Source organism: Rana temporaria, chromosome 1, assembly GCF_905171775.1.
Source record: "Rana temporaria chromosome 1, aRanTem1.1, whole genome shotgun sequence".
NCBI classification, from domain to species: domain Eukaryota; kingdom Metazoa; phylum Chordata; class Amphibia; order Anura; family Ranidae; genus Rana; species Rana temporaria.
Window position 1 is genome coordinate 452,644,272 of NC_053489.1, and position 144,179 is coordinate 452,788,450.

At 43.4% G+C, this 144,179-nt stretch overlaps 1 protein-coding gene across 4 annotated transcripts; it reads right to left on the reverse strand.

The window, feature by feature from the left end:
- Nucleotides 1-39,533: 39,533 nt before the first annotated feature.
- On the reverse strand, nucleotides 39,534-112,319 carry EPGN (epithelial mitogen). Of its 4 annotated transcripts, none has more exons than XM_040327747.1 (6): nucleotides 112,218-112,304; nucleotides 104,829-105,009; nucleotides 102,321-102,386; nucleotides 78,272-78,386; nucleotides 60,837-60,989; nucleotides 39,534-39,779 (listed from the first exon to the last, which is right to left on the reverse strand). In XM_040327747.1, exons 3-6 carry the CDS (start codon nucleotides 102,382-102,384, stop codon nucleotides 39,728-39,730), a joined length of 384 nt encoding a protein of 127 aa, XP_040183681.1. In that variant the 5' UTR covers nucleotides 102,385-102,386; nucleotides 104,829-105,009; nucleotides 112,218-112,304; the 3' UTR covers nucleotides 39,534-39,727. The 4 variants fall into 4 exon arrangements, with proteins under 4 accessions (XP_040183681.1, XP_040183679.1, XP_040183680.1 ...); XM_040327745.1 differs by having other exon boundaries at nucleotides 104,824-105,009; XM_040327746.1 differs by lacking the exon at nucleotides 104,829-105,009 and having other exon boundaries at nucleotides 112,218-112,319.
- Between the last annotated feature and the right edge of the window lie 31,860 nt (nucleotides 112,320-144,179).

The following is a 144,179-nucleotide window of genomic DNA, read 5'->3' on the forward strand; positions in this document are numbered from 1 at the left end:
GAAAACTTCTGGCAGAGCTTTCTTACGGAAAAAAACATTCATGTGTACGAGGCTTTCAGGTTTCTCGTCTGGAAAGCTGGCCAGAATCTCGACGAGAAAAATAGAGAACCTGCGCTCTATTTTCTCGTCGAGATTCTTGTCAGCCTGTTTCCCGACGAGAAACCCGAGAGTGTGTATATTTACCTGTCGCCGTGGAAACCCGCACATGCTCAAAATGACTTTGGCGCATGCGCGGTAGCTTCCACGGCATAGATAGGGTGAAGCAAGATGGCGGCGACGGCATTGAATGTGATGAGCGCATGCTCGTTGTACGCGATGACGTCACCGCGTTCTTGCCTTTCAAGAGAACCGCGGTTCTTTTGAAAGGTCAGTGTGTAATTGCCAAGAATCTCTTCGGGAGAAACAAGTTTTTTTCCTGACGAGATTCTTGCCCGTGTATACGAGGCCATAGGGTCAGTATGCACTGATATGTGTTGCCTGTCTGGTCAGCCCTTTTCTTTCCTACACGTGTGATCACTTTGGCTGCTGATGCTTCTCCTGCTTCCTGTTTTGGCTTTTAGCAATGGCAACAATTTAGGTCGTTTTCTTTCAAGCATTAAATTTCACAATATATAAGTTTGTTTTACAGTGATATGGTGCAATACAGTGCATTCCTAAAAATTAAAAGCATTACCATATGAAGTACCGTAATAACATTTTTTTTTAATAAAATACAGTATGTCGTGTCAGGATGTTTTTGTTGTCATTTTATAACTGTGACTGGAATGTAAATATATGAAGGTTTGGCGGAAATGCTCCTGTCATCGTTTATTCAGAAGCCCTCCTCTGCAGCTGTGGTGCTTGTTTATGTTATTTTGTGCTAATAAAACATCTTAAGTGTAAACACCATTATATACCAAATGATGCAAATATTACCTAATTGCTTTCTTATGTAAACACCCACTCCAACAACAGTGTAGGGTTCCACGTGGTATGGAAAATGATTTAAAATAGATCTAAAGTAATTGTTTCTGTTTTGGATAGAGTGGCGAGGTGCTAGAACTCCTATTGGGTTTTTATTGCTGTCGTGTTCCAGCTGGGGAGATTCACTTTCTCTATTGGTCCTGATTAGGGATGAGCCTTTGGGTTCACAGTTTAGTGAACTAACAAACAAACTGGCAAATTTAGCAAGTTCTACGGTAACCAAACAATAGCTACTTAAGGACAGATGCCTGGCCAGCTCCTCTTTGTGAAAAAATGAACTAGAGATCTTAAGTGACGTCTTTGACCAAATATGGTCAATGACGTTGCCCAACATCTCTGGCTAATTTGTTTACAAACAAATGCTGGACAAGGTTTTGTCATTTTGCAACAGTAGTGATGGGGGAACATCATCGTGTTATGTGTCATCGTGGCTGTGGGTCGACATCATCAAGCTGCAGGTCATCGTGGTGGTGGGGTAACATCGCCGGCCAGCGGGTCATAATGATGCTAGATCTACAATATGATGGACAAAATGATTGACAATGGATTTACAAATACATTGTTTACTTTTTTAATGGAATTTTTATTAACTACTTGACCACCAGAAGGTTTTATCACCTTTCATGACATGCGCTATATTAAATGGCAAATGCAATTTTATATCACTTATATCATTTTTTTTTATCCCCACTGATTTATTTTTTTATTATATACTGTAAATGTAAAAAACACCGAAAAAACAAAAACAAGTAAATGCTTTCTGTTATAAAACATATCCAATAAAAAAAAAATCAAATTTCTTCATAAATTTTGGCCAAATTGTATTCTGCTACATTTCTTTGTTAACAAAAAATCCCAATAAGTGTAGATTGATTGGTTTGTGTTAAAGTTATAGCGTCTACAAACTATGGTATATATATTGGAATTTATGAAGCTAAACTGGTAATGTAGGTGATCAGGGACTAAAAGTGGGACTGTGATAGTGTAGGCAATCTGGTGACACTGGCTGGGAGCGTCAACAACTGACAAATTCACACTGACATCGCTAGTAACACAAATACAGTGATCAGTTAAAATGCTGTACACTATACTAATGACACTGGCTGGGAAGGGGGTAACATCAAGGGGCAATCAAGGGGTTAACTGTTTGTCTAACAATGTGTCATGTGTGCTGCTTCTACTTACTGATCTGGCAGTTTTTTCTCCCTGCTTTTTAGAGAGAATCTTGCTGTTCTCTGTAAACAGAGTTCTGTGTGTTTGTAAACTGTGATTGGACATAGCCGATCAGCAGGTTTCAGCTGAAATCATTGGCTCAAATCTGCTACTAAACTTGTGCTGTGTCTAATCACAAGACAGGTTAGCACGGGTACTGCCAAACTAGGAAGTACTCTGCGACGCATGGCTACATTGAGGCGTGGGTTGTGCCACCCACTCAGAGTAGGTCCACTGTGAGTGGGTTGGCAAGAGGTTAAATTACTTTTTCACTGTGTGGTTGTCTTTATGTTTGAAATTTTTTGGTAGTGAGGGGCGGGTACATATCTGGTGGCCCCCTTATTATAAACTGTAACCTCCAGAATCCAATAAGTCTCATTTGCAAACTCCTACATTTTTGGGGGACAGGTTGGGGGGCTGATGTGCCTTGCAAGTGGGGGAGGCAAAGTACCCTGCCAATGTTGAAGTCACCCCTGGAATGGTTTATAAAGTGGATTCTCAGGGTCAAAGCTCCCTTTTCCTGGCCACACTAACTGCATTCCTAGAATATTGGTCTGGTATACATTTTTTTTCTTTTTTTCAATATGTTTATTGTGCAATATAAAAGGTACAAACATTGTCATGATAAGATAATGCACATTACAAGTCGTAGAGTAGTATATGAAAAACTAGGTAATTAACATTAATCAGAAAAACATTGGTGTCAAAGCTTATAGGCTAAAAATATGTCATATGTGTCATACGGTATTTGAAAAAACAGGATATTTCTATAACATTGTCTCTGTGGCCCAGTGGAATGCCAAAAGGAAATGCACAAGTAATGTTTCGAAACCAAAGGATGAGAGTAAGGTAACTAAGGGGGGTTAGGAGGGGGGTGAAGAAGGAATAAGGGTAAGTGGGACAGAAAAAAAGAAAAAGGGGAACATGCACTTAAAGCTGGTGGGATCTCATTTCAGAATGAATGCATTGTAACAGTTCAACATTAGTCTCGGCTCTACTGTCTTTTTCTAACTGTCTGAATAAGACTGAACCATGGTGATGGCTTCTAATAGTTCTGGGGGTTTAGTGATTTTCCATAGTTTGGTAATGTTATGTTTAGCAGCAAATAAAGCGTGTGGTATTATTTTCTTATGTATTTTTAGTAGTGAATTGATGTTTAAGTTCAGTAGGGCTAATTCAGGTGAAAGCACTATGTTGATCACAGTAACTGGTGAGAAGAGGGAGAAAATCCCTTGCCAGTAATGTGTTAGCTGTGGGCATTCCCATAGGATACGATGCACCACAGTTCCTGCAGCAATTCGGGAATGTGTGGTGCTCAAATTTTGCTAATTTATTGCGAGTCAAATATCATACTTACTTTGCACTATGCTTTGCATAGGTTGCCTTAGGGCAGAACATTGTGTGGCCTCAAATGTGGACTGAAGAGCTTTTTGCCATTGCTTATCTGTGAAGTTTTTGCCCGGATCTTGTTCCCAATGATTAATAGCTAGGGAATGGTTAAAGTGCATCTTTTCTTGTAGGATGTTGTAGAATAGGAAAATTCCTTTAACCCCTGGAGAGCTGGGTAATTAGAATGATTGTACTGCTATGGGGATGGAGATCCAGAGATGTGGGTTAATTTTAAGGCAATGTGCTATTTGCAGGTACTGATAGTAAAATTCTGGACCAAGATCTAGTTCAGATTTAAGATAGTGGAAGGACCAACACTGTCACATGTAGAGAGCCCTGTCTGGGCCATGCCCAATGAAATGGAAATTATGAGGATAGGAAGTTGCGAGTGGTGCCATCAAGTATATGTGATTCGGTGGCATTAACTTTATAATGTTGTAATATGTCTGGGTAAGGACGAACGTGGTTGGTCAGCATTAATAATATGTTGTCTGGAAAAAGGCTTATTCTTTGATTGGAGTCTCCAACTTGGAAATCAAAAATAAGTTTGGAGCTTCAGATGCATTCCAACAATGGTTTTATAACTGAATTAAAGATTAGGGGTGAGAGGGGGCTTCCTTGGCGGATTGAATTTCAGATACGAAAGGGGGTGGAAAGCATCTCACCTACATAGACTCGAGCAAAGGGGGCAAAATATAGTGCCATAAAGGCAGATAAGATGGAATCCCTGAAAACACATTTTTAAGTACTTATTTCATTAAAGCCCTATGCACTCTGTCAAATGCCTTCTCTGCATCAAGGAATAGAAGCAGAGAAGACGTTCTGTCAGTGTTGGCTGAATGGATTAAGTTGAGAAGTCTTTTCGCAGCATCAGATGTTTGCCTACCTTGAATAAGGCCTGTTGGATCAGAATTAATATGAAGGGGGAGCAATTTAGACAATCTGGAGGCTAGCAATTTAGCATACAGTTTTAGATCGGCATTGAGAAGGGAGATCTAAAGTTTTTGGGAGTGTCTGGGCCTTTTCCTGGTTTGAGGAGTATTGTGCGAAACTGTTTATAGTACTCTCCTGACTCCTATGGAGTCTGTAGAAGAAGTAAAGAAGCTGTCTGCTGTGCACGGCCAGTTTCCTGTACACCTCAGTAGTCTGCATATGGAAAGTCTCTTGTGAATCTATCTTCTGTAACTCAGCAACCCAAAGGAGATTACATGGCGCGCCTGTGATGGTGTTGTGTTGTTCAAATTTACCTTGCTAATTGATTATTCAAGGCATGCGGTTAACTGCTTGATGGTGAGTTTAAACCGCTAGGGGAACGGAATTCACGCAGTGTGGATTTGTGTGTATGGTGCACGCTTATTAAATACCAACTAGGATCTTCACCCACCATCAGAACTTTCTCATCACTATTTGTCACGTTTTTTTGTATCTCATATGATCTACATGTGAATGCCAATCACATTTTAAATGAGTGACAGGAGCGCTGCTAAAGTATTGGATTTCTCAAAAGACTTTGTGTTTTGGTTTTGATAAAGGACTCTTTACTTTGCGTTTACACTCTAATTGTATTAATCTGCCTGCGGAGATCCATGGTGTGTTTTTAATAGGTCAGCATAAATTTATATGTTTGCGTAAGGTTTTGGGAGTTTCCCTAGGGAACATGACTTCCTCTGTATTTGTTCCTTGGAGAAGAAGAAGTGCCCCTTCATAAGTACATTCCTTGGGACTTCATCAGGCAGGAAAGAGGGCTTAGGTATGCGATCTATAGTAAGCTCCAGAGTAATTTTCAGGCACTAGTGAGTGGAAAAAGTCTTTAGCATATTGCATGAGATCCTGAGGGGGCGCTGACTCAGATATCTCCCTCAGTTTTAGGTTGTTACGCCTGGACGATCCTCCAAATCAGCGATTTTTGCACAAAGCCTCTCTTCCTCATTTTCATAATTTACATCAATTGATTAGTTAAAGGAGAAGTTCAGCCTGAGCTTTTTAAGATGGGCTTCTCCTCTGGGTCACAGGAGGGGAATTTGTTTTGCACTCCTGTGCAAAACATCGGTCTGATGCTGCATCCACATAGGTAAGTATTGTATGAATAGGAAATAAAATAAAAAAACATACTTCTCTTTTAACAGTTGTGGTAATATCTGTTATTGCATTTTATACTTGGTCAAATCTGTCCCCCATGATAGATAATTCAGCTGAGAATTTGTGGGTGAGATTAGTGAAATCAGCATGTAAAGAGCGGTGCAGAGTTAGGAGAATTTCTTTAAGCTGTGTGTCCAGCACATGCTGGTTAGAAGTAGTGAAAATAACAATGGGGGATTGAAGCTCATAGTGTGTTTTAGCTGGAGGAACTCTAGGACTTAACCCTGTGCGGTGTCGAGCCTCATCCTTCTCATGGCTGGGCTTGCACATGGAGGACTGTGTGAAGGAGAAGAGCTTCTGGTAGATGATCTCTCAGCACTGGCATCTGTCCAGGTTGCGGTTTCTGGGAGTTTAGAGTAGTGGCTGTTGTGTGGTGTGGAGGAGGGGGCTGGAGAGCCGGAGCCATCTTGGCCTCCTCCACCTGAGTGCCGATGGAAGTAAGCTGCTATTTTTTGGGGTTTACTGTCCCCCTGTCACTTTCTCAACATGGTTGCGAGGTAGCGGGTGTTGGTCAGGATCTGTGAGAGACACTGGTGTGTCGGTGCAGTGTCCTGTGCTGTCTCCAGGTGCAAACGTCTCCCTCAGGACTCCAGGGCACTGGGCTCAAGCTGCCATCTGCCGTGCACGCTAGCCACGCCCCTGGTCTGGTATACATTTTAAGGGGGAAAAGACACACTTTTATTTTTTTCAAAGGGATAGTACACATTTATAAAAATGGAAAAACTGGTTTTCAATGTTGTGTACCTTAAATATATAACCAAAGTCAATACTTTTAGTTTTGGATGAAATAGAGAGGTATTGGAACACTTGTCTGGCTTCTAGCGCAGTCTGTGCCCCAGTTAGGGAGATTCGCTCTCTCTATTGTACATGTTGGTAAGATGTGGCAAGCTCATAGAGACTTATCCAAAGCGACTTTGTAGAGCCACCTTTTGCAGCTATCACAGCTCAAAAGTATTGACTTTAGGGCGGTGAATAGTTATGCACATTGTCTTTTTCTGTTATTTTGTCCTATTTGTTGTTTGCTTCACAATAAAAAAAATCTTCAAAGTTGTGGACATGTTATGTAACATAAATGATGCAAATCCTCAAACAAGCCATGTTAATTCCAGGTTATGAGGCAACAAAATATGAAAAATGCCAAGGGGGGTGAATAATTTTGCAAGCACTGTAAATGTGAATGGTCTTAATATACCACAAAAACTGCACGAAAGCACTCCTTTCATTTGCTGCAGCTAAAATCCACATTCTTTGCATACAGGATACCCATTTTACTGAACAAACTACTCCTACGTTTTTCAGCTCCTCTTATCCACAGGTATATACAGCCTCGGCTACTAAACAGTAATGTGTTCTTATGGCCATTTACCGTACAACCCCATTTGTACTTTCATCTGAAATTAAAGGTCCCGAAGGCAGCTACCTCATTCTTATTGGACACATTTCTGATGTTGCTGTAACCACTATATCATATCATGCTCCTAATAAACATCCATTATCATTTATTTCCCATCTTTTTCATGTAATTGATTCACACAAGTTAGGTACAGTGATATTATGAGGAGACTCGAACCAAGCTATTTTTCCCTACTTGGATAAATCTCACCTTTCTTCCTCCTCCTTTTCCCCTAAGCTTTGATATCAGCAACTTATCTCTAAGCATAAAATGTTAGACTCTTGGCGCAAGCTCAATCCAGCTCGTAAACGCTTTACATCTTACCACCTGCGCTCTAGATCCTGTTCCCTCACAAATGCTACGTTCACCCTCTTGCTCTATTCTACACTCTCTTACCCACATCTTCAATCTCTCCCTCTCTTCTGGCATCTTCCCTAACTCTTTGAAACATGCACTAGTCAGCCCCATACTTAAAAAGCCCTCACTGGACCCATCCAATCTTGACAACCTACGCCCCATCTCCTTGCTCCCCTTTTTATCCAAACTCCTTGAACGTCTAGTCTACAACCGACTGGGCATACACCTTGCTGACAATAACCTTCTTGATCCCCTTCAGTCTGGATTTCGTCCTCAACATTCCACTGAAACTGCTCTCCTAAAACTAACAAACGATATACTAACGGCCAAAACTAAGGGACACTATTCTGTGCTCCTACTCCTGGACCTCTCTGCCGCCTTCGATACGGTTGACCACCCACTCCTCCTCAAAAAACTCCACACCTTTGGTCTCTGTGACTTTACTCTTCGCTGGTTCTCTACCTACTTATCCAACCGCACCTTCAGCGTTACTTACAACTCTACTTCCTCCTCTCCTCTACCATTCTCTGTTGGGGTCCCCCAAGGTTCTGTTCTTGGACCCCTCCTATTTTCAATCTACACCTCCTCCCTGGGTCAGCTGATAGCCTCCCACGGCTTCCAATACCACCTCTACGCTGATGACACTCAAATCTATTTCTCTGCCCCTCAACTCACTCCTTCATCTTCCTCACGTATCACTAATTTACTATCAGATATATCACTTTGGATGTCACGTCACTTTCTCAAACTCAACCTATCCAAAACCGAACTTATCATTTTTCCTCCCCCACGTGCCTCTTCCCCTGATCTTTCTGTCAAAATTGATGGCACAACTATCAGCCCATCCCCACATGTCAAGGTCCTAGGAGTAGTCATGGACTCTGAACTGTCCTTTAAGCCTCATGTTCAATCCAATCACTGTCCAAATCTTGCCGCCTCAACCTCCGCAACATCTCCAAAATACGCCCCTTTCTAACCAATGACGCCACAAAGCTCTTAATTCACTGCCTGGTCATCTCTCGCCTTGATTACTGCAATTCCCTTCTCATTGGCTTACCGCTGCATACTCTAACCCCCCTTCAATCCATCATGAATGCTGTGGCCAGACTTATCCACCTTACCAACCGCTCTGTCTCTGCTACTCCTCTCTGTCAATCCCTCCACTGGCTTCCGCTCGCCCAACAAATTAAATTCAAAATACTAACTACGACCTACAAAGCCATCCACAATTCTGCCCCCTGCTACATCTCTGACCTAGTCTCCAAATACCAACCTAATCGCTCTCTTCGTTCTTCTCAAGACCTCCTGCTCTCTAGCTCTCTCATCACCTCCTACCATGCTCGTCTACAGGACTTTTCCAGAGCCTCTCCAAGCCTATGGAACTCCTTACCCCAAACTATCCGTCTATCTCCTTCTCTTTTAGCTTTTCGAGGATCCCTGAAAACCCTCCTCTTCAGAGAAGCCTATCCTACCCACATCTAACAACTGTATTTTAACTTTGCCCACCTGATCACCCCCCACATCTACTACCCTCTGTTCCACTTCACCCTCCCTTCTAGATTGTAAGCTCTAACGAGCAGGGCCCTCTGATCATTCCTGTATTAAATTGTATTGTAACTATAATGTCTTCCCTGATGTTGTAAAGCGCTGCCTAAACTGTTGGCGCTATATAAATCCTGTATAATAATAATAATAATAATAATAATAAATATTACTCCCATCCACACAAATTGTTTTCTAAGTGTTGGCATGGCCCCAAAAATCCTATCATCATTTATAATGCCCTTTACTTGGACCAATTATAGTGCAGTTTGTACTACCATCTCTGCCCCTAGCCTGAGATTCCAGAATTCGTCTTGGTTATGAATGAGCCGAACTTCCCCCAGTCGGTTTGCAGCAGAACATGCGAACAGGCAAAAAATTTGTTCGAACATGCGAACACTGTTAAAATCTATGGGACATGAACGTGAAAAATTGTGCTAATATTACAGGGTTATTAGTAAAATAATGTTAATGTTAAAATAAAATGCCACCACGATCCACCTTCATGGGAGGTTCCCGTCGAATGACACTACACCAGCTGTGACAGCTCTTAAATAGCTGGGGGTGGGGGCACCCTCTGCCACGTTTTTTTCATATCTTCGGGTCGAGAATGGATGTACATTGCTGCAATATTTTTTTCTTTTTTAATAAAGGACTTGTCCCAAGCTGTCTCCTGTGTTTTTTGAAAGTGCACTTGGAAGTGCAGTCACTGTAAATCTGAGGGGGACATGCAAGGAAAATAAAAAACATAATTTTAGCTTGCACATGATCAGATGATAAAATCAGCAGAGCTTCCTCTCCTTTCAGATCTTCCCCTCAGATCTACAGCGACTGCACTTCCAAGTGTACTTCCAAGTGCACTTTCGCAAATAACCCCCATTATCGCTTCTGTTTTTATTATATACCTATTAGCTTGATCTCCTAATTACTTCAATAGCCACTAGCCCCCTTTTTTCCTTCTGATGGAATTTTCTAATGCTTTCAATTAAATACTTTATTGGTCTATTCGTTGCTCTCTCATTACATTTTTACATTGTTGTGTACTCATCCTGTTCAGAAATCTATATGTTTAGCTTTATTGAATTTAATTTATTTGAATATTGTACCACCATCCTTGTACAAGGGGCACCCCCAGGTAAAAATTTGTATTAACGTGCATAACGAAGCCAAGGAAAGATGGAAAAATCTCCATCAAAGGCATCAAATTACAGATTAGACATTCTTATAATATGTCAAAAAAAGTTAGATTTTATTTCCATTATTTACACTTTCAAAATTACAGAAAACAAAAAAATGGCGTCTGCAAAAGTTTGGGCACCCTGCAGAGTTAATATCTTGTACTGCCCCCTTTGGCAAGTATCACAGCTTGTAAACGCTATTTGTAGCCAGCCAAGAGTCTTTCAATTCTTGTTTGAGGTATCTTTGCCCATTCTTCCATACAAAAGTCTTGCAGTTCTTTGAGATTTCTGGGCTGTCTGTCAGGCACTGCTCTTTTAAGGTCTATCCATAGATTTTCAATTATGTTGAGGTCAGAAGATTGTGAAGGCCATGGCAAAACCTTCAGTTTACGCCTCTTGATGTAATCCCCCATGGATTTTGAAGTGTGTTTAGGATCATTATCCATTTGTAGAAGCCATCCTCTCTTCAACTTCAGCTTTTTCACAGATGGCATCAAGTTACCATCCAAAATTTGCTGAAATGTTATTGAATCCATTTTTCCTACTACTCATGGAATGTTCCCTGTGCCACTGGCTGCAATACAACCCCAAAGCATGATTGATCCATCCCCATGCTTAACAGTTGGATTGAGGTTCATTTCATAAAATTCTGTGCCCTTTCTTCTCCAAACATACCTTTGCTCATTCCGGACAAAAAGTTATATTTTAACCTCATCGGTCCACAGAACTTGTTTCCAAAATGCATCAGGCTTGTCTATATGTTCATTTGCAAAGTTCAAACGCTGATTTTTGTGGTGAGGACGTAGAAGAGGTTTTCTTCTGATGACTCTTCCATGAAGACCATATTTGTACAAGTATCCCTTTATAGTGGAATAGTGTACCACACAGGGGTCAAGTCCTGGGGAAAAATGTGTGGGAACTCCCACCCAAGATCCACTCCCCCACCAAAAAATAAATAAATGATACGCTCATATGCATAATTACTAAACCGTATGTTTTTGTTTTTTTCGATCCACTGTACCTTAGTAATCCTTTATGTTACTGGGCGCTTCCTGTTTATGGATTCATTGGGTAGAGTGCGGGTATTCTTTCTCAATCCCGCCATAACTCGCGGAAGACCTCCGCAATGTCTCCTGGAAACAATGACAAAAGCTCCCAGGAGACATTGCGGCATCGAGGAAGTGACGGAATACCCGCACACTACCCGATGAATCCATATACAGGAAGCGGCCAGTAACATAAAGGATTACTAAGGTTCGCCTGCCCCTGACAGTGACTCGAGCTGGGCATCACTGCTTAGTGAAGGATTGGCTCGGGCAGCTCGGCTGCTCTCGGCTGCTCTAGTCCTGCAAAGGGAACTGAGTTCCTGCTGTGAAAAAAGTGCAGGAACTCCGTTCCCACGCGTTCCCTGCAGGACTTGAGCCTTGGTACCACAACTCCAGTGTCTGCCAGATCTTTCTGGAGGGCTCATGCAGTCAAACATGGGTTTTGAATTGCTTTTCTCATAATCCTGCAAGCTGTTCTGTCTGATATTTTTCTTGGTCTTCCAGATCTTGCTTTAACTTCCACTGTTCCTGATGACTGCCATGTCTTAATTACATTCCGAACAGAGGATATTGACATCTGAAAACGCTTTGCTATCTTCTTATAGCCTTCTCCAGCTTTGTGAGCGTCAACTATTTTCAGTTTCAGTTTTCTAGACAACTGCTTAGAAGAACCCATGGTGCTGATTGTTGGGGGAAGGTCAGATGAGTCTGGGCATTTAAAACCTTTGAGATTGACACCACCTGGTCTTCCCAGACAATGATTGAGAACATTCCATGACACTGGCAGGTCTCAGCTTTGCAAAGGGGGCAGTGCATGCTATAAATTCTGCAGGGTGCCCAAACTTTTGCAGACGCCATTTTTTTGTTTTCTGTAATTTTGAAAGTGTAAATGATGGAAATAAAATCTAACTTTTTTTTACATATTATAAGAATGTCTAATCTGTAATTTGATGCCTTTTGGAGATTTTTCCATCTTTCCTTGGCTTCGTATACAATACAATACAATTTTTTACCTGGGGTGCCCAAACTTTCGATCCCCACTGTATGTACTCGATTGGTTATATTTAAAAAATAATAAACGCATTTGATGAGAAAAAAGACACAGGTCTATCCTGTTCAACTAATTGAAAATTAAATAAATAAATAAATAGATTGAAAGTCTATATCCACAGAACTCCAAAACTATAGTTGATCCAGAAGGCAAACAAAGCATGGTCTAATTTCCTACAACAAGAAAATCCTTCCTGACCATCTAAGGCAATCAGACATTCCATGAATCAACAATCTGTATCATTATTAATAACAATATTAATAGCAAATTGTATTCTGTACATTAGAAATGCATCCAGTTGGTTTTAAAAAATCTACTGAGCTGCCTGGAACTAGTTGCTATGTCTTTTTGTATGTGAAGGATAAAGCCTACGTCTAGTTACTGTACTATTACTGTAATTCACCACTCTTTAATGCTGGAGCCCCCTCCCCCCCTGTGATGGATTAAAATAAAATGTCTATGTTATCTTTCTCCTAACCACTCAAATATTACTTTCCTTTCTTTTATTATTTTATTTCTTTTATTTCCTTGTGCAATGTGTGTATGTATACATGTATGTGTGTGCATATATATATATATATATATATATATATATATATATATATATATATATATATATGTGTGTGTGTGTATTTCAGTATTCACGTGAGACACATTAGTATTATTTTTCATGACAGAGTTAAATCCTCCTAGAGTGAAGAATGAAAAACATATGTTCTTTCCAATCCCCTACTTTCTACTCCCTACTCCTTTACCCCCTCCTTTCTGCCCCTCCCATCGACTAAAGAGAAAATGGCCCCCATGTGCTGGAATGCTTGCCTCGTGGTGAAGAAACAGATGTAACAAGAGAACACCATATATGGATGAGCCAATCAGATGCACCCATATGTGATGATGTTCTCTTATGTCACTTTGGCTATAAAAGCTGTAACCTTAATAAAGTTCTTCCCTTCTTTCCTGTTGGAGACCATGATGGAGACTGAAGCGTGAATTATTTCCTCCTGCCTGCATGCTCACATCATCATAGATTTGGCTCAGTGGCAGAATAGAACATGTATCCTGGAATTGAGCCAGGGAAAATCTATTACACCCCTTACAGCTGTAAACTTCAAGTGCTACGGCAATGAATAGTAGCAGCTGCTATTGCGAAGGAGATGCACAACCCACCCTTCCCTTCCTGCCTCTCGGCCATTCACTAGAATTCTAGTATTCTTCTCCCAAATGCAACATATTCTGTCAATGGGCAGGGGAGATCCTGTTATTTATCTGCCTCCCCCATTCACCTAATATGTTGCATACTGGGAGAAGTATAATAGAAGTTTTACGACTGACCAAGGGGACAGGAAGGGGCGAGTGAGTGGCACAAATCCTTCAGTGTTGCAGCCACTGCTACTTGTTCCCACAGTGTTGGAAGGTCACAGCTATGGATGGGGTATCTGGTATTAAAGAGTGGTGAATTACAGTAACTGGCGGCCAGCAGAATGTGGGTTACACATAATTAAAAAATGTACTAAACTTCAGTATTTAAAAAAGAAAACAAATTACACATATACTTCAAGTTTTAATTCTCAATGGCTTCATTCTGTTGGTTTAAAAGGTTGTCTCCATAAATACCCTAGAATCATTGCAGAGATCCCACCTGCACTAAGATTTGTTATGCCTGTGTCTACAACTTTGCTCTCTCAGTATCTTCCTTTGTAGTAATCCATGTAGAGTAGAGAATGTAAGATTAGTGATAAGCCTGAGTGAATGAACATATCCCCCTGTATCTCTTTAGATGAGCATGTTCCTCCCTGCAGGCCCTGGATAGTGCAGATTTTAGCTGTGCTTTGCTGGTCAGTTGCTTGATTACTGTTCTAGAAACTGGCCTGTGAATGTAATCAAGTAGCTAATGGGCAAACTACAGAGTGTACACTATCCACTTGTCAGCATACTCAATGCACACACAAACACACACAGACACACACAAACACACACAGACACATGCACCCTGTACTGAAGATTCAGGAATAGTAATCCTTAGGGATGGACTAAGGATATATACACATTTTCTGTGAGGTACCTTGAAAGTCCCTTGTTTTGTGGGCTATAATGATGGGGCACTAGTACCAGAGTCTAGAACTAAATTAACTTGGTGTATTTAATCTCTCTTTAAAGAGTTTGTAAACCCTCGTGTTTTTTCACCTTAATGCATCCTATGTCCCCCCCCCCCCGTTTTACTTACCCGAGCCCCGAATTTCCCTCATGGGGGGCGCACTGTCCCTCTCTCCACGGGGTCCCAGCTCTTGATTGGATATATTGAAAGCAGCACAGCCATTGGCTCCCACTGCTGTCAATCAAATCCAATGACGTGGGCACCGGGGGCGGGGCTGAGTCTGGCATTCGTGTCTATGGACGCAAATGCTAGACTCGGGAGCGTGCCCGCAATGTATGTGGGGAGGAGCCGCAAGAGCCGCCAGGGGACCCAAGAAGTCCAGGATTGGTGCCACTCTGTGCAAAACAAGCTGCACAGTGGAGGTAAGTATGACATGTTTGTTATTTAAAAAAAAAAAACTTAGCTTTACAATCACTTTAAGTTAAAATTGTAAAAAGAATTTACTGTGTGTCTTGAATAGTTATTTAATCTCATTTGATATCACTAAGCGATTTGATAAAGAGGCTTATACCGAATATCTAAATGGATAGAAGGTCTGTATCTTACAAGTTTATAAAAGTAACGTATGATGATGTATTTTTTAATAAAAATATAAAAACGCAATCTGCCTCTATATACAATTTTGATTATATTGCTAAAGTATTATCTAATGCCCAATCGTGCCTTCATCTTTTTTCTCAGGTCTTCATTTGTTTCTGTAAGTGATGTAATTTCTTCTGGCGCTGAAAAGTTCCTTAAAGGCTTTTCTGGTATTGGTTAAGCATTCATTAAAACAGAACACTGAAAACCACATGCAGTTGAAGCCTAGGTTCACATTGGAGCGATTTGTCATGCGATTTGAGAGATCAAATCGCATGACAAGTTGCAGCCTATTAAAGGCAATGCCACTGTTCCAATTGTTGTGACACCGATTTTGTGGCGCCGCACCGTTTTGCAAAAGTAGTTCCTGCACTACTTTTTGCTGATTTTCAGGTACGACTTCAAAAGACATCTGTGCATGAAGCCACAGAGATGCCTATCAAGTAGCAGCTGAAATCGTGCTGACCTTGCTACTTTGAAATCATGCTACTTCAAGAGAAGTAGCGCAATTTCAAAGTAGCATCAATGTGAACCAGGGCTAAAGCGGAGTTCCAACCACAATTAGCATTTTTTAAATGTATGTCACTTACTATTTTACAATCCGCCACCGATCCGCATAGATATTTAAAAAAGATAGTTTATAAAACTATGTCTACACCGTTGTCATTTTGCTTGTGGGCATTGTGAAGCCTACAAGCACTTACTTCCTGGAAGTCTTGAATGGGGAGTGATAATTGGACAGCGCACTGCATCCTGGGAAATGATGACACACATTTCCCAGGAGCATTAGAGGGAGATGATATCAGAATCCTAGGTGCTTTCAAAGGCAGATTTCGTGGGACCGCATAGCAACAGGCATTTCCAGATGAGTAAAACATTTTTTTTTTTTTTTTTTTTTTTTACTTTTTTAGGTCTAATGAGCACAATAATGAAAAAAAAATTTTGGGATGGAAACTCCACTTTAATGTCAGTTGATTTATCTGCCTAGATTTAACTTGCTTTATTGAAGCAAAGTATTATTGACAGACAGGTTTAATTGTATTTAATAGTACCTATTAGGGATGAGCCGAACACCCCCCAGTTCGGTTTGCACCAAAACATTCAAACGGACCAACCGTTCTCGCGAACATTTAGAACCCCATTGACTTCTATGGGACTCGAACGTTCAAATTCAAAGGTGCTCATTTTAAAGCTTAATATGCAAGTTATTGTCGTAAAACGTCTTTAAGAACCCGGGTCTTGACCCAGGGAACATGTATCAATGGAAAAAAAAGTTTTTTTTTGGAGCAGTGATTTTAATGATGCTTAAAGTAAAAAAAAAAAGTGAAAAATTCCTTTAAATATCGTACCTGCTGGGTGTCTATAGTATGCCTGTGAAGTGGCACATGTTTAGAACTGTCCCTGCACAAAATGAGATTACTATAAGAAAAAAGTAATTTAAAACTGCTTTAATGTAATGTCTGGTCCCTGCAATATGGATGAAAATCATTGAGAAAATTAGCACAGACACAGACAGTACACACACCACGTAGCTTTAGGTGCACACTGCAGAGGACACGGGCAGTACACACACCACGTAGCTTTAGGTGCACACTGCAGAGGACACAGGCAGTACACACCATGTAGCTTTAGGTGCAGACTGCAGAGGACACAGGCAGTACACACCACGTACCTTTAGGTGCACACTGCAGAGGACACAGGCAGTACACACCACATAGCTTTAGGTGCACACTGCAGAGGACACAGGCAGTACACACACCACTTAGCTTTAGGTGCACACTGCAGAGGACAAAGGCAGTAAACACCACGTAGCTTTAGGTGCACACTGCAGAGGACACGGGCAGTACACACACCACGTAGCTTTAGGTGCACACTGCAGAGGACACAGGCAGTACACCACGTGAGAATACTGCAGCTAGCACAATAACCTGCCTGCCAGTAAATTAGGAAGTGCAGATCTAGCTAAACTATACAGTGTATAAATATATATACAACACCTGGGATGCATATATATCCTCTACACACTGTAACTTTAACTGACTAGCCTGCCTGCTCTATCTACCTACTAAAAATGACACTCTCTCTCTCTCTCTTCTCTCTTTTAACCACCGCAACACACTACACAAGGCCGACCTGCAGGCGGCCTTTTATAGTGTGGGGCGTGTACTAAACCCCCTGAGCCATAATTGGCCAAAGCCACCCTGGCTTTGGCCAACTATGGCTCTCCGTTTTTTGCAAGCTGTGATTGGCCAAGCTTGCGGGTCATAGTGCATGCTTGGCCAATCATCAGCCAGCAATGCACTGCGATGCCGCAGTGAAATATGGGCCGTGAAAGTCGCAACTCGAATTTGGCGCGAACGGCCCAAAACATTAGTAATTAGACAAACGATCGAACATACAATGTTCGAGTCGAACATGAGTTTGATTCGAATACGAAGCTCATCCCTAGTACCTAAGATAGTTTTAATGAATACCGTATATACTCAAGTATAAGCCAAGTTTTTCAGCCCTTTTTTGGGCTGAAAATGACCCCCTCGGCCTATACTTGAGTCAGTACCTGAGTCCATCGCCTCCTGACCACACCGTGCCCATTGCATAATCCGATCTGTGTATCCCAGTCCAAGACATATTCAGACGGCGGCCATGCAGTTTTAAAAACTTGCGCTCCTTCTTGTGCTGTTCTGTGATCGGCGGAACACTCGGTTTCCCAGCAGTTATCGAATCAGTGACATATTCAGACGGTCGCCGTGCAGTTTTAAAAACATTATCACGAATGAGAGGGCGATCGTAATAGGCGGAACACTGAACACAGTGTTTACTAGGAAACCGAGTGTTCTGCCTGTGTTTAGTGTTTCGCCTAACACGATCGCCCTCTCGTTCGTGATAGACGAGAGGGCGATAGTGATAGGCGGAACACTGAACACAGTGTTTGCTGAGAAACTGAGTATTCCGCCTATCACTGAATAGCACAAGTAGGAGCGCGGACATCTAGGGAACAATAAAAGAGGTTTTATTGAACATAGCGTTTCAAAACATTTTCGTATACATCACAATAAAGAGCCCTCTTTACTTAAAGTATTGGCCATCGAAAAATACACCCCACATTGGAGGGGAGACAATTTGGTTAGACATATATCTCGACGTGAAACTCGATGGATATATGACCTCCAATGTTACAGACCTTTTGGCTTAAATGTGGAGTGGATTGTCAATTGTTTTATTGATAATGGTTAATTATTTAAGTTTTTTTCCCACACTCCTCCTTCTGATTTTTTGTCCATTAAGATATTAATAATCTTTTATTGTTTTTAAAAATATATTCTAAATATTAATATATTTTTATATATCTTTTTTATATCTTTTTTTCATTATTTTCCTTTATTCTATGGATATACTTATGAGCCTTAATTTGTAATATTTAGCTGGTTTGTTTCTGTCTTGTATATTTGTGTGTTATCATGCTGGGAAATAAAATTAAATTAATATTTTTTTCCTCCCCTCCGGAGTGGTCCTTCTCCCGCATACATACAGTTATATTGCTGAAGGATATTATAGGTTTAATTTGTACTTATTTATGTATTTTGATCCTATTGATCTGGTGACTCCAGAGGTGGGACTGAAAAACCTCACTTCCGGTGTCCTGACTGCCCATTAAGTATTTAAGTGTGATGTGTTGGCGTGGGAGGTCAGTCTCCGTTCCCAGTTGAAGCCATTTTTGTGGAGCATTTCCTAGCGCCATCACACTCATATTATTCAGCCCTTTTGGTTTGATCCTTTGCTGTTTTTTTTTTTTTTTTTACGTTGTTTTTTCTTAATTTTTTATATTTACTTTTCTTCCACCTTGATATGACTTTTGCTGTGGATTATTACTTGCTGTGACATTTTTAAGTGGATTATTACTTGCTGTGACATTTTTAAGAGATTTTTTAATAAATAATCTTTTTGGACATACTTCACTATGAGGATCTTTTTCCTTTTTTCCCACTGAGTCAATACTCTCAGATTTTAGTGTCTGGTAAAAGCTAAGTTGAATCTAACTACCGCCTTCCTGTGTGATTCGGTTTGGAGAAACAGCTGAAGGTTTTTTCTCTTCCTGCAAGACAGAAGCACCCCTCCCTGAGTTGAGTGATCCTTTACCGGGGTCAGCAGGCTGATGCACACGCTTCATTGACCTCCCTAAACCGAGGTCCATCTTGTCTGGTAAGAGTCAGTAATTTCACATGCTTTTGGCTGAGAATAAGATCCAAGCTTCTTTCAGATATTGTACTGAGTATTGCAGCGATCGGTGAACTGATCCCTGGAAGTGTCCTGCTGTTAACTTTTTTCCTATATTTTTTTGGGACTTTATTTCACCACATATTGTTTTTACTACCTTTATTATGGGTAGTTAACACTTTGGTCAATTTAACTACACTGTGTTTTTTACAATATTTTTTGTGTGCATTGATGTAATTGTTTGTGTGTGCATTGATAAACTGAAACTATTTCACTTTAGTGATTATATATATTTTTATTTGTGTGCACTAGCTCTTTTTTTGAACCTTTGCACTTTAATATTTGTGTTGCGCGCTTATTTCTGTTTGTATATTTAAAACTGCACGGCCGCCATCTGAATATGTCACAGACTCGGGTACACAGATCGGATTCTGCAATGGGCACTGTGAGAGGATGGTCGTGTTGAAGAGCTGCAATGGGCACAATGAGGTCAGGCTGCAATGGGCACAGTGAGGTCAGGCTGCAATGGGCACAGTGAGGTCAGGCTGCAAATGGGCACAGTGAGGTCAGGCTGCAAATGGGCACAGTGAAGCTGCAAATGGGCATTGTTTACCCTCTTTTCCACTTACAGTAGCTGTTGCATTTTCACCCTCGGCTTATACTTGGGTCAATACGTTTTCCCAGTATTTTTGTGGTAAAATTAGGTCCTCGGCTTATACTCGAGTCGGCTTATACTCAAGTATATACGGTAAATGGTGTTACACCATTTTGTGTTTTAACCTCTCCAGAGAATCTCTTTGCAAGCTTTTGGAGAGTTGTTATCACCAAAAGCACATGAGGTATTGCTAGTGCGAGACAGAAAAATCGTACAACTTCCTTTGTGGAATGGTTAGTACGTAGACTGTGTGTGTGGAGTAAAGGATTATCACTCACCTCATGCTTTTATAACCTACTTTATAAGTGAGGGGTATTGGAGTGAGTTCTCTTCTAATCATCTGGACATCCGTTAGGTGAATCTCCCAGGCAGGATGGATCCATGCTTTCATGTGTTTTACACCAAATTTCGACCCTACCATCTGAATGCTGCAGCTGAAATTGAGACTCATCAGACCAGGCAATGTTTTTCCAATTTTCTATTGTCACCTGGCCACGTCACCTGCCACAAGTTGTGGATTGTCCACTTGCCACGTTACCTGGCCACGTCACCTGCCACGTCACCTGGCCACGTCACCTGCCACATTACCTGCCACAAGTTGTGGATTGTCCACTGGCCATGTCACCTGCCATGTCAACTGGCCACGTCACCTGCCACAAGTTGTTGATTGTCCACTTGCCACATCACCTGACCACAACACCTGCCACAAGTTGTGGATTGTCCACTTGCCACGTTACCTGGCCATGTCACCTGGCCACATCACCTGCCACAAGTTGTGGATTATCCACTTGCCAAATCACCTGGCCACGTCACCTGCTACAAGTTGTGGATTGTCCACTTGCCACGTCACCTGCCACAAGTTTCGGATTGTCCACTTGCCACGTCACCTGCCACATCACCTGTTCACATTACCTGGCAAGTCACCTGCCACAAGTTGTGGATTGTTCACCTGCCGCATCACCTGGCACGTCACTTGCCACGTCACCTGCCACAAGTTGTGGATTGTCCACTTTCCACGTCACCAGGCCATGTCACCTGACCACATCACCTGCCATGTCACCTGGCCACGTCACCTGCCACAAGTTGTGGAGTGTCCACTTGCCACATCACCTGGCCACGTCACCTGCTATGTCACCTGCCACAAGTTGTGGATTGTCCACTGGCCACGTCACCTGGCCACGTCACCTGGCCACAAGTTGTGGATTGTCCACTTGCCATGTCACCTGGCCACGTCACCTGGCCACAAGTTGTGGATTGTCCACTTGCCATGTCACCTGGCCACGTCACCTGGCCACAAGTTGTGGATTGTCCACTTGCCACGTCACCTGCCACAAGTTGCAGATTGTCCACTTGCCATGTCACCTGGCCATGTTACCTGGCCATGTCACCTGCCACGTCACCTGTTCACATCACCTGGCACGTCACCTGGCCACAAGTTGTGGATTGTCCACTGGCCACGTCACCTGCCGCAAGTTGTGGATTGTTCACTTGCCACATCACCTGGCCACGTTACTTGCCACGTCACCTGCCACAAGTTGTGGATTGTCCACTTGCCACGTCACCAGGCCATGTCACCTGGCCACATCACCTGTCACAAGTTGTGGATTGTCCACTTGCCACATGACCTGGCCATGTCACCTGCCACAAGTTGTGGATTGTCCACTGGCCACGTCACCTGGCCACGTCACCTGCCACAAGTTGTGAATTGTCCACAATGCAATGCAAACAATTACAGTTTTTTATGTTTTTTAATGGTTTTTCATCATTTGCCATCATTTTGGAGATTTCTAATGTAAAAAAAATAGGTCACCTTTAAAAACGCCTATAAACAAAATTGCGTTTAGCGGCATTTTGCCGTGTTTTGCGTCTGAGGCTCCATGCACACTGGACTTAAAAAACATTGATTCTACAGGCGTTTGACGTTTTTTTCTCCTGCCTCTAGAAGAACTTCTATTGTGCTCTATGTGTCTTTGCACATTATTGACTGCTACAGGCGTTTTCTGTCAGGGACGTTCAGAGGCAGGAAAAAAACCTTCTCGCGTTTCCTGGAGGAGTTTAGGAGCTGTAAAAACGTCAGTCTCTCCTAAACTCCTCTTATCTCTTCTGAACATCAAGTGCCAAAGTTTTTTTAGGTGTGTTGTGGGAGTAAAAACTTGTCAAGAGGGGAGTGTAGTGCAAAAAACGCAGAAAAACGTGACTATGTGCATGGACACATAGGATAACATTTAATGTGTTCAGGGGCAGTTGAAAAAGCTGTCCAAATGCCTCTGAACACGTGTTTACCAGCATCTCGTGTGCAAAGAGAAATTGAGAGCGGCGCATGCGCGGGCAACGGCGATGGCTGACTGAGCCGTGAGCTCCGCACCAGGCAGAAACAGCGGCGCCCGTAGCTCGGTACACAGACGCTCCCGAGCTCTACAAATCCACACAGGCAGCCTTCGGGACAGCGGGCACATTTTGGTACCTCAGGGTACTTTAAAAGCCAAATACTTTTGCAGTTCTGAGTCGTTGAACGATCGTGAGGAGATCCAAGATGGCCGCCGCGCGGCTCACACAGGCACAGCAGCACAGCCTAATTGACCAAGGATCCCTCAGGCAAGTGACGTCCTTCTCCCCCCTGCAAAACAAACATGAAGATCTGGGAAATTCCCCTCATATGACCCATCTTTACCCAGACACCAATGGAGCTCAGACTCATCCCATAATGACTGAAAATTTACTCACACCTCAGGGACCCATGGTTTCACCTCAGCACAATCCCCTCAGCCATGACGCATTATCAATGGGGTCGCCTACCCTAATGGAGGAACTATTCTTGAAATTTTCATCCTTATTAGACAGGGGCTTGTCGCAAACAGCAGCCAAAATTACGGGCGATTTAAAAGCTGACTTTCACTCATTAGGTACTAGGATATAAGCTGTTGAGGGCAAATTGGAGGAAACAATTGCAGCTACCTCACAGAACTACAGTCATATGCAAACACTTCAAGACCAGCTGGAGGTAGCCATGAATCGCATTGATGAACTCGAAAATAGATCACGGAGGTCTAATATTAGGATTAGAGGTCTACCTGAATCCGTCATTAATGTCCCTGAGGCAGTGCAGGACCTAATCCAACACCTTCTTCCCAACATCACCCCTCAGCGATTGGAACTAGACAGAGCTCACAGGGCCCTAGGAGCCCCTAGAAAAGATGGCTCTCCAAGGGACACCATTGCTAAGCCACATCACTTTTCGGTCAAGGAGGAAGTCATGAGACAAGCAAGGTCGGCTCAGGTCATACTGTGCCAGGGTCATCAAGTACAAATTTTTACGGACCTATCTCCTTCCACCATCCAGAGACGAAGGTCTCTGAAACCCCTACTTCTTGCGTTAACCCAGAAATCCATCAAATATAAGTGGGCATTCCCATTTGCGGTCAAATTTTCTCTCAATAGCAAACCATATGCCTTTTCCACCCTATCAGATGGGGAAAATCTGCTACTGCGACTGAAAATCATAGCTCAAGAAGCAGACATGGACACTTCCAGTGTGGGTCAAGGGTCCAACAAAAGAGCTATCCCTACCAGCCCTCCATCTCCCCTGTGGCTGAAGAATAAGAATAAGAAAGCTAAGGACAATGGAAATACCTGAAAAGTGACTTTTGTGCTTCACCATCAAGCTCCTTTTAGCTTGCTATATGAGCATTGGTTAGGCCTGATAGGCCGATTGGGTTTTTTTTTTTTTTTTTTTTTTTCTCCTCATGCTCTCTTATTTTGATCCTTTTTTTCCATCTACATTTCATATATAGGATATATTACCTATCTAGATCTCCCAGATTGTTCCTAGGCTAGTACCTGCTGGTGGTCGGCTCGGGCTTCCCTTGACCCACTCTTTGAGGGGGGGGGAGTCTGAGGCGATTACCTGGGGTCGCTTTTTCCACAAAAGTGGTATATTGTTCTTTTTTTGGATGTGTACTGTTCATTGCAATTTTTATTTAGGTCAATAATATATTTAGGGCGCCTGGTTCCTGCCTGGTCCTAATGCGCCTCCAGCCAACCGTCGGATACCTTATGGTTTCCGAGGGGTGGACAGCTCCCTCTGATTTCAGAGGAGCTGATGTTGTCTTTGACTTTCTGAGCGTCTGGGGCCTCTCCCCCCCAGCGCCTGTTTTCTATTTTCAGGGAGTTCCTTTTTGCTCTTTTCTTTCCTGTCTTCCCTCACCTTACCCTATGATCCTTATTTATATACAAAAATGCCTAAGATTTTCTTCACCTACAGGTGCTTCACTCCTCCTGACTGCCTTCAGGGTTACAGCCCTCATGACTTCGTCCTTTTCGAGACTACTGTGGGTGAGTGGGGGTTGCTCCTGCTGCGGTGCCGACTCTTTACCACATGGCTAATCAGGTAGATTTTAACATTCGCATTGCCTCACATAACGTTCAGGGTATGAACTCTCAGATTAAACGGAGGAAGGTAATGGACCTTTATAAATCTATGCACCTTGACATTGTCATGATGCAGGAAACCCACCTTCCTGTCCGATATAGCCCTACTTTCCTCCACCCACATTTTCCTCAATTTTATCTAGCCAGTGCTGAAAACAAAACCAAAGGAGTAGCGATACTATTTTCCAAGAAATGTGCCTTTGTCAAATTATCTGAAGTCACTGACCCAGAGGGAAGGTTCATTTTGGTTAAAGGTAAGATAGGGGATCAGTTATTCTCTCTTGTTTCCTACTATACCCCTAACAGGGGTCAAGCTAAATTCTTCAAGTCAATGATTGATACCCTGTCTCCTGACCTCGAAGGCACCATTGTGCTTGGAGGGGATTCTAACACAGCCCTGGACCAGGGCTTAGATAAAACTAAACCTCCTGGATCTAGATTGATTCGCCCTACAAGAGAAAGCCTCAAATTCGCAAAAGTCCTACATGATAATGGCCTAGCTGACACCTGGAGGGAACTTAACCCCTCTACTCGAGACTACACCCATTTCTCTCATCCACATTTGTCCTATGCACGCATTGATCATATCCTCACCCCATCATCCACTCTCCCGGCGATCCTGTCTGCCTCCATAAGGGACACTGTTTTATCTGACCACTCCTTAGTGATCATATCGCTTAAATTAGGGGTCAGGGAGGGATCACGTACGTTCTGGAGATTGAACGAGTCCTTACTGTCTGAGCCAGTCAGGGTCAAGGAGATAGGCTTAGCATTGACAGAATACTTTAAACTCAATGATACAGGGGATGTTTCTGAGGAAACGATATGGGCTGCCCACAAAGCTTTTATTAGAGGGAGGCTCATTCAGATCTCTACGAAACTTAAAAGAGAAAGGGTTGCTGAAATAAGCAAATTGGAAGCGGAATACATTTCCCTTAAAGCCAGACACAAAAAAAAACCGTCCGGAATCTCCTCATCGGTTATAGACAACGCTAGACTGGCGCTCAATCTTGCTCTTACTACCCGGGCTGAGAAATCAATTAGGTGGGGAACACACAAATTCCACACCCAAGTTGATAAAATAGGCCCCCTCCTTGCTGCCAAACTTACCCCTAAAACTAAATTGATTTCTATGCCTAAAATAAAAATAGGGGGTAATCCTCCCACAACCAATCCATCCAAAATCCTTGAGGCTTTCCAAGGCTTTTATTCACGCCTTTACGAACCCCACACCAGGCTAACTGCTGGTACAATGTCACAATTCCTAGAGGGTCTTCATATCCCGACCCTGTCAACGGCTCACAGAGATATCTTGGATTCCCCAATCACAGAGGAGGAGGTTATGGAGGTAGTCAAGGGTCTTAGAACTGGGTCGGCCCCTGGTCCAGATGGGCTGTCTATCCCTTATTACAAAACTTTTTCAGATATCCTGGCTCCACACATGACTAAGTTCTTTAATTCCAAAACCAGGGGCGACCCTCTGGATTCCCAGATTAATACAGCCTTCATAACGGTCATTCCTAAACCGGACAAAAACCCAGAAGACGTTAGAAACTACCGCCCGATATCCCTAATTAATAACGACCTCAAGGTCCTCACCAAAATCCTAGCCAATAGATTAGCAGGGTTCATAGGGCAGTACATACACAAAGACCAAGTAGGTTTTATACCTGGCAGACAGGGCCCGGACCAAATTAGGAGAGCAATAGACCTAGCGTCGATTTTGCAGACCAATTGGGCGGGGGGGATCCCCCAGAGAGGATTTTTGCTGTCACTGGACCTGCAGAAGGCCTTTGACTCCGTTTCCTGGCCCTATCTTTTTAATTTACTTGAGATGTGGGGTTTTGGACCCAGATTTCTAGGTATTATTAAGGCCCTATACGCAAACCCTAGAGCTTTAGTTAGAATTAACGGACATTACTCCAAACCCATTGAGATTAGAAGGGGTACCAGACAAGGTTGTCCCCTGTCCCCATTGGTTTTCGCTATAGCAATCGAGACTTTAGCAATAGCAATAAGACAGAATCCCAATATCTCAGGAGTCCAGTGTGGAGATCAAACTCACAAATGTGCCCTATTTGCGGATGACATATTGCTGTTCCTAACCTCTCCTGTCACCACCCTCCCCAACTTATGTCATATTTTGGACGACTTCTCCAAAATCTCTGGCCTATCGGTCAACTTTTCTAAATCACAGGCCCTTAATATTTCTCTGCCCTCACAAATAGTGCTGGATCTTAAACAATCCTTTAATTTTAGCTGGAATGAAACCTCAATCCAGTATCTAGGAATCGCTCTAGCCGCAAAGACGGAAGCTCTATACGATCTTAATTACCCCCCCTTATATAAGAAAATGGAAGCCGACCTTAAAATTTGGTCCAGATTTAACCTCTCTTGGTTGGGAAGAATAAACTCAGTCAAAATGACCCTGTTCCCCAGAATATTATACTTGTTTCGCTCACTCCCCATCCCCATAAGACGAAAGCATCTAAAATCTTTACAAAGCAAACTGCTAAAGTTCATTTGGGGATCAAAGGGATATCGTGTCCCACAAGACACACTAATCCGCCATAGAAGCAAGGGGGGTCTGGGTTTACCTGACCTTCATAAGTATTATCTCTCGGCTAGATTAGCTCAATTCTCTGCCTTATATTCCAAGATCAATGTACCTGATTGGGTAAATATAGAACAACTAGCTATTCCCTCGGCCCCCCTTGACTACCACCTCTGGTCCCCCATCAAATCCCGCCCCGCCATCCTCTCCCCAGTCCTTTCCCAATCATTTGCGTTGTGGGATAGCCTTAGACACAACGACAGACTGACATCAGCTGCCCATCCTCTAGCCCACATCTTCAATAACCCTGAATTCCCATCCGGCATGAGACCCTCTCAATTCCAATGGTGGCTGGACAAAGGGCTATATCGGATAGGACATTTCTTTTCTTCCAGCGGTCCCATCTCCCTAAACTACTGTACTAATACTTTGAAAATCCCTAACTCGGAGAGGGGTCGCTTTAATGAAATTTCGGATTATCTACATAGCATCTGGAAGTCCAGACCCCTTCCTCCTGACTTCACTTCATACGAACAGTGGTGTGGACAAGAAATGGGGCGGAGGGGAGGCATCTCGGTGATCTACTCAGCCCTCACTCACCCAACAGACAAATCGCCTTATATGAAGGCTTGGGAATCTGACTTTCAAAGTAATATGAGCCTAGAGAGCTGGCACAAAGCCTTTTTCAGATCCTTCAAGGGCATTCAGAGCGCCTCCCTGATGGAGGCCAGCGTGAAGGTCTTCACCAGGTGGTATCTTACCCCCTCCAGATTGGCTTCCATGTTCCCTTCTGCGCATCCCCTTTGTTTTCGGGGGTGTCTGCTGCGGGGCACCATGGCGCACATATGGTGGGAATGCCCTAGAATCCGCTCCTTTTGGAGAATTATATTCAAAATTATTTTCAAAGTTACTGGGCACCGGATTACTGGGGCTCCCAATACGGCCCTCCTAAATGCCCATATACCACAACTTAACAGGCCCACACAGAAGTTGGTGCACTTTATCCTACTGAGCGCGAAGATAGCCATTGCTAAGTCTTGGAAACAACCTAGACCACTCATCTCGGTGGTTAAACGAAAAGTTTCATGGATCATGATTCAGGAGAAGTTGTCCAGCATACTGCACGATTCCTCCGAAGCATTCCGTGAGATTTGGACACCTTGGGCTGACTATGTTGGTATTCCTCTTACACCTATACCTGATTAGGCCGGATTGTGATCTCAACTGGTTTTAGGCATTCAACTGCTCTCTTCCCCTTGACCCCCTTACCTTTATTTCCTTTTCCTCTGTCCTTTCTTCTTTACCTCTTTTGCTTTCCTTATTATACTTAGTATTATTCACTATTTGATTGCACAACTCTTTAAGGGTCATAGCCCTAGAGTTTCAATGCTCTTTTTGTTTGGTCTCTTCCGGGGGAATATTTGTTTGCTACTTCCCCTAGAGGGTTTTTTGTTCCTTCCCCATACTAGTGAGAGGTGTGGGTGGGGGATAAAGGCTCGGGGCCCTTTGCTTGACACAGTTGGTTCCCAATTGGGGTGTCGAGGGTTGGGTCCCGGATCTTTCTTTATTAGGTCCGGCCCCTCGGGTGTCAAGTACTAACTATAGAGGCACTTTGGTCCTCTTCGGTACCCTAGCGAGTTAGCTAGGCAAGATTTCCCCAATTTCTGCCCGCTCCACCCGGAAGAGATGGTTATTTACTACATTTTATTGTAACCTCACTTTGGTTTCATTTGCCTCATGGGGCTTATGTTATGTTTACCGATTTGTCATGACTGTAACCCTTTTGATGAATATCAATAAAAATCTATTGAAATTAATCAAAGAGAAATTGAAGGAAAATGTAAGTGAACCAACAATGCACTAGCCTAAAGGAACCAATTTAGAAAATAAAAAAAACAAACCATTACAACCCCTTTAAAGAGCTTTAACCACTTCAATACCAGGCTGTTTTACCCCCTTCCTGCCCAGGCCAATTTTCAGCTTTCAGCGCTGTCACACTTTGAATGACAATACAACACTGTACGCAAATGAAATTTTTATAATTTTTCACACAAATAGAGCTTTATTTTGGTAGTATTTAATCATCGCTGGTGTTTTTTTTTTTTTTGTATATAAATGAAAAAAGATATAAAATTGTGAAAAAAAAATATTTATTGCTGCAAATAAATAATCTTTCTTCATATATTTAGGTCAAAATGTATTTTCTTTGTCTGAATTTCTCACTTCCTGTTCCTCCTCAGTAAACTTGGCCCCATCATCCGAGCCGTTCTGACTGGGGGTTAGTCAGCCAGAACAGCTTACTGAGGAGGAACAGGAAGTGAGAAATTCAAACAAAGAAAAAAAACAAGGTAAGTGAACCAACAATGCACTAGCTTAACCCTTTCCCTACCGAGTCATTGTAAAATGACGTTGGCAGGAACCCTCCCTCCCTCCCTCTGGGTGGACGTCATATGGCATCCTTGCCTTCCTGGGCGGCTAGGGGGCGATGTCCGCCGGGCACCCGCGATTGCCCGCAATCATGGCAGGACCATGGATCTGTGTGTGTAAACACACAGATCCATGTCCTGTCAGCGGTGAGGAGACAGATGTGTGTTCCCAGTACAGAGGAACACACATCGGTCTCCTGCCCTTGTGAGTCCCCTCCCCCTACATTTAGAACACACTTTAGGGAACATATTAACCCCTTCAGCGCCCCCTAGTGTTAACCCCTTCCCTGAAAGTGGCATTTACACAGTAATCAGTGCAGTTTTATAGCACTAATCGCTGTATAAATGTGAATGGTCCCAAAAATGTGTCAAAAGTTTCCGATATGTCCGCCGCAATGTCACGGTCACAATAAAAATCGCAGATCGCCGCCATTACTAGTAAAAAAAATAAAAAAAATAAAAAAGCCATAATTCTATTCTCTATTTTGTAGATGCTAGAACTTTTGCGCAAACCGATCAAATATTAATAATAAATTATTGCGATTTTTTCCCCAAAAATATGTAGAATATGTAAAAGAGGAAACTTTTTTTTTTTTTTTTAAATTATGATATTTATTAAATCAAAAGTAAAAGATATTTTGTTTTTGTTTTTTCAAAATTGTTGCTCTTCTTTTGTTTATAGCGCAAAAAATAAAAACGGCAGAGGTGATCAAATACCCCCAAACAAAAGCTCTATTTGTGGGAAAAAAAGGGGCGTCAATTTTGTTTGGGAGCCACATCGCACGACCGCAATTGTCATTCAAAGTGCGGCAGCGCTGAAAACTAAAAATTGGTCTGGGCAGGAAGGGGGTAAAAATGCCCTGTATTGAAGTGGTTAAATGAACCCAGTTAGAAAATAAAAACAAACCTTCACAACCCCTTTAACGAGCTTTAACCACTTCAATACCAGGCAATTTTAAATACTTTTTTGTTCATAGTCTGTGCACAGGGGCACTTTAAGTCTAATTTTCCACAATAAAATACATGATGAGATCTGCCCTCATCTCATTGTATATTTTGTGGGCATTCAAAGTGTAAATAGGGCCTTAGTAGAGCGAATATGCCCACAACCACGCACAATCCATTCATGATTGTTTATGTTCAGGGCATGTTCTAAAGACAAAATCTTTAGGGATTGTAATATACAAGGAATGCAATGCGTCATATATAACCCTTTTGCTTTATTTATTTTTTCTTTCATTTGACTTTTAACATCTTTTCATCGTTTAAAGCCAAATTCTTTTGATATGTGGTAAAGGTTAACAATGAAAACACATACCAAACTTATCTAGAAAATAAAAATTACATTAGACAATGCATATTATGGAGACCATTGCATTTTAGTTTGACAGAATTTGGAACATCTTTTCTGTGTAGGAACATTATTTTTGTTTTAAAATGTCCATTTAATAAACAAGTTATATCACTGTCTACAGCACAATGATGCATTTACAGTGTTTATGAATATTAGTTGATGATCATATAGGTAACCCACATGACTGGGTTTGAACAATAAAGCTGTAAACGTGTAATGTGCGCATTACTGCAACCAATGAATCCTTTTAGTTAAAAATGTTAAAGGGCATCTCCAATAAACCACTAAAGCTCAAGACATATATTTCCATTCATGTGACCTTTATCAAGTGATCAACCCTGGGCCTGTCACTTAAAAAAAATACTGTGCATAAAGCCTGGATTATTAGCCTGATTTACTAAAACGTAAAGAATGTTTATTCATCTCCATCACACCATCACGAGCAGAAGCTCTGTGTCTTAAAGTGTATATAAAGGTAAAATAAAATAAAAAATGTAATACACCTTTGCAATACATGCACATTTTCTCCATATTTTATCCTTTTGAAGAACCTGCAAGTACAGAAAAATACCTGATGTTCTGCCAGAAATGGGCTCTTAAAGGAGTAAAGGTAAAAAAAAATGTTTTCCTAAATAGCTTCTGTAACGGAGTGACCCATGACACCCAAAGACTTTGTGAGGATGGAGGATACTCCTGTGTCAGCGTCACTGATAACTCTTGGGTCTGAGTCCACTCTGTGCCCTTTGGGCATGGAGTGGCAAGTGAATCATAATTCATGTATTGCATGAGCTTTGACATCACTGATAGTTCGTATTGCAGGATTTTGAGACACTGCAAGATGTTGGTTAATTGTGACCCCAACCAGTCAATAGTGACTCATCTCTCTCTGAAGACTGTTAATATGTTAAATAAGGCTGGCTTTTGAAAGGCCTTTAACCACTTCCCGACGGCCGTACGACTTTGTACGGCCGCAGGGTGGCTCTACATCGCGCTCGCCGCATCGCTAAGATGCCGATGCGAGTGCCTGGCGGCCGCGATGTCCGCCAGGGACTCGCGATCGGCGGCTACAGGGACAAGACGTGGAGCTCTGTGTGTAAACACAGAGCTCCACGTCCTGTCAGGGGAGAGAGGAGACCGATCTGTGTCCCTTGTACATAGGGACACAGCATCGGTCACCTCCCCCAGTCACCCCCCTTCCCCCACAGTTAGTAACACAATTCAGGGTACACATTAACCCCTTCCTCACCCCCTAGTGTTAACCCCTCCAATGCCAGTCACATTTATACAGTAATTAGTGCATATTTATTGCACTGATCGCTGTATAAATGTGAATGGCGCCAAAAATGTGTCAAAAGTGTCCGATGTCTCCGCCATAATGTCGCAGTCACGAAAAAAAAATGCTGACAGCCGCCATTAGTAGTAAAAAAAAATAATAAAAAATAATAATTCTGTCCCCTATTTTGTAAGCGCAATAACTTTTGCGCAAACCAGACGCTTCTTGCGATTTATTTATTTTTTTAACAAAAATATGTAGAATAATACGTATCGCCTAGACTGAGAAAAAAAATTGGGCAATTTATTATAGTAACAAGTAAAAAATATTGTTTTTTTTTTCAAAATTGTCGCTCTATTTTTGTTTATAGCGCAAAAAATAAAAACCGCAGAGGTGATCAAATACCACCAAAAGAAAGCTCTATTTGTGGGGAAAAAAGGACGTCAATTTTGTTTGGGAGCCACGTCGCATGACCGCGCAATTGTCAGTTAAAGCGACGCAGTGCCGGAAGCTGAAATTTCACCTGGTCAGGAAGGGGTATATGTGCCCAGTAAGGAAGTGGTTAATTGTGTGATAACACTGTCTAAAACCTATTGATGCTCAGAGGTGTGAATAGGTGTCAAGCTGCATGCGGAGACGAAACGTCTGCCTAGGAAACTCAGTGTGTGATGGGTTTGTTTGTTATGCTGTTTAAGGAATGTGCAGTGATTAGACATGATAATTATAGGCCGGTGCCGACCGGTCTAGAATGTTTAAGTAATTAGCCTTAGTGTGTGATTAGGGGGGTGGAGATCTCATTGTTGCTTTAATGCCTTGTACTGTATAAAAAGCTGAGAAGAAACCATTAAATTGTCATTACATTTGGAACAAGCACAGAGCTGTGTGTCTCGTCTTGATTCTGGGGAATTGATATGGATCGGGTCCTGTGGGTTGGAATGTCGATAAGCTGTCGTGGATGTGATGGAAGGTTGTAAACGGTGGTGACCGTTACAGCTTCCTTTACCTTATTGCAGTCCTCCTTCACTTACCTCATCCTTCCATGTTGGTTTTAAATGTCCTTATTTCTTCTGAGAAATCCTCACTTCCTGTTCTTCTGTCTGTAACTCCACACAGTAATGCAAGGCTTTCTCCCTGGTGTGGAGTGTCATGCTTGCCCCCTCCCTTGGACTACAAGAGAGTCAGGACGCCCACTAACACACAGCTCCTTTCTCTATTTGCAACGTAGGGAGCATCCTGACTCTCCTGTTGTCCAAGGGAGGGGGCGAGCACGACACTCCACACCAGGGAGAAAGCCTTGCATTACTGTGTGGAGTTACAGACAGAAGAACAGGAAGTGAGGATTTCTCAGAAGAAATAAGGACATTTAAAACCAAAATGGAAGGATGAGGTAAGTGAAGGAGGACTGCACTAAGGTAAAGGAAGCTATTTAGGAAAACAGGAACAGGAAGTGACCTAGGAAGGCAACACAGGAAGTGTGTGTGTTTTGTGTGTTTTTTTGTTACGCGTAGCAAACAGGTATATCAAAATGCTTCCAATGGTATACAAAACAGATTAAAACAGGACTTTGTTTTAAGAAGATGACATCTACGAACTATTATAATTGCATTTCTTCCAAAGCAGGTCTGTAAAGGGTAAGGAAACCAAAATATAAAGCTGAAATGTTTTTAATATATTAATTTTTATAGAAGGTCACTTGAGAGGTTACATAGAAGGCCAAGGGCTGCCAGAAAGAAGCACTGCAATAATAGCAAGCCATGTAGTGATAAGTAAGCATAGTGAAGCTGTGCGAAACTAGTCCGCATCTGTTCTGGTCTCTGCAACCGCGGTGTGTGTCATTGTTTCCAAGGAATATTCAATAAATAGCTTCCTTTACCTTAGTGCAGTCCTCCTTCACTTACCTCATCCTTCCATTTTGGTTTTAAATGTCCTTATTTCTTCTGAGAAATCCTCACTTCCTGTTCTTCTGTCTGTAACTCCACACAGTAATGCAAGGCTTTTTCCCTGGTGTGGAGTGTCGTGCTCGCCCCCTCCCTTGGACTACAAGAGAGTCAGGACCCCCACTAACACACAGCTCCTTTCTCTATCTGCAACGTAGAGAGCATCCTGACTCTCCTGTTGTCCAAGGGAGGGGGCGAGCACGACACTCCACACCAGGGAGAAAGCCTTGCATTACTGTGTGGAGTTACAGACTGAAGAACAGGAAGTGAGGATTTCTCAGAAGAAATGAGGACATTTAAAACCAAAATGGAAGGATGAGGTAAGTGAAGGAGGACTGCACTAAGGTAAAGGAAGCTATTTAGGAAAACAGGAACAGGAAGTGACCTAGGAACGCAACACAGGAAGTGTGTGTGTTTTGTGTGTTTGTTACGCGTAGCAAACAGGTATATCAAAATGCTTCCAATGGTATACAAAACAGATTAAAACAGGACTTTTTTTTAAGAAGGTGACATCTACGCACTATTATAATTGCATTTCTTCCAAAGCAGGTCTGTAAAGGGTAAGGAAACCAAAATATAAAGCTGAAATGTTTTTAATATATTTATTTTTATAGAAGGTCACTTGAGAGGTTACATAGAAGGCCAAGGGCTGCCAGAAAGAAGCACTGCAATAATAGCAAGCCATGTAGTGATAAGTAAGCATAGTGAAGCTGTGCGAAACAAGTCCGCATCTGTTCTGGCCTCTGCAACCGCGGTGTGTGTCATTGTTTCCAAGGAATATTCAATAAATAGACTTCAATCACGTCGTTGTGCAGCCAATTTCTTCCTTCATTAACCACTTGCCGACCGCGCACCGCCGAAATACGTCCACAAGGTGGCTCTCCTAGGCGAGAGCACGTAATATGACGTCCTGCCTATTAGCCGCCACTAGGGGCGCGCGCGCCGCCGCCGGAGGCGCGCGCGCCCCTCGCTCGCCCCCGACTCCCGTGCGTGTGCCCGGCGGGCGCGATCGCCGCCGGGCACACGCGATCGCTCGGTACATAGCGGGCAACGGGAGCTGTGTGTGTAAACACACAGCTCTCGTTCCTGTCAGCAGGGGAAATGCTGATCTTCGGTTCATACAATGTATGAACCGTGGATCAGTGTTTCCCCTAGTGAGGCCACCCCCGCCCCACAGTAAGAACACACCCAGGCATACTTAACCCCTTCCCCGCCCCCTAGTGTTAACCCCTTCACTGCCAGTGGCATTTTTATAGTAATCCAATGCATTTTTATAGCACTGATCGCTATAAAAATGCCAATGGTCCCAAAAATGTGTCAAAAATGTCCGAAGTGTCCGCCATAATGTCGCAATACCGAAAAAAAATCGCTGATCGCCGCCATTACTAGTAAAAAAAAATATTAATAAAAATGCCATAAAAATACCCCCTATTTTGTAAACGCTATAACTTTTGCGCAAACCAATCAATAAACGCTTATTGCGATTTTTTTTTACGAAAAATATGTAGAAGAATACGTATCGGCCTAAACTGAGGAAAAAAAATGTTTTTTTATATATTTTTGGGGGATATTTATTACAGCAAAAAGTAAAAAATATTAATTTTTTTCAAAATTGTCGTTCTATTTTTGTTTATAGCGCAAAAAATAAAAAACGCAGAGGTGATCAAATACCACCAAAAGAAAGCTCTATTTGTGGGAAAAAAAGGACGCCAATTTTGTTTGGGAGCCACGTCGCACGACCGCGCAATTGTCTGTTAAAGCGACGCAGTCCCGAATCGCAAAAAGTACTCTGGTCTTTGGGCAGCAATATGGTCCGGGGGGTAAGTGGTTAAACCATGTAATCCAACATGCTAGCTCCATGCTGATTTATGGGGTTAATTTACTAAAGGCAAATAGGCTGTTCATGTTTACTTATTTATTTATTACAGTACTTATATAGCACCATCAATATATATACATTGTACATTCACACCACCCCCTGCCCTCAAGGAGCTTACTATCTAAGGTCTACATTCATGCATACACATACTGAGGCCAATTTAGAAAGGAGCCAGTCAACCTACCAGCATGTCTTTGGAGTGTGAGAGGGAACCAGAGTACTCGGAGGAAGGGAATTCTCCCTAAGCTTAGTGAATGTGGTGAAACTCCACTTTGTAAATGACCATGAAGATTTTTGCCTGCACATGATTGGAAGATGAATGTTAGTGGAGCTTCGTAACATTTAAGGGTGAATTTCCTTGCAAAGTGAACAGCGTATTTGCTCTCAGTTAGACCCCTTTCACACTGTGTGTTTTTCAGGCGATTTGGCGTTAAAAAGACTGTAAAGCGCCTGAAAGAAGCCTCATCTGCAATCCCAATGTGAAAGCCTGAGTGCTTTCAGAGCCCTTTCACACTGCCAGTGCCCGAAAAACGCTGGTAAAGCGCCGCTAAGACCCCTTTCACACTGCCAGTGCCCGAAAACGCTGGTAAAGCGCTGCTAAGACCCCTTTCACACTGGGGCGTTTTTAATGCGCTTTGGTGTTAAATAAAGCTCCCTCAATGGGAAGGGGGCTTTTACATTGGGATTGCACATGCAGCTTCTTTCAGGTACTTAACAGGCGCTTTTTTTAACGCTAAGACCCCTTTCACACTGGGGCGTTTTTCAGGCGCTTTAGTGTGAAATCACCTAGGCTTTCACATTGGGATTGCAGATGCAGCTTCTTTCAGGCACTTTACAGGTGTTTTTTTTAATGCTAAAGCACCTGAAAAACGCCCCAGTGTGAAAGGACCCTAAATTAATTGACCCCTATTTATCAGACCTCTAAGTGGTAAAGGATTACCTTTGTACAGAAAGAACCCCATTTCTCCACACCACAAATATAAATATAAAATGAAAAAAATCTTTATTGTCCTTTTTGGTCCTAAGAATACTCTTTAAAATAGTGTACAGTGATTCTAAAGGCAGAAGTTTTTTTTTTTTTATCTTATGGCATTCTATCCATCAAGATAAAAAAAACCTTCAGTGTGCAGCAGCCCTCCTCAGCCCCCCCCCCCCCCCAATGCTTACCTGCGCCCCATCTCCATCCATTGATGTGCAAGAGTCCCTCGGCCACCCAGGACTCTCCCTCCTGATTGGCTGAGACACAGCAGCGGCATAATTGGCTGCTGCTACTGTCAATCAAAGTCAGTAAGCCAAAGAAAGAGAGAGGGGCAGGGCAGAACCGCAGCTCCATGTCCAAATGGACACACAGAGCTGCAGCTCGGCTTGGGTACCCCCATAGCAAGCTGCTTGCTGTAGGAGCACTTGAAAGGAGGGAGGAGCCAGGGGCGCCAGTGGGGGACCCCAGAAGAGGAGGATCCAGGCTGCTCTGTGCAAAACCATTACATAGAGCAGGTATGTATAACATGTTGGTTACTTTTTAAAGAAAAAAAAAAACTTTAGTATAACTTTAACCACTTAAGGACCGCCTCCTGCACATTTACGTTGGCAGAATGGCACGGCTGGGCACAGGCATGTACCTGTACGTCCCCTTTAAGTGCCCAGCCGTGGGTCGGGCACGTTCCTGCGACCCGGTCCGAAGCTCCGTGACCGCGGCCCCCGATCGCCGCCGGTGTCCTGCGATTGGTCACATGAGCTGAAGAACGGGGAGAGGTGTGTGTAAACATACCTTCCCCATTCTTCACAGTGGCAGTGTCACTGATAGTCTGTTCCCTGATATAGGGAAAGGCGATCAGTGACGTCACACATCCAGCCTACAGTTAGAAACACATATGAGGTCACACATAACCCCCTACAGTGCCCCCTAGTGGTTAACTCCTAAACTGCAATTGTCATTTTCACAGTAAACAATGCATTTTTATAGCAATTTTTGCTGTGAAAATGACAATGGTCCCAAAAATGTGTCAAAATTGTCCGATGTGTCCGCCATAATGTCGCAGTCATGAAAAAAATCTCTGATCGCCGCCATTAGTAGTAATAAAAGTTTTTTTATAAAAATGCCACAAAACTATCCCCTATTTTGTAAACGCTATAAGTTTTGCGCAAACCTATCGTTAAACGCTTATTGCGGTTTTTGTTACCAAAAATATGTACAAGAATACGTATCGGCCTAAACTGAGAAAAACTTTTTTTTTTATATCTTTTTTGGGGGGATTTATTATAGCAAAAAGTAAAAAACATTGTTTTTTTTTTCAAAATTGTCGCTCTATTTTTGTTTAAAGCGCAAAAAATAAAAACCGCAGAAGTGATCAAATACCACCAAAAGAAAGCTTTATTTGTGGGAAAAAAAGGACATCAATTTTGTTTGGGAGCCACATCGCACGACCGCGCAATTGTCAGTTATAGCGACGCAGTGCCGAATCGCAAAAACTGGCCAGGTCCTTTACCTGCGTAATGTTCCGGGTCTTAAGTGGTTAAGTAATTGTTGTCAATTGTGAAAATACATAGTGAACTATTTATCAATGTTTTCACCCTAGATTCAGACAATTTTCATACATTTTTCAAACGTTAATAAATGAATTTTATGTGAAGGATGTGTGAATCTTGGGTGGAAACACAAAAAAATAGACCCCTTAGTATACATTGCAGTGCTTTAAAAAGTGCCGAATTGCCTCAGTTTACAATAGTAATACATGTAAGAGAAGTCAATGTTATATAATCACATGACCATTGAGCTCCACATTTGTCATATCACTAAACAGAAAAGGTTTGTACTCTGTTTATCAGTAATGAAAGCTAACCTAATCACTTAAAGGGAATGTATAGTTATTTTTTTCAAGAGCTTACAAAAGAGGTCCTATTTAAATACATAATGTTATCAATATGTGTTAATAGATTGTAATTATATATATGCATGATGACAGCCATATTTACCAATTACATACATAGGCTTCCTGCTTTGCAGAGACCACAAAATTTAATGTACCGTCTCACAATGCAAGTCTGAAGCCTCGTACACACGGCCGAGGAACTCGACGTGCCAAACACATTGAGTTCCTCGGCCAGTTCAGCCCTGAAGCCGCCGAGGAGCTCGGCGGGACGTGAGCTCCCATAGAACAACGAGGAAATAGAGAACATGTTCTCTATTTCCTCGTCGAGCTCCTCGTCGGCTTCCTCGGCCGAAAGTGTACACACGACCAGTTTCCTCGGCAGAATTCAGCCAGAAACTCGGTCGAAAGCTGAATTCTGCCGAGGAAACTGGTCGTGTGTACGGGGCCTGAGTCGACTGACCCATTTAACACAATGCCCTTCGTATGTGGTTGATATGTTATCGCAAACAGTTGTTGAGTAGTTAGACAGCTTGACTGTAACGGCTATATGTTAAATGTTAGCTTGTAAACACAAATTGCAAAAATTAGTACTATAATACTTTTTAGGTGCAGTAAGGAGAAAAATCTAATTGTCCTTAGATTTTCTCTAGAAGAAAACGTGTAATGCCTCTTAGCGGAACCAGTATTCGCCCTGGTTCACACTGGGTACGATTTGGAACGATTTGAGATGCGATTTGACATGTCAAATCGCATCTCAAATCGGCGGCAATGGCACTGTCCTAATCAGTGCAACGCCGCATCTGCGATTTCAAAAAGTAGTTCCTGTACTACTTTTTGCGATTTCTGGCCGCGATTTACATTAAATTGCGGCCGAAATCGCGGTAAAATCGCGCATTTTACCGCGATTTTGAATTTGCAGCAGTGTGAACCTAGGCTTCATGAAAGATGTTTTCACAGTCAGAGGGACTCTGCTCAGGGGCACTCTCGTAAAATAAGTAGTTAAAGTTCATCTGTGACGTCACTGCAGTCCTTGTGATAAATGGGAAGATTCAATATCCATGTGTGTGGAGAAAATGAATCGCATCTGTAATGCCCATTGATTATTCAGCTGGCACTTTTGCAAATGAAGCATCTATGGTGTATTCTCTCTATTGCACATTTCGTAATCTGGAGTTGGCTTACATCTGAAAAAAAAATGAGAAGTGAAAAAATAAATAACTAATGTGCTTGTTTTTCAGTGTAGAGTTTATAGAGAGATAAAGGCAATTTTATCACTTGATCCAGAATGTTTCTTGATTCCAAGTAGATGACATTAGAAGTGGAATAGGAATTTATGTAAAAGAGATAATAACTGTTTTGAACAATTTCAGTGAACACTAAATTGCTATAATCTTACTTTTCTTGTGAAACACCAGTTTGTTTTTATCAACACCCAATATGAATTGACATTTTTTTTAAGATTTAAAAAAAAAGGTATACGGTAACTAAAGGCAAAACTTTTCTTTTTTTTTTGTGTTGGATAGAGTGGAGAGGGATTAGAACACTTGTCGGTTATTACTACTGTCTGTGTCCATATTAGGGAGATTTACCCTCTCTATTTGTCCTATTTACTATTACAGTACTATTAACTACTTGCCGACCAGCCGCCGCAGTTCTACGGCAGCAGGTCGGCTCCCCTGCGTGAGTGCCCGTACAATAACGTCGGCTCTCTAAGCGGCCACTAGGTGCCCCCCGCTCGTCCCTGACTCACGCGCGCATGCCCGGCGGGCGCGATCGCCGCCTGGCACCCGCAATTGCTCGTTACAGAGCGAGGACCGGGAGCTGTGTGTGTAAACACACAGCTCCCGGTCCTGTCAGGGGAGAAATGCCTGACCCTCTGTTCATACAATGTATGAAAAGCGATCAGTCATTTCCCCCAGTGAGGCCACCCCCCTATAGTTAGAACACACCCAGGGAACATACCTAACCCCTTCCCCGCCCCCTAGTGTTAACCCCTTACCTGCCAGTGGCATTTTTATAGTAATCCGATGCATTTTTATAGCGCTGATCGCTATAAAAATGCCAATGGTCCCAAAAATGTGTCAAAAGTGTCCGCCATAATGTCGCAGTACCGAAAAAAAATCGCTGATCGCTGCCATTACTAGTAAAAAAAGAATATTAATAAAAATTCCACAAAACTACCCCCTATTTTGTAAACTCTATAACTTTTGCGCAAACCAATCAATTAACGTTTATTGCGATTTTTTTTTTACGAAAAATATGTAGAAGAATACGTATCAGCCTAAACTGAGGGAAAAAATAGTTTTTTTAAAATATTTTTGGGGGATATTTATTATAGCAAAAAGTAAAAAATATTATTTTTTTTCAAAATTGTCGCTCTATTTTTGTTTATAGCGCAAAAACTAAAAACCGCAGAGGTGATCAAATACCACCAAATTTGTGGGGAAAAAAAGGTTGCCAATTTTGTTTGGGAGCCACGTCGCACGACCGCGCAATTGTCAGTTAAAGCGACGCAGTGCCGAATCGCAAAAAGTGCTCTGGTCTTTGACCAGCAATATTGTCCAGGGGTTAAGTGGTTAAAAGTGAAAAAAAAGAAAGAAAAGAAAACCCCCAATTTTGGGTTGTCCCCAGATAAGTAATAGAGGGGAAATCTTCCAAAGAGGACACTAGTTCTGATGACCTGGGGGTCCCCAAAGGATTCCCTTAATTTGAAGGGATTTAATCTCACTTCTTGTGTTGGCTATGGGACAGGAAATGAAGGGAAATCTCCCCAATGGTGCACAGATGGCTAACAAAAAAAAATAGATAAGGGTTATAATTTTCCCTTACTCTATCTAAAATGAAAAAAATAAATAAAAATGTTTTTCTTGTAATTCTACTTTTATTACATTTGTGTGAATAACCATAGAAAAGGAAAAATTAAACCTTAATAGTGGGGGTCAAAGAACACAGTTACAGCATTACAGCAGAAAAATCTCTTTAGAACACAGGCATTGTGGAAGGCGATATATAAATATACACAGTGAGTGCCGGTTCACACTAGAGCGACTTGAGATCCGACTTGTCAGACCTCAAGTCGCCCCAAGTCACTTGACAAATTCCATTCTAGTTAATGAGAGCCGTCTTAATGTACACTACTGAAGTCGCTCTGACTTCAGAAAAGGTTCCTGTACTACTTCAAGGTGACTTCTAGGCGACGTGTACCCATAGATTCCAATGGAAGTTGCTTCCAAAGCCGGATCTTAATCTTAACTGAAGCAACTTTACAGAAAAAGAAAATAGTTTACCCAGGAAAACCCCTGCCTCCCACAGAGCTTATTATTCTGTGATTGGCCACAGCCAAAGTCGCCTGTCCTGGAGGCAACTTTAAGTCGCGTTGTAAGTTGCTCAAAGTCGAGCTGATTCGCACTAAAATCGCCTCCAAATCGCCTTGCAAAGTCGCGCTGTAAGTCGGGTTGCCCCTGTGTGAACCGGCACTAATAGATTTACATAAACCAAATCAGGAATGGAAGAAGGCTATGGGCATTTTTTTTTTTTAAAGTTTAGAACGGCTCTTACAATCATATGCTAATGGGTGGAAAGAAAAACGTAAGCTGGCCATACACATTAAGAAAATTGTTCAAAAAAGCATTTGATACGTTAGATTGGTTGAATGAATGACTTGTATAGCGCAACTCATGCGAACTGAATCGCCTCTGGGCACTTTTTCCAGCCAGTGTCTGCTTGGCTGGTGCGGTCATTTTACCCCGAAGGATCTTGACACGCTTGGGACACACAGTCATACATATATATACTGGGCCAATTTGGACAAGATCCAATTTACCTACCAGCATGTCTTTGGAGTGTGGGAGGAAACCGGATCACCCGGAGGAAACCCACGCATGCACAGAGAGAACATGCAAACTCCAGGCAGATGGTGTCGTGGTCGGGATTTGAACCAGCGACCCTTTTGCTGCTAGGCAAAAGTGCTACTCACTGCACCACTGTGCGGTTGAATTTCAAAACGTTTGTGGGCTAATTTCGGTTATCGATGTGCAAAGTTTTATGGCAAAAAACAAACCGTCTGATTTTATTGAGCCTAAACAATAGATTTTCTAAACATTAGTAGGGGAATTGATCAAAAACAGTTTGAAAAAATCTGTAGAGCATGCACATGTTAAAAATGTAACCCCGAATCATGTAATTGTTCGGCAGACAATGTATCATTTGTTATCGATTGTTAATATGGCGATAATTAGATGGTGTTACATGCACGTTCCACAGAAATATGACCTTTTTTTGTAACAATTTTCTAACCGTGTATGGCCAACTATAGCAAATGTTAGAGGGTATGGGGTCTTTCATTTAAGATACACTTTTGTGCATAAAAAAATGTGAGGGCCTTGCTGGGTACATAGGAAAGAAAAGCATAGTAAATAGATACGTTTCAATATTGTCATAATTGTTATGGGACCGGTGAAAAAAGGAACACCAGCTTTGGTTAAAAAATTATTTTAACTATATTAGCACTGCCCATTACATTACTTGGGAGGACATTCACCACTTCATTTTTGCAAACGATAAAATTGGGTAATGCCTAAGTACTTAAATTTATTATTAACTTGCAAGATTGAAGGGACAGGGTTTACAGTGTCAGAGTCAAGAGGAAAAATAATGAATTTATATCAGTTTACCCAAAGGCCTGTACATTCCCCTAACTGGTCAATAATTAAAAAAACGTGAAGAAAAGGATTGGTTGTGATCGACCAAGTAAATTAAAGCTTCTTTTGCATATAAGGATATTTGCCCTTCAAAGAGTTAATGCAAAATCCCCTAATAGTGGAAGACGTGCATTATAAAATCAAAACAAAAGAGGCAACAGAGGACATTCTTGTCTGTTATGCCTGCAAATGGGAAATATTTCAGAGACATTTTGATTCATTTAAATCCTGGCCAAATAATAGTTGAATCAATTTAGGGATATTCATTGGATGTGCGCATCTTCACTGGTTTCCAGATTGGATTATAATTATGATTATCTTGTCAACAATTCAATTCAATCACAATACTTTATGATTACTGCTCATGGTTTTCATCAAAAACTCATCAGTGCATCCTATTAGTGCCCACCAGTGCAGCTTCATCAGTGCAGTCTCATCGGTGCAGCCTTATCAGTGCCCATCGGTGCAGCCTCATCAGATCCTCATCAGTATAACAAGAATTGTATTACACTATCAATATAATGACAGGTTGGTTAGGGTAGAAGACTGAAGGGGCAGGTGTGGAAGAATAGTGATAGAAAATGTGTCCAGATGCAGGAGAGCATAGAGGGACATTGGGAAAAGGGCAGGAGGGCTGAAAAACAGAAAGCTATTTTGAAGATGTGCTGTGGAAATAAGAAAGAGATAACAGAGGACAGAAGAGTGGACTAATGAGATAATAAAACCAGAGCACTGGGGTAGTGTGTACCCATGAACATATGCACAAAAAGGCAGTCTGTACTGTGACACAGAATCAGTTAAAAATGCAGGCACAGCATTACTGACAACAAGTCTATGACAGGCCACTGTGTTTGTCACACAGTCAGATGTAATGGCCAGCAACACTGTTCAGTGATGCAGGGGCTTAACTGTTAACATGTTCTGTGTCATTGAAGAGGCTCGCCCACTGTGCCTGTCTGTGTGACAAGTGCAGTGGCTGGAAATAGAGACAGTCATTTTATCAGGCTGACCATTACTGAGTTGCACTGAGGATAGAGTGTCAATTACGGATGCTCCAGTCATAATGCCGCTACTCTACCTTGACTCCATGAGTGCAAACTGAGGGGACCCCAGTGGGTCTCATTGATGACATAACCGTCTAGGAAAGTAATATTAGTTTCCCAGAGCAAAAGAGTGGTCAGAGAAGTGGATATGACAGAAAACAGTGCAAGTACCGGTAGTTGTGAGGAAAACATAGAGAGGCTGCCTGTGGTGGCAGGTAATGATAAAGTATGCACAGGGCAGGAGATTATACAGAGGTGTTGTGGAGAAAGAAGGAAAAAATGGTCAAGGAGAATAAAGAGAGGTGCTTTAGAGAGGTGACAAGGGTTTGAATAGGTATGCATGTGAAACCTTGATAAAAAAAAAAAAAAAGAAGAAGAGACTGTAGCACAACATACAGGTGAGTGAAAGCAAATACACAAATGGGATTCCCCACTTGGAAACTGTACAAAGGCTTGCAAGATCTACTTCTGATAAACATAGCATAGGATATAGGAGGATGGGATAAAAAATATTTAATTTGAACTCTTAATTTGGCAATGCAGGGCAAAACTCTGCCGGCGTTATCCTTATGCCGCATACACACGGTCGTTTTTTGTGATGAAAAAAAAACGACATTTTTAAAAACGTCATTTAAAATGACCGTGTGGGGGGAAAACGTCGTTTTATGTCTTCTGACGCGAGCTTGAATGGAACAGAGTGCCGCTGTACGTGCTGAACGTAACCGCGCTTTGCTAGAGCATTTTGAAAAAACGATGGTGTGTAGGCAACGTCGTTTTTTAAAATGAAGTTTGAAAAACGATTTTTTTTTCATGAGAAAAAACAAACGTTTTTTTACAAGACAAAAAACGACCGTGTGTACGCGGCATAAGTCTCCTCGAGGCTTCAGCACCCACTGACACACAGCGCTCATGGCTGTCATCCAAGACTCCCTCAGCTTCTTCCACTGCTTCACCTGACATGCCTTTACCCAATGAGCACCATGTGAGTGCATTTTATTTGTTTTAAGTATTTGCTACTTGTTATTAAAATGATACTGCACTAAAAGTGGCTTGGCGCTTCTCTCCTTTTTCCCTTGCCCTTTTGTTTTTACAGTCTCCGGGTCCCCAGCACGCGTTCGAAGCGGCCCTGCCACCAGTAGCAGTTAGGCCTTGTACACACGATCAGTCCAAACTGATGAAAACGGACTGAAGGCTCAAGTCTGATGGTCTGATGGACTGATGGTCTGATGTGCCTACACACCATCAGTTCAAAATCCGATCGAGTCCAACGCGGTGACGTAAAACACACTGACATGCTAAAAAAAAAACGAAGTTCAATGCTTCCAAGCATGCGTCGACTTGATTCTGAGCATGCGCAGGTTTTGAACCGATGCTTTTGCGTACTAACCATCGGTTTTGACCGATCGGTCATCAGTCCATCAGTCCGATTTTAAAGCAAGTTTTAAAACTTTGGTCTGAAAGACAAAAGTCTGATGGGCCATACACACGGTAGGTTTGGACTGATGAAACGGACCTTCAGTCCGTTTTCATCAGTTTGGACTGATCGTGTGTACAGGGCCTCACACAACATCGACCTTTTAAAATGTACCTGACCCTCAAAGACTCTTATTAGTTTTAATTTCCCTATTTACCACTTGGATTGATTTACTATAACTAACTAGCAATATTTATGTGCTATACACACTGCTTTTTAAACTAACGCTGAGCTTTACACTTTTTTGTGCAACTTCTCTTTCTTTGTTACTTATATAACTGGCTGCAGTGATCAGATACCAGGAGCAAAGAGACATAACTGCTAGTTATAGGGTACGTTATGTGATTCTGTCTCATTTGTCCAACAGAGCAGTGATAGCTGTCAGAGCATCCAATAACCAGACATGAGCACTGTCATTTGGAGGCAGTGACAGTAGAGTCCTGTGTACGTTCCAAGCAAAGTGACTTGGATTGTACAAAAGGCTTTTTACTTGTTGCTCCTTATTGATTTTCATTTTTAAAATGCAGACATTTGCCACCACAGTCTGACCCAATCTCAAGTCTTAACAGAGAGGTTCTTGCAGAAGGGATATCAAAAAGACAGGAAGGGATTGGTGTCTGATTCCAACACAAAAAAGGAAAATAAGCATGAATACAAGATTGTCTTAGATTATAACATTCAGCATAAACAATTAAAAAAAATTGTTCTGAAACACTGGGAAGTACTCAGGAGGGATAAGGTGTTGTGTGCAGTTCTCCCTATTCATCCCCAATTTATTTACAGGCGAGCCCCCAACTTAAGAGACTTAATTGCCCAGGGTGTTATTGATCCTATTGTTAGGGAGGAGAGGATTTTCTCATTCCTGTCGGGTTTTATGAGTGTTGCCCAGCATGTAGGGAATCCAAGTGTAATATGAAAAAACTGAAGAAATTTACATCATCCTCCACCAATAAAAAATATCATATTAAAGATCTGATTACGTGCAGTACACGGGGTGTGGCCTATATGTTGGAGTGCGATTGCTGACTCTGATATATAGGGGGGGACATTTAGACCACATAGTGCTCGTATAGGAGAACAAATATCAAAAAGGGACTCTGGTCTCATAGGGTTTCGAAACACTTTTGAATTTTTCATGGCAGTGACCCTGGGGGACTCACATTTTGGGGGATTGAAAGGGTTAACAGACAATGGAAGGGAGGGAACTTCATCTGCCATTTTAGTCAAAGAGAATCTTTTTGGATTTTTGAAGCAAAGGTTTTGATACCTGAAGGTGTAAATGTAGATTTTGATTTAAACTGTTTCATTTCAGATAGATACATTTTTTTAAATTTTTATATGTATATTTTTATATTTTTTTAACACATTTTTTTCATATTTTATTATATATTCTTTTAGATTTTTTTATGTCTATATAAGGGTGTATACATTTAAGAGTATTGTATTATTTACTGTATTTATTGGCGTATAACACTCACTTTTTTACCCTGAAAATAGAGATAGTTTTTTTTTGCGCTGCACTTCTCTCTGATTTGATTTATTTTACAGGTATTGTGAATACCTTTATAAGTGTTCAGCTAGCATACGATTAAAAAAACGTTTTTGTATATTTGAGTTGATTGCGTTTATTTTCAACAAGCCCCCAGTCCCAATTTAGATCTAGAGAGGGGGTTCAAACAATTACAATTTGACATGGAGAAACAGATAAGATTGTGGTGGGACATTGCATCTTTTGAAATGTACATAGGAAAAAACCTCACACCAAGGAGATAAAGGTGGGATGTTAGTCCCAATGATGGGATTGAAGATCTGCAACTGTTGGATGAATGGTACCAATTCTGTAATGCCTGCGAACAAAAACTAATGCAGCTAATGATTAAAAGGCGTAAAGCCAAAAATGTGATTTTGCAAGCCAAGATCGCAGATCTGAAAGAAAGAATGGAGCCATTCAAAACCAATAGTGACTATACAGACAGAGCAAAGCTTTTACAAACTCAGTTATTGAAGTATGATGGGGATATCAAGAATAAGAAACTAAAAAAATATCAGGGAGATATCAAGGATTTTGAAGAAAATAAAGAGTATAAGTGGCAAGATACACTTAATACAATAGTTTCACCTGAGACATCTCCCATTAAAAGCACTGGAATGTCTGAAGTGAACTCTCAGGATACAAAAACCCCTAAAAGTGCTAGTACCCCCAAACAAAGCACCAAACCCCCTACCAAAGGGACCCTTACCCATCCCAAAAATAGTAGTTATCCCCCCCACAATCCCTATCCATATCCACCTCCCTATCCGGTGGATCCTTATAACAGAGGGATACCTTGGGATATGGGACCCACCGATTTCAATCATGATAATCAAAATCAATATCCACCGGGGCCCCCGCGAGGAGGTTTCAGGGGGAATTTTAGGGGACGACCAGCCCCCTATCAAAATCCGAATCAGGTGGGGGGGGGGAATGGAGGGGCTGGAAAGAGCCCTATCGCATCCAGCCCAGGCCCCACAGTATACCAAAGAACAAGCAGAAAGAGAGGCAGAAGAGGAAGAGGTAGAACGAAAAAGAAAAAGGCTAAATTAGGTGAGGGTATTTTCAATCTGGCAGGAGCACAGTTCTCAGATAAAGAATTAACAGTATTACAAGGATTGAAATTTGCTCCAGAAAAGAATATTGATAATATTGATAAATTTGAACTATTTATCGATATTAAGAAACATATAAGGAAGCTAAATATTAAAAAATACTTTGCAGGTCAGACCACTAACCCTACTCCCACTAGTTCCAATCCTCCCTTTGCACACACGTGTTTTTCAATCCCCAAAAAAGGAACCAATCATTATATAGAAGCATTTAAAGGAATAGTACAAGATGAAGTACGTGAGATGGAAATCTCGAAAATTGCCTCCAATCAGCAAATATGGGAAGGAATCAAATTAATAGAAGAAAATAAACAAATAGTGGTGAGACCGGTAGATAATGGGGAGGAATAGTGATATTAACTAGGGAATACTATTATACTGAAATGCAAAGATTGTTAGATGATCCGATTGCTTATCAAAAAATGTATGGTAATCTCACAACACGGTTAAAAATTCAATTATCAAATTGGATAGAGGAGGGAGTAAACAAACAATTACGAGCCGAATATATGATCCTACACGCCCCAAAAGTCCCAGTAATGTATATTTTGCCCAAGATACATAATAATAAAGAGTTCCCACCAGGAAGACCTATAATTCTATAATTAGTGGGATTGAATCTCTATTTTCCAGATTGGGAGAATATTTGGATGTTTTTTTCAAACCATTGGTCTCCCTAAGTCCGTCATATCTCAAAGACAGCAGAGATCTAATATTAACATTGCAAAATATTAGTGCTTCTGAAACCACACTGATGGTAACAATAGACATCGAGTCATTGTATACCAACATCCGCCATACTGATGCCCTTGAGGCACTCCAATGGGCCCTAGTTAAACAATCCAAGGTCAAAAAAGTGCAGATCAAACATTTGATTAAAGGCCTTGAATTAGCCATGACTAAACTTTTTTTGGGTGAATAATCAATTTTACAATCAAATTGGAGGAGTGGCGATGGAGGCACGTTATGCCCCAAGTGTGAGTGTAGTATTAAATAGACATGTGCACAGCAAAAATTTTTGTTTATTTCTGTTTCGTTTCTGTTCGTTTATCATGATTCGTAACGAGTCGTAATTTTGTAAGACGTTAGTTATCGTATTCGTACTCTTTAGTATTTTCGTAACACTCTTTTTTCCGTTTCCGTTTTTTTCTGTTAGTTTATTTTTCGTTGAATGGAGATTCGTATTTTCGTTCTATTTTGTATTCTGCCGCGTTCGTATTTTTAAAATGATTTTATTCGTTCCTTCGTTTTTACGTTAGTTTAATTTTCGTTGTTTTGCTATTCGTATTTACATTATATTTTCCATCATGCCGCATTCGTATTTTCGTAAAGAAATATATTTTCGTTGCTTTATGATCATTCGTATTTTCATGTCTAATTTCCTTTGATTGTAAAAACTTACTTTTGTAGATTTTATTGCATTCGTAATTCTGTTCGAATACATTTTATGTTTATTCGACACACTACTCGTCGTAATTTTGTAATTCGGATTTTACTGTGATTGACTTGACTGTCTTAGTTAGCACACACACCCTGTCTAGAATGAAGTCTGACGTAGAAGAAAACTAAAATATGTCAGATATTACAAATACAAATCTAGAAATTAGATGCAGTGCACTGCAGTCTAACACAGAAAAAGACACAATGAGCCAGGAGGTAATGAGAAAGAAGCTCATTGGGGGAAGGAACAAACCTCTTCAGAGGAAAGGGACAGCGCTCAGTGGCTATTGGTCAATGTCCAGAAATATTTCAGTACTAACGAAAGCTAATTTACATTATTTTGTATTTTCGTTGTTTTCATTTCAGTTTTCCGAAGATTCGTAATTTATTTTTCGTTAGTTTTGATTTTCGTTTTTTATACTTTGTTCGGCATTTCGTTTTCTTTTCGGTCTTCGAATATTAGTAAGTTTGCATTTTCGTTCATTTTGTTTTTCGTAATTTTTTTTTTTTTGGGTTCGGTATTTTCGTTGTTTCTATGTTTTCGTTTCTTTCATCTTTCGTATCTTCGTTGTTTTTCATATTCGTTATTTTGAAAATATCGTTATTCGTTATCAATTGCGCTAAACCATTCGTTCATTCGTATGTTAACGAATCAACTAAAATAACGAAAATTGACGGAAAACGTATTCGTAACTTAAAAAATTGCACATGCCTAGTATTAAATAAGTATTAAATAAATGGGAACAGGAAACCATCTTCAAAAAGAGGAACAAATCACTCATTCTATATCAGATATATATAGATGACATGATCCTATTTTGGGAAGGAACAGAGGCAAATTTGGAGATTTTTTTAGTACAAATGAATACCAACGAGTATGGTCTCAAATTTACAGCAGAAGTGAGTCACACATCTGTGAATTATTTGGACTTAACTATTGTTAAAAAAGACAATGTGTTTGAGACCAAGACGTACTTCAAAGCCACTGATCGGAATGGCTTTGTGCCTACCCACAGTTGCCATCACCCTCAGTGGATAGGGGCGGTCCCCAAAGGACAGTATATGCGGCTCAGGCGTAATTGTGGTAACACTGATGACTTCTTATTACAAGCCAATATTCTAAAATCAAAATTTGTAGAAAAAGGTTACCCTCTAGAAATATTAACTAAGGTACTGTGCCAAGTGTCATCAATGGATAGACAAATGTTGGTGTCAACCAAGCCAAAAAAGGAATTTGGAGGCGAGCTAGCTTTTGTATCAGGATTTCACAAACAATATAGGCAGGTAGATGCAGTTTTCAAGAAATTCTGGCCTATACTCCTTAAACACATAGATTTGCAATCCGCTATTTCCTCCAAACCCAAGTTTATATATAGGCGGGCACCAGGATTGCGAAATCGGATTGCCCTTAACGTACCAGACCCCCCTAAGAAACTTGGCACTTTTTTGGACGGGGCCGGGTTCCACCATTGCACTAGATGCAAGGCTTGCAAAATTACTAGGAGGTCAGGAGATCCGAAGAAGAAGACACACTTCCAATCTACTGTAACAAAAAAAACAGTTTAAAATCAAACCTTTAATTACCTGCGATTCAGACCATGTCCCTGCCCACTCCAATATGTAGGTCGGACGACACGGAAACTTAAAACAAGAATAAATGAGCACCTGATGAATATAAAAAAGGAGTTCCCCAACCATTCTTGGCCAGATTCAGAAAGATCAGCGGATCTTTCTGCTGGCGTAACGTAACTCATTTACGTTACGCCGCCGCAAGTTTTTCAGGCAAGTGCTGTATTCACAAAGCACTTGCCTGTAAAGTTGCGGCGGCGTAGCGTAAACTACCCGGCGGAATTCAAATTCGGCGGGTTGGGGGCGTGTATCATTTAAATGATGCGCGTCCCCGCGCCGAAGGAACTACGCATGCGCCGGCCGCGAATTAATCCCAGTGCGCATGCTCCAAATGACGTTAGCAACTCTTCATGCTTTCGACGTTTACGCAAATTACGTCCATCCGTATTCGCAAACGACTTACACAAATGACGTAAAAAATTAAAATTTAATTGCGGGAACGACGGCCATACTTAACAATGGCTGCGCCTCATAGACCCAGGGGTAACTATACACCGGAAAAAGCCGAACGCAAACGACGTAAAAAAAAAGCGCCGGGCGGTCGTTCGTTTCTGAATCGGCGTAACTCCTCATTTGCATATTCCTCGCGTATACAAACGGAAGCGCCACCTAGCGGACAGCGTGAGATTGCAGCCTAAGATCCGACGGTGTAAGTCACTTACACCTGTCGGATCTTAGGGAGATCTATGCGGTACCTGATACGGAACTCAGAGATATGACGACGTATCAGGAGATACACCGTTGTATATCTTTGTGAATCTGGCCCAGTGTATCTAGACACTTTAAAAGTCATCATAATAGTGATCCCAGTTTGTGTACCTTTTATGGGATAGATAAGATAACCCAGCACTGGAGGGGGACCCATATGAGACAAGCTATTTCCCAAAATGAAACCAGATGGCTGTACAAATTGCAGAGTATGCAGCCTAGAGTTATGAATATAGAACTCGATCTCAATTGTTTTTTGTCTAATGATTAATTCATTGGTCCCAATTATTTTTTCCTTAAGCCTTCCTTCAATTTTTTACTATTGGAGTGGTAAGATGTGGGTGCTCCTCTTTGAGAAACCCACTAATACACTTATTGACTACCAAGTTTGTTATTGCCGAATCCATTATCATGCAATGGATCTATTAAATCCACTTTAGTCATGAATTAGGGTATGACAACTTTCAATCACCCCCCCCCTCCCCGAGCCCCCGTTTTACTTACCTCACCCCTCGAAAGTCCCGGGCGTGTCCTCGTTCGTCATCCTGTTCGGTTCCCAGCCTGGCCATTGATTGGCTAGGTTGGACGGACTGATAGCAGCGCAGCCATTGGCTGGTGCTGCTGTCAATCACAGCGGATGACGCGGCGCGCCGGGGGGCGGGGCCGAGTGATACAGTCGGCGGCTATGGCCGCCGCTGTATCACGGGAGCGCGCTCGCAAAAGCTTTCCACCATGCGAGGGAGCTCGCATGAAGGTAGAAAGCTTTTGCGAGGAGGAGCAGAGACAGCCGCCGAGGGACCCCAGAAGACACGGATCGGGGCCACTCTGTGCAAAACGAGCTGCACAGTGGAGGTAAGTATAGCATGTTTGTTATTTTACCCCCAAAAAAATCTTGCCTTTAGTGTTCCTTTAAGCTTATGTAGAGTGGGAGATAATATAGCGAAAAGGAGAGAGATTCTTTACCTACTTGCCGACCTGCCGCCGTCGTTTTACGGTGGCAGGTTGGCTCCCCTGCGCGAGAGCCTGTAGCTCTACGTCGGCTCTCTCGCAGGATGCTAGGGGCGTGCGCCCCCGAGTCCCGTGCGTGTGCTCGGCGGGCGCGATCACCGCCGGGCACCCGCGATTGCTCGTTACAGAGCGGGGACCGAGAGCTGTAGGTGTAAACACACAGCTCCCGGTCCTGTCAGGGGGGGAAATGCTGATCCTCTGTTCATACAACATATGAACAGAAGATCAGTGATTTCCCCTAGTGAGTCCACCCCCCCGAAGTAAGAACACACCCAGGGAACATACTTAACCCCTTCCCCGCCCCCTAGTGTTAACCCCTTCACTGCCAGTGGCATTTTTATAGTAATCCAATGCATTTTTATAGCACTGATCGCTATAAAAATGCCAATGGTCCCAAAAATGTGTCAAAAGTGTCCGAAGTGTCCGCCATAATGTCGCAGTACCAAAAAAATAAATCGCTGATTGCCGCCATTACTAGTAAAAAAAATGTATAAAAATGCCATAAAAATACCCCCTATTTTGTAAACGCTATAACTTTTGCGCAAACCAATCAATAAACGCTTATTGTGATTTTTTTTTACGAAAAATATGTAGAAGAATACGTATTGGCCTAAACTGAGGAAAAAAATAAATTTTTTATATATTTTTGGGGGATATTTATTACAGCAAAAAGTAAAAAATATTATTTTTTTTCAAAATTGTCGCTCTATTTTTGTTTATAGCGCAAAAAATAAAAACCGCAGAGGTGATCAAATACCACCAAAAGAAAGCTCTATTTATGGGAAAAAAGGACGCCAATTTTGTTTGGGAGCCATGTCGCACGACCGCGCAATTGTCAGTTAAAGCAACGCAGTCCCGAATTGCAAAAAGTGCTCTGGTCTTTGGGCAGCAATATGGTCCGGGGGTTAAGTGATTAATGTTTACCTATCTTGGTGGAGATTTGAAGATGCTAATTTTAACAGATTATGTTACAATTTATAATATACCAGCCCTTTGTAGAGAAACTGGAATGTAAACCGGCACTGAGGCTGCTCTCTTCCGATTGGCTAATTAGGCGTGGACCTGAAACCACTCCCCTTATTTAGACTACATATACCGTGATGCTTAGTGATCAGGTAAGCCCCTTGAAAACGTAACTATACGAAACGTACGTCGGCAGCGGAACCTGGTCACGTGTACTATGTCCTACGTCACTTCTCGATCATCTGGATAGTGTCAGCAGCTGGTGGAACACACGCCACCACAGAGGTGGGAGAGCCAGTGTTTTTTATCAAAGCTTGCAGCCCCAGTGCCGGGAGAAGGGCACTTTTTATGTGAGTAGCCAATTGGCTGGTGTTTTTATTCCATTTGAATAAAATAGCGTTGCACTATGGAAGCTCTCTGTTTGTATTCCATGTTCTAAAATCTCAACATTCCGAGGGTGAGGTATCGTACATGCTCCAGTCCATTTATATGTCTGTAGGCATTATCCTGCTCAAGCTCATCTGACCATCTTTTTCATTAAAGAGGTCAACCAAGTCTGGTAAGCACAATTTACTACTTGTGCACATTGGGTGTCATACTAGTAATCCAGGTTTTGGAAGATCAATTAAGTTTGCACGACCGGAGACGGTTTTTGTATCACAGCAAGAAATATATCTAGAGGATATTCGAGCATTGATGTTGTATCTTTGTTTGCACCAATGGGACTTTATTATTTACTATTTATTTATTGATTGATTTATCACATACAACAGGACACATTTTTATTAATTTACTTGTTGTTGCATATTATAGGATAAGTTGTGTAATACATATTACTCCATAGCGCCCCAGTACACTTTTTAGCACATATGTAAAAAATTAACATGTCTGCTGAAAAGTGAACAAATGTGACATTTGATGGGTAAATTGGGTAAATAGGGTTAATAGGGTAAACAGTACAATATCCAGAACAAAAATCCTACAAATGTTCTCCATATATTTGTAGCAGAAAACAACAGAGCGAAATACAGATATATAGTATGTGTGTCTATAAATATATATTACATAATGAAAAATAATAAAATGAATAATAATATGCAAATAATGACAATTAATTAAATATACACACAATATAGTTTACTGTAGAGAACTGTTTGCTGAACAAAAAGGTTAATGTGTAATCAGACATTTTTTCATTTATGTCGTTTTTTAAATGCTGTAACATGCGGATTATGAGCATGTTGTAAATCTCATTTTAACCTTTGAGCCGGCAATTTGTGCTGCTGTGCTATAAACAAGGCCTTTTACTCACTCCAGAAAAATGTGTTCAATCAGATCACTGAAATGTAAGCATAGTCTACCATTATTATCGTGGTCTTTACTATTTACTGGCTTTTCTTGCATATTATTGACTACAGCTGGCATTAAAAGAGATTTAATAGTAAAACCATATAATGATTTATTTTAGGATTAGGAGATGAGCTAAGCAAAATGATTTTAGTAAATGTCCCTAACAGCACATTTACATTTCTCATACAACCAGATCATATGAAGATGCATATGGTATTTAGTACATTGATATTGTTATACTTTACAATATTGCTATTAAAAATCAAACAAAATAAAGAAAGGGTTTCTTTTAAATGGGCAACATTTTTCTTTATGTGTTGAATTAAAAAAAATTGGATTTGTGAAAATATGAGCAAATCAAAAAATGTCATACGTGGTGCAGTCTGTCAGGAGCATTAAAGGAGAAGTATGTTTTTATGTTGTCCCCCCCTCCCCCCCTAATCGTACTTACCTGGTGGATGCAGAATCTGTCCCCGGCGTCTCTGCATTGAGAACCGATTCATCGAACATCGCTGATGGCTCGGTTCTCACAGCTCCCTGAGAGGAGAGCTGCTGACTTTCAATCAGCAGCTCTCCTGCTCTGCTCCTCCATGCTCACTGGAGCGCTGAGCTGTAGAGGGGCGGGGCGCGGCAGTCTCAGCCTCTCAGCGGCTCGCAGAGAGGCTGGGACTGCCATCAGTCCAATCACCTGGGGAATCCAGACTTCCAAAGTCAGGATGACGGGGTGCCAGGTCTTGGTGATGTCATCAGAGAGTGGACTGAAGTCCGCTCTCTGCTGAAAACGGGTTACAGGAGTGCAAAACGAATTACACTCCTGTGACCCATAGGAGAAGCCCAGCCAAACAAGCTCAGGCTGGACTTCCCCTTTAACACAGCAGTCATTGTTTTTCAGAGTCCTCCTAACATAGTTTTATTACCTGTTGATCTTGTCAGTTCAACTTCCTTTAAAGTGGTTGTAAACTCTGTTATATCACTTGTACCTACAGGCAAGTCTATAATAAGGCTTACCTGTAGGTACAGTACTGTGAATATCTCCTAATAGCATCGGCACATGCGCTCTGAAGGTCAGGGTTACAGTGCCAGGCCTTCAGATCCCGTGCTGGAAATTACGGCTTCCACGTGCATGCGCTGGAGTGATGTCATTGCGCCCCCAGCCATTCATGTAGCCGGAGGCCGTGAACCCGGAAGGAAAACCGGGCGAAGGTGTCAGTCGTCTCAGTGCTGATATTGCAGCAGTGGAATGCTTCGTTCTAAGATAAGTCTCTCACAATGTGCTAGTATGCGATCTGTAAGTATAACATGTTTATTATTTTAATTTAAAAGAAATTAAGCTTCAAAATCTCTTTAAGCTGGCCATAGAGGCTCAGGCCTTTCCAAACAATTAGATATTTGAACCTACCACAGGAGATTTTGAAATCCAAAATTTGATGGACCTCGTATTCCTAAGATGGATTGACAGCATGCATGGCTAAGGAAAAAGGGCAAGAGAATTTGTTCAAGAATAGCTTCTTGAGTAGAGATACTGGAAAGTGTTGGGAAATCTTAAATGTGGAGGCAGCCAAAATCTATAGCAAACTGCAATGATTCTAGCAGAGGTCCAAAAAAATGGGTCGAATGTTATAGAAGGGACCTTCAGGTGGATATTTTTAGAAGGACAGATAGATCTTGTCTTCAGAATAGAAAAATGGTGTCATTCACCAGTGCTGGTAAGTGAAATTTCCTGGTATTTCTACCAGGTGGCAGATTGTTGAAGTTGTTTCTGAATTTGGGGCCAAACCTGATTCATGTTACTTTGCATGGCACCCCGGGCAGGAATATTAGGGGCACAGGGCATAGGAAAGTTACTGCATGGTTGTTTGCCATAAACAATAAAAAAAAAATAGGAATCCTGGGTACTGGCATTGAAAATTATTAGAAAATTCAGTCCAAGGCAGAAGGGAAGCCCAGATGTCCTGACAGACACAATGGCTTTCAGTTTGCCTGTTTTATTGTGGATGATGAGCTGAAGTGAACTGTAGGGATGAATTCCTTGCTTTACAGAAGTCACTTCATAACCATGAGACCATAGTGTTAGGTTGTCTGAAATTCTCCCCAACAAATTGGCACCAAAGCTGCTGCCAAATGAAGTAAACAGGGAGGTAAAAAATGTTTTGCTATTTAAAAAAAAAACAGATCTATAATTACCCAGAACATAGTGCGGTCCTCAGATGGATGAAGGTCGGTAATTAAATCCATGGTGATTTGGCACCAAGGCTCTTCGGGGACAGGTAACAGAAGAAGGGCACCAGTTGGTGCTTAAGTAGGAGACTTTGGACACAGACTGGATAAGCCTTCACATCCCTGTGGACAGTGTTGCCAACCGCTCGTTAATTTAAGGGCAATCTCGTAAATTTTACCCCATTTTTGGGGTGCCCGTAAGTGCCCGTAAAAAAATGGCTGCGGGCTGACCATGCAAGTGCGCATGCGCCGTTCCGAAGTCTGCCAGGCTCGGGAGAACTCGTACACGCTCGGCCGGGTGCTGTGGGTTGGGGCATGCGCAGTGATGTAATGTCACCGCCCGGCGCCATTTTTGAATGGCCGGCACTCGTTCCCGGCAGCGTCTCGCCACAGCAGGGGTCCAGGGATTCAGGGAGGTAGATGAGGCCTGTGCCTGGCCTGGATACTAGATTCTGGAATGGAGCACACTGACTGACCATCCATCCAAGTCATTCAGACCTCACCTCAGATGTGTATTAATTTGTGCTCTGAGCCAAGTATGGAGGAGGAGGAGGAGGAAGGACAGACAGAGTGACTGAGCAGAAGCAGAGCCATCCACAGAGACAGACCCCCTCCTTTACAATGTCTGCACATGCCTCTGACCCCTGTACAATGTCCGCATATGCATTTGACTCCTGTACAATGTCCGCACATGCCTCTGACCCCTGTACAATGTCTGCACATGCATCTGACCCCTGTACAATGTCCACATATGCATCTGACCCTTGTACAATGTCCACACATGCCTCTGACCCCTGTACAATGTCCGCACATTCGTCTGACCCCTGTAACATGTCTGCACATGTCCCAGACCCCTGTACAATGTCCGCACAAGCCTCTGACCCCTGTACAATGTCTGCACATGCCTCTGACCCCTGTACAATGTCCGCACAAGCCTCTGACCCCTGTACAAATATCCGCACATGCCTCTGACCCCTGTACAATGTCCGCACATGCCTCTGACCCCTGTACAATGTCCGCACATGCCTCTGACCCCTGTACAATGTCCGCACATGCCTCTGACCCCTGTACCATGTCCGCACATGCCTCTGACCCCTGTACAATGTCCACACATGCCCCTGACCCATGTAAAATGTCAATGCAGAAATATGCTTTTTGATTTTTGTTTAACTTAAACACGTTGCTAATAGCACTAGCTGCATGTTTATAGTTTAAATATTGATATTTGCACTGTTTAGTCCTTTTTCACTGGGGTTCTGCCAGTTAATTTTATTTGGGGGGGTTAGCAACACTGCCTATGGAGATCAAGCAACCAGTATGGATGAGAAAGGAAGACAAAGATTCTATGGTCTCCAAAATGGCCAGAATCATGAGCTCTGTGGAGTAGTTTTGTACATAACTGTTAAGATACCATGTACTGATGTCCTGCAGAGCAGGCATGACCAGATATGTAGAGCTGCACAAAGGAGACCAGACTAAGTGAAAAAAACAATAATGTTTGTTGAACACACATAATATAACGTAACAGCAGCAACTTATACAACACCAATGAACAGGCATGCAAATCACAAACAACCTAACTGTTTGGTACAAGGAGTAAAACCATTCAGAAACAGGGCTAATATGGGGGTCAGTTTCACAGGGAGCTGGCACAGGAAGCAGGATTAACATCAGTAAGTTTATTGGAAGCAGATACCAGTAGAAGGATCAGGATCATAGATTTCAAGGAACAACGAGCAGAGATCCTGGGCACATCTGGCTGCTAGGCTGTCTGAGGGTCTATCCAGAAGCAAGAGACAGCAGGGTAGGGTTGGAATTATGGCATGCAGTCCAACCAGAAGTGACAGTTTTTCTGGCCGGAAAACCTGTCGTGGTTGGAGGTAGAGGGGAAGCTGTCGCCACTAGGGGACCATCCACCTCATAACCAGGGACCACAGTGAGTAGCTGAAGCAAGTACCGGAGCAGTATTCTCACCAACAGGGGAAGGTGAAGAATCTGGAAACTTCAGCAGGTGCCAAGCCAGGGACCCAGCCAGTAGGGTGACGCTTGAGGAGTATCTGGAGTGCCAAGCCAGGGACTCAGCAGGGAAGCAGGGGTGACGCTTGAGGAAGATACTAAGTTAAGAAGATTAGAAGAACTCACAGTATTCAGTGGCAGTTAATTAGCAAGTCTAGTGAGAGAGACTGGGAACTGGGACTGGGAACTCATTGGGCTTAGAATCTACACACAACCGTTTTTCTCGTCAGAATCCAGCAAGAAACTCGATGGGAGACGTATTCTGCCGAGAAAACCGGTCGTGTGTACACTTTTCGCCGAGAAACCCGTCGGGAAACTCGTCGAGCCAAAAAGAGAGCATGTTCTCTATTTCCTCGTTGGGCAATGGGAAAATTTGGCTCGACAAGTTTTTTGACAGCCGAACAAGGAACTCGACGGGGAAAATGATGTGTTCTGCCCGTCGAGTTTCTCGGACGTGTGTACACGGCCTTAGAGTAAGGGAGTTTGTTACAATGTGTGTTAGAAACTGTTCTAATGTCCCGTACACACAATCAGAAATTCAGACAGCAAAAGTCTGATGTGAGCTTTTGAACAGAAATTCCGGCCGTGTGTATACTCCATTGGACTTTTGCTGTCGGAATTTCTGCCAACCAAAGATTGAGAGCTGGTTCTCAAATTTTCAGACAAAAATCTGATCGTCTGTAGCAATTCCGACGTGCAAAATTCCCGACGCATGCTCGGAAACAATTAGACGCATTCTCGGAAGCATTGAACCTAATTTTCTCGGCTCGTAGTAGTGTTGTACATCACCGCGTTCTTGACGGACGAAGGTTCAGAGAACTTTTGTGTGACCGTATGTATGCAAGTCAAGCTTGAGCGGAATTCCGTCGGAAAAAACACCCAAGGTTTTTTCGACGGAAAATCAGATCGCGTGTATGTGGCATAAGAGTGTTGCCGTAGGGGACATTGCTCCTACACATGCAGATGTGGTGCCACATGGTAGACATAGGATGCCACCCGCTTCTGTAACTTTGTAAAATCAATGCCTTTATGAATGTTATCAATACTTACCGCTTTTCCTTGTAGCACCAGATGAAGACAATTAATCCACTTAGTAATAATCCCACTAATATCCCAATAGCTATATATGTTACTTCAGATTCTGGTTGGTATGCTGGTAGGACAACATGTTCACATCTTTCTCCTGTGTAGCCCGAAAAACACCTAAGGACAACAGAAGAGCAGAACAGAAACTCACCATTTGAAGAAAAAAAGTCTGAAATGGTTTACGGAAGAACATAAGGGGGCAGATCCACGTACCTGCGCGTAATCTTCCGCCGGGCGCAGCGTATCTAAGATACACTACGCCGCCGTAACTTTTCTTTTTTTTTTTGAATCCTCAAAGAATTTGCGCCGGCGGCGTAGTGTATCTTTGGCGGCGTAAGGGCGCGGGATTCAAATGGATGTAATGGGGGCGTGTTTTATGTAAATACGTTGTGACCCGACGTAAACAACGTTTTTTTTTAACTGCGCATGCGCCGTCCGTGGGGGTATGCCAGTGCGCATGTTCGAAATTAACCCGGAACAAGCCAATGCTCACGACGGTGACGTCATTCTACGCAAATCACCATTCGCGACTTACGCAAACGACGTAAAAAATAAAAAATTGTACGCGGGAACGACGGCCATACTTAACATTGAGTACGCCACCATATAGCAGGTTTAACTTTACCCCCGGAAAAAGCCGAACGCAAACAACGTAAACCTAATGCGCCGGCCGGACGGACGTTCGTGGATCGCCGTAACTAGCTAATTTGCATACTCGACGCGGAATTCGACAGAAACGCCACCTAGCGGCCGCCAAAAAGTTGCAGCTTAGATCCGACGGCGTACTAAGACGTACGCCTGTCAGATCTAGCCGAGATGCCGTCGTATCTTGTTTTGTGGATACAAAACAAAGATACGATGCGCATAATTTGAAATTACGCGGCGTATCTAGAGATACGCCGGCGTAATACCTTTGTGGATCTGCCCCAAGATCTTCATACTGAATACTATTTCTTGTGGTCTATCATTATAATAATAGTACTTGGATTCAAGATAAAATCAAAAACAGGTTTGTCAGCAAAAACAGGTTATCCAATTACTTTTGCACAATTTTGCATCATTTTGACTTTGCAGCTTATACACCACATAAAATGCAGCTTTAAAAAGAATCGACTGATATATTTTAAAATATTTTGTCATATCCAGTACTAAAAATGTATTTTGCCTGATTTAGATAAATATGCAGTATTGGATATAAGAAAGTAATATTTACCAGCAAGTTGAGTCCTATTAGTATATGCCATGCTAAAAATAGACCTGAATAGCTGACATACTGCCTATGCCCTCTCCTAACAGAGGTGACAATGACTTAATTAGCTTGAAATAGCAGATAAGTCATAGATCCAACTTGTAATAAATGTTTTTATGTAAAATTAAGATTTACTACTTTACATATTGAAAATTATTTAAAAAATCTATTTTAGCTTGAAAAAAAGAAGGGGGGAATAAAACTAACCAAAAAGCATTTGTCTATGAAAAAGCTCCTGTCACAAAAGAATTTGATGGAAGCTGCCATGATCTAACTCCATGGTAGCACACTACTACATAGCAGTGACTAGGAGAAGTGCCATACTGCATGTGAGTCACAGAACAGCTATTTTCATCAGAGGCTATTACCTTTTATCAAATAAATACAACATATGTCAGCTAATATAAATACTCTCCACATTTTAGGATATATTTAGCAGAATTGATTTAACTTTGAAGTAAACGACATTCATTTACACATGCAAGATAACTTTTTTTAGCTGTAACAGCTTGCTTTGCATTTTACATCACTTTGACATCACTTAGTGAAACAGTGGCCCAGATTCAAGTAGCAATTGCGCCTGTGTAACCATAGGTTACACAGCGCAATTGCTTACTTGCCCCGGCGTTACGAATGCTCCTGATTCAGGAACATCGTAACGCCGACTGCAGCCTAAAATCTGCGTGGCATAAGGCTCTTATGCCACGCATATCTAGGCTGCATTCTTGCGATGACCGCTAGGGGGCGTTCCCATTGTGGTCAGCGTATAGTATGCAAATTGCATACTAACACCGATTCACAGTGTTGCGCGAGCCCTGCGTACGCAATTTACGTTGTTTCCGTACGGCGTGTACATAGGGCCAGATTCACAGCGGAGATACGACGGAGTATCTCAGATACTCCGTCGTATCTCTCAGAGTATCTATGCGACCGATTCATAGAATCAGTTACGCATAAATAGCCCTAAGATCCGACAGGTGTAATTGTTTTAGACTGTCGGATCTTAGGATGCAGTACCGCGGCCGCCGCTGGGGGGGAGTTTGCGTCGTAAACCAGCGTCGGGTATGCAAGTTAGGAGTTACGGCGATCCACGACGTTTTTTTGCGTTCGCTACGTCGCCGCTAGTCTAGTTTCCCGTCGCAAAGTTAGTCGTCGTTTTGGGTGCCTTAAAGCGGAAGTAAACCCATCAATGTAACACTTAAAAAAACTGTTAACATTCCCGGCATGCCGGGAATGCTAACTGCACATTGGTTGTGCTCTCAACCAAACTGTCAAACCATCCAATGGCTGGTGTCATAACTGATCACATGTGCAGCTTCATGGCAGTTGAAGATTGAACAAAGGCCAAGATGGCAGCTTCCTTGGCTGAAAAAGATAGGAGGGTTTACAACCGCTTTAACTTTACACAGCAAACGTATTGCTGTAAAAAGTATGGCCGTCGTTCCCGCGTCGAAATTTAAAAATTCACGTTGTTTGCGTAAGCCGTCCGGGAATACGGAATTACGCTACGCGCGTCGCCGTTTGAAAAAATGACGTGACTGCGCTCAAAGCACGGGGGGAATTTCGAAACGGAGCATGCACAGTAGTTCCGGTGCGGGAGCGCGCCTAATTTAAATGGCACACGCCCATTTAAATTACGCGGGCTTACGCCGCCGTAATTTTTCACGCAAGTGCTTGGTGAATCAGGCACTTGCGATGAAAAATTGCGGCGGTGTAACGTATCTACAATACGTTACGCCGCCGCGATTCTACCTGAATCTGGCCCTATGTAACTATGTAGGCAGGTTCAGTCCATTCTCTCCAATGCAGGTGCCAACTCACCTGTAGCAACAATGCAGGTGGAGGAGGAAGTCACTATAAGTTGCTAATCACCACCATTAGGCCGCGTACACATAATCGGTCCATCCGAGGAGAACGGTCCAAAGGACCGTTGTCTTAGGTTAACCGATGAAACTGACTGATGATCTGATGTGCCTACCCACCATCAGTTAAAAAAACGATCGTGTTAGAACGCGATGACGTAAAACACGACAACGTGCAGAAAAAAATGAAGTTCAATGCTTCCAAGCATGCGTCGACTTGATTCTGAGCATGCGCAGGTTTTTAACCAATGCTTTTGCATACTAACTAATCAGTTTTGACCTATCGGTTATCAGTCCATCGGTTACATTTTAAAGCAAGTTCTAAATTTTTTGACTCAAGGTTAACTGACCGATGGGGCCCACACACGATCGGTTTGGACCGATGAAAACGGACCTTCAGTCCGTTTTCATCAGTTTTGACCGATCGTGTGTATGCGGCCTTACAGTATAGCATCTTTAAATGCGTAAATTACAGTATATATATATATATATATATATATATATATATACACCATAGTTTGTAGAACTTTTGCACAAACTAATAAAAAAAAAAAAAAAGACGCAGCAGAATATATTTTGGCCTAAATTTATAAAAAAAATTAGATTTTTATAATTTATTTTTATTGGATATGCTTTATAACAGAAAGGTAGAAAATATATATATATTTTTTTTTTTAAGTTTTGTATCACAAAAATTAAAGAATCCAATGGTAATCAAATACCACCAAAAGAAAGATCTATTTGTGGGGAAAACAAATTATACAAATATAATTTGCATACAGTGTTGCATAACTGTGCAATTGCCAGTTAAATTAACACAGTGCTGAATAGCAAAAAATAATACTCTGGTCATGAAGGGGGTAAAACCAGCCGGAGGTCAATAAGTTAAACTCAGAATAACCAAGTTAAAAGGGCCAATAAGGGAGCTTTGGGATAAGCCAGTACCCGCACTATAAAACATCTACGCATAAAACAGGAGTTAAATTTAAATTAAACAGGAAATAAATAATAAAATGCGTGCAGTAAATAGGTAGTGGTCCCGGTCCGCAATAGTTAAGGAACCAGCAGCCACCAGCATCCTTAACAACCAGTAAACAACATGGTTGTTAAGGAGCGGGCAGCCGACGCATCCTTAACAACCATCAATGAGTCATCAGCTGTCAGAGGGGTTTCCCCCCCCCCCCAATCCATACCAGGCCTTTCTGGTCTGGTATGGACTTTACTGGGAACCCTACACCAAAATGGAAAATAAATGGTGTGGGACCCCCCCAAAATCGATACCAGACCCTTTTTCGAGCATGCCGCCCGACTGGTCAGGAAAAAGGGAGAGTGTTCATCGTAATTGATGCTAGATATTCTCCGGGGGACATTTTTTATTTTTTAATTAGGACTCGTCAAAAATCCTCAATGTGTTTTTATTCATTTTACCACTTCTTTGGGTACTATGTATCCCCCTACTCATTCACATAGGGGGATTTTGGGGGCCCCCTTGTTAAAGGGGGCTTCGAGATTCTGATTAGCCCATTTTTCTCATTGATTTTTTAAAATGATTTTCTTTACATTAAACCCCGTTGACAGCTAATGACTCATCAGTTTAGGATGCGGCGGCCACCTGATCCTTAACAACCATGTTGTTTTCTGGTTGTTAAGTACACCAGCAGCTGCACGCTCCTTAACAACCAGCTATTTACACTACCGCTGGTATTAAATTACTTCAGGATTTCACTACTAAAATACTACATGACTTTAAAAATAGTGCATGCAGTATTTTAGTATTTTTTTTTCGGGAATTATCAAAACATTTATAAAAACACAGGATGCGGTAAGATACAGCTTTATGAATAGAGCCCAATGTGCTTTAGTAATGATGATAGAGAAAGCATGGGAAGTGCTACCGATAAAGTGCATGGGGAGCGGTTAGTGTAAGGCTTAAAGTAGGTGTGAACCTCTACTGAATGTTCTATAGGTGACAAAATGTTGTGTATCATGGATAATTTGGGGGTGGTGGGAAGGAAGGGTTTAAATCCTTTTTTTATCCTTTGTTACATCTTAAACACCTCAATACCAGCATGTTACACTCCTTTAATTACTAGGCCATTTTTCAGTTTTTGATGCTGTGATAATTTGACTTACAATGCCACATTGTACACAAATGAACTTTATATAATTTTTCCAGTTTTATTTTGGCAGTTGTTTTTTTATTGTTTACTATATAACAATGAAAAAATGTATTTTGCCCTAAATTAAAAAGAAAATGTTTTAGCCTGTGTTAAAGTTATACAGTCTACATACAATATACATAGGGGCAGATCCACAGAGCGAGTACGCCGGCGTATCTACTGATACGCCGGCGTACTTTCAAATTACCCGCGTCGTATCTTTAGTTTGAATCCTGGGTTAGATCCGACAGGTGTACGTCCTCGTACGCCTTCGGATCTAAGATGCAATACTTCGGCGTCCGCTGGGTGGCGTTCACGTCGTTTTCCGTGTCGGGTATGCAAATTAGCTATTTTCGACGATCCATGAACGTACGAGCGGCCGGCGCATTTTTTTACGGCGTCTCTAGTCGGCTTTTTCCGGCGTATAGTTAAAGCTGGTATTTTGTTGCGTATAGTTAGACCTGCCATGTTAAAGTATAGTCGTCGTTCCTGCGTTTATTTTGAATTTTGAATTTTTTTTTGCGTAAGTCGTCCGTGAATCGGGATGGACGTAATTCACGTCTAAGTTAGAAAAAATGACGTCGTTGCGACATCATTTAGCGCAATGCACGGCGGGAAATTTAGAAACGGAGCATGCGCAGTTCATTCGGCGCGGGGACGCGCTTCATTTAAATGAAACACGCCCCCTAATCGATGATCTGAATTCCGCCGCCAGAGATAGACTACGCGCCGTAACTTACGGCGCAAATTCTTTGGGGATTCGAACTAAAGCCAGGTAAGATACGGCGGCGTAGTGTATCTCTGATACGCTGCGCGGGTGCAGATCTCTGTGGATCTGCCCCATAGTATATATATATATATATGAAATGTATTAACTCTCATGTACTGACTGCCTATTACATTTCTCGAGACTCTAAAATACTAGGACAGCACAAATACTCCCAAAAAAAACTTTTTGGAAAGTAAACATTGATGATGAGTATTATATACATCCTTTTTTGCCACTTGTTTAAAAAAATGGAGAAACTAAATTAAATAAAAACATTTTTTTGTTTGTTTTATTTTCTTGCGTACAGCATTGGCATACTTATAATTACACCTCAAAACACACTTTGCTACTGCTTCTGAGTATGTATGGTATATACCAAATGTGTGAGACTTTCACTGGCTAGCCACACAGGAGCCCAATTTCAATAAGCACCTTAAGCCTTTCAAGGGGCATAAAGAACACATCTGTTTCCTATACCAGAATCTCCCGAGCTACCATGCAAATTATGATCCAAATTAGGCCCCTTAGGAGTTTTTCAGGCGGTATAGCACTAAAAATAGCGCCTAAATACCGCCCGAGGGCTTTCACACTGAGGCGATAAGCTGGCAGGAGAGAAAAAAATCTCCTGCAAGCAGCATCTTTGGAGCGGTGAGAGGAGCGGTGTGTATACCGCTCCTTCACCGCTCCTTCCCATTTAAAACAATGGGAAACCGCAGTAATACTGCCCGCAATGCGCCTCTGCAGAGGCGCATTGCGGGCAGTATTAACCCTTTTTTGGCCGCTAGCGGGGGTTAATACCGCTCCGCTAGCGTCGCTATACCGCCACCGCACCTCTCGTCCCAGTGTGAAAGGGGCCTCATAAATAATATAAAATGATTGCTGCAGCTGTTGTCATGTCTTCCCACACCAAAAAATGCAATAAAAATAAATAAAACTTGTGCAATCAAACAAAACAAAACAACATATAAATCTCTTTCAAATGAATAAATAATAAATATGTGTGACTAGAAAAATATTATCTGAATATCTTCCATCCCAAAATATAAAGTGTCAAGTCCAAAATGCAGTGTAACATCCACTTATACGCAAATGATAATAGTGAATAAAATCTATAGTGAAAAAAGCATATATATATATATATATATTATTAGTCCACCTCTTTTTTCTTCCACCTCAATTTGAGTCCATGAAAACTGAAACAGGCATCAGTGAATATTCTAAATGAATCACCACCAACGGAGTGCTTCTTCCACCTTCCAAACATGATGCTTACCTAAGAGTTTGACCTATTGAGAAATAGGTCAATATGTGCCTTGCCCTTCATCTATGTCTTTCTCCACATATGAACTCCTTTCCTCCAAAAACAGCTCAAAGTAACAAAACTAATCTCATTGCGCAATTTATCAGCTTACCAGATCAATTTATTAAAACAGAGGGTTAAAATATTGCTCACAAAATGAGTGTACTTCATCCAGTGCACATAGAAACAATTGCCTTTTTAACCACTTGCCGCATGACGGCTACAGCGCGGACCTGAATTTCTGAGAGGCCATCAATAGACGTCCTCCCCTTTGCACGCGCTGTGATCACGAGTCACTAAGACTCGGGGGATCACAGATCTGAGTAAGGGGCCGGTCCCGGCCCCTTACCCAGTGATCAGCTGTCAGTCAATGACAGCTGATCATGTGATGTAAACAAAGCTCGGTAATCAGTTTTTTTTCTCCTCACGCTGATAGCGTGAGGAGAGAAAAAAGCAGATCACCGGCTTTTGTGTAAGGGACATCGGTCCCCAGTGGAAGAGGCACATCCGCCTCATCAGTGCCCGCCAGTACCGCCTGCCAGTGCCCCCTGCCAGTGCCCACAGTGACCACCAGTGCAAAAGAGTGCCACCTATCAATGCCTACAAGTGCCACCTATCTATGCCCACCAGTGGTGCCAATCAGTGCCTCATCAGTGCCACCTAGCAGTGCTGCCTATCAGTCTCACCTACCAGTGCTAATCAGTTCCCATCATTGCCACCCATCAGTGCCCATCACTGCCACCTATCAGTGCCTATCACTGTCACCTATAAGTGTCCATCACTGCCAGCTATCTGTGCCACCTATTAGTGCCGATTCTCAGTGCCCACCAGTGCCACCTATCAGTGCCCTTTAGTGCCACCCATAAGTGCCACCTCTTAGTGCCCACCAATGCCGCCTATCAGTGCCCACCAGTGCCGCAAAATTATATATTATATTATATATTTATTATAAAAAAATATATAAAACGGTTTTCTATTTTTTTATTCTGTTTATTTAAATTTATTTATTTAACAAAAATTTAAAACCGCAGAGGTGATCAAATACCACCAAAAGAAAGCTCTATTTGTGGGGAAAAAAATGATAAAAATCATTTGGGTACAGTTTTGTATGACCGCGCAATTGTCATTCAAAGAGTGAGAGCGCTGAAAGCTAAAAATTTGTCTGGGCAGGAGGAGGGTTTAAGTGCCCAGTAAGCAAATGGTTAAACAAGCTTTTCCCCTTTAAGTTAGACTTCAGATACCTATCAAAGATGGCCAACTTCTGGTTTCTGTCAGCATAATGATGGCATCCAGCCATGCCCTTAACACGTTTCGTCATCCAATCATGACTGCTTCAGAATGCTTAATTTGCATATACTGTACATGGATGTTACACTGCATTTTGGACTTGGCACTTTATATTGTGGGATGGAAGATATTTAAACAGTATTTTTTTTAGTCACACAGATTTATTATTCATGCATTTGAAAGAGATTTATATGCTATGTATATGGTTTCATTTTGTATGAAGAGGGAAGAGCTGGCTGCTTATCACAGCTTATCACAGCAAGTGTTTACATTTATGATTGCTGGGATTCAGTGCCAGATTTAAAAGGGGGCAAAAGGAACAAATGCCATGGGCACCCCTGTAGGGGCTGCTTAATTTCTTATTACGAAATGTAATTCTAAAATGTATTTTCTAAATAAAAAAATTAACAAAGTGTGTGTGGATGTCAGGATATGGAACAGTTAGGCCGGACTTCAGGGGCAAAGTAAAGGAACAAGGGCTGTAAGTTTTATTACATTTCAAATTTTCATATTATTTTACTATTCCAGAGGTTTGTCTTAACATGACTGTGTCACATGATTTATTGCCTTGTTTATGAGAAGCAGGGCTTTTTTTCTCAGAGAATAGGTGCAGGAACTCAACCATGTCTTCCACACACAATAGTAGCTCCTCCCTCTGCATAAAACCCCTTCCCTCCACTGCCCTCATCTTCTCCCCCCTCCTTAAAAGCTCCACCATCTGTCATATGTCTTACCTTTGTTGCAATATTAAGCTGAAACACCTATACGGCTGTAGTACCTCCCAGCATACTATACTATACTACAGTCACTTGCAAGGGAGATCATGCAGTAGGAGCATCAACAGGGACACCAGGGGAAAAAATGGAGACCACAGAGGGTGCAGTCTACCATGCACCCTCTCCTGCCCATGACTGCACTGAAACCTTGGCACCTGTTCTGTATCTTCCTTGCCCCTGTCTGGTACTCAGTGGTATCTGCGCAGGAGAGCTGACCTGTGGGAGCTACTGGAAGATAAGCTATCACTTGTAAACGCAGAAGCTGGACTTCAGTGTTACCAAGTGATAGTGGTGAGAAGGGAACAGAAGACCTGAGCCAGAGGTGGTGGAACTGAGTTCCCCCTAGTTTCTGCTGAAAAAAATTCCTGATGAGAAGCAAGTGGGTGGGACAAGGGAAATGTTGGAATGTGCCAAGCAACAGCCCTGACCCCATCTTATGGGAGTGGAGTTAATGACCAGCATTGATTTATCATAGTGAGAAACATGAAAAGTAGCTCACTCCCCCCCTCTTGACCCTGATTGGGTCAAGAGGCAAATCTGATACTCCGTGATCTTGAATAGGGAAAAACGTTGTTAGCCAATATTACTTAAAATTATGAGATTGGTCGAATTCAAAATAGGCGTGGTCCTACATTGGCATTTGGTCAGAATTACATATCTCCTTTTAGGCTTGCCTGTATTTTATTTCCTCTCTTTTTTTGGGAAGGGTGGTCAGCCTATGGCCATACATTTCTCCCCTGAAGCTATGTCTCCAGTGCTCCCTGACTAGAAAAAAAAGATAAAAAAAAGATTTTTGTACTCACCATAAATTTTTCTCATGAAGTCTTTGAGTAACACAGGAATGTAGTCATCTTTAGACATGTGGGGTTATACTGCTGTCTTCAGGAGGTTTAGACAATGGCAAAAAAGTTAAGCCAGCCTCCATATAATTTCACCTCCAACTGTCATACCTCAATATTGCGTGCAAGCAGTACATAAGACCAAAAAACTCAAAGGGATGGGACCTGTGTCCCTCAATGGACAATGTATCAAATATCATTATAGAGATGTGACATTCCATATAACAAAGAACATTCTAACAGAACTCTGTAAAGAGTGGAGACCACATTAGTCTTTTGCAGCTTCTTCACTGTGAGGAAGGGCAGTGACCCAGCTCTGTTGCTTAACTTTTAAGCCTCGTACACATGACTGGTTTTACCGGCAGTGAAAACTGCCAGGAGAGTATTTGGCCGGGAATCCAGCCGTGTGTGCGCTCCCTAGCAGTTTTCCCATCAGGAAAACAGACGGGAATCCCGACGGGAAAATAGAGAACTCTGCTCTCTATTTTCTCGTCGGGTTTCCCGGCAGAGTGTTTCCTGCCGAGAAAACCGGTCGTCTGTATGCGATGAAAAAACGTGCATGCTCGATAACACGTCGACCCATGCTTAGTAGCATACAAGGTTAGTGTGGCGTGTAGCAAGATGGCGGCGACGGCATCCAATGTGACAAGACACTGACTCGTCGTAGTCAATGACTTTACCGCGTTCTTGCCATTCATAAGAACGGCGGTTCTTTTGAGTGGCCGTCGGTATACACAGCTTTGCAAGGCAAGCTTGCTAGGATTCCTGTCAGGAAATCTGAGTTTTTTTCCCCTGACGGGATTCCTGGCGGTGTGTACAGGGCTTTACAGAGAAAAGTCAGGTAAGTCTAGCTATGGTGCCTAGAAGGACTGAGTGAATCGCATGACTGGATGGAATGAAATACTGTACAAATCCTTTGGCAGGTAAAACAGTTCATGTTTTTTAAATGTGTATTTAATTGTTTTTGTGGCGTTTAGCTTTAACAGGCTGATTACTAGCTGTTCCAGTCTACTGTCACTCTTGGACAGGCAGTAATACTTAGCCAATTCTCTCCGAAAGTTAGAACCTCTTATCCACTCACTTATTCATTCCAGACAGCAAGGGAGTAGTCTCTATGATGTTACTTTTTTCCTGTCAGCAAACGTAAAGGTCATGCTGACAAAGGGCCTTGGATGAAACATCATTTAGAGTTATCAGGCAAGCACATCATTTAAGTATGTACACTGTTACTTTACTACTTTTGTTCTGATTTAATCCCTTCAGTTTATCCCACATACTGAATTAGATCATTATTGACTTATTATGCAGAATGCGGTATTCACAGAATTGTAATCCCAGAGCTTGTTTGCAAATAAAGGCAGAGTTCAATGCAGGTACCATAGACCTGAATAGCAAGGCCATATCAGTGAAGCTTGATATGCTGCTAGATCTACCTATCTAAATCCAAACCTAGACCATAATGCCATTGAACCACAAGTTGAGGGTGGTCCAGATAGTACTAGTAATTCATTGGGCATGAGATGTGGCTCCTCTGTCAAACAAAATGTATATTTTCACCAAAAACACAACAATAAACATGGTGACTTTTTTCTCAGTTTGAAAGACCAAGTAGGGGCAACAAGGGAGCGGTACCCATAAAACACCTATCTACACACTTTGTAGGTGTCCCCAACACTAATGCTACATTGGCTTTCAAATATAGGTGAGAGGGCAACAGGTCCTGCACTGGTACTTAAAACTGTATTAAACCCAAAAATAAAATGTACTATATTGCAGTTTATCAATCCTTATATGTGATGGCTGCATTAATTATTTATTTTTTTTAACTTTATTTTATCCGTTGATCCAGCCAGTTTACTTCTCCCTGTCTTAAGGTGGAGGATCAACGGAGATACCCTTGGACTAAGGTGACCAGATTTTTAAAATGAAATCCGGGGACAACGTTTTTTTTTTATATTGGCAAATGGTAAACTATTTTATATGCATATTTTCCTTTTATATATGCAGTCCATTTATATATGCAATCAATGGTGTAGCGCTCGGGACAAAGCAAGAAATTTTTGCACTCCTTGAGTCCATTCCACTAGTATAGTAGTACTGACCAACTTGATTCCCACACTGACCTACCTGATTTCTGCACTACACCCCCCCCCCCACATGATCAGTGTAGATAGATTGATTTTGCTCACTTCTCCATGGCTTCCATGATAATCTATCAGAGCAGGGCTCTCCCCAGCACCAGTTACTGTTACCAAAACCCAGCCGCTCCTCAGTATACCCTGCCAAGAGTGGTGTCCGTAAGGGTGGGGCTAGACCATAAGCAGAGGACTTAAATTATCAACAGATCCTCAAGGAATAGCACTGCACTTATTTTTTGTTTTCCTTTGTTTATTCCTTTTAATTGTGGGCTCATATGGATAGGAATCTCTCTTATCTGCCCCAGAACTTGTGCCTCCTATCACTCTCTTTCAGGCATCTGACAGACTCAAAACTATTGGATGCTGAAGATTCTGTTATCGACCATAGCTCTGTAAAAGAGCAAAGATTGAAAGCATGGTCTGTGGGATAGGTAAGTATTATTACTTTTTATATGTTTTTTTTTTTTTTTTTATTGTGATTTAGCTGCTTTAAGGCTTCAGATGCAGCTCACAGCAGGGATCTGGTGCGTCCCTGTTCTCCGTTTCAGCCCAAATTTTTGCATGAATTCAGACCTAAAACATAGCGAAAGATGCACAGGACCCTCCACCAGGGAGATGTATGAACTCGCTCCATTTAGGTCTTCTGTCATGCGAATTGGATATGGTTAAACTTGCATCCAATTCACATTAGGGTGAACCCAGTCTAATGTGAAACCAGCATATAGTTAACTGAAAGTACAGCATTCAAAATATGTCATCACTATGCAGCTATGTCACTCCAGGTAGAGTTTATTACACCCTCCTTCTGGAGAGGAAAAATTCAAGGTATTTGTCTACACCTTTTTGACCTATGAAAACTTACAAAAACAAATGTTGTTTAACATAATAGGTGCTAAGTGAAAAGGATGTAATTAGAATTGTAATTATTTGCTATCATATATCAAAGTATATAATTTATTATTGGTGACAAAATCTTTTAGCTCTACCATGAGGAAATTGAGCACTTCCAGGGACACTAAGGCCCAGATTCACGTAGATCGGCGCATCTTTATGCCGGCGTAGCGCATCTCATATGCGTTACGCCAACGTAAGTTAGAGAGGTAAGCTCCGTATTCTCATAGCAAATGCGCCCAGTTTGGCGCCGGCGTAACGTAAATTCGTTGGCGTAAGCTGGCGTAATTCAAAGTAGGAAGGAAGTGGGCGTGATCCATTTAAATGAAACGTGACCCCATGCAAATGAAGGGCCGAACGAACAGCGAATGCGCCGTGATGTATGTCCCGCCTCCCTCTGCGCATTCTCACAACTACGCCCGGCGTAAACCCTGAGATACGCCGGCTCACCGCTTACGCCCAGGGCATAAATACGCCCAGACATGCGCCCGTCGAGTGCAAAAGTACACCCATTTGGTTTCTTGAGGTGTAAGTACTTTTGCTGTCTTACTTTGTGCCATGTCTGTTCCTCGCAGTAATAAGAGGAAGAAAAACTTCTCCCCAGAGGAGAGGGCGATTATTATATCGGCCATGGAGAGGTTATGATGCTCGCCACCATGGGGCAGAAAGTAAAGGCACGAGTAAGGCTAAGAGGGATGAGATCCTGATGAGGATCACCACCCAGGTCAATGCCCTTGGGAATGAGGTAAGGAGGCCCAAGGACATTTTGAAAAAGATGAATGACCTGCGCAGGAAGGTCAAAGAGAAGCTGGGCAAGATGAGGAGGCATGCCAGTGCCACTGGAGGTGGACCAGCCTCTACTCTTAGGCTGACTCCTGAGGAGCAGGTGGTTGCCCGGTGCCTTCAGAGGGAGCAAGTGGAGGGAGTGGAGGGCTATGACTCAGTTGAACCGGCCTTGAGGACAGGTAAGTGTGTTTTTTCTACTATCTAGTGTGTAGCATGTGAGGGGGTGGAAGGGAACATGTGACAAGTGTGTGGGTCCACCAACATGTGAATGTTTTGTGTCATCCACAGATGTCCAGGAGGGAGCTGGGCCATCATCTGCCTCTGGCCATCCCACACCATCATCCCCTGAACATCTTGACCCTGACCCCCTGGCAAGCCAAGAGACATTGGTGGAGGGGAGTGGTGCCCAGACCTCAAATGAAGAGGTGGTTGAGGATGATGTTGTCCCTATGGATGAGGAGGTGTGCCTCTATTTGGAGGAATCCTCCCTATCGGCTGAGCCGTCACGCACTTTAAGCCCCATCTCGTCCAGCCCCTCAGGATCCATCCCCATCACACCCACTCACTCAAGGGCCTCCCCTAATGCAAGGCCTCAAGCCTCTCCTGGCCCCAGGAAGGCTACCAGGAAGACCAGGGGGGTTCCTGACTTCCTTCCTGAAACTTTAACAAGGGCACAGGACTCCCAGACCCGCTATATGGGTGAGATGACCGTGGAGATGCGTCGTGTGGCAGACAGCCTGGCCTCCATGGGCAACATAAATGACGCTCTTCTAGATCTCATTTTGGGTCACACAAATCTAACCGCTCTGTGAAAGTTTTTTCTTATGTTACTTTCTTTGATAAGTTCATAGATAAGGAATGGGAACGGCCGCAGAAGTCCTTTGTGGTCCCTAGGCGCATGGCATGGCTTCTCCTTTTGAGAAGAGCCTTTTGAATAAATGGGCCTCTCCTCTGGTCGTGGACCCCCCAGCCATGACCGGGGGGTCCGATCAGGATCCAGACGGACAACACTACGTCGGTGGCTTATGTCAACCATCAAGGGGGGGAACAAGGAGCTCGGATGCGGCATCAGAGGTCGCTCACATCCTGCGGTGGGCGGAAAGGAGCATGCCAGCTCTGTCAGCCGTTTACATTCCGGGTGTAGAAAACTGGCAGACGGACTACCTAAGTCGCCAGATGCTGGATCAGGAGGAATAGTCGTTACATCCGGAGGTGTTTCAACTCCTTTGCCAGAGGTGGGGCACACCGGATGTGGATCTCTTGGCTTCTCGACTCAATCGCAAGGTATCGAGGTTCGTGGCCAGGTCCAGAGATCCCTGTGCAGACGCCTCAGACGCGTTGGTGGCCCAGCGGGGTCAGTATCGGCAAATTTATGCCTTTCCAGCAGCCTTGTCTTGCAAGTCTCCATACTTGGTCCTTCACAAGGATAAAGTGGTGCTACGCCCGCAGCCTTCCTTTCTTCAGAAGGTAGTTTCAGCTTTTCACCTGAACAAGGACATTCCGTCCTTGTGTTCTTGACCGTCGCATCCCAAAGAGGCTGCACTACATACCTTGGATGTGGTACGTGTTCTGCGGGTGTACCTGTCTGCCACAGCTTCGTTCCGGAGGTCGGACTTACTGTTTGTGGCGGTGTCTGGTCCGCAGAAGGGCCTGGCGGTCTCGGCGGCCACTATTTATCGGTGGATCATGCAGACCGTCATCCAGGCCTACGCCCTTAAGGGGCAGGCGCCTCCTTTCCCTGTCACGGCGCATTCGACCAGGGCCATTGGTGCTTCCTGGGCTTTCTGACATCAAGTGTCGGTTTCACAGGTGTGTAAAGCGGCGACTTGGTCGTCTGTTCAAACTTTTTTCAAATTTTACAAGGTTGATGTGATTCAGATGCTTCCTACAGCCGCAAGGTTTTGCAGGCGGCTGTTTGAGTTTGCAACTCCTCCGTTGAGGAGTTCTGCTTGTTTGGGGTGAAGTTGGTTTTTGATTGCTGTTCCCACCCCTCGTTTTTCTGACACTGCTTGGGGACGTCCCAAATGTCAAGATTTAAGGAGCTGTGTTCGTCCATGGACGATAAGAGAAAATAGGATTTTTTGTACTCACCGTAAAAACCTTTTCTCTGTCGTCTATGGACAGACACAGCACCCACCCGTCCTTTTTAAGTTTGTACTGCTTTTTGACGAACTAAGCTGCATGCTGCAGGGTGAGGGGTTATGACCAGAGGGACCACCCCCTGGGCGGGGCTGTTCAACTCTGTTAAAGTTACATGTTTTAAGATAACTAACATGTTCTGCCTAGTCCTCTCCTATGAACAGGAACATAACACAAATGTCAAGATTTAAGGAGCTGTGTCCGTCCATGGACGACAGAGAAAAGGATTTTACGGTGTGTACAAAAAATCCTATTTTTTGCATGCTGAGAATAGAACTAGGTGCTAGGAAGAATGTAACTTCTGTATGCATGTGCAAAAGTTACTTCATCAGGGACTTCCAATGGCTGAAGAAGATCTTCACAAGACCTAGATATAACAGCAGGGGAAATGGTTATGGTGGGGAACAAAGTGGGGACAAGAGGTTGGACCTGTCACTGCTGGAGAAAGGCTCTTTGTCAGGTGAGTGCGGTATAATGTGCAAGTATACTGTATTGTGCATACTTGCACTTTACGGTAAGTGCCTTTCTTCAGTTTGTGGAATTTAGTTCAACTTTAAGAAGTTTTGATGTTGCACGCACATATATATGCACAGTTAACTCTCTTCCAACATGATTATTTAGTTAACTTCCATCTCTAAAGCTGGCCATACATTATACAATTTTCTTTTTCAATTTCCTTTAGATTTACTTTCAACTATGTAGTGCAAGGGCCCGCCTGACTGCATACAATTTGAAAGTGTTTAGGTTTGACCTCATATTATATTGTTTTGGTAAATTTAAAGCAAATTTATACAAGAAAACTGTATATTGTAAGGCCAGCCTAAGTTGCATTGCAGCAATTCAATGTTATGTGCATTAGTGTTCCATGGTGATACTCAACGCACCTCCACAATGCAATTTCACAATGCAATTCCTTGAGTAATAAAAAAATACAGCAGGTACTATATGAGATCCATTGTGGTGAGTTGGACAGCCTATTGAAATGAACTAGCTGCTAGAACTAGTAGTAATGCAAGATACGTTAAAGCGCTAAAATATGCATGTTATTGCACACCACACCTGATCAACTTGGTGTGAAGACCTATTGAAGACCTGATTAAGAAACAATTAACCCATACACTGTCAAAACCATTAAAATAAAATACATTGAAAGAGAATTGACAAGCCTTTGCCCAACTTCTTTGTAGCAAAATAGCATACATACCTGCATATAGGAATATCTAGACCTTTATGAAAAATACAGCCACCATTAATGCAAAAATTTGTATATTTTTCTGGACAGGTAAACTCCTCTTCTGAAAGTAGTTTTGAGTCCTTATCTAATAAAACATGTAAAAAGTGAGACAAATATTTGGTTACCTTTGAAATATTTTATGTTTGCTTTGTATAACATTATTTTAAGTTATCTCAGTTTGAAGATTCTGGATGCCAATGTTCAATAAGGCGATGGTAGAAAGTTAATCAAGCCCCCTATGTACATGCTAGGTTGGAAAATATTACTTTTAATTAGGGTTGGCAAATATTACTTCTGAATCAAAAATACCATTTGCTCAGTGAAGGGTAGGAAATAATAGGGGATGTCCTTTAAATACACAAACAAAAAATACAGTCATTTCCAGCTCTAAGGAGTCTTCTAAAGTGAAGAGCAACATGGGCATCAGCATTCCAAGACTAGCTGGATGCTGCCTTTCTCAGATTGGGTAATCTGATGAAAGCTAAAAAAAAAAAAAAAATCGAAGGCGCATACACATGGGGCCTGATTTACTATGCTCTGTGCGCTGCGCTGGTTCATGCCTTAATTAGTGCGCCGGGTGGAGGCTTAATTGGGCGCATGAACCAGCGTAGCAGCCGGCGCATTGAAAGTAATATGTAAAGCCGCGCCGAACTCCCTATAGAAGTCTATGGGAGAAATCAAAAGTGTTCATTTTAACCACTTCCCGACGACCGTACGACTATATACGGCCGCCGGGTGGCTCTACTTCTCTGGGAGGCCGTGTTTTTACGGCCGCCCCTTTTCGCGTTCCCCGCGCGCGCTCCCGAGCGCGCAGCGGGGAACTGCTGTGCTGGCCGTGTCCCTTGGACACAGCCAGTCACAGATCGCCGTGAACGGCCAATCGGAGCGACCGTTTCCTAGGCGATCTGTGCGGCCAATGAGAGATGATCTCATATGTTTACATATGAGATCATCTCTCATTCCCAGCTCTCGCAGACAGCGGTGCTGTCAGGGGAGAGAGGAGACGGATCTGTGTCTCTTGTACATAGAGACACAGATCGGTCACCCCCCCCCAGTCACCCCCCTCCCCCCACAGTTAGAACACTAATTAGGATACACATTTAACCCCTTCCTCACCCCCTAGTGTTAACCCCTTCCCTGACAGTCACATTTATACAGTAATTAGTGCATATTTATAGCACTGATTGCAGTATAAATGTGAATGGCGCCAAAAATGTGTCAAAAGTGTCCGATGTGTCCGCCATAACGTCGCAGTCCCAATAAAAATCGCAGATCGCCGCCATTTCTAGTAAAAAAAAAATTTTATACAGTAATTAGTGCATATTTATAGCACTGATTGCAGTATAAATGTGAATGGCGCCAAAAATGTGTCAAAAGTGTCCGATGTGTCCGCCATAACGTTGCAGTCCCAATAAAAATCGCAGATCGCCGCCATTTCTAGTAAAAAAAAAAAATAATAATAATAATTCTGTCCCTTATTTTGTAGGCGCTATAACTTTTGCGCAAACCAGTCGCTTATTGCGATTTTTTTTTTTTTTTTTTTACTAAAAATATGTAGAATACGTATCGGCCTAGACTGAGGATAAAAAAAAACGTAAAAAAAAAAAATTGAGCTATTTATTATAGCAACAAGTAAAAATATTTTTATTTTTTTCAAAATTGTCGCTCTATTTTTGTTTATAGCGCAAAAAATAAAAACCGCAGAGGTGATCAAATACCACCAAAAGAAAGCTCTATTTGTGGGGAAAAAAGGACGTTAATTTTGTTTTCGAGCCACGTCGCACGACCGCGCAATTGTCAGTTAAAGCGACGCAGTGCCGAATCGCAAAAAGTCCTCTGGTCAGGAAGGGGTTTAAGTGCCCAGTAAGGAAGTGGTTAAAGGCTAATCTGCTAGTTTTGTCCTAAAAAGTGTTTGGGGACCTCAGTCCTGCCCCAGGAAACATGTATCAATGTTTTTTTTATTTTTTAAAACGGCCGTTTTTTCGGGAGCAGTGAAATTAATAATTCTTAAAGTGAAACAATAAAAGTGAAATATTCCTTTAAATTTCGTACCTAGGGGGGGTGTAATGTCAGCATGTGAAATAGCGCATTTTTCCCGCACTTAGAACTGCCCCTGCACAAAATGACATTCAGAAGGAAAAAAGTCATTTAAAAATTCACACGCGGCTATAATGAATTGTCGGCTCTGACAATTCTAAAGGGATTCATTCATAAAACAAACAAAAAAATGTGTAGGGGTTCCCCCAAATTAAATTACCAGGCCCTTCAGGTCTGGAATGGATATTAAGGGGAACCCCGCCGTAAAAACCAAAAAAAAAAAGACGTGCGGTTCCCGGCAAATATCCATTCCAGGCCCTTCAGGTCTGGTGTGGATTTTAAGGGGAACTCCACCCCAAATTGAAAAAAAATGGCGTGGAGTCCCCCTAAAAATCCACACCAGACCCTTATCCGAGCACGTTGACCTGGCCGGCCGCAGAAAAGAGGGGGGGACAGAGTGCGGCCCCCCCCCTCTCCTGAACCGCACCAGGCCACATGCCCTCAACATGGGGAGGATGTCCCCATGTTGATGGGGACAAGGGCCTCATCCCCACAACCCTTGCCCGGTGGTTGTGGGGGTCTGCGGGCGGGGGGCTTATCAGAATCTGGAAGACCCCTTTAACAAAGGGGACCCCCAGATCCTGCCCCCCGCTATGTGAAATGGTAATGGGGTACATTGTACCTCTACCATTTCACCCCAAAAAAAATGTCAAAGTGTTAAAAATGACAGTAGCCGGTTTTTGACAAATCTTTTAATAAAATCTTCTTTTCTTCTTTCCTTCGGGTTTCTTCCGCTGCTTCTTTCTTGGGTCTTCTCGTCCACATCTTGCCCGACGTGTTCTTCTATCTTCTCCGTCCGTCCTTCAGCCTTCTGGTCCCGCATCTTGCCCGACGTCTTCTCCTGTCTTCTTCTCCGTCCGTCCGCCAGCCTCCTCGTCCGCATCTTGTGTCTTCTCCGGTTTTTTTCTCGGTCCGCCAGCCTTCTCGTCCACATCTTTTTCTTCCCCGGACCCAGCGTTTGAATTTGATTTGGCCGCCGTGTTGCGCTCCTGGGACCCGCCCCCCTCTGACGCCACAAGTAAACTCCTTAGAAGGTCATGTGCGTCAGAGGGGGGCAGGGTCACAGAGCGTCACACAGCGGGGGAATTCAATTTCAAGCGCGCCGCCCGGAGAAGAAGTTCCCGCCGTGTCACACTCATGTGACCCCGCCCCCCTCTGACGCACATATGCCACACGCAGACTTTCATATGAGTTTACTTGTGGCGTCAGAGGGGGGCGGGTCCCAGGAGCGGGAACACGGCGGCCAAATCAAATTCAAACGCTGGGTCCGGGGAAGAAAAAGATGTGGACGAGGAGGCTGGCGGACGGACGGAGAAGAAGACAGGAGAAGACGTCGGGCAAGATGCGGGACCAGAAGGCTGAAGGACGGACGGAGAAGATAGAAGAAGACGTCGGGCAAGATGTGGACGAGAAGACCCAAGAAAGAAGCAGCGGAAGAAACCCGAAGGAAAGAAGAAAAGAAGATTTTATTAAAAGATTTGTCAAAAACCGGCTACTGTCATTTTTAACACTTTTGACATTTTTTTGGGGGTGAAATGGTAGAGGTACAATGTACCCCATTACCATTTCACATAGGGGGGGGGCCAGGATCTGGGGGTCCCCTTTGTTAAAGGGGTCTTCCAGATTCTGATAAGCCCCCCGCCCGCAGACCCCCACAACCACCGGGCAAGGGTTGTGGGGATGAGGCCCTTGTCCCCATCAACACGGGGACATCCTCCCCATGTTGAGGGCATGTGGCCTGGTGCAGTTCAGGAGAGGGGGGGGGGCCGCACTCTGTCCCCCCCTCTTTTCTGCGGCCGGCCAGGTCAACGTGCTCGGATAAGGGTCTGGTGTGGATTTTTAGGGGGACTCCACGCCATTTTTTTTTCAATTTGGGGTGGAGTTCCGCTTAAAATCCACACCAGACCTGAAGGGTCTGGTATGGATATTTGGGGGGACCCCACGCCATTTTTTGGGGGGGTTTTTACGGCGGGGTTCCCCTTAATATCCATTCCAGACCTGAAGGGCCTGGTAATTTAATTTGGAGGGACCCCCATTTTTTTTTTTTTTTTAATTATTATTATTTTTAATGAGCAATGACTGTATTCTTTATAGCCATGAGTACTTTAAACTTCCTTTTTTTTGTTTCACTTCAGAAATGACATCTTGTACAGGGACAGTTCTAAGCACGGGAAACATGCGTGTACCCCCCCTCCCCCCCTGTATGAAATTTAAAGGAATATTTCACTTTTATTATTTCACTTTAACCACTTCCATACCGCACCTATTCTGGCACTTCTCTCCTTCATGTAAAAATTATATTTTGTTCCTGGGAAATTAATCAGGACCCCCAAACATTATATATAATTTTTTAGCAGACACCCTAGGGAATAAAGTTAGCGGTCATTTTTTATTTGATTTCCAACAGTATTTGCGCAATAATTTTTCTAACGCCTTTTTTTTGGCCCAAAAAAAAAACACGGTTCATGAATTTAAAAAAAAAAAAACAGTAAAGTTAGCCCAATTTTTATGGATAATGTTAAAGATGATGTTAGACCGAGTAAATAGATACCTAACTTGTCACGCTTTAATATTGTACACACTCATGGAATGGCGCCAAACTTCGGGACATAAAAATATCCATAGGCGATGCTTGTTTTTTTTTTTACAGGTGACCAGTTCAGAGTTACAGAGGAGGTCTAGGGCTAGAATTATTGCTCTCGCTCTAACGCACGCGTCAATACCTCACATGTGTGGTTTGAATGGTGTTTACATATGTGGGCGGGACTTACATGCATATTTGCTTCTGAGTGCGAGCTTCTAGGGACAGGGGCGTTATTTTGTTTTGTTTTTTTTTTTTTTTTACCTCATATTTTTATTCTTGCACTTTTTTGACACTTTTTTTGATTTTGGATCACTTTTCTTCCTATTACAAGGAATGTAAACATCCCTTGTAATAGGACTAGTGTGTGACAGGTCCTCTTTATGGAGAGAGGCGGGGTCAATAAGGCTGGAAAGCATGGTATTGAAAAAAAAAAAAAAAAAGATCTCATGCTTTCAGCTGCAATCATGTTCGTTCAGCACAGTGGTGTAGTGTATAGCACTTTGACCTAGCAGCAAAAGAGTCGTTGGTTCGAATCCCGCCCGTGACAGCATCTGCATGGAGTTTGCATGTTCTCCCTGTGCCTGCGTGGGTTTCCTCCCACAATATAAAAACACGCTGTAAATCGGATCCGGTCTAAATAAGCCCTAATATGCAGTAGTATATTTAGGTTTTGTTCTGCCCTAGGCCTGACTACATATCTGCACCTCCTAATAGAAAAATGACCCACCCCTTCCTGTCAAGGTCACACCCTGTTTTTGTATGACCCGCCCAGGAATTTTCAGGGGACCCACACACTAGTTCTGGGGGGCACTGGATTCCCTTAACCACTTCCATACCAGGCACTTACGCACCTTCCCGCCCAAGCCAATTTTAAGCTTTCAACACTGTCGCACTTTGAATGGCAATTGCGCGGTCATACAACACTTTACCCAAACAAAATTGGCGTCCTTTTTCCCCCACAAATAGAGCTTTCTTTTGTTGGTATTTGATCACCTCTGCGATTTTTTATTTTGCGCAACAACTAAAAAAAGACTGCAAATTTTGAAACAAAAAAACGTTTTTATTTTTTTAGGTTAATTTTTTTGTAAATAAGTTTTTCTCTTTCAATTACGGACACTGATATGGCGGCACTGATGGGCACCGATGAGATGGCACTGATGGACATCGATGAGGTAGTACTGACGGGCACAGATGAGGTGGCATTGATTGGCGGCGCTGGTATGCGGCACTGATGGGCACTCATAGGCGGCACTGATGGGCACTCATGGGCGGCACAGATGGGCACTCATGGGCGGCACTTATGGGTGGCACTGATGGATACTTATGGGTGGCACAGGTGGGCACTGATAGGTGGGCACTGTGCATGGATGGGCACTGTGGGGTGGCACTGATGGACACTGTGGAGTGGCACTGATTTTCCCAGGTTGCCAGTCAGTGCCCATTTGTGGGCACTGATTGGCATCTTTTTTCTTTTTTTTTAATGCTTTTTGTTTTTTTTTTCCATATTTTTTTTTTTGGCCCACCCTGGTGGTCCAGGGTGGGCATCCCTGGTGGTCCAGTGGGGTGATCCGAGGGGGGGCTGCGCTGATAAACAATCAGCGCGAACGCCCCCTGTCAGGAGAGCCGCCGATCGGCTCTTCCTCACTCGCGTCTTACAGACGCGAGTGAGGAAGAGCCATCGATGGCTCTTCCTGTTTACATCGTGATCAGCCGTGATTGGACACGGCTGATCACGTGGTAAAGAGTCTCCGTCTCCGTGAGAGACTCTTTACCGAGATCGGAGATGCAGGGTGTCAGACTGACACCCCGCATCACCGATCGCCGCGCTGCGTGCCCCCACAGGCGCGTGCGGCATGAAATCCTGCAGGACGTCCTGTCAGGATTGTGTAACCACTTCCCGGACGTAAATCGGCCATAGGCTGGGCGGGAAGTGGTTAATTTGCATAGTTTTTCTCTCACTTCCTGTTTGGCTATGGGGCAGGAAGTGAAGGCAAATCTCCCCAATTGGACACAGATAATAAAAAATAAACTGACAGGGCCTATGACCCTCCCTCACTCTATCCAAAATTAAAGAAAATAAAACTTGTTGATTATAGTTCTTGTCAGGGGCGGACTGACCATTGAGTCACTCGGGCACTGCCCGAGGGCCCCATGCCACTAGGGGGCCCCATCCGGGTTGCCAGGCTCAGTAAAACCAGGGACAGTATGTAAAAATCTGTGTTTTTTTTAGATCTGTCCCTGATATGTCCGAAAATGACATGCTTTTAATGTGAATATCCCAAGATTTTAGCTGCCCGCCTCTGCACTACCTCCTGGCGTGGTGGCCATCTGTAAGCCAGAGGGGCCCCATAATCTTCTATTGCCCGGGGGCCCCATGAGTTGTCAGTCCGCCCCTGGTTCTAGTTTAAGCACAAATTTCATAGAGTTTTATTGAGAGCCCTAAGAAAATATAACCATGCCAATAGGCCAGGATACAGCATGGCTAATATGTATGAATGTGTGTGTTAGAGCACCCCACCCAATGTTAACTAAAAAATTATTAATTTGCAAATAAGTATCTGCTCATTTTTTTGGGGATGTCTGCACCCCTGATAGTGACAATATTTGTGAGGTGTCTTCACCCTTTCTAATTCATTCACTTCCTGTCACATAGCCAAACAGGAAGTGAGGGTAAAACCTTACTAATATCTTTTCTTGGGGACACAGAGATCAATCTAAATAGTTTCCCATTATGTAAATTGCACTCTAGCATTTTGCTGTGTACACCCCAAATTATTAGGGATCTTGGACTTTGGGGTCCATTTACTAAAGGCAAATCCACTTTGCACTACAAGTGCAAAGCAAGGAAGAAAACAAAACAACTTTGCTTCTACAGGATTGGATGTTAAAACCATCAGTGCTTCCTCTCTGATTTTCAGCAACTATGCTTGTACTGCAGAGTGGCTTTGCCTTTACTAAACCCCAAACTAAATAATCATTTGGGGCAGGGATCCTCAAACTACGGCCCTCCAGCTGTTGTAGAACTACACATCCCATGAGGCCTTGTAATGCACTGACATTCACAGACATGACTAGGCATGATGGGAATTGTAGTTCCTGAACAACTGGAGGGCCGTAGTTTGAAGACCCATGATTTGGGGTGTACACAGCAGTGCTGGAGTGCAATTTGCTTAATGGGGACACTAGTTAGATTGACCTGTGTCCCCAAGAAATGACACTGGTAGGGTTTTAACCTCACTTCCTGTTCAGCTGTGTGACAGGAAGTGAAGCCAATTTAAAGAAAAGGGACACAAAGCTCAACCCAAAAATAAAAAAATACAAAGCAGGGGTTCTAACACTCACTTGGCTTCCCTCAAACACCCACAATTTGAATAGGATTGCCTTGCGCTAGATTTAAGCACAGTGCTGTAAATCAGCACTTGAAGCCTGTCCACCAATAGCAAACCCCCCCCCCCCCCACACAGGCCATGTTTGCAGGTTTTCCTTCATCTTGCACATGTGCTTTAAAAGACAGTCTGGACAGCAATTCTTGATAAGAGAAATCCACAAAACATGTCCTGTCGGGGGTACTTGAGGGCTGAGGACCACTGCAGAAAAAAGAAAATACTTACCAGTTTTGTCTTTAAAGTCATGGAGAATAAACATGGCAAACATTTCATGATTACACACCAGGAAAGAAGCTTAGACAAAAATCACACATAATTTGTTAGGCCCAAACCGATTTCAGCTGCAGCTGTCAACATATGTAGCATGAAAAAGTAACAAAAGACAAACTTAAAAATGTTAAAGTAATTTTTATTGGTCAACAAAACAAGGAAAGCAAAAAAAGACAAACAAACAAACACAAACAAAAATACATTTCAAAATTCTAAATAACCATAGCTTTAACATCTTCACACATTTTTCATAAAATAAGGCCACATAGACAAATACATCAAAGTGAACATCATTTAAAAATAAACCAAAACCATTGGCAAAATAAAACAAAACCCATGCAACAAACCACATTTGTGTTTAGCAACAGCATTTCTGCCAGCCTGCCCCTTCTGAGGGCAGCTGAGGACTGATCGATCCCTGCTTTTTATAAAAGTGCTAGTAATGAAGCAATTGAAATCACATGAACAAATTGCAGTCTCTAGTTTGGGTGAGCTTGTAATTGGGCACACCTGCAATTAACCCAAACCACGCTCTATGAGCATCCAAGTGTTTTTCACCTTTTAAAAAGAAAGGATAATTTTTTTCTAAGTGTTTGAGCATGCTCAGTTCATCACACATGTAGGAACCAAGCTGCAATGGAATGAGAGCTTTTTTTTTTTTTTTCCCCTGATCTGATGCTTTCCAGCCTGAAGGGGAGGTGTTAAAGACAGAAGTAAACACGCACATTTAATAATCTATTTGTGGGAAAAAAAAGGTTGCCAATTTTGTTTGGGAGCCACGTCGCACGACTGCGCAATTGTCAGTTAAAGCGACGCCGTGCCGAATCACAAAAACTGGCCCGGTCATTGACCAGAAATATGGTCCGGGCTCAAGTGGTTAAAAATTAACAAAACACAAAAGTTAGCCCAATTTTTGGGGATAATGTGAAAGATGATGTTACACCGAGTAAATAGATACCTTACATGTCACGCTTTACTATTGGAAACACTCCTGCAATGGGGCCAAAATTAATTCCGTGAATATCCCCATAGGCGACCTTTTTCTTTTTTTTCCAGGTTACCAGTTTATAGTTACAAAGAAGATCTAGTGCTAAAAGTATTGCTCTCGCTCTAACGCACGCGTCAATACCTCACATGTGTGGTTTGAACGATGTTTATATATGTGGGCGGGACTTGCGTAAGTCCCGCCCACATATGTAAAAATTATTTTTACTTTTTGCTATAATAAATATCCCCAAAAATATATATTCTAAAAAATAAAAAAAACCTCAGTTTAGGCCGATACGTATTCTACATCTTTTTGGTTCCAAAAAATCGCAAATAGCGTTTAGTGTTTGATTTTGGCAAAAGTTATAGCGTCTACAAAATATGGCTTTTTTTTGTTTTAACTAGTTATTGCGGCGATCAGCGATTTTTATCGGTACTGCGACATTATGGCGGACACATCGAACACTTTTTTGGAACCATTGGCATTTTTCTAGCGATCAGTGCTGTAAAAATGCATTGCTTACTATAAAAATGCCACTGGCAGGGAAGGGGTTAACACTAGGTGCGAGGGAGGGGTTAAATATGTTCCCTGGGTGTGTTCTAACTGTAGGGGGGGGTGGGACTGACAGTCAGACAGGAATGGGGGTGGGGACAAGCGAGCCCCCCCCCCTCCTGAGCCGTACCAGACCACATGCCCTCAACATGGAGGAGTGTGTGCTGTGGGGGAGGGGGGCACTGCCCCCCCACCCCAAAGCACTCTTGTCCCCGTGTCGATAGGGACAAGAGCCTCTTCCCGACAACCCTGGCCGTTGGTTGTCGGGGTATGCGGGCGGAGGGCTTATCAGAATCTGAGAGGCCCCTTTAATAAAGGGGCCCCCAGATTCCAGCCCCCACCCTATGTAAATGAGTATGGGGTACATTGTACCCCTACCCATTCACCTGGGGAAAAAAATGGAAAAAAATAATACACCACACACATTTAAAAATTAATTTATTAGTCAGCCAGGGGTCTTCTGCCGGGGCCCCCCACCACCACCCCATTAGGCCCCGGGCTTCGCCATCTTCTGCCGGGACCCCCTTCACCAGTGAGGCTCCTGCCTTTGGGGGAGGGTCCCGGGCTTCTACGATGGTTTCTGCAGGGGGGGGTCCACTGGCACCCCACCCCCGTCTTCAGCGACGTAATTCACCGGGACCCCCTTCACCAGTGAGGCTCCTGCCTTTGGGGGAGGGTCCCGGGCTTCTACGACGGTTTCTGCGGGGGGGGGTGCACTGGCACCCCACCCCCGTCTTCAGCGACGTAATTCACCGGGACCCCCTTCACCAGTGAGGCTCCTGCCTTTGGGGGAGGGTCCCGGGCTTCTACGACGGTTTCTGCGGGGGGGGGGTGCACTGGCACCCCACCCCCGTCTTCAGCGACGTAATTCACCGGGACCCCCTTCACCAGTGAGGCTCCTGCCTTTCGGGGAGGGTCCCGGGCTTTTACGACGGTTTCTGCGGGGGGGGGGGGGGTGCACTGGCACCCCACCCCGTCTTCAGCGACATAATTCACCGGGACCCCCTTCACCAGTGAGGCTCCTGCCTTTGGGGGAGGGTCCCGGGCTTCTACGATGGTTTCTGCGGGGGGGGGGGTGCACTGGCACCCCACCCCCGTCTTCAGCGACGTAATTCACCGGGACCCCCTTCACCAGTGAGGCTCCTGCCTTTCGGGGAGGGTCCCGGGCTTTTACGACGGTTTCTGCGGGGGGGGGGGTGCACTGGCACCCCACCCCGTCTTCAGCGACATAATTCACCGGGACCCCCTTCACCAGTGAGGCTCCTGCCTTTGGGGGAGGGTCCCGGGCTTCTACGACGGTTTCTGCGGGGGGGGGTGCACTGGCACCCCACCCCCATCTTCAGCGACGTAATTCACCGGGACCCCCTTCACCAGTGAGGCTCCTGCCTTTGGGGGAGGGTCCCGGGCTTATACGACGGTTTCTGCGGGGGGGGGGGTGCACTGGCACCCCACCCCCGTCTTCAGCGACGTAATTCACCGGGACCCCCCTTCACCAGTGAGGCTCCTGCCTTTGGGGGAGGGTCCCGGGCTTCTACGATGGTTTCTGCGGGGGGGGGGGGGTGCACTGGCACCCCACCCCCGTCTTCAGCGACGTAATTCACCGGGACCCCCTTCACCAGTGAGGCTCCTGCCTTTCGGGGAGGGTCCCGGGCTTTTACGACGGTTTCTGCGGGGGGGGTGCACTGGCACCCCACCCCGTCTTCAGCGACATAATTCACCGGGACCCCCTTCACCAGTGAGGCTCCTGCCTTTGGGGGAGGGTCCCGGGCTTCTACGACGGTTTCTGCGGGGGGGGGTGCACTGGCACCCCACCCCCGTCTTCAGCGACGTAATTCACCGGGACCCCCTTCACCAGTGAGGCTCCTGCCTTTGGGGGAGGGTCCCGGGCTTATACGACGGTTTCTGCGGGGGGGGGGTGCACTGGCACCCCACCCCCGTCTTCAGCGACGTAATTCACCGGGACCCCCTTCACCAGTGAGGCTCCTGCCTTTGGGGGAGGGTCCCGGGCTTGTACGGTGTCTTCCGCCGGGGGGGCAACACCCGCGGGCTTCTGCGATGCCTTCCGCTTCTGCCTGTCTCCTCCGCGGAGCACAGGGCTTGTCTCCGCTGTCTTCTCCCTTCTCTTCCATTCGATGTTGACACGACGAGGTCCGGCGCTGGAATGCCGTCTGAGCAGCGGGCATGGACTTATATAGGGCAATGCCACCATGTGACCTCAACCCATGTGACATCACATTCCCATCATGCCCAGGGAATGTGATGTCACATGGGTTGAGGTCACATGGTGGCATTACCCTATATAAGTCCATGCCCGCCGCTGACACCGCATGTCAGCGCGGAACCTCGTCGTGTCAACATCCAATGGAAGAGAAGAGAGAGGACAGCGCAGACAAGCCCTGTGCTCCCGGAGGAGACAGGCAGAAGAAGGAAGAGAGAAGAAAGAAGACGGAAGAAAGCCCTGGCTCCGCGGGGGAGCCAGGCAGAAGAGGGAGCAGAGAAGACAGAAGAGAAAAGACCAGGGAGTTGGCGCACCCCCGGCAGAAGACCAGGAAGACCGGAACCCTGGCGGAAGGCACCGGAAAGACCGGGGGATAGGCGCCATCCCCCGGCAGAAGACCCCGAAGTCCGGATGCCCCTCCCTAATGTAAAAGAGCTTAAATGGGGTGGGGGCATCCGGCGAAAGGCTCCGGAGAGGACCGAGGGATGGCGCCCTCCCCCGGCAGAAATCACCGAAGCCCAGGGTCCCGGCAGAAGATCGGGAGAGAAGAAACCCCCCCTTGTAAGAGAGCTAAAGAAGAAAGGGGGGGGCTCCGGAGCTGATTAATAAAATATTTTATTCTGTGTGGTGTTTGATTTTACTTTACACTTTCCCCCATGTGAATGGGTAGAGGTACGATGTACCCCATACTCATTCACATAGGGTGGGGGGCCGGCATCTGGGGGCCCCCTTATTAAAGGGAGCTCGCAGATTCCGATTAGCCCCGCCCGCATACCCCGACAACCAATGGCAAGGGTTGTCGGGAAGAGGCTCTTGTCCCTATCGACATGGGGGCAAGAGTGCTGTGGGGTGGGGGGGCAGTGCCCCCACAGCACACACTCCCCCATGTTGAGGGCATGCGGTCTGGTACGGCTCAGGAGGGGGGGGCGCTCGCTCGTCCCCACCCCCATTCCTGTCCGGGCCAGACTGCGTGCTTGGGATGAGGGCTTGGTTTGGATCTGGGGGGGGACCCCCGCGCCGAATCGGCGCGGGTTTAACCCCTCACGTTCGGACCAAGCCTAAGAGCCTAATGTAGCCCTGGAGGGGGACCCGCGCCGATTTCAAGTTTGAAATTTGGCGCGGAGTTCCCCTTCAGGGCTGAAAACAGCTCGGAGATTCCCGTGCGCCGCGTCACGCAGCGCATTCACGGGTACGCCGCTTGGTATTTACCAAGATTTTCACGGCGTACTGACAAGGCGCACGGGAAGCGCCGAAATTTCTCTCTGCGCATGCCCAGTATGCAAATGAACCTCCCGAGGTTCAGGCGCACTGTGCAAGCGTACGGGGATCTGTTTTCAAAAAACACTTTCCCTTTCAATTCGGCCCGCCAAACACATTCAAACACATGTCACTTCACTTCCCCTGCATCCCCCCACCTCCCCCCCTAATAAACTCCCGCCCGAATCCCCGATATTTACAGTTCAATGTGCCGTGCGCCAGGTCTGTACTGGTGCACAATGCACCCTCTCCTGGGCGCACGGAGCACATTAGTAACTAGGGAAATACACTGCACTAGCAGCGTATTTCTTTAGTAAATGGCTAAACGGCTGCTACTCCTGCTTTTACTCCATGAGTCATGGAGTAAAGGCTTGGTAAATCAGCCCCCTAGTGCATTACCAACGACATTTATTAAATAATAAAATCAGTAAAAAGTGGGTACTCAGTAAAGGGTATAACACATGTGCTACAGTATAACACATCACGGGATAAAAGCTGACGTGTGTTTCGGGGGCGCCCCCGAAACACGTCTGATTTTACCCTGTGATGTGTTATACCACGTGTCCGCACTATTCCACACTGTGTGATTTTATGGCTCATTGGGGGTTGCATTTTGTGAGTACTCACTTTTTACTGATTTTATTATTTAATAAATGTCATTGGTAATGCACTAGGTGTGCGCACCTTCCATTTAGTTTTTTTCTGCAAATGACCTTTAAGTAACTTAAAGCGGAGGTCCGCCAAAAAAAAAATTCAAAGTCAGCAGCTACAAAATACTGCAGCTGCTGACTTTTAATATTAAGACACTTACCTGTCCTGGGCGCCCGCGATGTTGGCACCCAAAGCCAATCTGTCCCTCTGCTCTCGGGGGGAGGCGCCACCATCTTCGGTAAGGGAATCAGGAAGTGAAGCCTTGCGGATTAACATCCTGGTTCCCTACTGCGCAATCGCGAGTTATCTCAAACACAACGGTTCGAAAACAGAACTTTCGCCAACTGAAAAAATCAACCGCCTCAACATGGACTCCCCTGCCCATTCTGGGTAAAACTATCACCCTTAGCACCAAAGTCAAACGTCTCGGAGTCATTTTCGACACCTACATGACAATGGATGCACAAATAGGGTCAGTAGTCAGCGGATCGCACCATCTGCTGCGCCTACTACGCAGACTCACCCCCTTTATCCCGAAAGAAGACATTGCAGTCGTGGTGGGAACAATCATGAATTCCAGACTTGGCTATGCAAATGTCCTCTATCTAGGACTCCCCAAATACCAAATCACTCGCCTGCAAGTCGTTCAAAATACAGCCGCTCGATTAGTGAGCGGCAAAAAAAAATGGGAATCAATCTCACCTTCACTGAGATCCCTTCATTGGTTGCCAGTAAAAGACAGAATCACTTTCAAGGCACTCTGCCTAATGCATAAGTGTATTCAAGGTAACGCCCCCCAATATCTATGCGAAAAAATAAAAGCTCATAACCCCAATCGCATTCTGCGATCCACCAATCAAAACCTACTACAGATACCCAAAGCCAGATACAAGTCCAAAGGGGATCGAAGATTTGCAGTCCAGGGACCTCGCCTGTGGAATGCACTACCAACTACCATCCGATTGGAGTCAGAACACTTGGCCTTCAGGAGAAAGATTAAAACCCATCTCTTCTGAGGTCAAGAGGTTTCCTTACCCAGAGAATGGATACAGCACCCAGAGGCGATTCAGTTCGCATGTGTTGCGCTATATAAGTTTTTCACTCACTCACGCTGCGTGATCCTACTGGTCCCTGCTGTCTTCTGGGACCTGTGTGTCTCTCAGAAGACAGCGGGGGGGGACTAAGTAGACGATGGATGTGGCGTTGGTCTCCCGGAAGTGGGAGCAAATACCTGGATTACACAGGTATCTGCTCTCTCCTCCCCCTGAAAGGTGACAAAGGTGACACTGGAGGCGGATTCTGAAAAGCGGAAGTTCCATTTTTGGGTGGAACTCTGCTGTAAAGGACAACTATAGTACTATTTTTTTTCTTTAATCATTTTACCCACCACCTGGACTTATTTTTTCCCTTAGCCCAAACCAGGGATCAGCATGCACATGCCTATTTGTACCATGGGAAGGTTGTGCTCAGTGACTGCTTTAAAGAGGAAGTAAACCCTTCTATTATTGAAATAGTATGTTGCACAAGGGCATGGCAATGCATATTACATATAAAATTGTGAAAAACGAGGCCCGCAAATACCTTTTATCAACCGTTGTTTTTTCCTCTCCTTCCGGACATAGAACTCGCCATTGTTAGTGCTGCTCAGTGAATCCTTATCTGATGACACTTCCGCCCTTCCTGATTCCCTGTTCTAAATCTCGCGCATGCGCCGTAGCGCCGTAACCAAGCCTCAATGCCGATTGCTGTTACCGCAGCAACCATGATACACGGCAATGAATGTTCAGTCACACGGGAGGGGGAGTATCAGGAACAGGAGGATTATAACATCGCGAGACTTCTCCTCTGCGGACAGAGGGGAAGCTCGCTCACGAAGCTCGCTCACATTCAGTGCCGGAAAGAATGAAAATGAAAACCGGCACTTCAGATGCTGGTTTTGCGGGGCTACAATGCGCAAGCGCGGTGACGTCATCAAAACTAAAAATACGATTTTAGAGCTAATGATGGTGGTGAGTACACTTTCACAGGCAGCGATCAGCTTTTAAATAATATTATATGCGGGGGTTTACAACCACTTTAAGCACAGTTTTCTCATAGAAATGAATCGGGCTGCAGCATGCAATAAAAGCAGCCATTTTCAAAGGGATTCGTTGTGCGGTTCTGAGCATGGCCATATAGTGAAGATCACTGGATTGGGGTTGAAGGTAAGTATACCAGCTAGTGAAGAAAATGCTCAGAAGAGTACACAGAAAAATAGGGAACAGGGAATCTTAAGGTGCCTGATCAAGATAATGCACTATAGCCTATTTTAAATATAATACATTTTATTCCATGAATAAATAAATAAATATCACAATCTTCTTTAAAAAAAAATTTTTTTTACAAAGATGCAAATCAAATGCGATTAAAATGTACAACGATATTTGCTCGGCATGTTTCACCAGAATATGGCTGCACCCTATCTCCAACTCCAGGAGGTACTGGGACAAGAGATGCAAAGGAAGTTCTCGTCAACTTCTACCAGGTATACTCTGAGCAATCCCTGCAGCCAGGCCGGGCCACTGTGGTTAATGAAAATTCTACAAAAAGGGGCAAAAAAGGGGTACAAAAAGGGGCACAAACCCTTGCCTTAACCTCCCTTTCAGGGATCAGATCCGAGGTCATCATACAGATTCTGCCGCCATAAAAGATTTTTTACACAGCACCTCTTCACAGTGCTTAGTTTTGGGCTTCCTCTGGAATGTTGGCAATTGACTGGCCATTTTCCCCTTCCCCTCTTATTGGTGATCTAATAAGGCTGACCACCCAATATACTTGAAACCTAGCATCTGAGAAAAAGACTCTATTTGCCACAAATAGAAAAAAGAAGGGACTCAGAGTCCCTGGTTTTGCTAAGGACAACACTGCCCTCATCAATCTCACCCCACTCATGCACACTAAAAAAGATGCACATAGTGGAGCTCTGTGGGCCTACCTTTGGCATAGCAATAGCTTGTTCTTGTAGTGCAGTGATGCCAGATGGATTAGAATGGATGCTCATATTAGCCCTCTGCAAACTGCTCTCTTCTCCCCGCTGTTCTGCCCTACCCTCAGGATATTATCGCTGCTCCCTGCCCAATGTCCCCTCCTTCTATGGTCCTCCTGACCCTTCCTCCTCAATACCTAAAATGAGAAATACTTTTGCGTGACCAAGAATAGCCTCCTGCAGCATGTCATTGACAGTGTAATTGAATAATTTCGCTGATTCCTCATTGCCATTTTGTGGGGATATGGCAGACTTAGCAGAGGAGGAGGAGGAAGATGGTGTTATAGCAGCAGTTGCAACCTGGGAGGAGGAAAACAAGAAGGCTTTGTAAGGCACTCAGCTACCTCCTGCACGTTCTGTGGCTGTACAGCTCGGCCACAGTGAGATAATAAAGGCGGGTGTGCCCCGCAATGTCTCCTGGGAACAATGACAAAAGCTCCCAGGAGACATTGCAGCATCAAGGAAGTGACAGAATACCCGCACACTACCCGATGAATCCATATACAGGAAGCGGACAGTAACATAAAGGATTACTAAGGTTCGCCTGCCCCTGACAGTGACTCGAGCTGGGCATCGCCGCTTAGTGAAGGATTGGCTCGGGCGGCTCGGCTGCTCTAGTCCTGCAAAGGGTACTAAGGGGGTAATCCACAAAGATCCGGCGTAACGTAAATTTTCCCATTTAAGTTACACTACCTAAGTGCCCGATCCACAAAGCACTTACCTAGAAATTTTTGGCTGTGTAACTTAAATTCCGCCGGCGCAAGGCGTTCCTCTTTTCATGGGGGCGATTCCCATTTAAATTAGGCGTGCTCCCGTGCCTGCCGTACTGCGCATGCTCGTGACGTCATTTTCCCGACGTGCATAGCGCGAAATTACATTACGCCAAGCTTTGTGGATCGCGACGGGTCAATAAAGTTGCGTAGGGAAAAAAAAAAGATACGCGAAAAAAAAAAATTCAAAACAAAAAAAAATTGCGTCGCTGAACAGAAGGGTCTGCTTTTACATGGTGTAAACAGTTTACACTTTGTAAAAGCAGTCCTAATTTTGCGTTTGCAAACTAAAATTTACGGAGAAAAAACAAAGCTGAAAAGCTTCGTGGATCTCCGTAAGTGCTAATTTGCATACCCGAGGCGGCATTTCGACACGAAATGCCCCCAGCGGCGGATGCGGTACTGCATCCTAAGATCCGGCACTTACGCCGGCGTATCCCTTTTGAGGATCTGGCCGTAAGTTCCTGCTGTGAAAAAAGTGCAGGAACTCCGGGCCAGATCCTCAAAAGGGATACGCCGGCGTAACTGCTGTTATGCCGTCGTATCCCTGTTTCTAACTATGGAACTGATCCACAGAATCAGTTTTCCATAGTTAGGCAGAAGATCCGGCATGTGTAAGGGACTTACACTGCCGGATCTTAGGATGCAGTACCGCATCCACCGCTGGGGGCATTTCGTGTCGAAATGCCGCCTCGGGTATGCAAATTAGCACTTACGGAGATCCACAAAGCTTTTCAGCTTCGTTTTTTCTCCGTAAGTTTTAGTTTGCAAACGCAAAATTAGGGCTGCTTTTACAAAGTGTAAACTGTTTACACCATGTAAAAGCAGACCCTTCTGTCCAGCGACGCGATTTTTTTTTTGGTTTGAATTATTTTTTTCCCGCCATATCTTTTTTTTTCCCGACGCAACTTTATTGACCCGTCGCGATCCACAAAGCTCGGCGTAACGTAATTTCGCGCTATGCACGTCGGGAAAATGACGTCACGAGCATGCGCAGTACGGCCGGCGCGGGAGCGCGCCTAATTTAAATGGGAATCGCCCCCATGAAAAGAGGAACGCCTTGCGCCGGCGGAATTTAAGTTACACAGCCAAAAATTTCTAGGTAAGTGCTTTGTGGATCGGGCAATTAGGTAGAAATTTTAAGGCAGTGTAATTTAAATGGGAAAATTTACGTTACGCCGGATCTTTGTGGATTACCCCCTCCGTTCCCACGCGTTCCCGCAGGACTTGAGCCCTGGTGCCCCCTGAACATCACTTCATCCTGCAGAACCTGTGGGCTCTCTACTACTTCTGTGTGCAGAACTTCTGCCTCTCCTTTAGGCCTGCTTGACATTTTTATTGGCATATATGGCAATAGGGTAATAAAGTATATAACACTGAAACAATAAACTCTGACCCTATTTTTCCTAGCAGAAAATTAGAAGAAAAAAAAAGATTACAAAAACTTTAAAATAAAGGTACAATAAAAAAGAACTGTTGTGTCTCTGAACTGTGAACATAGGGAGGCACTCAAGAATTTATAGCTCACCACACTGCATTCCAGAGAACTTTAGCACAATATAGTGCAGTATAGTACTCTATAGAATGTACACTACACAGACTCTCTCTCAACTGCTCCAACACACACTGAAAAATGGCCACGCAGTGCAATATAGTTACAAAGAATTTGGTGTAGCAGATTCCGGCATTTACTCACCAAGATTTGCTGTAAACCCATGGCAGGCCAAAACCTAACCACATCCCTACTTAAGATATTATGGCATTGTTGTATCCTGGTTTTGAATACATGCAGAAGCTTTCACACTGAACTATGTGCCTGCACAGCTGTTATGACCATCGTAAAAGGTTGCAACTTATGCAAGATTTATTATATGTACTAATGTAGAATGTAGATGGCCAAGTACAGCCAAAAATCCCAAGTGCAGAGAAACACAGGAACACTATCAAGACCAATAAGAAACCAGGGGCTGACTCAGCATACCTCTGCTTGTAACTAAAATATATATTTTTTGTGTAGATTGACCTCCTAATAAACTTCAACTACAATGTTGTAATACAATACTCTTAGTAGTGTATATAAAGCCAAAAAGTTTTTTTTTTTTTTTTTGTTTTAAATGGTATGGCCTATGGTAGTTGCCAACATTCTCAAAAATGTTATAGGGACACAATTTTTGTCTGTAGGCGGAGTCTTATTAAAATCAGGAGGTAGGGCATTCATTTGTAGGTGTAGCAGGGGATGGGAAAATGTGGCTCGCCTAGCACGATGCAGTGAAAAAAGGGGCATGGTCTAAACTAAATATTGGGCATGGCTTAAAGGGGGTGTGGTTAGAGTCTGAGATGAAAGAGGGATGGGGGAGAAGGAAGAGAGGGATGGGGGGGAGAAAGAAAGGGAGAGAGAAAGAAAGAAAAACAAAGAGATAGGGAGGGAAGAAAGAGAGAGAAGGAAGGAAAGAAAGAAAGAGGGATGGAGGCAGTGGTGTATTTAGGTTTTGTGCTGCCCTAGGCCTGACTAAATTCATGCACCCCCTAATTTAAATATGACCCACCCTTCCTGTCAAAGACACACCCCTTCCTATTTAAGACCTGCCCTATCATCTATAAACCACACCCTTTCCAGACCCCTGCCCCCTCCATTTCCCCCTAGCAGCAAAAATACTCCCTTTCAGCACAAATCCTCACCCTCATATAACCCCTTCCAGTGAAAATCCACATTCTCAGCACAAACCCTTGCCTTAACCTCCCCTTTCCCAACACAAATCCTTCCCCATCTCCCCCTCCCAGCATTAATCCCCCCTCCCATCACAAATCCTCCCCCATCTCCCCCTCCCAGCATAAATTACATCTTCGGCACAAATCCTCCCCCATCACAAATCCCCCCCCCCATCTCCCCCTTCCAGCATAAATCTTCACGTTCAGAAAAAAATCCCCCCTCATCTCAAACCTGTACCCCCTTCTCTCCCCTCTCCTGGGACTTGTAGTGCACTCTGGGGGGCTGAGATATGGCAGCCTCCTATGCTGGGACTTGTAGTGTCCTAGACTACAGGGGATGGAATAATGGCAGCCCACTCTGCTGGGACTTGTAGTGCCCTCAGTGGCGGAATGAGGATTACTCAGCCCCCCCCCCCCCAGTCTAAGGCACTTCAAGTCCCAGCATAGGAGGCTGCCATATGTCAGCCCCCCCCCCCCCAGAGTGCACTGCAGGTCCCAGCATAGAAGGCTGCCATATCTCAGCCCCCACAGTGCACTACAAGTCCCAGCAAAAACAGGGCTGCCATATCTCAGCCCCACAGTGCACTACAAGTCCCAGCAAAACGGGGCTGCTATATCCCAGCCCCCACAGTGCACTACAAGTCCCAGCAAAAACAGGGCTGCCATATATTAGCCCCCACAGTGCACTACAAGTCCCAGCAAAATGGAGCTGCCATATTTCAGCCCCCACAGTGCACTACAAGTCCCAGCAAAACGGGGCTGCCATATTTCAGCCCCCACAGTGCACTACAAATCCCAGCAACAACGGGGCACTACAAGTCCCAGCAAAAACTGGCTGCCACCAGTCCTCCAAACACAGCACAATGAGACTGCACAGCCTTCCACCCCCTTCCATATACTCACTCCTTGGCTGCCATACACTCGGGCTCCCCACTCTCCCCTTACAACGGTGTCTCCTACCTGAGTCTGGGCTGGATGTCACGCTGCATGGTGAAGCAGTGAGCAGTATGTCTGAAGAAGATACATCCAGGCGCAGCACGCAAGGCTGCAGATAACTCTGCACTGGTCAGGCACCTCGGTGGCTCTGGGCAGTGGATGCGGCCGTCGACGCCGCTTGTGTGCACACGGGAGGCTATATGTGAGCCGGGAGGAGGCTGCGGGAGCCGGGACTCGGGAGGATGGGTCGGGGGATGTTTTTGTGTAGGGGCGCCGCCCCCCGCAAAGTGCCGCCCTAGGCCTAGGCCTTGTCGGCCTAGGCCAACATACAGCCCTGATGAAGGGACAGCAAGCCCAGATCCTACACCACAATAGAAATATGTGTATTCCAGAAAGTTTAACAATCGGCAGATAATGATACTCCAAAAACATTGTGTTAGCGATTCAATCATCATGGCTCCATGGTTGATATGGTGGCAGGATGATTGAAGCACATTATTTATATTATTACATTGTAATATCAAATTAAATAGTTCAATTTTCCATAATGTAGAATCAGAATGTGTCACTTGCCATCCTCGTCTACCACCAGATGCAGCATGAAACTTGCCAAGTCTCCTGATACCAGACGCAACTTGGCTCACTTGTCACCACAGATGCAGTTTGTGTCACTTGTCACCACAGATGCAGCTTGTCACTTGTCACCAGAGATACAGTTTGTCACTTGCAACCACAGATGCAGCTTGTTACTTGTCATCACAGATGCAGCTTGTCACTTGTCACCACAGATGCAGCACTCACTTGTCACCACAGATGCAGCTTGTCACCACAGATACAGCACTCACTTGTCACCACAGATGCAGTTTGTCACTTGTCACCACAGATGCAGCTTGTCACTTGTTGCCACAGATGCAGCTTGTCACTTGTCCCACAGATGCAGCTTCTAAAGCCCCATACACACCATCAGATTATATGCAGATTTTTGTCTTCAGATTTACCAAAACCATGTAGTACAAGGGCCTGCCTGATTGCATACAAATTGAAACTCTGAAGGTTTGACCTCATATTATATGGTTTGGTAAATCTGAAGACAAAAATCTGCAGATAATCTGATGGTGTGTATGGGGCTTTACTTGTCACCACATATGCAGCGCTCACTTGTCACCACAGATGCAGCTTGTCACTTGTTACCACAGATACAGCACTCACTTGTCACCACAGATGCAGCGCTCACTTGTCTCCACAGATGCAGCTTGTCACTTGTCACCACAGATGCAGCGCTCACTTGTCACCATAGATACAGCTTGCCACTTGTCAGCCCACAGATTCAGCTAGTAACTTGTCACCACAGATGCAGCTTGTCACTTGTCATCACGGATGCAGCTTGTCACCACAGATGCCGCTTGCCACTTGTTACCACAGATACAGCACTCACTTGTTACCACAGATGCAGTTTGTCACTTGTCACCACAGATGCAGTTTGTCACTTGTCACCACAGATGCAACTTGTCACTTTTCGAATTTGCCGCAAACACCCCAAATTATTCGTTGTTCGCCGAACAGGCGAACAGGCAATGTTCGAGTCGAACATGAGTTTGACGCAAACTCAAAGCTCATCCCTACTTGTCACCCAAGATGCAGTTTCTCACTTATCACCACAGATGCAGCTTGTCACTTGTCACCACAGATACAGAACTCACTTGTCACCACAGATACAGCACTCACCTGTCACCACAGATGCAGCTAGTCTATGCTGCTCTGTATTAGTGATTCAGTCTCCGTGCCATTTACAAAAGACCAGCTCTAGTGGAGGCTGAAGGGAAGAAACAAGAGGCAGGGCCTAGGTGGCAATGAAAGCGACTGCCAATAGAAACGGAACAGCCCCATTTCTATTGGCAGGTACTTTCATTGCCACCCAGGCTCAGCCTCTTGTTTCCTCCTCACGAGAGCTGGTCTTCTGTAAAATGGCGGTGGAGACAAAGTCACCAGTGCTGGTCCCAGACCTCTAGCGGCGGCTCTGGTAATTAATCGGCAAAACACAGATTTCCCGTGAAATTTCCCAGGACAGGGAAATTGGGGACTGTTGGCAACTATGGTATGGTGAGAGGTTAGAACTCTTGCCAGGTTTGTATTGCTAAAGTTCACCTCTCTCTATCTGACCAGGTGAAAACTCTGTCACTGGGAATAAAAATGAAATCCAAAAGTGTGAGTTGTCACCAGAACAGGAACAAGGGGGGGATCTTCTATAGAGTATGTTGTAGTGTTTACTTTCTACGAGGGGATTTCCTTACGTTAAAGAGATTTCCTCTCACTTCCTGCTGTATCTACAGAACGTGAAGTTGTATCTCCCAAGTGGGACACAAATAGTAACAACAATTATATCAACAACTACAAAGAGTTTGCGCTTTAGATATACTTTAAAATAAATAGCTAAAGTCAGTCCGAATGAAGCCTCCAGGGCTGGAATTCAATTATAAAAAGCATATAACATTTACACATAGTTATAAAATCTTTGTTGCTAAAATGTTATAATATCCTTAATTTAAAAGCAACCAGCATCGTTAGAATTATCGTACCTTTTGTGGAAATTATTTTATCAGGAACTGAAGGCCCTAGGGTAACTTCACACAGCACAGTCATCACTGTTAAAATTTCCATGAGATTTAATATTAGAAACAGATATATAAAATATATTTAAACACAAACATTATTTTCTATGTTATTCATCTAATATGTAAAACTAGTAATGTAAATTAAATATATATATATTATTACATGTAAATAACCCTTAAAGCATAACTAAAACCACTACAGAAGATTAGAATTGACTGATTAATCACATTTTTAGTAAGCACTGTTATGAATATCGTAACATTATTTGGTAAACATTCATGTTGCTACATTTAAAATGCAAGAGAAGCAATGGCTAGGCAAAAAAAACGATAGAATATTGGGTTAGACATGCACAGAATTGTACTAAAAATTGCAATATGTACTGATGAGAAAAATATTTGTGCTCAACTAATGGCATTCAACAGCAGTACACACAACCGGTTTTCTCGGCAAGAAAGTTGCTGAGAGAGCTTTTTGCCGCGAAAACCGTGAATGTGTATGCTTTCTTGTCGAGAAAACTGCCGGGAATTCCGACGAGAAAAATAGAGGACCTGGCTCTCTATTTTCTTGTCGGGATTCTCAGCAGAGTGTTTCCTGCCGAGAAAACCATTTGTCAGTATACTTACCTGTCCCCAGGTAAACTCGTGCATGCTCGATGAGACTTCGACACATGCGCGGTAGCATACAAGGGTAGTGTAGGGTGTAGCAAGATGGCGGCAACGGCATCGAATGTGACGAGCGCCGGCTCATCGTAGTTGATGACGTCACCGCATTCTTGTCATTCAAAAGAACGGCGGTTCTTTTGAATGGCCATCTGTATGCACGGCAAGCTTGCCAGGAATCCCATCAGGAAAACCGACGTTTTTTTCCTGACGGAATTCCCGTGTGTGTATAGGGCTTTAGTGTTTGTAAGTTTTTATTTGATTGCTTTGCTGATATCACTGACAGTGGGGATTGTGAAACATGGAGACGCTGGAAGTCCAGTATTTTTATTAATGTGGGATTGCTGAGGGCCATTTGTTTAGTTTTTGCAAACCCTGACTTAAGAGTTGAATGAAGATTGCATAATGCCTACACATTAAGGTGGTCGTAAAGGCAGAAGTTTTTTTTTTTTCTTAATTAAGATAAAAAAAAACTTCTGTGTGCAGCAAACCCCCTCAGCTTCCCAATACTTACCTGAGCCCCATCTCGATCCAGCGATGTTGCACAAGAGACTCAGCTGTCCGGGAATCTCCCTCCTTATTGGCTGAGACAGCAGTACAGCACCATTGGCTCCCAATGCTGTCAATCAAAGTCAATCAAAGTCAGTGAGCCCATGAGGACAGAAAGGGGTGGAGCCAGGCCACGGCTCCATGTCTGAATGGACACACAGAGCAGCGGCTCGGCTCAGGTTCCCCATAGCCAGCTGCTTGCTGTGGGGGCACTTGACAGGAGGGAGGGGCCAGGAGCAGCAAAGAGGAGGATATGGGCTGTGTGCAAAACCACTGCAAAGAGCAGGTACCGTATTTATCGGCGTATACCGCGCACTTTTTTGCCCTGAAAATCAGGGCAAAATCGTGGGTGCGCGGTATACGCAGATACCCGCTTTCCCGCGCCGAGTTTGAATACTGCGCCGACATATACCGAGCGCAGTACACTCGTGTATTGTCGGGCAGTCTCGGCTCCTCAGATAGCCATTTCACATGTACCAAACATTTGGGCATCAGGTCAGTACAAAATATTGTTTTCTGTTTTACTAACTCATAACGTAGTCTTTACTGAAATATTGCTAACTTCATAAACTGAGTACCTGGCAATTTACCTAAATTATACTGATATATGCCTAAATACCCATGGCACGAATAAGATAAATACACAAAGGGTTTTTAAAGTATCAATAAAAGTAAAAAAACTTACCATACGCCATAAATAATATAAATATTTGTAAACCCATTGTGGAAAACAGGCAAAATCTCTTCAGTCTGCTTCTCAAGTATTATCAGAATGTTTCAGGTGAAACCGCTTCCCCGATCTTGTCCCTTATATAGAACAGAAAGTCATCTGACTTCTCTAACCAGTCATAACTGTCTATGCATGCCACTTGCTACAAAACTCCCCAAGGCCGTACACTTAACTAATGAAACAACTAGATGTATCGGGAGACAACATACAAATTCAGAATTAGCTAGTGGGTGTGCTGATGAAACTAGAGACAACTTTCTCTCTTTTCTAAATATATATTTTAGAGTTATGTAGAGAATGCTTAAAGGTTAATTCATTTTTGTATATTTCCTTATCTGTTCCATCATATTCCTGACTGTATTTTAATTTGGAGATAAAACTATGCTATTGACTTTTATTAGAGGTTTTGTATTTCTAGAATTTTCAGATTAAAGAGGCTCGTTAACCCAGAAACAAAAAAAAATAAAAGTCAACAGCTACTGTACAAATACTGTAGCTGCTGACTTTTAATAACAGGACACTTACTGTACCTATCCAGTAAACCAGCGCTGTCCTCACCCGAGCCAAATTTTCATTCGTCTTCTGGTGCAGGCGTCAGCATGTTAACTTTGGGAAGCAAGCTGTGACTGCTTGCAGCTTCACAGCTGACTTTCCACTGAGCATGCGCTTTGTGAATGGTCCTGTAGCTTTCTTGGATCTTGTTACAGAAGGCTGCAAGGGGAGGAGGGAGTGATTTCATCGTGGCAATCCAACTGGAAATGAGAGAGGGTACCTTTTCAAAACCAGGTACCTAACACCCCCCCCCCCCCCCAAAAGAAAGACCAAAACTTGCCAAAACATAAAGAGGAGGGGGGAGAGGGCAGACAAGTTGCAGGTTTTTTTTTAAATAGAAATAGCTATGGTAAGCAAGAGTAAGTTCTAAACAAAGCCTTTTGATTCCCACTGCTGTTAGTCTCTTCCTATGATGAAATTAGACCTGTATTTAGATAGACACAGAGGGCCAGATTCACGAATATTCACGGCGGCGTAACGTATCCCCTTTACGTTACGCCGCCGCAAGTTTTTGTCGTAAGTTGATTCACAAAGCACATACGTGTAAACTTGCGGCGGCGTAGCATAAAGCCGTCTGGCGCAAGCCCGCCTAATTCAAATGGGGCGTGTACCATTTAAATTAGGCACGTTCCCGCGCCAAACGTTCTGCGCATGCTCCGTTAGGAAATTTCCCGCCGTGCTTTGCGCGAAATTACGGCACCCGACGTGTTTTTTGAACGGCGACGTGCGTAACGTACTTTCGTATTCCCGGACGTCTTACGCAAAAAAAAAATTCAAATTCGAAGGCGGGAACGGCGGCCATACTTTAACATGGGCTGTCTAAATGTAAGCCATGAAAAAGCAGGCTTATGTTTGCGACGGGAAAAACCGGCTAACGACGGCGTAAGAGATTGCGACGAACGCGCGTATCTTCGTGGATCGCCGTAATCAGCTAATTTGCATACCCGACGCTGGAAAACGACGCGAACTCCACCCAGCGGCCGCCGGAAAATTACACCTAAGATCCGAAGGCGTACGAAGCCGTACGCCTGTCGGATCTTAGCCAAAAGCCGTCGTATCTTTGTTTGTGAATGACAAATAAAGATACGACGCGGCAAATTTGAAAGTACGCAGGAGTATCAGCAGATACTCCGGCGTACTTTTTCTGTGAATCTTGCCCAGAAAATTCCATCATGCAGATGGTTTGTGCCAACTTAAAGCATAACTACACTGAACCTGAGCAGTGAGCACCACAAAGCAAAAATGCTATTTAGGTCATTTTTATTATTCAAAGCGGAGTCTCCCATCCACCCATGTCTCCCTGCTTAATTTTGCAGAGAAATCACTTTGAAAAACACCTCCTAGCATTTTTGACCATGGCCATCTTGACAGGGCCAGATTAAGAACATCATGGGCCTGGTGCTGAGGATTTTGGTGGGGCCTTTTAGGCTGCATTCACACCTCCGCGACAAGTAACGCCGTACACGGCGTATTTTGCCGAGAATAGTGTAACTTTTTTTTTACAAATCCTTCCTATTGCTTTGTATGGCCGAACGCCAATGCCGCCTGAAAAAAAGGGTCCGGGACTTTTTTTCATGCCGCAGGTGTACAGCGTCTATGAGATGTGAACCATCTCATAGACAGCAATGGGAATTCTCCCCTCCAGCGGCACGAGCGGCCGGCGTCGGGCGTTTTGTCGCGGAGGTGTGAATGGGGTGTAATAAATAATAAATAAATGCGTGGGAATGACATGAACGCAGCCCAGCCAAGGCAAGTGACCAAAGGCACAGAACCCAGAAGAAAGACCGGGAGAAGATGGAAGTGTCCAGGCCCCGCCTGATTCATTGCAGCACTGGAGGGCTCAGTCTGAAAATTGAAGTGTACACTAATGTGCTAATATGCTGTGCATACTTGTACGTTGTGGCATAACCTACCCCAGGGCCTCTAAAAAGTAGAAATGTCAGGAAAGTTTACTACCGCTTTATTATCACAGGATCCCAGGAGCCTCTCATGGGGCCCCCTACTGACCCGGTGGACGGTGGCCCTTGGGCAGTGCCTAAGTGCACAGTTGCCAACATTTAAAAAATATTTTCAGGGCCACTTTTTTATATAAGTGCTATATTTAGAGTAGCTGAGATCCCCGATGTTCCTCTATACATCATAGTAGTAATCACAAAATTAAATGAGTACTAATAATGGGGCAGAACAAATAGGAAAACTGATATTTCCTTTAGTTGAACTAACAAAAGTGTGTCCATTCTAGAGCTGGTAACATTGAGGATATTCAGTATAATTTTAAAGAACTGTTTTTGTGGGTAAGCGACATAGGGGAGGAGTATGGACGGTATATAAGTGGGAAGTATGTGCAGGTGAGGGATAGGAATGTGGAGGGTCTAACAGTGGGCACTATGTACAGGAGAGGAGTACAAAGGGTACGGAAAAAAAGCACTATGTACAGGAGAGGAGTGTGAAGGGTATGACAATGGGCAGTATGTACAGGAAGAGTGAGGGGGTATGACAGAGGGTAGTACGTACCAGAGAGAAGTGTGGAGGGTATGATGGGGCAGTATGTACAGGAGAGGAGTGTGGAGGGTATGACAGTGGGCAGTATGTACAGGAGAGGAATGTAGACGGTATGATAGTGGGCTCTATGTATAGGAGAGGAGTGTGGAGGGTATGACAGTGAACACTATGTATAGGAGAGGAGTGTGGAGGGTATGACAGTGGGCACTATGTATAGGAGAGGAGTGTGGAGGGTATGACAGTGAGCAGTATGTACAGGAGAGGAGTGTGGAGGGTGCGACAGTGGGCACTAAGTACAGGAGAGAAGTGTATGACAGCAGGCACTATGTACAGGAGAGGAGTGTGAAGGGTATGACAGTGGGCGCTATGTATAGGAGAGGAGTGTGGAGGGTATGACAGTGGGCACTATGTACAGGAGAGGAGTGTGTAGGGTATGACAGTGGGTACTATGTATAGGAGAGAAGTGTGGAGAGTATGACAGTGGGCACTATGTACAGGATAGGAGTGTGGAGAGTATGACAGTGAGCACTATGTACAGGAGTGGAAGGATATTTAGGGACTGAGTAGTGGTTAAGCGGGTCATACATGGATTGAAATTACGCCAATTATGCAGAGACCAGCCATAGTCAATCTATGTATGGGCTAGCTGGTTTTACACAAGTCAATCTATTAATCAACTTGAGTACAACCAGCCTGTTTTTTTTTTCTTAAAACAATCAGTGCTGCCAGCTAAAGTTAGCAACACTGATCATTGTACTCACTGGCAGAACACAATAACACTGCAGGAGTGATTCCCCCATCCACAGGTCAGCAGGTGAGAGGGTGTGTGGGGACAGGCTGGGGAGAGATACTAGTCAGTGGCTGGGTAGGCACTGGTAGTATCAGAGCCAGATACACACAGGTTACATACGCCACGATCGTTAGAGCGAGAACAATAATTCTAGTACTAGACCTCCTCTGTAACTCTAAACATGTAACCTAAAAAATGTAAAGCATCGCTTAGGATACCAAAAAAAATTGTGCTAACTTAACTAACTAACTGTTTTTTTAATGAATGAAACATTTTTTTCCAAAAAAACATGTTTGAAAAATTGCTGCGCAAATACCGTGCTAGAGCTGCACAATTAATCGTTAAAAAAATCGTGATCTCGATTCAACCCCCCTGACGATCTCCAATGCAGAGTTTGCTGATTCTTTCATATAACAAGTGGAGAGACTTTCAGCTGTCAAAAGAAAATATCTGGGCAGTCTGCCAAGTTTTTAACAGGAAACATTGTAACTGACACTTCCTTCTTAGATCAAAGGGATACACTTCTGTGTGTAAAGAACAAATCTGGGCAGTCTGCGAAGTTTGTAAACAAAATGAAACATTGTAACTAACTAACATTGTAACTAAATTTAACCACTTAAAGTCCAACACTTGTTTCTTAAGTTAGAAAGCAGAAAGCAATATTATTTGCTAGAAAATTACTTGGAACTGCCAAACATTATATATATTTTAGCAGAGACTCTAGGGAATACAATGGCTATTGCTGCAATATTTTATGTCACACTGCATTTTCCCACTTCAATGAATAATAAAAAACATAAAAACAAAACAGTGAAGTTAGCCCATTTTTTTTTTTTTGTTTTAATGTGAAAGATGATGTTACCCTGCAAGAATCGTGAGAGAATCGTGATCTATCTTCTAAGCAAAAAAATTGAAATTCTCATTTTAGCCAGAATCGTGCAGCTCTGTACCCTGCAACATAAAAAGTGCAAAGACCACCATAGAGTCATTTTCTAGCAAAAAACAAATGATGATTTTTACATGTAGTAGAGAAGTGTCAGAATTGGCCTGGGTGGCAAGGGGTTAATTACCATGAGTAATATACAAATAATTATTATAAGCCCTGTTATCCTATCAGTTTGCTGCAGTGTGTCAGCTTGTATTTATATTGGCCGCTCTGAATGTAGCTTCTGACAGGCTGTGCAAGCAGGCCCGTATCTCCGGAACCATAAATGATAGCCGTCCCATATTTTAACCAGTTGTGGGGTAGCTCTTCCCATGCCTACCCCCAAATGTGGGGTTTCTGTGACCTCTGGTCATCGAGCTACAACCCCCCAAATTCGATCTTAGAAAAAAAAAATTCTTAAAAAAAAAAAAAAAATTTTTTTTTTTTTTTTTTTTTTTTGGGCAAATGGGCCTATCTTGAGAAAGGGGCCTGGAGCTGCAGCTCCATCAGCCCCATTGTTAATCCGGCCCTGCATCTTGAGTATGGGCAGGTAATTAATGTAACATTGACTTCATGGAATCCATTTGCTTTTAGCTCAGGCATACAAGGTGTGCTTAGCTGAGAAAACCCCTCCTCCCCTCCAGAAGACTTCAGGGGAGGCAAGAAACCAGGAGGCAACTGAAGAAATGTAAAACAAAAAAAATAGTTTAAACAAGTAAATATGATATACTTTCCTATCTATTTACTAATGCTAGCAGCATAATGGTTAAACATATTCAATGTTGACTGAGAGATTGAAGTTCCACTTTAAGCAAGCTAAGAACAATTGAATCAGTAACACAATGCAAACTGGCTTATTTTATCACAGCGCAACTCTAGAGTCATCTCCAACTCATTACAGTAAAACCTTGGTCTGCGAACATAATTCGTTCCAGAAACATGCTTGTAATCCAAAGCACTTGTATATCAAAGCAATTTTTTTTACAGGGTATAAAAGAGAAGAGAGGCACCTCTAAGTTGCTAAATGTTTTACCTTCATTAAAATGCAACCATATTGTACACTTAAGCCTCGTACACACGACCGAGGAACTCGACGGGCGAAACACATCGTTTTCCTCGTCGAGTTCCTTGTTAGGCTGTCGTGGAACTCGACAAGGCAAGTTTCTCCATTCCCGTCGAGGAAAAAGAAGACATGCTCTCTTCTTGGCTCGACGGGATCCTCGACAGTTTCTTCGTCGAAAAATGTACACACGACCGGTTTCCTCGGCAAAAAAAAATCCCAGCAAGTTTCTTGCTGTTTTTTGTCGAGAAACTCGGTCGTGTGTACGAGGCCTTAGAGCAGTGGTTCTCAACCTGGGGGTCGGGACCCCCTCGGGGGTCAAATTATGATTTGCCAGGGGTCCCCGAATCCTGGGCTGTTCTTAAAGCCCGCACCACTCTCCCTGCCTTTTTGTGGCCACCCAGCTGGGCTGTCCCTGGAGCCCGTGACCTCCCACTCAGCCTCTTCACAGCCGCCCATTCAGTTCACGTCATAAGTGGGAGGGGGAGAGGCTATAGGTCAGCTGACTGGTGAGGAATGTGAAGTGGGAGGGGCTGGAGGAGACCCTATCTCCTGATTCCGGCATAGGTGCCACTGCTACAAGATGCCACAAAGTCGGAGGCACAGTGAGTAACACTACCTGTGATTATAGTTGCCATTAAAAGTCCTCACAACAGTTCTCAGATCAGCAGGTGACCTTGTTCAAGAGCACCTAATCCACTCATCCCACCAACCCACCAAGGAGTGAGAGAAGGAATACAAATAAAGAATACATGGAAGGGAGAGGAAAAGAGGGGTGGAACAAAGAAAAAGGGAGAGAAAGAACAAGAAAGACAGCTAGAGAGAGGGATGGGGGGAAAAAACAAGAAATGTGGATAGAGAGAGATAAAAGAGAAAGAAAGGAGAACAAAGAGAGTAGTACATCCAAAAATGTACCATATGGGGTTTTAATACTATACAAGTGGAAGGAACTCAGGGAGAGCTAAATGTCTGTGGGTTAGGAGTGCAAATTACTTGTCTTGCCCCGGGCGCTGACAACCCACGATACGAAAATAATTTTACTGTTAGGGGTCCCCACAACTTGGGAAATTTTATCAAGGGGTCACGGCACTAGCAGCGTTGAGAACCACTGCCTTAGAGTCTCCTATTTTATACTCAGTTGTGACATGACGCTACTCTTATATCAAGACATCGCTTGTATATTAAAGCAACATTTATTAAAACATTTTGCTTGTCTTGCAAAATGCTCTCAAACCAAGTTACTCTAGAACCAAGGTTTTACTGTACTTGGTTTGTACATTAGTTCTAAAAAAAATCAGGAAGCCTGATATTTGTGGTTATATATACAAAAAAAACTAATTACTGCACATATATTAATGGAGCCATGGTTGCTTTGCAATGTTACACAATGGTTACATTGTACTGTGCCTCTATAATGTAACACTTCACATTGGCCAATACCTTGATTTAGCAGTTGTTAAGATGAATGAAAAAGTGATTGTAATGAACAATGTACATTGCTGCTAGTATTCATCCTAATACTATAGAAACAATTCACACAGCAAGCATATAGAAAATTTTGCTCACATTGCTTCTTATTTACTTCTGAGACAACTGTAAGATTAGATCGATTGGAGTTCCAAACTGTACTCCGCTGTACCTTTCACAGTGTTTGGCTCAGTACTTTGTTTAATAACTAGGCAGACCTCTTGGCAATTAAAAAGATAGAAGTTTGCACTCTGCAACTTAACACTGTTAATCTCTCAATCAGTGTTTGCATTCTTCTGGCATGCAACTGGGTGGGCAGCTTAACCAGATCTGGGCTACCTTAATTCTGAAAATATAGATTGCTAAAAGCTTCACTGATCACCATGGTATGTGTCACCCAGAGGCAGAAATCACTCAGATAGCTCTAATTATGGTCTATTATTGCTTTTGAAGGGTTTATGTTGTTGGGTACAACAGATACATAGCAATAAATACCTTTTCATGTTGTTGTTGAACAACATACACATTATAAAGATATTCTTTTCACACTTTTATATTGTTTGAAATTAATCTAATACCAAATTGTATTTGTTGGCCTTAACTGGGAGCGAGCACACACTTACCTACAGATAGGGCAAGTCATGCAAAGCCTATAGGAGCCAGTGGTGCAGAGGACCCAGTACTGACTTGCTGCATAATGAGTCCATGAGGTCTCAATAACATTTGTCAAAACGCTAATATATACAGTTTAGACACTTCTGTTAAGTCCAAAGTTTGGTCAGCTCTGTTCCTTATTTTTCTGAAGATGTGTTAATGATTTCCACACTATGGAATTTTTATATACTGAAAATTCAAAGGCAAAGCTTTAAATCTTATTGAACATAAACTATAGGTTGTTTTGTGTAAAAGAGTTGGAAATAGAATTTAAGATATTTTCAGAAGCTTCTCAGAACTATTTATCTGAAGGTATATAGCCATGAGCTTTCCCATGACCTGAGACTGCACCTAAAATACCATTCCCCACAGCTACCTTGAAGATAAAGCCTAATTATTTCAATTCAAGGCTGGTTTACCTTGTCTGGAAACTGGGAAAACATAGTGATGCGGATTCTGCACCCCCTTGCTGTTCATACATTTTTGTAAATTTTGGAATATGGGATGTTTCTGTGGTTTTATCCTAATAGTTTTATTCATTCACTATACACACACACACACTATGGCCCGGATTCACAAAGCACTTACGCCGACTTATCTCAAGATACGCAGCGTAATGCCCCGTACACACCATCACTTTATGTGATGAAAAAAAACAACATTTTCTGTGAAGTAAAAAACGACGTTTTTGAAACTTCAATTTTCAAAGACGAAGTTGCCTACACACCATCGTTTTTCTCACAATGTTCTAGCAAAGCGAGGTTACGTTCTCACCACTTTTTCCATTGAAGCTGGCTTCTGGGCATGCGCGGGTGTAAAAACATCTTTTAAAACGACGTTTTTTGCTACACACGGTCAATTTCTGTGAAGTAAAAAACGACGTTTCAATTTTTTTTGGTCGTTTTTTACAAGACATAAAACGACGTTTTCCCCCACACACGGTCAATTAAAGTGACGTTTTTAAAAACGTCGTTTTTTTTCATCACATAAAGTGATGGTGTGTACGGGGCATTAGTGTAAGTATGCGCCGTTGTATCTATGCGCCGTGCCCATAAACTGAGATACGCCTGAAAATAGACGTAACTTTCCTACGCTGTCGTATCGTGGGCGCATATTTACGTTGGGTGCATTTGCCGCTCCCATTGATTTTCCATGCACATATGCAAATGAGGGAGATACGCCGATACACGAAACGTAGTTGCGCCCGGCGCATTATATACGCGGTTTGCGTAAGTCGTACGTCCGGCGTAAAGTTATTCCCCATATAGGAGGCGCAACTTATGCAAAAGTATGGACCAGGGAACACAAGCCGTTGTATCTTTTGTCGTTTACGTTGTTCGTGAATATGACTAGGCGTAGGTTACGTTCACGTCGTAGGCAGTGATTCGACGTATCTTAGGCAGTTGTTTCGATGTGATTCTGAGCATGCGCACAGGGATGCGGCCACGGGACGGCACATGCGCCGTTCATTTTAAGTACTTCTATGGCGCTTGTCCCATCATTTGCATGGGGTCGCGCCTCATTATCATGGCTCACGCCCACTTTCACCTACGCTGGCTTACGCCGAGGAAACCCAGCGTATCTTTAACAGCGAGTGGGAGCAAGTGCTTTGTGAATCCATTGCTTGCCTCTGTGCGCTGCGCCGGCGTAGCGTAAAAGAGATACGCTACAGCGGCATAAATATGCGCCGATGTATGTGAATCCAGGCCTATATGATGTATGTTATGTGTATTTGATTTATTCACGTTTATTTATTTTTACATAATTAATTTATTGATATAGTGTTGTTTTTGATTAATTGCATTTATTCTGGCACAAGTAGGCAGCGCTAAAGTGCTAGGTTATTTTATCTGTTTATTAGTGGCAATGATAGCATCCATTTGTCATGATAACTTTAGATGTCAGGGAAGGTTTAGATGTTAGGTAAAGTTTAAACACAATACATGTTTTTAACTATTGCAAAGTCTCTTACCAGTTGATCCTGTCAGTAAAAGTACATGCTGTTGTAAGCTGACAGCATTAAGCCACAGCTTCGCAATTACAAGCAGCACTGCCAGTCTGCAGTGTGTTCTACTTCTTTTGCCCTTTGGGCTGTCTATGAGGTCAAACAGATAGGCAGCCCAATAGTCTAGCAGGTGAGAACTCAAGCAAAGCTGACAACATTGCTTGGAATTCCAGTGCAACAGAGGCAGACTGCACAGAAAGTTTAAGTGTATTTTCTTTTTCGCAGCCAAATTGGTATAACACCTACTTTATATTTGTAACATGTCTCCATTTACATGATATAACATTTAAAAATTGCAGCTTACCTTTTTTAGATGTTGTTTTTGGAACCCTATAGCAAGGAAGGTCCTAGATAGGTGTCAAATATGGGAGCAGAGGAGGGGAGGAAGCAAACAGTCAGGGCTTCCCCTTTCGTCTGGAGCTCTGCTTTAACCACTGCCCTACCGTAGGACGTCATATGACATCCTGGACTTTAGGGGGGGGGGGATATCTGAATGATGCCTACAGCTCCTTCTTGCGATTCTGCGCACCATAAGAATGATCATAGCAGCGGTTCCGCTGCTTGATCGTTCTTATAGGTGGCGAGAGGGGACGTCCTCCCCCTTCCGCCGCCATTGGGTGCTTCTCCGGGCTCTCCCGTGCCATCGGACGCCCGGACAATGAATTGGCCACCGCTGGATGAGGAGGATAGAGATGATCTCTATGACCGTCGGAGGCCCGGGTGCGGCGCTATGATGTCATGCCCGGGTACCCGGAAGTAAACAAAGCCGCAATCGCGGCTAAAAGCATGAGATTGGTGAATTTTTTTTCTCGATCTCATGCTTTCCAGCCTGGAGGAGAGATGCGGGGTCTTATTAACCCCACATCTCTCTATAAAGAGGACCTGTCACACACTAGTCCTATTACAAGGGATGTTTACATTCCTTGTAATAGGAATAAAAGTGATCAAAAATAAATAAAAAAAAAAGTGTAAAAAAAATTAAGTAAAAAAAAAAAATTTTTAAACGCCCCTGTCCCCAGTAGCTTGCACTCAGAAGCGAACGCACATGTAAGTCCCGTCCACATATGTAAACGCCGTTCAAACCACACATGTGAGATATTGCCGCATGCGTTAGAGCGAGAGCAATAATTCTAGCACTAGACCTCCTTTGTAACTCTAAACTGGTAACCTGTAAAAAAAATGAAAGCATTGCCTATGGAGATTTTTAAGTACTGAAGTTTGGCGCCATTCCATGAGTGTGTGCAATTTTAAAGCGTAACAAGTTAGGTATCTATTTACTCGCCGTAACATCATCTTTCACATTATATAACAAAATTGGGCTAACTTTACTGTTTTTATTCTTTTTTAGTTCATAAAACCGTTTGAAAAATTATTGCGCAAATAAATACCGTGCAAGATAAAAAGTTGCAATGACCGCCATTTTATACCCTAGGGTGTCTGCTAAAATATATATATATATATATATATATATATAGATAATGTTTGGGGGTTCTGAGTAATTTTCTATCAAAAAAATTATGATTTTTACATGAAGGAGAGAAGTGTCAGAATAAGCCCGTTATGGAAGTGGTTAATAAGGAAAAATATGGGACAGGCTCACTTTAAGGCCCCGTACACACGACCAAACATGTATGCTGAAACTGGTCCGTGGGCCAGTTTCAGCATACATGTTCGGTCATGTGTAGGCGCGAGCGGGCAGAATTCCAGCAAACATTTGCCCGCCGGGCCTTTTCCCAGCGGGCAAATATTCCTGGACTTGTTTTAAAACTGTCCGCTGGAATCCTGCCCGCTCGGACATGTATGGTCGTCAGTACAGACCTACCGTACATGTCCGAGCGCCCGCCGTCCCTCGCATGCGTCGAATGACTTTGACGCATGCGTGGAAGCATTTAAAAGGCAGGCCCGCCCACGTCGCCGCGTCATGGTCGCGGCGACGGCGCGGACACGCCCCGCGTATTGTTTACGTGCGGACTTCTGTACGATGGTTAGTACAGCCATCGTACAGAAGTCCCCGGGCAGACATGTACGGTGAAAACGGTCCGACCGACCGGTTTCATCGTACATGTTTGCCCGTGTGTACCCGGCCTAACATTTCTCAAAAAACCTTGCATTCAGCCATGACACCTCCTTTTAAGAAACATCTAAAAGGTAACGCTTAAAAAAACATGTAAACATATAGTGGGGTTTTCTCAAATATGAAATATGACTGCAAAAGGGGATATATGCTTTGAGAGTTCACTAGATTTCTGGAAGATCAAGATAAATATTTTTGTGCTTGCAGTCAAAAAACAAATAATTGTGCATGTTTTGCAGAGATGTATTTAATATATATTTTTTAGATTTCCCAGCTATACACTTCAATGTACCTTTTAGATGTGACTACCCCCTGTGGTCTACAGGGGAGGACTACAGAGATAAAACGAATGCATGTATTAACAACTTAGGATGCCAGCACTTGAATGCCTATGTTGGTTTAATCACTTAACCTCCCTGGCGGTATGATTCTGTCTGGAATTACGTACCAAAAGCGGTACAATTATTTTGCAAGGAAATTTGGCGTTTTATACTGTAGGCCTGTAATTCTTAGGAATAACTCATTTAAATCTGACCAAACCAGAGTCTTGTAGGCATCCCGGGTATGATTTTTTTTTTAAAACAAAATTATAAATTATAATATAATAAATAATTATAAATAATTATAACAAATAATAATATAATTATAATAAAAATTATTCAATAATGTAATCAACTCAAAATCACTGAAATTTGCTCAGTTGCAGAATTGTCGCTGTCATTACTTTTATTTTTTTATGACATATTTCCCCACAAATCGCTATCGCTCAATTCTGCAAGTGATTATAATTTATTATTGCTGTTTTCTAGCTGATCTAAAACCATTTTTTACATAAAGGGACACTTTTGGACAATCTACAGTTTGCAGGGAGAAAGAACAGTTTTTATTTTATAAAAGTACATGCAGGACACTGGGCAGACCACTAGGGACGAAGGGGGTGTGTATTTTTTACATACAGTACTGTAATCTATAAGATTACAGTATACTGTATGTATAGTGTTTGTTTACTTTTTTTAATTTGGCACCGTTCTCCGCCCCCGTGTGTCGTAACGTCGCAGGGAACGGAGATCGGCGGCACACGGGGAGACTGTGAATCGAGCGAGCACCCGCTCGCTCACACAGCGGGGATGCATCACAGGATCCAGGGACAAGGTAAGTAACTTGTCTGTGGATGCTGCGAGCAGGTAAGCCGCGCCGCTGCACACTCTGCACGTCCACCCCGAGCGTGACTCAGGGATACCGTTCTTAGCATTAAAAATCCACCCCGAGTCACGCTCGGGTTTACCGCTAAGGGGGTTAAAGGGGTTGTAAAGACAAAAATATTTTCCTCCTAAATTAAAGTCTGACAGTAGCTGATAAAGTAAAAAGTAATGTTTTGCATTATAACTAGTTTGATACCTGTTGAAATGGAGCTGTTTTATTCACCTCCGTCACTCCTGAATCGTTATTCTCACTGACTTCCTGGTTTGCGGTGCGCATTCATTCTTGCTACATCACGGCCTAATGGGAACTACAGTTCCCATTAGGCTTAGCCTCCATGCCTGTGAGGGATAAGAGAGCATCTTCACGCAGGGCTGTAGTCATAGGGAGGGGGTGAGCACATTCTGCTTTCCACCATGCAAAACGGCTCAGATGCTGGTGGAAAGCAAGAAGAGGAGAGGCAGGAAATGGCATTTTCAAACCTGGATTACTGTATTTTGGAGGTCAAAAGGAAAAATGAGGTAAGTGATATGTAAATGCTCTAGCTTACAGCAATCAATTGATCTAATAAAAAACAAACCTTTATGCCTAGTACACACGATAGGATTTATCCGCGGATACGGTCCTCCGGACCGTTTCCGCGGATAAATCCTCTGAGGATTTTGATCCGATGGAGTGTACACACCATCGGATCGAAATCCGCGCCGAATTCCCATCGCGATGACGTGTCGCGCCGTCGCCGCGATGATGACGCGGCGACGTGCGCAACGCTGTCATATAAGGAATTCCACGCATGCGTCGAATCATTACGACGCATGCGAGGGATGGGTTCGGACGGATCGATCCGGTGAGTCTGTACAGACCACCGGATCGATCCGCTGGAATTCCAGCGGATAGATTTCTTAGCATGTTAAGAAATTTTTATCCGCTGGAAATCGGTCGGCCCGAAATATATCCGCGGATAAATATCCGCTGGATCGTACACACCAGCGGATCTATCCGCTGAAACCGATCCGCGGATCAATTTCAGCGGATCGATCCTCTCGTGTGTACGGGGCCTAAGTGTTCCTTTAAGGACAAGCCTCTTTCTGAGATTTTTGTTTGCTAGAAAATTACTTAGAACCCCAAAACATTATATATATATATTTTCTAACACCTTAGAGAATAAAATGGCGGTCGTTGCAATACTTTTTGTCACACATATATGCGCAGCGGTCATATAAGCGCACTTTTTTGGGAAACAAACAAAACTTTTTTTAATTAAAAAATAAAACAACAGTAAAGTTAGCCCCATTTTTTTATATTGTGAAAGATAATGTTACGCCAAGCAAATTGATGCCCAACATGTCACGCTTCAAAGTTGTGCCTGCTCGTGGAATGGCGACAAACTTTTATCCTTAAAAATCTCCATTGGCCAGTCCATCACCTTTAGGCTGCATTCACACCTGAGCGTTTTGTCGCCTGAAGCATGAATCTCCAAAACGCTAGAGGGGAAAAAATACATTATTCTCAATGGAGATGGTTTACATCTCCACTCCAAAATGCATGACGCCGAAAGCCTGAAGCTCAAACAAGTTCTGGATCCTTTTTTGTCGCTCGAATTGAGCGTATTTGGGCGTTTTCCTGTTTTTAACATTGGTGACCCTAGACCTGTCCAAAACGCGATAAAAAACTCAGCAAAAATATGCGACAAATCGCCACAGTGTGGCCCATAGTAACCCCTTTCTTTATGACCTCATCTGAGGTCACTTTCTGCTCACCTAATCTTTCTTTTCTTTTTTATCTTTAATTTTTTGACATATACCAATTAGGTTACGGCCACACACTCATCATTGATGTAGGATCTAACCTATACCTTTAGCAACCAATGGTTAAAACTTGCGCTTTCCCCCTATTCCCATTCCCCCAAAATCTTTATATGTTGAAATACTGCCCTACAGCCCAATCTCTGAAGGGGCGGGATCATGCTCTGCTTCAGTATGTCACAGTACATGTTGGCATTCATGGTTCCCTCAATGAACTGTAGCTCCCCTGGCAGCACTCATGCAGCCCCAGACCATGACACCCCCACCACCATGCTTGACTGTAGGCAAGACACACTTGTCTTTGTACTCCTCACCTAGTTGCCGCCACACACGCTTGACACCATCTGAACAAAATACGTTTATCTTGGTCTCATCAGACCACAGGACATGGCTCCGGTAATCCATGTTCTTAGTCTGCTTGTCTTCAGCAAACTGTTTGCGGGCTTTCTTAAGCAGCATCTTTAGAAGAGGCTTCTTTCTAGAATGACAGCCATGCAGACCAATTTGATGCAGTGTGCAGCGTATGGTCTGAGCACTGAAATGCTGACCCCACCCCTTCAACCTCTGCAGCAATGTTGGCAGCACTCATACGTCTATTTCCCAAAGACAACCTCTGGATGTGACGCTGAGCACGTGCACTCAACTTCTTTGGTCGACCATGGCGAGGCCTGTTCTGAGTGGAACCTGTCCTGTTAAACTGCTGTATGGTCTTGGCCACTGTGCTGCAGCTCAATTTCAGGGTCTCGGTAATATTCTTATAGCCTAGGCCATCTTTATGTAAAGCAATAATTCTTTTTTTTAGATCCTTTGAGAGTTCTTTGCCCTGAAGTGAAGTTGAACCTCCAGTGACCAGTATGAGAGATTAAGAGCAATAATATCAAATTTAACACTAACAAATCACATGACACCGGGGAGGGAAAATGGCTAATTGGGCCCAATTTGGATATTTTCACTTAGGGGTGTACTCACGTTTGTTGCCAGCGGTTTAGACATTATTGGCTGTGTGTTGAGTTATTTTGAGAGGACAGAAAATGTACACTGTTATACAAGCTGTACACTCAGTAATTTACATTGTAGCAAAGTGTATTTCTATCTAGATGTAATAAAATATTTACAAAAATGTGATGGGTGTGCATTTACTTTTGAGATATTGAGACTGCAGGGCAGGTTTTTTTCAAGCGGTATTTAGGCGCTATTTTTAGTGCTAAACCGCCTGAAAAACTCCTCAGTGTGAAAGTGTCTAATGGATGTCTGGCAGCAGGGTGAAATGTGTGGATATAGTAACTCGCAGCAACCACCCGCTACATCAATATAGGCAGGAGGCGTCATCACAAGTACAGTGGGCATTATTGTAGAGTGTGCACTGTCATCAGAGATTTTTACTACCAGATTCAGGCTGGTTGTCAGCAGCCGGGGCCCAGCCTGTTTGTGTTAAGTTGATTAGTGTGCCTCTTCCTTGCTCTGCTGTTATTAAAGCTGTCATTAGGTGCACACATGCTTGAACTGCATTAGCAACATTGGCGCAGCACAGTTCAGAAGCAACATGCAGCTGGCAATATAGAGTGGCTTGCTTTATTGATATATGTCATTTGGAAGGCCTGCATCTGGCCCTGCATATTGAAGAATTTGCTCTCATCTATTTCTCTATCACTATAACCTGAATTAAGTGGGCCATCGAGACAGGTCTTTTATGTATATATACACACATCATACCTGCTATTTAACCTATGGGGGAATGTAATACATACTGTACCTAATTGAATTTACTTTTTCATATGTATTTACTCTTAGATTTTAAATCATGTTTGTGGCGTTCCGGATGGAATCGGTTCGCTCTGTCGTCATTGCCCTCCAGCCGTGGGACTTTCTGGCATCCTTGGACATCAGGGATGCCTATTTACATGTCCCCATATGCACAAAGCATCAGAGACTCTGCGCTTTGTGGCCGCGGAAGACCACTATCAAGTTGTGGCTCTCCCCTTTGGCCTGGCATCGGCACCAAGGGTGTTCACCAAAGTGATTGCCCCAATTCTCGCCCTACTAAGACACGTGGGCTACTTGGACGACCTGCTTATGAGGGCCGCTTCAGCCTCAGAATTAGAGGTGAGTGTGTCTATAACATCAGACCCTCAGACACTTGGGTGGCTACTGAACATTCAGAAGTCAGTAATGGTAACGACTCAATGCCTAGTATATCTAGGATTGATTCTGGACTCCTCAGAGGCAAAGGTTTGCTTCCCTGTGGAAAAGTTGCAGACCCTTTAGGCTTCGGTGCGGTAGTTGACATCGCAGAAGGGTCATCACTCGCTTTGCATGTGAGTCCCGGGCCTCATGGTGGCCACCTTCAAGGCGGTACCATAGGCACAATCTCACACACGAGTGCTACAGAAGGAAATTCTGTCCAGATGGGACAAGCGCCCATCATCCCTGGATTATCTAATCAGGGTGAGCCACTTGGTCAGGGCCTCCCTTGTTGGTGGCTGACCTCACCGGCACTTCTGTCCGGGAAGTCGTTCCTTCCTTTCACTGGATAGTCATCACGACGGACGTCAGCCGTACTGGTGGGGGAGTCTGGGGGGTTCAGTCGACCCAGGGTCGCTGGTCTCCAGAGGATTCCCATTTGCCGATCAAGGTCCTGGAACTTCGGGCGATCAGGCTGTGCCTCTCCACATGGTCTCAGAGGCTACGAGGGCTTCCAGTCAGGATCCAGTCGGACAACGCCACGGCGGTGGCATATGTCAACCATCAAGGAGGAACAAGTAGCTCGGCTGCAGCATCAGAAGTCGCTCACATCCTAAGGTGGGCAGAAAGGAGCATACCGGCACTGTCGGCCATATACATTCCGGGTGTGGAAAACTGGCAGGCGCACTACCTATGTCGCCAGATGCTGGACTAAGGAGAATGGTCTCTGCACCCGGAGGTGTTTCAGCTCCTTTGCCCAAGATGGGGCACGCCAAACATATATCTCCTGGCGTATTGAAGGTATTGAGGTTTGTGGCCAGGTCAAGAGACCCATGGGCGGATGCGACAGATGCGTTAGTGGCACCATGGAGTCAGTACCGGCTAATCTATGCCTTCCCTCCTCTAAAGCTCCTGCCTCTCCTGCTTCGCAGAGTGGAGGCAGAGGGGATTCCTATGATCCTAATTGCTCCGGATTGGCCTCGGCGTCCTTGGTACGCCGATCTAGTGCGGCTAGTAGCAGACGTCCCTTGGCGTCTACCGCTGGAGAGGACCTTCTGTCACAAGGTCCCATACTGCATCCTGCTTTACAGTCGCTGGCTTAACGGCATGGCTATTGAAAGCCAGGTACTAAGAGACCGGGGCCTGTCGGATTCTGTGATTCCTAAGGCTAGGAAGTTATCCTCTAGGAGGATTTATTATCGCACTTGGAGAGCTTACTTAGCCATTTGCAAGGAAATTAAGTGGAATCCTCGGACTTATATAGTGTCCAGAGTCCTGCTGTTCTTACAGCGCGGGGTGGACCAAAAAGCTTGCTTAAGCACGATTAAAGGGCAGATATCTGCCCTGGCTGTTTTCTTTCAGCGACCCCTGGCGACTCACTCTCTAGTGAGAACATTTGTACAGGGGGTTCAGCATGTGGCCCCTCCGGTCCGTCCTCCACTACATCTGTGGGGATTTGAATAGCAGACGCACCTTGGCATCTACCACTACGAGAGGACTTGCTGTTGCAAGGTCCCATAGTTCCTCCTGCTTTACAGTCAATGGCTTTAACGCCATGACCTCTAGGTGCCTCAGAACCACCGTTTGAGAACATTAGGAAGTTCCCTTGTTGACACTTTCTCAGAAAGTGGTCCTTTTGGTGGCTGTTATGTTAGTTAAGACAGGTTCTGAGCTGGCAGCCTTGTCATGAAAGGCTCCCTATTGATCTTCCACAAGGATAAGGTGGTGCTGCATCCGCAGCCTTTTTTCTTCCTAAGGTCATTTTGACCTTCCATCTCAAGGAAGACATTGTACTGCCATACTTGTGTCCTCATCCGTCGAATCCTAAGGAGACGACGTGGCATTCCTCGAATGCTGTCCGACCTCCGAGAATATGTTTGTCTGTTACGGCTCCGTTCCGGAGTTCAGACTCACTGTTTGTTTTGGTGGCTGGTCCCAAGAAGGGCCCAGCGGTCTCATCGGTCACCATTTCGAGGTGGACCCGACAGATCCTGATCAGGCTTACGCCATAAACGGTCGGGCGCCTCCCTATCACGATGCATTCGACTAGGGCAATGCTGCGTCTTGGGGTTTCTGACATCTAGTGTCTGTTTCCCAGGTTATTCAATATTTGTGTGGTAGCGCTACTATTTTTTGTTTTATATATGTATTAACTGACTATTTAAGGTTTTTTAGTTGCAGCACTACTAGTTTGGTTGCATCAGTGCGATTTGATTCTTATATTTATATTTATTTTGTCATAATAATTTTATCACATTTTATTCATCACATGAAGATTTTCACATTATACTGATTTTATAAGGGGTTTTAGCGCAGATTTTTTCCACTTTTAATCTCGTCCCCTGCCTCGTGGAGTCTGAATTCCCTCAGAAAAGCAAGATGGAGTCTTTAGTTTCCTGCTCCCTAGAGTAGGCTGGCTCTTGTAGTTCTGTCTCCGTAGAAAGCTATGGAACAGTTTTAGATGGGGACTACATATTTCAGAATCCTTTGCAGCTGGTGCTTGTTAAAGTCCTTCTGATTTGCTCCTGTAATTGTTCCTGTCATTGGCTCTTCTCCTCCTGCCAATAGGTACACAGGGGAGGGTGCAGAGTGAGCAGCACTGTGTGAGTCAGTGAAGAGAAAAAAAGGTAGGGAGGAAGCTCAGACGCTAAAAGGCACTTTTCTCCCTCACAGAAGAATCTTGGCCAGCTTGGCCAGGCCACGGGATATAGGGCATCTGCTACATGTTAAATAAACATTGAATATTTTTACAATTTGAGTATTTACAATTTCATTGTCATTTTTCCTTACCTATGCTTTAATTTCTGTTTTTTTGTGCAATCCATGGTTGTGGTGCCACAATAATCATAATGTGTTTAACCACTAGCCGACCAGTCGCCGCAGTTATACAGCGGCAGGTCGGCTGCGTGAGATCACGTAGCTATACGTCATCTCGCATTTCAGCCAATAGGGGCGCCCCCCGCTCGCCCCTGGTGCCGACGCGTGTGCCCGGCGGGCGTGATCACCGCCGGGCTCCAGCGATCGCTCGTTACAGAGCGAGAACCGGGAGCTGTGTGTGTAAACGGATTGTCTGTTCATAAAATGTATGAACAGCTATGAGTCATTTCTCCTAGTCAGTCCCACCCCCCCTTCAGTTAGAACACACACAGGGAACATAATTAATCCCTTCCTCGCCCCCTAGTGTTAACCCCTTCCCTGCCAGTGGCATTTTTATAGTAATCAATGCATTTTTATAGCACTGATCGCTATAAAAATGCCAATGGTCCCAAAAATGTGTCAAAAGTGTCCGATGTGTCCGCCATTAGGTCGCAGTACCGATAAAAATCGCTGATTGCCGCCATTGCTAGTAAAAAAAAAATATTAATAAAAATGCCATAAAACTATCCCCTATTTTGTAGACGCTATAACTTTTGCACAAACCAATCAATAAACGCTTATTGCGATTTTTTTATGAAAAATATGTAGAACAATACGTATCGGCCTAAACTGAGGAAAACATTTTTTTTTTATATATTTTTGGGGATATTTATTACAGCAAAAAGTAAAAAATAATCATTTTTTTAAAAAAAAATTGTCGCTCTATTTTTGTTTATAGTGCAAAAAATAAAAACCGCAGAGGTGATCAAATACCACGTAACATTGAGAGGCAAGAGCAGTGGGGTAGATTCAACAACCAATTGCGTCTGCGTAACCATAGTTACGCAGCGCAATTGCTTAGTTGCGCCGGCGTATCGACTGCTCCTGATTCAGGAAGCTCGATACGCCGACTGCAGCCTAACATATGACTAGCATAAGGCTCTTATGCCAGTCATATCGTAGGCTGCATTCTTACGATGCCCGCTAGGTGGCGTTCCCGTAGTGGTCAGCGTAGAGTATGCAAATTGCATACTAACGCCAATTCACAACCCTACGCGTGCCCTGCGTACGCATTTTACGTCGTTTGCATTCGTCGGGTTCCGCGTAAGGCTGCTCCTGCTATTAGCAGCGGCAGCCAATGCTAAGTATACCCGTCGTTCCCGCGTCGCGATTTTAAAAAATTACGTTGTTTGCGTAAGTGAATCATGAATGGCGCTGGACGCCATTTACGTTCACGTTAAAGCAAATGACGTCCTTGCGATGTCATTTGCCGCAATGCACGTCGGGAAAATTTCCAGACGGAGCATGCGCACTACGTTCGGCGCGGGAACGCGCCTAATTTAAATGATCCACGCCCCCTATGGAATCATTTAAATTACGCGCCCTTACGCCGGGCATTTTTAAGGAGCGCCCGCGCAAATTACGTAGCTACTGCTTCATGAATGAAGCGTAGCGCAGTTAATTTACGGAGGCGCAGTGTTAAACCGGTACGCTGCGCCTCCATAAGAAATGCGCAATTCGTACCTGAATCTACCCCAGTATTCACAAAGCACTTGCTCCCAAAGTTACGTCGGCGTAGCGTAAATGGGCCGGCGTAAGCCCGCCTAATTCAAAGTAGCAAGGCAGTCGTCGTGTAGTATTCTAATGAATCGTGACCCCATGTGAATGCATGGCCGAACGAACGGCGCATGCGCGTGCATGCTCAGAATCACGACGCAAATACGCCCTACGATATGACGGCTCAATGCGTACGACGTGAACCTAACTTACGCCCAGCCCCATTCACGTACGACTTACGTAAACGATGTAAAATCCAACGGCACTTCCGACATTCATACCCTAAACGACTTAGACCAGCTTTTTGGTGGTTTAACTTTTCGCCGGAAAAACGCCTTACGTAAACAACGTAGATTACAGCGACGGGCACAAGTATGTTCGTGAATCGGCATATCTAGCTCATTTTCATATTTGACACGTAAATCAACAGAAGCGCCCCTTGCGGCCAGCGTAAATATGTACCCAAGATACGACGGCGTAGGAGACTTACGTCGGTCGTATCTTGGCAAAATTCAGGCGTATCTCATTTTAAGAATGAGCGCATACGACGGTGCACATTGGGACTAATGACGGCGTATCTACTTATACGTCGGCTTAAGTCTCTGTGAAACCGGACCCTAGTCGGTAGGTCGGTACAGTACAATAATACATCTGTACTTCTACCCCTCACTAAAATAATTAATGCAGGCACCATAGTCAAGGATGGGTACATTTTCTTTTGGGATTCAATATTACCTTTATGTTATTTTTTACCAGTACAAAATTAGTATTTGTCAAATCTAAGAATATTTGTCTTTGTCATTGTTAATTTATGAAAGCCATACACTTACACACATCAAGGGAAATCCTCAACTCTGCATTCTGGTATTACAATTATGTTGCCATATGTTTGCGTAGGAAGAAAGGCAACCCCCAGGTCAGATACAACCTTTAAAAGAAATTCCCATATCTTTTTTAGTATTACAGCTTGTGTTAACATGCTTTTGTATGATGAGATGTTAAAGTATGATATATAATTTTGGAGCAAACTGAATTGTGATAATACATGAATTAATCTATGTTTCAATAGATATGTTTGTACATGTGAAAGTGAAACCCTAGACAAGAATAAGTATTTCTCTGTTTCTTAGAGGGTTGAACAAAACCAGTCGATAAGATAAATAGCAAAAAGAACATATGATAATTAAAATCAGCTTCATCATTCCAAAAATTATTATGTAAATGCAGAATCTTTAATTTCAGTCAAAACAAATGAACAGAATTATAGAAAATAAATGGTGTGTCCACAAAATACCAATAACTAACAGATCTAATAAAATTATATGTTTTGGTATTTTTTTTGGGGGGGGGGAGAGAGTTAAACAACATGTATAGTATAGATTGCATACAGTGCAGGACATATGGAATGGAAATATACAGTATCTTAGAGTTAAGGAAGTTATCTAAACATACTTTTAGGATTAAGTAATATTTTCAGTCCTCCTGAATAAAGCAGTTCGCAGAGAGAACCCTATAAAGAGAAAGAATGTGACAACAGCTTCACAACCCTCTCAAACCATAATGAGAGCTTGTCAGTTAAAACCTGTTTATTCCCACTTCCATGCCCAGGTGTTCCAACAAGGATTACCCGCATGTTTTCTTAGCTTCCCCTCCCTGGAAAAAACTAAGAGTGCTAACTGCTATAAAGGACTCTGTAGCGTTCCAGCTCAAGGGTGCCATCCTAGAACCTCATGGCAGTTTCATAATACTCACCTGTGAGATCAACGCACAACCTTACAACATACACTATATTGCAAAAAAAATTGGGATGCCTGCCTTTACACGCACATGAATTTTAATGGTATCCCAGTCTTAATCCATAAGGGTTCAATATTGAGTTGGTCCACCCTTTGCAGCTATAACAGCTTCAACTATTTTGGGAAGTCAGTCCAAAAGGTTTAGGAGTGTGTCCATGGGAATGTTTGATCATTCTTCTAGAAGCACATTTGTGAGTTCAGGCACTAATATGGACAAGAAGGCCTGGCTCGCATGTCTGCTCCAATTCAACCCAAAGATGTTCTATCAGGTTGATGCCTTAGGAGTTCTCTTTACTGGAACTAAGGGCAAAATCAAACCCCTGAAACACCATAATCCACCCTCCATCAAATGATTTGGACCAGTGCACACAGCAAGGTCCATAAAGACATAGATGAGCAAGTTTGGGGTGGAGGAACTTGACTGGCCTGCCTAACCAATATGGGTTCACTAAGGGGAGACAGGTTTCCTATGCTACTAGGAGGATTGTCAACCTTCTGCACCATGCCAAGTCCAGTTAAATGCCTTCTCTGCTCCTTTCTTTGGTTGTGGAGAAGGTGTACAGGATTCTTTGGGGCTATATGGAAAGAATGTTGATAGAAATTTGGCTTTCAATGATCCATCCTGTCGGCCATTATGGCCCTCTACTCCTGCCCCTCAGCTCGAGGTTTTACTTCCAACCTCCTCTGCAAAACATTCAACATAATGGTACCCGCAAAGGCTGTCCCCTCTCTCCCTCTATATTTAATTTTCTAATTGAGCCCTTAGCTGAAGCTGTACATTTCCACCCTTAGATCAAGGGTTTTCACATAGGCCAGTCTACCCCTGCAATTAATTTATTCGCAGATGACATCATTCTACTGCTTACACTTCCAATTGCTTCACTGTACCATACTTACTAGCTTCTTTCACAGTTCAGTGCTATCTCCTCTTACAAGGTCAACTGCTCTAAATCCCTAATGCTGGACTTGAGCGCCCCTAAGGCGCAGAGACAATTCTTGCAGAATTCGTCCCCATACTCCTGGAGTTCTCAAAGTGTCCCAAATCTAGGCAATACGCTCACCCCCTGTACATGCATAAAAAACGTATCCAGGAATTAGTTAATTTATCTAAATTTGAATTATCCTGGTCAGGATGTTTAGTGAAGATGCTCATCCTTCCTCAGATACTCTACCTCTTCAGAACTCTAGCAGTCCCATTTTCAGCAAAAACAGCTGCTTATACTCAACAATTTGCTCAACATTTTTATCTAGCAAGACAAAAGGGCAAGATGCTCTCGCTCTCTCCTACTCACACATAGAGGAGCTGGTGGCATGGCACTAGTTGATGTTAAAGATTACTATTTGGCAGCACGTCTGGACCAGATTAAACACTGGTTTAACCCATAGACTCCATTCTATGGGCAGAAATTGAACAAAACGTCAAGCAGTCACCTGATCTTCTTACTTTGCTAATAGCAGATCTATGGCAACCCTTCCCTCTAAAGGGCCTATCTCCATCTATCAAGGCCTCACTATTCGCCTGGAGAGTCCTACATACTACTACTATTCAGAGATCTTTGACACATCAATACCCATCTCCATTGCTGTCTTACACTATCTTATACCACATATTACGATGCTTCCCTGGGTTGTCTAAAGGTACTCAGGTAATAGATGATGTATCTAGTGATGGCAGACTCCATGATCTGGAGGAGCTCCGGCAGAGATTCAGGTTGATGCCTAATGACCACTATACATACTATAGGATACAGCACCTCCTAAAACACTTCCTGCCCTCTAAAATAAAGTTGCATAAACAGTTACTGAAATGTTATCTCTCAACTCCTACCAAACAAAAAGGAATATATTTTACAATATATGTAGCTCCCTCTAGTGTGTGATAGAAGTGAGTGTAGGAAAACCATACTTTGACTCACAGTTAAGCTGGTGAGTCTTAATTGGGTCAGGGTTTATTACAGTTCAGGGCTGGGTGAATCATCATGGAAGCTCTCTAGTGCCTCCTCCTGGTCTAGAAGGTTGGAGAATATTCTAGAATTAGTGGGGGTTAGGAGAATATGCCTTGAATACTTATAAAGCCTCGGCCAATCCTCAGCAGAGGGCTGGCAGGGGGCTGAGACTACTCCATAAGTAGACATGGGCCATGCCAGCAGAGACAGTCAGTTGGAAGATGGAGATACAGTGTTGAGGAGGCTGTCAGTTGCCATCAGGGGTGCTTCCTAGTCTGGGAGGGTGTCCTGCCGAGTCCTGGAAGGATCCTACCATAACACACGAGGGAAAGTCTTTCCTGGAGGCACAGAGACTGAGTGAGTAAAGCAACACTGCGGGGACTAACAAAGGGGGGAGACTGCCATATGTAGCCAGTCTACCTTGATGACAGTGGCGTGCTTAAGTCTTCAGCCTTTCCCTAGAGATCTCCTGAAAGTCAGATGGTTGGGCCTTTGAAGAGTCAGTTGGGTAGACTTGTGTAAAGAGAGACAGCTGGTGAAAGGGGCAGCTGCAGCTAGGTGGGTTGGCAGTGCCTGAAGAGGTGGTGCAGGGATCAGTGGCCACAGAGGAGAAGTTACAAGCTGTTTTACTACAATTGTGTAACAAAAAAAGGGGCTACAAGTTTCTGCCTGTAATAGGAAGATGTCCCTGAAGTTTTGCTAAAGTTGTTCAAGTCAAGTGGGCATCCCATGAGCTCCCATCCCTATCCAAGTTATTAACCCTCAAATAAATAACAAAAACAAAGTCATGGACAGTTCTCTGACTCTGTGTGCTTGTGAAGATTCAGTGTGCCTGGCTGTGCAGGAGTGGGGGATCCAAGTTCAGCTGCAGTCCCAATGGGGGTGTGCTACATATATTACAGGACAAATTAATCTCCCATAAATTTAAACCCTTTCGGCAATGGGAGGAGGACTTAGATTCTATATTCTCTACCTCACAATGGTGTAATGCCTTGAGGTCGAATTTACATAGCCACAATTTGCGTACAACACCAGGAACAGACCCAAAAATGTGCTCTCCGTTTGTATTTCATACCTCTATGTCTGGCCCAAATCTCTTCTGCACATTATCCCCTCTGAGATATTCCAATTACTGTCTGAGCTTACAAGATTAATTATGGTACCTTCTCCTCATTTGCCCATTCTAAATCTAGGTATTGACAAAGTACCTAACCCTTTACACATGGTAGTCACGCATATACTCATTGCAGCCAGACTCAAGATTACCAAAAACTGGAGAGCCCTGTATGCCCCTAATCCCTCAGAAATAGTGGTACTTACCAAAATCCACTACTCCAATACAAACACGCCTTAGCGATATGGAGTGGGTGGATAAAGAACGTTGAATCTCTTTGGGAACCATGGTCTACCTGGATCAACAAATAATAATGTAGAACAATGTTTCTCAATTCCAGTCCTCAAGCCACCCCAACATGTTTTCAGCCGTTTCATCTGTGGGAAATCCTGAAAACATGACCTGTTGGGGCGTCTTGAGGACTGGAGTTGAGAAACGTAGAATATACTATACTCTGAATGTTACTGATTGCCTTATAATGCCCACATTTGGAGGACTAGTGTACCAACGGCAGTGCTAATTCTTGCTGATACACTTCCCATGCTCTGTATGTTATATTGCTACTGTTCATTCAATGTACCCTCTGATTGCAGTATCCCTTGTATGTTACCTAAAACGTAACAAAAAGCAATGTGAAAAAAAAAACTGTTTATTGGTAGATTATACAAACAGGAAAGCTTAAAACGGTTATAAAGTTTTCTTAAAATAACAATGTAAAGTACACAGCGCTTGCAATGCTTTGTTTGTAAAAACGTTTGTATCGCATGCTTGCTAATGTACATTATTTACATCAAATGTATTGAATCACCCCAAATTTAGGGTTGGTTTAAAACTATATTTTCTCTATTTGGTGTGCAGTTGAACTAGACTAAATCAGGGTGGTTTCAAATTTCTTGTCTTCCCTATTTGATAAAATTGTTGTAAAGTTTTTTATATAACAAACAAGTTATACCTACCTGCTCTGTGCAATAGAACTTCACAGAGCAGCTCTTAAACTCCTCGTCTGGCATCCTGCTCTCGGCTCCTCCTCTTCAGTGTCTGCCACCATAGCAAGCCACTTGCTATAAGGATAGATGTGCGGGCTCGCTCCCAAGCCAGGGTGTGCTTCCATAGACACACACAGTGCGCCTCGACCTTGACCTCAGCATGCATTTTAGAGGATTTGATTGAGAGCAGTGGGAGTCAATGTCTACTGCTGTTGCCCCTCTGAATGCAGGGAGAGAGGAGAGAGCTGTTACAGATGTGTATGGTCCAGTGAGGGGACAATACAAATACTGGAACATTATTTACCTTCATGCAGAAAATGCAACATATCTTAGCTTTAGAACCATGTTAAAGAGAATGTATAGCCAAAAACTATTTTTAGGGAAGGTATAGGTTAAAATTCCTATAATTTTTTTTTTTTTTGCTATCTATGGCTTGTTGAGGAATTTTCCCTTTAGTTCGTATTGTAGAAGTGCAACGACATCTCAACAAAATGAGGGAATTCACCTTTTCGAACAGCTGTCACTGAAACAGGTTTCCCCTCTAAAATAGTTAACTCTTGTGACAACTCTTAACATTTTGAATTTATCATCACATTGACAATGGTCAACAGGACAAACAGGAAAGGTGACAAATAAAAACCATTACTCTTTATTAAGCTGTGCTAATCAACAGTATCTGTGCATGGAGGCTATTGTAAACTTATTTTGTTCAATGTATTTTATTGAAGTTAGAACAAATACCGTATTTTCCGGCGTATAAGACGACTCGGCGTATAAGACGACCCCCTAATTTTCCAGGAAAAATTTTGATTTTGGGATATACTCACTGTATAAGACTACCCCCTTCTTACTGTCTTTCTGGAAGCTGAGGGGGAGCCAGAACCGCTGACAGAAACAGGCTTTTTCAAATCTCACTGTGCCATTACATTACATGCCCAGACTGTGCCACTGTGCCATTACATGCCCCCACATTGCCATTGTGCCATTACATGCCCCCACATTGCCATTGTGCCATTACATGCCCCCACATTGCCATTGTGCCATTACATGCCCCCACATTGCCATTGTGCCATTACATGCCCCCACATTGCCACTGTGCCATTACATGCCCCCACATTGCCATTGTGCCATTACATGCCCCCACATTGCCACTGTGCCATTACATGCCCCCACATTGCCATTGTGCCATTACATGCCCCCACATTGCCACTGTGCCATTACATGCCCCCACTTTGCCACTGTGCCATTACATGCCCCCACATTGCCATCACTTGCCCCCACTGTGCCTGAACTTGTTGCCCCCCCCCCCAGTGCAATAACACTCACTTTTTTTCCCCAGCGCTGACAGTCTAACATGCTGCGATCGCGAGCGTGTATTGATTTCAAAGCCGCGCCTTCACTGCAGAGTGTTCTGTGATAGGAGGAACAAAAATCTTCCCAGCAGCGCCTCTGTTATGTTTTCCGCCTATCACGGACCGCTTCTCATCTCGTCCGAGGATGAGAAGGCATCTGTGATAGGAGGAACAAAGAACAGAGGCGCTGCTGGGAAGATTTTTGTTCCTCCTATCACAGAACACTCTGCAGTGAAGGCGCGGCTTTGAAATCAATACACGCTCACGATCGCAGCATGTTAGACTGTCAGCGCTGGGGAAAAAAAGTGAGTACTGAGACTGTACCCGGCGTATAAGACGACCCCCGACTTTGGATGCATTTTTTTGCATCCAGAAAGTCGTCTTATACGCCGGAAAATATGGTATGTGTACAGATATTTGAGGCTGCAAATGTGAAGTTTATGTAAGTTAGCAAGACCTGCATAGGCCATGATGTTGGGAATTACAATCTATATATTTACAATTTTAGCATAACCGAATAAGAGTTCAAAATTAAATTGAAAATACCTCCATGGGGTATAGGCGGCAGGGTGGAAGAAAGGTGCAGGGAAAACCAGAAGGGGATTATAGTGAAGGGGAGGGAAAGAAGGGTGAGATGGGACATAAGGGGAATCTGAAGCTACTGCTGAAAATGGTTCCATCACAGATGGAGTAATTGTGTGTCAAAGCCAGAAAACAGAAACTGTTCCGCCCCGGGCTGCCAGGTCAAGAATTTAGTCATGGTATCAGAGAGTCTGAACTTGATCTGGTCTCTGCCAAGCTGAGAGGAGTGCACTTCCATGCCCTGTCTGTCTGTTTAGCATTTGTAAGGATATAGCTCATCAGTTGAAATTGTGGGTTGGTAAGATCTGAAATTAAGAAGCACACCTTTTGCATGTATGGTCATAGTAGGGTCCATCAATGTTATATGCATGTTGAGACACAACGCTGTTTAATCTTTACACAGAGTTTTCACAACTGCTATGTAAGAGAGCTGTGGAATGAGAACTGGAGCAATTGAAGCAGAACAAACCCTTCCAATAAAATTAATAATTTTGTATTGCATGTTACCAATAGCTGAATCATATTCCTTTATTACATTTTTTTTACAAATATACTTTTTTTCTGGTTTGTCTACAGAAGGTAAAAATAATTTATTCGAACAGGAGACAGGGGGGCAAAACTGGACACAGAGGGGCAGATTCACAAAGAATTGCATGGGCGCAGCGTATCAGAGATACGCTACGCCGCCGTAACTTTTCTGGCTTTGGTTCGAATCCTGAAAGATTGCTCACTGAAAGTTACGGCGGCGTAGTGTATTTCTGGCGGCGTAATTCAAATCGGCGATTAGGGGGCGTGATTCATTTAAATGAAGCGTGTCCCTGTGCCGATTGAACTGTGCATGCTCCGTTTTGAAATTTCCCGCCGTGCTTTGCGCGAAATGACGTCGCAACAACGTCATTTTTTGAACTTAGACGTGACTTACGTCCATCCCTATTCAGGGACGACTTACGCAAAAAAAAAAAATTCAAATTTCGACGCGGGAACGACGGCCATACTTAACATGGCAAGTCTATCTATACGCCGCAAAATAGCAGCTTTAACTATACGCCGGAAAAAGCCGACTAGAGACGACGTAAGAGAATGCGACGGCCGCGCGTACGTTCGTGGATCGTCAAAAAAAGCTCATTTGCATACCCAACGCGGAAAACGACGCGAACTCCACCCAGCGGACGCTGAAGTATTGCATCTACGATCCGAAGGCGTACGAAGCCGTACGCCTGTCGGATCGAACCCAGATGACGTTGTATCTTGGTTTGAGGATTCAAACTAAAGATACGACGCGGGTAATTTGAAAGTACGCCGGCGTATCAGTAGATACGCCGGCGTACTCTCACTGTGAATCTGGCCCAGACGTTTTAACTATTCCAATAGAGAAAAGTTTAAACTTCAAATATATCTTAAAAAACAAATGTGCTTTTCCCCAAATCCCTTTAAATCCATTCATACAGCATTGCTCTATAGCTTTTTAAGTAAAGTTTGCTAAAAATTTTAAGCTGTTTCTTCAGACTCCTCTCCCAGCTGAATGATAGTGCTTATGAACATTAGTCAGATTTTTCACTTTCTTGCGCAGGCATAACTAGGGATCTGAGCTGCCAAGAATGTGTGTGCAGTAGGGGGCTAAGCTGTGGTGTGTGTACAGAGAAGAGCCCAATGCACACTGAGGCCCGGATTCACAGACAGCGGCGCACATATATGCCGCCGTAGCGTATCTCCTGTACGCTACGCTGACGCAGCGCAGAGAGGCAAGCATGGAATTCACAGAGCACTTGCTCCCAAAACTGTGCTGTGTTTCCTAGGCGTAAGCCGGCATAGGTGGAAGTGGGTGTGAGCCATGCAAATGAGGTGTGACCCCATGCAAATAATGGGCCGAGCGCCAGACAGATACGTATAACGCACGGCGCATGCGCCGTCCCGTGGACGCATCCCAGTGCGCATGATCACAAACACGTCGGAACAACTGCCTAAGATACGCCGGATCACTGCCTACGACGTGAACGTAACCTACACCTAGTCATATTCACGTCCAGCGTAAACTACGTAAAATACGCCGGCTTATATTCCTTGGTGCAGCCCTTTGCACGTCTGTTGCTGAGTTACACCTCCTTTATGGGGCTTAACTTTTCGCCGGACATACAACTTACGAGCACCACTTGTAGCCTGCGTCGGCTGCACGTACGTCCGTGAATCAGCGTATCTCCCTCATTTGCATATTTGAATTGAAAATCAATGGGAGCGCCACATGCGTCCAGCCTACAGTAACTATGTGCCCACTCTACGCCTGCGTAGAAAAGTTACGTCGGTGGAATGAAGCCTGTTTTTAGGCGTATCTTAGTTTGTGGGTACGGCGCACAGATACAACGGCGCATATTTGCACTTACGCGGCGTATCTGGAGATACGTCGGCGCAAGTGCTTTGGGGATCCGGGCCTGTGTGTTTAACCCTGGTGCACGAGGCTCCGGCATTTAGATGCAGGTGGAGTCTCTGAGAGGCCCAGAGTGCAGACTTCTTGCATTTGTTCCTGTGCACATACTGCCCTAAATGGCTTGTGAGGCCGTATCCAGCCACAGCAGCTGTCAGCCACTCACAGAGTTTAACAGGCTGGTGGAAGCAAGGCTGGATTGGACACCTGTGTCCTCCAACTGCATCTAAACACTGGAGCCTCATGCACCGGGTCTAAACCTATAGTGTACATGGGGCCTAAGAAGGTGACATTAAGTTGCCAAGAAGCTGCGTTTCCAGGGATTTTAAACATATATCTAAGTGAAATGTAGAACTATAGAAATGTAGAAATATGTCACTTTCTTTATATTTGATCTTTCAGGTTTTTGAGGTCCCTATAATAATTACATTGCCATATATTATATGGAGATCCACAGATCCTCATTTTTCCTCACCCTAGTTTTAACAACTACAATACATGATATATTCTATAGCCTTTCGGGCTTAGATAAAGGGGCCCTCCTGGCTTTGCTCCCCGTTTCTTGATTATCAGCATATATTTGAGTCCAATGTCAGTGGGCCAGATTCAGCAATAGATACGACGGCGGATCTCCTGATCCGCCGTCGTATCTGTGAGACCCGACGGTCGGATCTGTGAGATCCGACGGTCGGAGCTATGCGACTGATTCATAAGTATCAGTTCCGCATAGATCTCCCTTAGTTCCGACTGGTGTAAGTGACTTACACCAGTCGAATCTTAGGCTGTAAACTCCCGCCGGCCGCTAGGTGTCGTCGCTTTTTTTTACCCGTCGCATATGCAAATGAGGAAAACCGCCGATTCACGTTCGTACGCCCGCCCGTCGCTCGTTTTCTACGTCGTTTGCGTTCGGGTTTTTCCGGCGGATAGCTACTCCTGCTATATGAGGGGTAGCTAATGTTAAGTATGGCCGACGTTCCCGCGCCGAGTTTTAAATTTTTTACGTCGTTTGCGTAACGCGATCAGGAATCCCGATGACCGCAATCGACGTACCCGCCGCAAACAATGACGTCCTAGCGACGTCATTTGGAGCATGCGCACTGGACTTTTTCGCGGCGGCGCATGCGCAGTTAAATCGGCGCGGGAACGCGCCTGATTTAAATTGTACACTCCCCCTAGCCGCGGAATTTGCATTCCGCCGGGGGGAGTTACGATCCAACGGTGCAGTTTGCGAGGTAAGTGCTTGCTGAATCATGCACTAGCCTCGCTAAATTGCACCGGCAGAACGTAAAAAACTTAGATCCAGCGGATCTAAAGATCCGCTGATCTACCTGAATCTGCCCCAGTGTGTTTAAATGTAATTTGTACTGTTTATATCCATTATATGTTCTTGTGGACAAGGTTGTGCCACAATTTAACTGTATATATTATATTTTGTTTTGTATGGCCAAGCAGGTTTCGGCTTTGCTCCATTATTAGGCAGGCTATATGCATGCATTTATAATAAATGTTGTTGTTATTTGTGTTGGGAGATGCCATGTTTTGCCCTGTTAATACGGTCTAGCTGCAGTTCCTACCATGACCACATGCCATGCGCCATCGTCGCAGTGCCATTGACTTTTTGGAGGTAAGTGCGGCCACGTAAGCTACTGGTGGTATTATCCTGTCCCCCCACCAGGAGGGAATCTGGATATATATATTCTCAGTGGCATAGGGAGCTCTGTTCCGTGATAGACAGAGCCCCCACACAGTTGCGATCTTGTAGATCAGCAAAGGAGCCGTTCGCGGCTCCTCTATGCGCATGCGCTGACATTGCGCATGCGCCGTGCATAGTTGGCCGGCCAGAGTCACGTCGGATGTTCTGACATCACCCGTGCGGGGTACACATATAAGGATTGCTCTCCAGATGTTTGGAGAGTGTACAAGCCGGCTCTACGGCCCAGCACTTCTGGCCTCTCAATTCCCTGTTTAACTACGATAGGAAGATCGGTTCATAAGGCCTAGTATGTTTATTTAAGTGGCTGTGTCCTGAGGCAGGCTTTATTACATCTGGTTGTATTTATGTCTTATCAGACTGGCTACAACTAAGGAGCTTTCCCGGGCATCCCTCTATCGTCATCTGGTGGTTATTTTTTGGGACAAACATGCGTTATTAGGACACCTTTTTACTGATTATATGAGGTAATTTTTTTACACTTTTTTCTTTCATTATCTTGCATTCAACAAAATTTGGCAAGTATTGCCCTAACATAATAAAGCAATTACGCTAATAAGGACACCATATTATATTATATTACATATATTTTATATATATACATTTTTTTCTTACAGACCTTATGCCATATTAGGGGAATTTTTTGGACATCAGTAAGGAGCCTTTGTGTGGTTTTTCTCTCCTCTGAAGAGGTACATAGATAATATGCCATTATGGTGAAAATCATTTTTCACCAGGGCCGGTATTATACTAAGTCTATCCAATGTTTTTTTCATCTAGAATTACCGGGTGTACCCCCACTTACTCCATATCAGTGCAAGGCACCTTTGGCTGATGGTCTGGGACCTGTTTGGCTGTTCATTATCCCCTCCCCTATTACCATCTTTAGGGGGTGGGATTTGTCTGCCAATAGCTGGTCTATGTTTTGGGGCAATCATCGCTATCTCCTACTAAAGCACCATTTTGGTGAATATGCATATATTGATACATCTGACGTCTGTATATTTACACCCTAGATGCAAGCTACTGGGTACCTCTTCTTTGGTATGATGTATTCTAATTAAAGTCTATTTTTCTTAAAAATCTAGAAGCTCCTGAAAAAGCGATATATATTTGAAATTACGAAACATGTAGAGCTGCTTTTTAACGTTCTAAGGACTCAATCGGTTTTATCCAGGACTTACTACTCAACCCAGCGTGAGATCTGTACTGCGTTACAGCCAGCCTCAAGGCTACTGAGTATTTTTCTTGGAAAGACACCTTTTGTCTCTTTTTGTATATTATGATGTATCGTTTGTAGATGCATCTATGTATTTATTACAAAATATTAAACCTATAACTTTTTATTCATATGTGCCTACAAAGTCCATCTTTTTTGAGAATAAACACTACAATGTTTTTTTCTGCAACCCACACCTTGCTTAGGTGGATGGAGGAATCCCCACCACTGGGGCATAAAAAAAATGTACTGATTATCGGCTGCAGCTGCTGATCGAGAAAACATTTTCATCATGTCCCTTTGACAGAAGTAATTCAAATGATTGACATCTGTCAAGCAATGACAGCCACAAACTGATCAAAATGCTGCCAGTTTGCTCAACCAGTCAATATTCAGTGTATAGCCAGTTTTAGATTAAGGTCAACTTAGGCCACTATTCATATCAGGGAGTGATAAATGCTATTGGTTCTCTGCCGGACACCACATTTTAGGATTGACGTTGACAGGCCATGTGACTGGGCTCACCTCCTCTCTTTTTTTTTTAAAGTACACCTTTGTTTTTCATATATGTGCCTTTTTAAGCAGTGGTATGATTGAAGTAAAGCTTAATACACGGGACTCTTAATGTACTTGTAATGTTAGCCTTGTTGCTGCATTTTCTGAATAGTATTAGTAGTTCAATGACTGGTTTTGCAAATTGCTTGGAATTCCTCAGTGTTTCTGGGACACCTAATACTCCATCTGAGTATAGATTGAGGCTACATGTAAGACAAGCACAATTCAGGAGACTTTGGGGGAACGTATGGGCTAAAGCACTTTAAAGGGTACATATAGGATTGTTGTATGCATTCTTTTAAATTGATATGTCCAGGGCTAAACATTTACCTCTTGTTATTACTAGTTATGCTCAGGACTAAACGTGTTTCATTACTTTTTTAAATGTTTATATCTTCAGTATATTGTCAAGTAAATATAATATATTCCATTTCAATATTTATCACATGCAGCCATGTCTGTTATCCACTAGCCTTTTTACTGAGTGTTTATGCCATTAAAGTAGTTGTAAAGCATGAAGTTTTTTTCTGCATTTTTTTATTCCATGTCTGTGACTCACACAGTACTGAAGCCAGTAGGTTTCCCTGACAGCCAGAAAACTATACATTGTATTTCTCTCATCATAGGTTTACTTTAAAGCTGTACTCCAGTAAACCAGAAAATCCTCCATTGCAGTAAAGTTTCACCTGCATTGCAAGGGTTAACTGCTCGTTTGGACAAAGGAACTTAAGCTGGCCATACATGGGTTCAACCAAAAACTGACCCAATTCCCCCATCCACACATTTAAGATGGTTTGGGGACTCCTCTCCTTGTATTCTGACAACAGGAAGATTCCCCCATTATCAGAATACACAGATCAGCGCTACAGGATATAGCCACCTCTGGGTGCAGTGCGTGCTCACCTTAATATTTTGACCATACGGTTAAAAATCGCCATTTGTATAATCAATAGCTGATTCGCTATTAAGGTCTTTGTAGTCCTCCTTTGTATAAGATTGCCCTTATTAGCCCATCTTACGCAAAGGAGGACTACAAATCAGCTTCTATTGATTATACAAATGGCGGGTCAAAATATTAGGGTGAGCACGCACTGAACCCAGAAGTGTCAAGGTGGCTACAATATATTTGGGATATCACTGTTTTGGCACTTATCTTGGAAAGTGTGGATTGATTCCAATCCTGAATTGTTATATTTGGACTTTGGACACTTTCTTCTTGCCACTTTATATTTATATGTTTTTGATTTTTTTTTACACCATTGGGTGGTTTAAATATATTTGTGTATTGTATATGTATTAATTGTAAATACAGGTAGTTTTATTTATCACTTAGCACTTGATGATATATGTATGCAATTTTATTGATTGGAGGTGTGAATTTGTTTATTTTTAAGTGAGAGAGTGCACTTGATGAGTGGTTACAGCAGTTCATCATACTTTCAGTTTTTCTTTACCTGGTTCTCTACAGGCTTCTCTGTGCTGCTAAACCTGTCCCTGCATAATATTCTCCCCTGGCCTCCATCAGTCTAAAAAACTCTGATTGTATTGGGAGCAGTGCAGGGACCAATGCACTTCTTTGGATACACAGAGGAAAAGTGTACCACTGGAGCATGGGGGAGCACTTTCTGCCAGGAGAGTAGAAAATCAGGTCAGTCAAAGTACTTTGAGTTGGACTTTAAGAAAAAATTAAACAAATAAATAAATAAAAACACTTGAATTAAATATTTATAAGCACAATGTTATAAACTGTTCATAGTTTTGATAAGCATTTCTAAGCATGGTCTACTGTACTTTTCAAATCCTTGAGCTACAGTGTAGGACATAATTTCAGAAAGTGTATTCTAGGTATGTATTTCTTCTATATTCCGTAGGGCTTGTGTATGTAGAATCTTTTTTTACATTTTAACAAACAAGTGGATTATTATGACACTCCTCATATGAAAAATGCTAGATAACAGCATCCTTGGGTTTGTGCAATCTTTTGATTATAGTTTGATGGATGACTATTTTCCTGCAACTTGATAACATAGGAAAATTACACTCCAGGCTACATATATATTAAATATTATAATTATATAAGGATGTCATTTTGCAACTATTTTGCAATACCAGGTTGGGGCCAAGAAAGACCTGAAAATATTTTACAGATGTTTTGAAAATAGTAACAATACCAATAATAAAGGCTTCTCTACACAGCTGTCTTGTACATACTCAGGGCAAGGAAGGAACATTCCTAAAGTTGTCAAAGGTGAGAAAGTGGCACTGTATCAAGTTAGGATGGCAGAGACACAGTTCACAGAGGTTAGGTGTAAGTAAACTGATGTGTAGGTGGGTCATTAATAAAGGGCATTCTTGTACAAATGGTAGGCAGAACCACTTCAAAGTTTAAGAAATTAAATATCCCCCAGAACATCATACAGTTCTTTAGAAAAGCATTTAGCAAGGCCTTGTGTGGTCCTGGGTTTTGACCAGGTACTCTTGCACCAGAGGTTATATCTGGCCCCAATACAAGGGTCAAGGTGAGCCACTCAGTAGTACCAGTAGAGGCCAGTGAACTAGCAGCAAGGGCCACCTTAGGAAGAAAATAGTCTCTAGGTCTCAGGATATTATTGTTCTTGTAAAGGAATACGATGGTCTCTTCACAGGATAAAGCTGCTAACTCAGAGACCCTGTAGAGGTAATAGCAATGAGATAGGCCACTTTGATAGCAAGGTCAGATAAACAAATAGCCATAATAGGCTTGAAGGGCAACTTCTGAAGGGTGAGTAGATTTGTGCAACACCCTACACAAGATTCTTAACTGAGGGACGTGAAACCACCAGTCTCAAAAATAGAATGGCCAAAGTTGAGATTTTACCCTTTGAGAACACTTAATGTCTCACACCAAGCAAAATAGGCTTTCCAGGTGTGATGGTAGACTTTCCAAGAAGTTTACACCCTAGCCTTTAAAGCGGTAGGGATAAGCAAGTCTGACATGCCCCTATCCCTTAGGACTACTCATTAAGAGAGGATTAAGCCACCCTTCTTTTACATGTGACTTCTGGTGACCCTTTGATGGTTGACTTTGGCATTGTGTGATTTAATTCTTATCTGGTGCCCCCACAATAGAGGGTTCCAGCACTGAAGGCACACATAAATCCCCTTAGCTCTAGGATGTTGATGGGAAAATTGGTTTTCTCTAAAAAACCAAGTTCCCTATACCAAGGGGGTATTCATGACTACTCCCCAGCCTTATAGGCTGGTGTCCATCATAAGAACCTTCAACGTCCTTGAAGGAAAGGGCCACGTCTATTTGTCTACCAAAATGTTGTGTTAGTCTCAACTGAAACTACTGTAGGTGTACAGCTTTAAAGGAGGCAATCAGTAGACCCAAAATGCTCATGCAGGCATGTAGCAAGGGTCTCCTCGGGGCCCTGAGGGCCCAGACTTGAGAACAGAGGGAAAAAAATTGGTCCTGGGACTGGAATATTCTGGACAGGGCTGTGTCCAATGTCAGGCCCAAGTACTCTAGTCTGTGAGACAGATCCAGCAATCACTTTTGTAGACTGAGGATCCAACTGATGTCCTGCAGAGTCTGTAGTGTTTTCTGGACATTGGTTGACACAAATAGGGATGAATCAAAATGTAAAGGTATCCAAAAGGATATAGGTGCTGGAGACATTATCCCTAAATTACAAAATAAATGGGACTTTAAATACTCCCCCAATAATCAACAAAACCAACTATTAAAATACATATATTGTTTATTCCTTAAAACACGTCATTTGACATAATCAATTCAATAAACATTAAACTTCTATCTTTTATTTAAAAGGTCACTCTTAAACATCAACCTATTGACAAAGCTCTATTGAAAGAAGTAAGTAGGGTCAAGGTATGTTGGTCAATGTGTTTTGTGGGACTCCTTGCTTCTTTGGGACCCTTGAGACTTCAAATATCTTGGTATGAGCAAAGGTGATGTACTTATTACTGAAAATAAACAGAATACAAATCAATATCCCAAAGCAGACAACAATATACAATAAGTACAACAATATTCCCTATAACCACTCCTCCCAAAAAAAAGGGGAATAATAAGAAAATATTATCATTATTATTATTTTTATACAGGATTGATATAGCACAAACAGTTTACTCAGCGCTTTACAATATAATGGGAGGCAGTACGGTTACAATACAATTAAATAGGAGAAGGTTAAGAGGGCTCTGCTCATAAGAGCTTACATTCTAATAAGGCGGGGCAAAAATAAATCAATAGATGCATAAATAAAGCAAAAAATAAATCTCCTCCTCATCAACTTCCCTTCATGAACATCATCCTGGACCGAGAAAGGGGCAGCACATGAACCACTGGCAAGTGGGGAGGACCTACCCGAGATCCTCAAAAATTCTATAGAAAAGATATACAATAATCCATAGAATAAACAGAAATACCCCACAGGAAACAGATCCTAGATTTAGCACAAACAATATATTGTGACAGGAAGCCAGAAAAAAAACTATGGGTTGTGTCCTGGTTGGGAGATATACTTGTCCCAGATTCATGCTGTATACAAATTGTTTTCCATTTTGT

Bases quoted from the DNA above. Each gene is read 5' to 3' on its own strand.
- EPGN (XM_040327742.1), bottom strand. From the start codon at position 104,290: ATGGGTTTACAAATATTTATATTATTTATGGCGTATG. The intron at 60,990-78,271 runs GTATGTATGCTA...TGTTGTCCTTAG, and splicing joins CTAGATATTCCTATATGCAG to GTGTTTTTCGGGCTACACAG. The intron at 39,780-60,836 runs GTAAGTATTGAT...TTTTTTTTTCAG, and splicing joins TGGTGCTACAAGGAAAAGCG to ATGTAAGCCAACTCCAGATT.